This window comes from Sciurus carolinensis, chromosome X, assembly GCF_902686445.1.
Source record: "Sciurus carolinensis chromosome X, mSciCar1.2, whole genome shotgun sequence".
NCBI classification, from domain to species: domain Eukaryota; kingdom Metazoa; phylum Chordata; class Mammalia; order Rodentia; family Sciuridae; genus Sciurus; species Sciurus carolinensis.
This window is the reverse complement of record NC_062232.1, coordinates 30,597,072-30,741,250: the sequence shown is the minus strand read 5'-3', so window position 1 is coordinate 30,741,250 and position 144,179 is coordinate 30,597,072. Positions and strand designations below refer to the sequence as shown.

At 37.9% G+C, this 144,179-nt stretch overlaps 2 protein-coding genes and 1 pseudogene across 2 annotated transcripts; all 3 read right to left on the bottom strand.

Annotated features, from left to right (window-relative positions):
* Positions 1-25,940: 25,940 nt before the first annotated feature.
* Prrg1 (proline rich and Gla domain 1) lies at positions 25,941-130,397 on the bottom strand. The gene is made up of 4 exons (XM_047536835.1): positions 130,266-130,397; positions 83,761-83,813; positions 62,778-62,938; positions 25,941-29,663 (listed from the first exon to the last, which is right to left on the bottom strand). The coding sequence occupies exons 2-4, from the start codon at positions 83,768-83,770 to the stop codon at positions 29,178-29,180; spliced, it is 657 nt and encodes a 218-aa protein (XP_047392791.1). The 5' UTR covers positions 83,771-83,813; positions 130,266-130,397; the 3' UTR covers positions 25,941-29,177.
* On the bottom strand, positions 48,894-49,656 carry LOC124972424 (ferritin heavy chain-like). Its single transcript, XM_047536836.1, has one exon. It carries the CDS (start codon positions 49,555-49,557, stop codon positions 49,003-49,005), a length of 555 nt encoding a protein of 184 aa, XP_047392792.1. The 5' UTR covers positions 49,558-49,656; the 3' UTR covers positions 48,894-49,002.
* Positions 130,398-133,942: 3,545 nt separating the features above from the next.
* On the bottom strand, positions 133,943-134,389 carry LOC124971424 (60S ribosomal protein L26-like; annotated as a pseudogene).
* Positions 134,390-144,179: the final 9,790 nt, after the last annotated feature.

The following is a 144,179-nucleotide window of genomic DNA, read 5'->3' as shown; positions in this document are numbered from 1 at the left end:
TAGGAAGACATAACAATAGTAAATATTTATGCCCCAAACAATGGTGCATCCCTGTACATCAAACAAATCCTCAATTTCAAGAATCACACAGACCACAAACAATAATTCTGGGCGACTTTAATGCACCGCTGTCACCACTAGATAGATCTTCCAAACAAAATCCAACCAAATAAACCATAGAACTCAATAACACAATCAATAACCTAGACTTAATAGACATATATAGAATATTCCATCCATCAACGAGCGGATACACTTTCTTCTCAGCAGCACATGGAACCTTCTCAAAAATAGACCATGTTATGCCACAATGCAGTCCTTAGGAAATGAAAAAAAAAAATAGAGATACTGCCTTGTGTTCTATCAGATCATAATGGAGTGAGAGTAGAAATCAATAACAAAATAAAAAAGGGAAATTACCCCAACACTTGGAGACTAAATAATAAGCTATTGAATGAAACATCAATAACAAAAAACATCAGGGAGGAGATTAAAAAATTCTTAGAGGTCAATGAGAACGATGATACAACATATCAAAATCTCGGGACACTATGAAAGCGGTACTAAGAGGAAAATTCATTGCATGGAGCGCATTCCAGAAAAGAATGAAAAGTCAACAACTAAATGACCTAACATTACAGCTCAAAGCCCTAGAAAAAGAAGAACAGAATAACAGCAAAAGTAGAAGAAGACAGGAAATAATTAAAATCAGAGCTGAAATCAATGAAATTGAAACAAAAGAAACTATTCAAAAAATTGACAAAACTAAAAGTTGGTTGTTTGAGAAAGTATACAAAATAGACAAACCCTTAGCCACACTAACAAAGAGAAGGAGAGAGAAGACTCAAATTACTAAAATACATGATGCAAAAGGAAATATCATGACAGACACCACTGAGATACAGAACATAATGAGAAGCTACTTTGAAAATCTGTATTCCAACTAAATAGAAACTACCGAAGACATTGACAAATTTCTAGAGACATATGCTCCTCCCAAACTGAACCAGGAGGACATACATGATTTAAACAGATCAATATCAACAATGGAATAGAAGAAGCCATTAAAAATCTACCATCCAAGAAAATCCCAGGACCAGATGGAATCTCAGCTGAGTTCTACAAGACCTTCAAAGAAGAACTCATTCCAATACTTCTCAAAGTATTCCAGGAAATAGAAAAGGAGGGTACCCTACTGAACTCATTCTATGAAGGTAATATCACCCTCATACCCAAACCAGGAAAAGACACATCAAGGAAAGAAAATTTCAGACCAATATCCTTGATGAATATAGATGCAAAGATCCTTAACAAAATATTTGCAAACCGTATCCAAAAACATATTAAGAAAATTGTGCACCACGATCAAGTGGGGTTCATTCCTGGAATGCAAGGATGGTTCAACATTCGTCAATCAATAAATGTAATCCATCATGCCAATAGACATAAGGATAAGAATCATATGGTTATTTCAATTGACTCAGAAAAAGCGTTCAACAAAATACAACACCCCTTCATGCTCAAAACACTAGAAAAAATAGGGATAGTAGCAACATACCTGAACATTGTAAAGGCTATTTATGCTTAGCCCATGGCCAACATCATCCTTAATGGAGAAAAACTGAAAACATTCCCTTTAAAAACGGGAACAAGACAGGGATTTCCTCTTTCACCACTTCTATTCAACATTGTCCTCGAAACTCTAGCCAGAGCAATTAGGGAGACTAAAGACATTAAAGGGATATGAATAGGAAAAGAGGAACTTAAGCTGTCACTATTTGTGGATGACATGATTCTATATTTAGAGGATCCAAAAACCTCCTCCAGAAAACTTCTAGACCTCATCAATGAATTCAGCAAAATAGCAGGCTATAAAATCAACACGCATAAATCTAAAGCATTTTTATACACAAGCGATGAAACAGCTGAAAGGGAAATGAGGAAAACAACTCCATTTGCAATAGCCTCAAAAAAAATAAAATACTTGGGCATCAATCTAACCAAAGAGGTAAAAGATCTCTACAATGAAAACTACAAAACATTGAAGAAAGAAATTAAGGAAGACCTTAGAAGATGGAAAGATCTCTCATGTTCTTGGATAGGCAGAATTAATATTGTCAAAATGGACATACTACCAAAAGTGCTACACAGATTCAATGCAATTCCAATTAAAATCCCAATGATGTACCTTACAGAAATAGAGCAAGCAATCATGAAATTCATCTGGAAGAATAAGAAACCCAGAATAGCTAAAGCAATCCTTAGTAGGAAGAATGAAACAGGGTGTATCGCAATACCAGAACTTCAACTATACTACAAAGCAATAGTAACAAAAACAGCACGGTATTGGCACTAAAATAGGTAGATCAATGGTGGAGAATAGAGCACATGGACACAAACCCAAATAAATACAATTTTCTAATACTAGACAAAGGTGCCAAAAATATGCAATGGAGAAAAGATAGCCTCTTCAACAAATGGTGCTGGGAAAACTGGAAATCCATATGCAACAGAATGAAAAAAAAAAACCCCTATCTCTCACCCTGCACAAAACTCAACTCACAATGGATCAAGGACCTTGAACTCAGACCAGAGACCCTGCATCTTATAGAAGTAAAAGTAGGTCCAAATCTTCACCTTGTTGGCTTAGGATCAGACTTCCTCAACAGGACTCCCATAGCACAAGAAATAAAAGCAAGAATCAATAACTGGGATAAATTCAAACTAAAAAGCTTTCTCTCAGCAAAGGAAACTATCAGCAATGCGAAGAGAGAATATCTTTGGGAGAATATCTTTGCCACTCATACTTCAGATAGAGAACTAATTTCCAGAATATATAAAGAACTCAAAAAACTCTGCACCAAGAATACAAATAACCCAATCAACAAATGGGCTATGGATATGAATAGACACTTCACAGAAGAAGATCTACAAGCAATCAATAAACATATGGAAAAATGTTCACCATCTTTAGTAATAAGAGAAATGCAAATCAAAACTACACTAATATTCCATCTCACCCCAATTAGAATGGTGATTATGAAGAATACAAGCAACAATAGGTGTTGGAGAGGATGTGGGGAAAAAGGTACACTCATACATTGCTGATGAGGCTGCAAATTAGTGCAGCCACTCTGGAAAGCAGTGTGGAGATTCCTTAAAAAACTTGGAATGGACCTACCATTTGACCCAGCTATCCCACTCCTTGGCCTATACCCAAAGAACTTAAAAATCAGCATACTACAGAGATACAGCCACATCAATGTTCATAGCTGCTCAATTCACAATAGCCAGACTATGGAACCAACCTAGATGCCCTTCAATTGATGAATGGATAAAGAAACTGTGGTATATATATACAATGGAATATTACTCAGCTATAAAGAATAATAAAATTATGGCATTTGCAGGCAAATGGATGAATTTGGAGAATATCATGTTAAGTGACATAAGCCAATCTCAAAAATCCAAAAGGTGAATGATCTCACTGATAAGCGGATGATGACACGTAATGGGGGGTGGGAGAGGGGCAAGAATGGAGGAAGAAGGGATTGTACAGAGGGAAAAGAGAGGTGGGAGGTGTCAGGGACGGGCTCTGAGGGCCCCAGAGCCACACCCTTGCCTGATCTCTAAGATGGTGCCTGGCAGCTTGCCAGAATAAGCCGTACTCATAAACAAGTTTCAGGAAGTAACTCTGATTGGCTGCTGTATATGAGGCAATCTTTGTAACTGCCTAGTGACTGATCCTTGATAGGCTACTGGCAATTGGTCATCTACGTTTGATAATTTAACCAGTCAGCTACGAGCTGAAATACTCAGAGTCAATGCCACCAGGGTTCAAGTTGCATCAGTATCCGAGATGTTCTCTTTGTTATCTAAAGCCCTGGGATTGACAAAACAGTGGGCTGGAACAGTAGCTATTCTGATTATTATCTGCTTAGGGACAGCCTATGCTATACGCAGCCAAATCAGAGCTCGCCAAGATGCCCGATGTCATCAACGGGCTATAGTACAGGCTTTGACAGTCATTGAGACAGGCACATCCCCCCAATTATGGCTAAGCATGCTGGACCAGTAGTCAAAGACGGGTAAGATCCGTGGAAATGCATACCAACCTAAGACAGGGTTCTGACGCCTGGAGGTCAGAATTCCAATGACGGGTAAGGATGTAATTTGCCATGGACAACCTAAGACAGGCATGGTCCCAAGTCATCTTTTCTTTATTTAAAGAATAAGGGGGAGATGTCAGGGGCGGGCTCTGAGGGCCCCAGAGCCGCACCCTTGCCTGATCTCTAAGATGGCACCTGGCAGCTTGCCAGAATAAGCCGTACTCATAAACAAGTTTCAGGAAGCAACTCTGATTGGCTGCTGTATATGAGGCGATCTTTGTAACTGCCTAGTGACTGACCCTTGATAGGCTAATATCTCAGACTGACTCTGATTGGCTTATGCTTGCTAACCGCCTAGTGACTGACCCTTGATAGGCTAATATCTCAGACGGACTCTGATTGGCTTATGCTTGCTATATAACCCAGACACTTCCTCTAATAAAGGTCTTTGGTCTTTTTGTTCCTGTAAAAAAAGAAGCGTACGCATTGTCATTGTCCCCACCGGCGGTGGGCGATGATAGGGAGGGCTGGGGGGAAAGGAAAAAAACAACAGAATGAATCAAACATCATTACTCTATGTAAATGTATGAATATGCAAATGGTATGCTGTTACTCCTTGTACAAACAGAAACAACATGTATCCCATTTGTTTACAATAAAAATAAATTAAAAAAAGACTTACTGAACTTCAAATAAACTTCCACCTCTTAAAAAAAAAAAAAGAAAAGTAATGTATTTCTCTTTGATGCTTGCAAGTGATTTTCTGTCTCAATGTTTTCTACCTAGTCTAATTTTACATGAAACGTGTGTGAATGGAGGGAAGAGTAGTTTATTGGTAGAACATTCCAACTCACCTCAATAGTTCTTTGGTTATCAACATTGGGTGTTAGTCCTAGAATTAGAAAACTTAATAAAAATTTAACATTGACATTTGTTTTCAGTCTCCTCTTTCTACTCTGGGATTTTTTCCGCTTAGTGTTGGAATTTTAGCCAAGGGACACCTTATTACTCAGCTATACACCCAGCCCTTTTTAATTTTCAGATAGAGTCTTGCTAAGTTGCTAAGGCTGATATCAAACTTGTAATCCTCCTGCCTCAGCCTCCCAGTTCTCTGCTATCATAGGTGTTCCCCACCTTGCCTGGCCCCCAATCTAGGAAATTAATACAGAGGTATTGCATTTTTTGTTCAAAATCCCTCAGTATTAACTGGTGCCCAGTAAACAGGTAAAATTGATGACCAAAATATTTGCAAGCATTCACACCTCATAATCCTTAAAGACCGTAGTGAAATATTTGTTGTAAGTTATCATAAGGAGACCTTCTTTGAAGCAGTTTGCCTACAGCCAAGGATAAAAACATGGCAGCATGGGGACACCAACTGGTTTCTGCCTTGCCCCATAGGCCTCAATCTTAGTGTTTCTTCATGTAGACTTTCAGAAATGAAATGAAATCATTAAACAAAGGAAATATTTCATCGTACATGCTCCTAGAACTGGATTCTCCAGAGGTTTATTGCCCCTATATGACACTGTAATCTGACTGGTTTGTTCAGTATTTATCCACTATACCATTGGCTTTACAGTTGTGACTGGCTTGAAGGAGAGGCTTACATGGATATATACATCACTACAGGAAAATTTAGCAAGAAATTTGCTACAGCCTATTGTAACCTATTTTCACAGCCCAGACAAATCTTCTTTAAAAATAATCTTAATGTGAACATGATGAATGTGGTTTGGTTTGCAATGTTTAAGAATTAGAGTGTTTGCAATTCAAAGTAGTCAAATTATGGAACCAGACTGTAGGTCCATCAATAGATGAGTTGATTAAGAAAATGTGGTATAGGGCTGGGGAGAGAGCTCAGTCGGTAGAGTGCTTGCCTTGTAAGCACAAGGCCCTGGGTTCAATCCTTAGCACCAAAAAAAAAAAAAAAAAAAAAAAGAAAGAAAGAAAGAAAATGTGGTATATATACACAATGGACTTTTACTTAATCATAAAGAAGAATGACATTATGGAATTTGCTGGTAAATGGATGGAAATGAAGAACATGATGTTAAGTGAAATAAGTCAGACTCAGAAAATCAAGAGTCGAATGTTTCTTCTCATGTGTTGAAGCTATAGCAAAATAAGGGGAAAAGTGGGGAATTGGCATCATAAAGATATGGTGAAGATCAGTGGAGTAGAAGGAGGAGATTGAGGGGGAGGGAGGAGGTACAGAAAAGGGAAAATGTTGAATGAATTTAACAAAGTCACATGATGTGTATACAGAAATATACCAGTGAGAATTACACCTTTGTAGATGTAGAAAGCACCAATCAAAAATATGTAAACAAGTGAAAGGAAGATCATAAGAGTAGAGGAAGGAGGACCAGAATTTTTGCAAATACAAAATGTTTCCTCTCAAATTTAGAAAGGCTGATATATAATTTTCCTTTTCTAGTGAGATACAAGGGAATTTGCAAAGTTAAGTGCTGTCTGTGTCCTTGGATTAAAAAAGAAGCAGCCAAAGAAGATTAATTAAGAAAGTGACAGATTTTTGGTTTTTCGGTCATATATTAAACTACACAAATAGCTATTTCATCATGTTTTAATTCTTCCATGTGTTGTTGATTTCTTCTTCCTGATGCAAATCTTTGTCAAATGAATGATGTTGTAAACATTTTTTTTTAATTTAAAGGCGTAATATTTATTATGAACAGCAAAAAATCCTTAGGTAATCTAATGATAGTGAAAATAAGGACATTATTTTCTGTTTAACTGGTAAGAGATCAGGAGCTCCTTACATAGGTACCACTGACCATGCAAACCAATTCCATTTGGTTTGTGGCCTTCCAGAGCTGAATTGATCCCCACTCCTGCCTCACTACTCACATGTGTGGTTGCTATGCCAGGCAATGGAGAATCAGACTCTAACTACTTGCAGAAACATGGATGCATATTATTCTGTTTCCTTTGTTAAAGGCCCCAGTTTCTATCCTAGTTTGAGTGGCATCACCTAGAGTCCAAGATTTCAAAGTCAATTGTTAATTTTCATAATATCGTTAAATGTCAGTGTGGAAATACGGCACACAGTGAGAAGATTTTCACTGTAGACCTCACTCCTGACCTTAGATAACTCAGTTTTGAAGGTTTCTTACTATAAATGGTAAGAAAAACATATTTTCCAGTCTATGTTTCAAGCATCAAAAAGAAAGATAATGATGCAAAGACTGAAAAGTTTAGGAATCTATATTAACATATTTATGAGGCTCTCCTGAATTTCCTCTGTCTAAAAACTGGATTTGAGGACATGTTCTTTAATGAACTCTTAACTTTTGAATAATTCAAATACTGCTTCCATTGTGTGTGTGTGTGTGTGTGTGTGTGTGTGTGTGTATGTTTATGAGAGAGAGAGAGAACTACTTCCAATGTGGATAATTATAACATAGAGAAACTGAAACCCATATAATTTTCTCCAAGGAAAACTAATTTTATTGGGATTAGCCATCACCAATAAGCAAGGAAATGCTTACCAGTGACTCTTATTTTGCAAATACTTTTCTTCATTTTAAGCAATAACTGAAATTAATTAATTAAATGTGATCCATTTGGAGACTCACCCAGGATTCATGTCATCATATTGTCCCTTGGCTTATTTCCTTTGTGCCTTTGCAATATCTGCTTCCTGCCCTCCCTGCCTCCTTCTCTTCTATACATATATGCTGAGTTTCAATTCTGTGATGCTTGTGGCATTGGGCAATTATGTAAAGTCATCCTTTAATTCTCACTAAAATGCCTTGAAGTTTGTTGTTATGGTTTTCATTTTATAGATGAGGAGCTAAGCTCCCTGAAACATGAGGTCACATTAAAGAATGTTGAAAAACTGGTATTCAGGTACTTGATTTCTGAATCCAAATATGAGGCTATGTCTATGAAGCATGCATTTAAAATTTTTTTTTCCTGATGGACCTTTATTTTAATTATTTATATGCAGTGTTGAGAATCGAACCCAGTGCTTCACACATGCTAGGCAGGTGCTTCACCATTGAGCTACAACCCCAGCCCTTGCATCTTCTTTAGTGAATATTTTGCAATACAAGAAAATCTAGCTTACTGATTTGGATGAGATAGGAGACCGAAATATCCTTTCTCACCTGTTTCAGACATCATTGCTGTCCTGGTGAATCAGTGCCCACTGTCATATCTCAAATACTATTTGATATACCTGGGTTTTAAAAAATTTCCAAGATGCCTTCATCAATGTATGCACTGAAATATCTCACTGCCTATTGTGGTTAAAATGAGGTGATGGGTATTATGATACAATAGGTGATTATTAGCAGAATCACTGGCACATATAATGTTGAAAGTAAATGACACAGTCTTTGTTTTGGATGTGATTATAATAGAAATGATGAGAAAGTTGTGTGTTAAAATGACTGTTGTCAGAGCTTCATATATATATTTGAACTGGGGATAGAACCCAGCTTGGTATATATTATTCCAAGCTTTCCTAGCTTTTAGCATTTGGGTTGAGAAATTGACTGAGATTTGGGTTAGATTACCTCAAAATGTGACCAGTAATTTTTCTCTGGCAGCCCGATTCACATAAGCTATGGAGTCAATCTAGGTACCTTTCAACAGATAAACAGATAAAGAATATGTAGTATATGTGCACAATGGAGCATTACTCAGCCATTAAAAAGAATGACTTTATGACATTCACCACTAAATGGATGGATCTGGAGACTATCATGTTAAGTCAAATAAGCTAGTACCAAAAACACCAAAGGTCAAATGTTTTCTCTGATATGTGGAAGCTAACCCGCAATAAAGTAGAAGAAGGGAAAAATAAATGATCAGTGAGTTGGACAATGGGGAGTAAAGGAAATGGAGAGGGGATAGGAATAGGAAAGACAGTGGAATAAATCTGACATACTTTCCTCTGTTCATATGTGAATACATGACCAGTGAAACTCCACATCATGTACATCCACAAGAATGGGGTTCTAATTAGAATAAGATATATTCCATGCTTTTATAAGTATATAAAAATGGATTCTACTGTCATATATTACTAAGAAGAACCAATTTTTAAAAATGGCTGTTGTCAGAAAGATGAAACAGTGTTCTTTGCCAACACTTATCTTTCATAAACAGCTGTTGGATAAAATGTTCAGTAAATGTCTGTTAGGTCCATTTTGTGTATGATATGATTTAACTCTGATTTTTCTTTGTGAATTTTTTGTCTTGATGATTTGTCCACTAATGAAGGTAGGGTGTTGAAGTCTCCAAGCATTACTGTACTGGCATTTATCTTTCCCTTTAGATCTAATGTTTACTTTATATAATTGGGTGCTCCAACATTGGATATATGTTTTTAATTGTTATATCCTCTCATTAAATTGATGCCTTAATAGTTATACAGTGACCTTCTTTGTCTCATTTTATAGTTTCTGACTTAATGTCTATTTTATCTGCTATAAATGAGCTGTTCCTGCTTACCTTTGGTTTCACTTTGCATATTATATCTTTTTCCATTCCTTCACCATCAGTATATATATCTTTACCAGTTGCATATGTTACTTGTAGGCAGCATATATTTGGGTACTTTTTTTGTCCATTCAACCTGTCTGAATATTTAAACTGGGAAATTTAATCAATTACATTCAAGGTTCTTATTGATAAGTTAGGACTTGCTCCTAATAGTTAGTTAATTTTTTCTTGTTGTTTTGTAGAACTTTGGTCATTTCTTCCTCTCTCTCAGAGAGGGACTTTTTTGGTTAGATCTATTTGGAGTCCTTTGAGCATCCTGGATTTTGATGTTCATCTCTTTCCCAGGATTTCATAGGGTTTCAGCTACTATTTCACAAAATATGCTTTCTATGCCTTTTTTCTTCTTTTCTCCTGAGGCATACATGATGGCCACTTAATGGTGTCCTAAAAGTCTTATCGGTTATCTTCATTCACTTTCCTTTCCTCTCCTTTTCCCTCTCTTCCCCTCTCTCTTTTTTCTTGTATCACTGGGTGTTATGGTTTAAATATGAGGTATCATACAAAAGATCCTGTGGTAATGCAGAAATATTCAGAGGTGAAATGATTAGATCATAAGAACTATAATCTAGTCAGTCAATCCTAGTTTGAATGGACTGACTGGATGCTAACTACAGGCAGTTGGGGTGTGACTTAGGAGGTAGGGTCACCTTCCCTGCAGCCCTCTCTGCTTCTTGGCCACTATGAGCCAAGCAGATTTCCTCTGCATCACCCTTCTGCCATGATATTCTGCCTCACCTTGAGCCCAGAGCAATGGAGTTGACCAACAATGGAATGAACCTCTGAAATGAAAAGCCAAAATAAACTTCCTCCTCTACACTGTTGTTGTCATGTATTTTGGTCTCAGCCATGAAAAGCTGACTAACACACTGGGTTATTTCAAAAGAACTGTTTTCAAGTACAGAAATTCTATTTTCTGATTGGTATAGTCTGCATTGAGGTCGTCAAGTGTTTTTTTTTTTGTTTGTTTGTTTTGTTTTTTCACTCATTAAGTTCTTTAGCTCCAGGATTTCTGTTTGGTCCTTTTTATTATCTGTATTTTTTTCTGGTGGTGCTGGAGATCAAACCCAGGGTCTCACTCATGCCAGACAGGGACTCTACCACTGAGCTACATCCTTGGCCCCCTATGATCTCTATGTCTTAAGTTAATTTTTCATCTGGAACAGAATGAATTATTGTCCTAATTTTATTGAATTATTTGTTTGTATTCTCTTATATCTCATTGAGTTTCCTTAAAATAATTTTTTTGAATTCTTTTTCAAACATTTCATTGATCTCTTTTTCTTTGTGGTTTGTTGTAGGAGAATTATTTTGTTTCTTTGAAGGTGTCATGTTGCCATGTTTTTTCATGCTTCTGTGACTCTTAATTAATATTTGTGCATCTGGCAGATCAGTTGTCTCTACCAATTTTATAGGGCAGCTCTCAGAGTGAAAAACTTTTTCCTGGAGATATGTCTTGTGATGTCAGTTAGGGAGACTACACTAGATTTGCTACTAGGTAGGCACAGTAGTATACTGTCCATACAGTTCTTCAGCTGTAATGAATGTTAGCAATGCCTATGATGGCATTGAGTATGTGGCTCTGGGGGGGGATGCCTGTGACTTAGTGTGAGGTGCCTATTAGTTTCTGTGGTTTGCATGAGACCAGGGTTCCTCTGGTAGGCTCAGACAAAATGCCTATTCCCACTCCAGAGGGCTACACATGGGTGGGGGCCATTCTAGAGGGCTTGGGTAGATAACACATGGTGCACATGGTGGCAAGGGCAAGGCACCCATCACTGTTTAAGGGTCATGTAGGAGTGGATCCATGTATGGATATGACATGGAATGCCAAGGAGTGGGTACAGAGTGCCCATAAGTGTCTGAGAGCTGCATGGGGGCCAGGCCACAGTTGTAATATTGGTGTGCTCAGTTGGGGTACGCATCAGTATCCAGTGACTGAGTGGGAGCTGGGCATCTCCAGCAGGCTTGGGCAGATGTGGTGTGGTACACTTGACAGCAGTGGATGGGTATCTATCAGTGTCTGATGACTGCATGGGAATAGAGCTGCTCTAGCAGGCCTGAAGGGCTATGGGACACCTGTTAACCTCTGTAGGATTTGAGTGGGCTTTTTCTCAAAATGGTGCCATGCATCAGCAGCCTGGGTTGAGGAGGGTACAATGTGGACTAAGCTTCCTCTGTGGAGCAATGCAGTGTTGTACACTCCCTGATAGCTCCCCCAATTGAACTTGGAACCTATAAAGGCTTCAGGGTTCCCCAGCAACAATAGTTCCATGGTGTCAATGAGAGCTGAGATTTAACATTTCCCCATTGAAGGAAGTCTCTCCCAGTTTCAAGCTGATCCTGACTTGGGCAATGGAGTGGTTGTTGCAAGGCACTTTGGTCCCTTCTTTACAAGGTCATCCTGAGTCTCCATGTTCTGTTTCTTTATTTCATTTACTGTACTCCAACACTCTCCCACAAATAGTCTACCCAAATAGCAGCTCTTTATTCTTTGATTTGTTCCTTCTTTATGAGAGGGAAGCACGTCAGTGACCTCTAGTCAGTCATTTTGTTAGAAGTTTGGATATACTTGTGAATTAAGAACAACTGAACTAGATTCTCAAGTTGGCAGATTAGTGTGAGCCAGCATTGCTCTTAGTTTGGCTACCCAGAACTCAAACAGTGGGAATGACATGTCTCCCTGAGGTCTAGAGTGAAAATTCCTGATTCTGTAGGGGCAGTCTGCTCTAGTCAAACCAGAGACTGATTCATTAATTGGATATTTTTTAAAAAATCCCTCTCCACCAGTCCACAATCTAGGAGCCATCTGCAGCATGGCAGAGCTTAAGGAAACTGGAAACCCAGATCTCTGAGTTTGCATTTCACCTTGGGGAACACAGGTTAGAGAGGCAGGAGAGAGCCTGAGGCTTGTAGGGACTGATGGGACTGATTGCAGCTAGTTGGAGTTGGAAGGTTGGAAGAGGGTGTGAGGGCATTTTACTCTCAGTTCAACTACCCAGCCAGTCTGGCACCCAGTGGGTTCCTGGGACCCACCCAGACCTGCACTCACTGAGTCCAAGCACCAGCCTGGTCCCCAGTTCTCTTCCCAGTCCTTATACACTTGTCCCTGAGTCCCACCAGATCCAACATCAGTCTGGCACCCAACAGGGCACTCCATATCCCCAATCAGAAGTCTTCCAAACTCTCCCTAGTCCTTGACCCAGCCCATTGCTCCCAGCTTCTCAGCAGGTCTACAGGTCATGGCACCTGGCCTTGATCCAATGGGCACTCAACAGCTGGGTCCCTGATGTGGCCCAGCCCCAAATAGCCCCAATGTGGAATAGCTGCTGGACCTGCCCAGTCCAGTGCCCAACTTCGCCAGCAACCATGGGTCCCAACGTACACCCACAGGTCCTGGAACCCTCCTGCAGGTCCCTGGTGCCCACACACAGGTTCTGGTGCTCACCTGTGATCCATGCCATGGTACAGCTGACAACTCCACCTAACTATTGAGAAGGGAAGCTGAGAAACTTTTGAACTCCAACAGAGATGATTGTTCAATTTTTCATTGAGATCTTTTTCTCTCTTTTTTTTTTTGTTCTCAAATTTCTACCATTCTACCATTACAGCTATTTTTCATGCATCAATTTATTGAGGACTTGGATGTCTGTTATATTTCAGTATTTTGTTGCATTCTTTTATATTCCTTTTTCTTTCTATTTTTAAATTTTTATTAAATTTTTATTTTATATACATATATTTTTCTCTCACTTATCTGTTCCCTTTGATTATCTTTTTCTCTTCTCCTGCTAACAATGAACCTTGATTATTCCCTCTTTCCCTCCTCATATAATTTTTACTTCTATCTTCTCTCCTCCTTCCTCATAAACATCACATCCTGTACCACTACTGTTCTCTCTTTGTTCATCACCTGAAATTGTAAACCCTTTCACAAACTCACTGTTTTTATTGTAGGCAATAACAGAACATATCATTTCTGTTTATTGTGACAAAACTGTAGATATTGTAGTAGGGCCTGTTTGGTTTAAGGCTATCTATCCTTTGCATTGTTTGCCACTATTGTTTGTCTACCCCTTAAAGGCAAGGTACTAGAAACCTTCAGGGATGCTATAAGTCTACAGTATAGAAACTGTACTGCCTCAAGTCCACACTACTAGATGGGTAGACACAAAACAGCATGACAAAACAAGGGAACAAATCACTCCAAAGAAACCAAGATGTGCCAATAATACAATCCATTCACACCATAGTGGAAGAAATGTCAGAAAGGAGTTTAGAATGTACATAGTTAAATGATCCATGAGGTAAAGGATGATGTAAGGACTGAACTCAAAGATAAAACTGAGAAGGTAAAAGAGCACTTCAATAAAGAGGTACAGATTGTGAAAAAAAATCAAGCATAAATACTCAAAATGCAGGAATCAATAAATCAAATTGAAAATTCAATGGAAACCATCACCAACAGACTAGACCACTTGGAAGACAGAACCTCAGGCAATGAAGACAAAAAAATTAAAGTTGACCATGCAAAGAAGATGTTAAGAAACCATGAACAGAACTTCCAAGAAGTATGAGACAACATGAAAAGACCAAATTTAAGATCTATCAGGATAGATGAAGCCACAGACATACAGACCAAAAGAATGCACAATCTTTTCAAAGAAATAATATTAGAAAATTTCCCAAACCTAAAGAACAAATGGAAAATCAAATACAAGAGGCTTACAGGAACTCAAATGTACAAAATTACAACAGACCCACATCAAGGGAATGAAAGTGCCTAACATACAGAATAAGGATAGAATTTTAAAGACTGTGAGAAAATATGAGAGGTATTCAGAGGGAATCCAATCTGGATCTCAGCTGATTTCTCAACCTAGACCCTCAAAACTAAAAGGTCTTATCATAATGTGTACCAAACTCTAAAAGAAAATGAATGCCAGCCAAGAATACTATACACAGGAAAATTAAGCTTCAGATTTGAAGATGAAATCAAAACCTTCCGCAACAAACAAAAGTTGAAAGACTTCACTACAGAACACTACTAGAAAGCCTGCACTACAGAACATTCTCAACAAAATACTCCATGAACATGAAAAAAAAAAAAAAGTGAAAACCAGCAAAGGGAGGGACTACACTAAAGGAATAGTCAATCATAGGAGAAACTAACTCAACTTATAAACCAGAAATAAATCAAAATGACTGGGAATACAAATCATATCTCAATAATAACCTTGATTGTTAATGGCCTTAACTCATCAATCAAAAGACATAGACTGGCAGATTGGATTAAAAAAAAAGACCCAACAATATGCTGTCTCCAAGAGACTCACCTCATAGGCAAAGATATCCACAGACTGAGGGTGAAAGGATGGGGGAAAAAACATATCATTCACATGTGCTGTGTAAACAAACAGGGGTTTATATCCTCCTATCAGATAAAGTGGACTTCAAGCCAAAGTTAATCAGAAGGGACAAAGAAGGACATTTCATACTGCTTAAGGGAATTCTACATCAACAAGACATAATAATCATAAATATTTATGCCCCAAACAATGGAGCATCTACATACATCAAACAAACCCTTTACAACTTCAAGAATAAAATGGACCACAACCCAATAATACTGGGTGACTTTAACACACCTCTCTCTCTACTGGATAGATCCTCCAAACAAAAACTAAACTACAAAACTTTAGAACTAAATAATACAATCAATAACTTAGACTTAACAGACACATACAGAATATTTCATCCATCAATGAGTGAATATACTTTCTTCAGAGCAGCATATGGATCCTTCTCCAAAATAGACCATACCTTATGCCACAAAGCAACTCTTAGCAAATGCAAAAAAATAGAGTTAATAACTTGCATTCTATCAGATCATAGTGGAATGAAATTAGAAATCAATTATAAAATAAAAAATAGAAGCTACTCCAACACCTAGAGACTAAATAATATGCTATTGAATGACAAATTGATAGCAGAAAAAATCAGGGGTGAAACAAAAAAAATACTTAGAGGTATATAAGGACACCAGTACGACATATTGAAATCTCTGGAACACTATGAAGACGATGCTAAGAGGAAAGTTCATTGCATTGAGCTCATTCATTCAAAGAATAAAAGGTCAACAGCTAAATGACCTGACATTACATCTCAAAACTCTAGAAAAAGAAGAACAAATGAAGACAGGAAATAATTAAAATCTGAACTGAAATCAAAACAAAATCATTCAAAAAATTGACTAAACAAAAGATGGTTCTTTGAAAAAAATAAATAAAATTTATAAACCTTTAGCCATGTTAACAAAGAGAAAGAGAGAGAAAACTCAAATTACTAAAATTCGTGATGAAAAGGAAATATCACAAAGGACACTATTGAAATACAGAAGGTAATCAGAAACTATTTTGAAAATTTATACTCCAATAAATTAGAAAATCTTGAAGACATGGACAAATTTCTAGAGACATATGACCTACCCAAACTGAATCAAGAGGACATACATGATATAAACAGATCAATTTAAAACAATGAAATAGAAGATTCCATCAAAAGTCTACCAATTAAGAAAAGCCCAGGACCAGACAGATTCTCAGTTGACCTTCAAAGAAGAATTAACACCATTACTCCTGAAACATTCCATGAAATAGAAAAAGAGGCAACCCTTCCAAACTTATTCTATGAAGCTAGTATTACCCTGATACCAAAACTGGACAAAGACACATCGAAGAAAGAAAACTTCAGACCAATATCCTTGATGAACATATATGCAAAAATTCTCAATAAAATTCTGGCAAATCACATACAAAACATATTAAAAAGATAGTGCACCATGATCAAGTGGGGTTCATCCCAGGGCTGCAAGATTAGTTCAACATCTGGAAATCAATAAATTTATAAGTCTATTGATGAATTTAGACTTAAACACAAGAATAATATGATCATCTCGATAGATGCAGAAAAAGCATTTGACAAAATACAGTACTCAAAACACTGGAAAAACTAGAGATAGTACAAACATACTTCAACATTATAAAAGCTATACATGCTATACCCAAGGCTAGCATCATTCTAAATGGAGAAAAATTGAAAGCATTCCCTCTAAGAACTAGAAGAAGACCACTTTTATTCAACATTGTCCTTACAACTCTAGTCAGAGCAATTAGAGGAAAGAAATTAAAGGGATACAAATAGGAAAAGAAGAACTCAAAACTATCACTATTTGCTGACAACATGATTCTATATTTAGAATATCCAAAAAAACATTCCACCAGATAACTTCTAGAACTAATAAATGAATTCAGCAAAGTAGCAGGATATAAAATTAATACTCATAAGCTGGGCATGGTGGCACATGCATGTAGTCCCAGCGGCTTGAGAGACTGAGGCAGTAGGATCAAAGCCAGCCTCAGCAACTTAGTGAGGCCCTAAGTAAATTATCAAGACCCTAAATAAAATATAAAAAAAGGGTTGGGGATATGGCTCAGGATTCAATCCCTGATACCAAAAAAAAAAAAAAAAAAAAAAAATTAACGCTCACAAATCAAATGCATTCCTATATATCATGATGAATCCACTAAAAGAGAAATTAGGAAAACTACCCTATTCACAATAGCCTCAAAAATACATATTTGGGAATTAATCTGACAAAAAAGGTTAAAGACCTCTACAATGAAAACTGGAGAACACTAAAGAAATAAATAGAAGACCTTAGAAGATGGAAAACTCTCTCATGCTCATGGATAGGCAGAATTTACATTGTCAAAATGGCCATACTACCAAAAGTGTTGTACAGATTTAATGCAATCCCTATTAAAACCCCAATGACATTCTTCATAAAAATAGAAAAAGCAATAATAAAATTCATTTGGAAAGTAAGAGACCCAGAATAGTCAAAGCAATCCTTAGCGAGAAAAGAGAAGCAGGAGGCATCAGATTACCAGATCTTAAACTATACTACTGAGCTATAGTAACAAAGATGGCATGGTATTGGCACCAAAAGAGACATGTAGACCAATGATACAGAAGAGAAGACACAGACAAACCCACCTAAATTCAGTTATCTCGTACTAGACAAAGGCAGCAAAAACATACATTGGAGAAAAGATAGCCTTTTCAACAAATGGTGCTGGGAAAACCGGAAATCCATATGTAGCAAAATGAAGTTCAACCCATACCTCTCACCCTGCACAAAACTCAATTCAAAGTGGATTAAGGACTTAGACACTAGAACAGAGACCCTGTGCCTAATAGAAGAAAGGTAGGCACAAATCTTCACCATGTCAGCTTCCTTAAGAAAATCCCTAAAGCACACAAAGTAAAATCAAGAATCAATAAATGGGATGGAATAAAACTAAAAATCTTCTTCACAGCAAAGGACACAATCAATAATGTGAAGAGATCCTAGAGAATGGAAGAAAATCTTTACCACCCGCAACTCAGATAGAGCATTAATCTCCAGGATATACAAATAACTCAAAAAAACTTAACACCAAAAAAAAAAAAAAAAAAAAAAAAACCAAACAAATAACTCAGGCAATAAATAGGCTAAGGAACTGAACAGATACTTCACAGAAGAAGAAATACAATCAATCAACAAATATATGAAAAAATGTTCAACATCTCTTAGCAATCAGAGAAATGCAAATCACAACTACACTGAGATTTCATTTCACTCCTGTCAGAATGGCAATTATCAAGAATATAAGCAACAATAAATGTAGGCGAGGATGTGGGGAAAAGTACACTCATACAGTACTGGTGGGTCTGCAAATTGGTGCAAGCACTATGGAAAGCAGTGTGAATAGTCCTCAGAAAACTTGCAGTGGAACCACCATTTGACCCAGTTATCCTACTCCTCAGTTTATACCCAAAGGACTTAAAATCAGCATACATCAGTGACACAGCCACATCAATGTTTATAGCAGCTCTATTCACAACAGCTAAGCTATGGAACCAACCTTAGGCGCCCTTCAACAGAAGAATGGATAAAGAAACTGTGGTATATATACACAATGGAATATTACTCAGTAATAAAGAATGAAAGTATGCCATTTGCAGGTAAATGGATGAAGCTGGAGAATATTATGCTAAGCAAAATAAGCCAATCCCAAAGAATCAAAGGCCAAATGTTTTCTCTGATATGGGGATGCTAATTCACAATAAGGGGTGTGTGGGGGGGTGCTAGGGAAGAATAGAAGTACTTTGGATTAGAAAGAAGGGAGTGAAAGGAGTGGAGGGACTCTGGGGGTAAGAAGGAGAGTAGAATGAATTGGACGTTATTACCCTATGTATATGTATATGATTACATGACTGGTATGATTCTATACCATATATAGCCAGAAGTATGAGCAGTTATACTCCATTTATGTATGATGTGTGAAATTGCATTATATATATAACTAATGAGAACATCAGCAACAAAGAAGAACAACTGAACCAAAGAGAGATTTAATCCCCAAGCAGTCTATATGTGGAAAAGATTCTGTAGACATGTTTGGAGTGGAAGGATAAGGAACTATGAAATTGGAAATCAATAGGTGATGTTATATTACAGTAGTTTTTCACATGTTCATCAAATTCCAGGGTTTGCAGTGGTGATGTGCATTGAACTGAATAAAGTAAGGAGGGTTGACAAGGAAGATAGTTTTCCTAATTTCTTTTTCAGCAGATTTATTATTGGAGTATAGGAAAAAAATATTTATATATGATGATCTTATATCCTACTACTTTGCTAATTGTAGCTCTTCTAAATATAAGATCATGTCATCAGCAAACATAATTTGATCTCTTCTTTTCCTATTTGTATCCCTTTCATTTCCTTCTCTTGCCTAATTACTCTGGCTAAAGTGTCAAGAACTATACTGAATAGGGGTTTCAAGCTGAGAGTGGACATCCTTATTCCTGTTTTTAGAGGAAATGCTTTCAGTTTTTCTCCATTCAGTATGATATTGGTCTTGGGTTTGTCATATATAGCCTTTACAATGTTGAGGTAAGTTTCTTCTATTCCTAGTTTCTGTAGTGTTTTAAACTTGATTGGGGACTGGACTTTGTCTACATATATTGAGATAATCATGTGATTCTTGTACTTAACTATATTTATGTGATGGATTGCAATTATTGATTAGGGAATGCTGAACCAACCTTGCATCCCTGGGATAAAACCACTTGATGAAGGTGCACTATGTTAATGTATTTTTAATGCAGTTTGCCAATATTTTATTAAGAATTTTTTCATCTATGTCATTGAGGATATTGATCTGAAGTTTTCTTTCCTTGATGTGTCTTTAGCTGGTTTTGGGATCAGGGTGATACTGTCTTCACAGAATGAATTTGACAGTATTCCCTCCTTTTCTATTTTGTGGAATAATTTAAGGAGGATTAGCATCAGTTCTTTAATTAGTCTGGTACAACTCACTGAGAATTCATCTAGTCCTAGGCTTTCCTTTGTTGGAAGGTTGTTAATAACTGCTTCAGTTTTATTACTTGGTATTGGTGTGTTTAAGTTTTCTATAGCCTCATGGTTCAATTTCTTTAGGTCATACGTCTCTAGGACCTTGTCAATATCTTTGAGATTTTTCTAGCTTATTTGAGTATACATTTTCAAAAGTTTCTAATGTTCATCTGGATTTTATTAGTTTCTATGGTGATATCCCCTTTCTCATCTTTAATTTTGTTAATTGGGATCTTCTCTTTCTTTTAGTTCATTTGGCTAAGGGTTTATTGCTCTCATTTATCTTTTCAAAGAACCAATCCTTTGTTTCATTGATCCTTTGCATTTTTTTCTCAATTTCTTTAATTTTGGCTCTGATTTTAATTATTTCCTATCTTATACTCATGTTGGTGTGTATTTGTTCTTTTTTCTAGGGCCTTGCGGTATAACATTAAATTATTTATTTCACATCTTTCTTTTTTTTAACATAGCAAATTAGTGCCATAAACTTTCTTTTAGAACTGCCTTCATACTGTTGCAGAGATTTAGAAATGTTGTATCTCTACCCTCATTTATTTCTAAGAATGTTGTTTATTTCTTCCCTGATTTCTATCTATTCCTCATTCAAACATGTATTATTTAATCTCCATGTGTTAGAGTAGTTTCTGTTTTTTAATGTCATTGATTTCTAATATCATTCCATTATGATCTGATAGAAGCAAGGAATTATCTCTATTTTTTTGGTATTTGCCAAGATTTACTTTGTGCCCTAAAATATGATCTGTTTTAGAGAAAGCTCCATGTGCTGCTGAGAAGTGAATTTAGTTGTTGATGGATAAAATGTTCTATAGATGTCTTTTAGTTCTATTTGTATTTTAGTTCTGAAGAATCTTGATTTATGTCTGGATGACCTATCTAATGGTGAGAGAGGTGTGTTAAAATCATCCAGTATTATATTGTGGTCTATTTGATTCTTTATATAGAGAAGGGTTTGTTTTATGTACGTAGATGCCCTGTTGTTTGAGGCATAAATATTTATAATCATTATGTCTTGTTGGATGATTCCTCTAACTAGTATGAAGTGACTCTTTTGTCTCTCCTGATTAATTTTGACTTGAAATCTACTGTGTCTGATATGAGAGCAACTACCCCTGTTTGCTCTTGGTTTCCATTGTGTGGTATATTTTCTCACATCTTATCACCTTCAGTCTGTGCATTTCTTTATAAGGTGAGTCTCCTGTGAACACCATGTTTGGGTCTTGATTTTTAATCCAATCTGCCAATCTGTGCCTTTTGATTGAGGAGTGTTGACTATTTACATTCAATGTTGTTATAGAGAGATGATTTTTTATTTCCTGACATTTTAATTTATTTCTAATGCTTAATTCAGACTTCATTCTCCTTTAGTTGAGTATTCTTCTAGTGCAATACGTATATCTATACTGATTTTCACTTTTATTTTTCATTTTTTCTGCCTGAAATATTTCATTGGGTATGTTTTGTAGTACAGGCTTAATGTTTATAAATTCTTTTATTTTTCTATTTTAATGAAAGGTTTTTATTTCATCTTCAATTCAGACAGATAATTTTGCTGGATATAGTAATCTTGGTTGGCAGTCATTTTCTTTCAGGGCATGGTATATATTTTCCAAGCACTCTTGGCTTTTAGGGTCTAGATTAAGGGATCATTTGAAATCTGAGTTGGTTTACCTCTACATGTGACTGCCATTTTTCTCTTGTGGTTTTAAAATTTTCTATAATCATTCTTATATTAGACATTTTCATTTATAATGCATCCTGGAGAGGATTTTTTTTTCCAAAAACCTTTCCTATTTGGAGTTCTATATGCCTCTTGAATTTGGATTTTTATCTCTTTCCTAAGATTTGGAAAATTTTCTAATATTATTTCATTGAAAGAATCATGCATTCCTTCGGTTTGTATTCAGAGTCTTCTTTTACCCCAGTGATCCTGAAATTTGGTCTCTTAATGTTATCCCAAATTTCTTGACTATTCTGGTCATGGTCTCTTAACCTTCTTTTCTTTATTGAACTCAGGGGCACTTGGCCACTGGGTCACATCCCTGATGACTTTATTTTCAAGATTATATACTTTGTCTTCATAACCTGAAAACATCTGTCTTCAAGGTGATCTAATCTATTGATGATGCTTTCCACTGAAAATTTTATTTTGATTGATTCTTTCACTTCCAGGATTTTCATTTGGTTCTTTTTCATAATCTCTTATCTACTTATGTAAATGATCTTTCACTTCTTGTATTTTAGAGTTCCTTCTTTACATCTTCTTTTAGCTTGTTGAACATTTAAACTTTGGCCTTTCTAAATTGCTTCTCGAATATTTCCTCCACTATGGTGTCAATGGGGTTGGTTGTGGAAGTGTTATGGGCTGTTTGGATTGGTTTTCTCTCTTGCTTTTTCATACTGCTTGTATGTCTACCCATCTTTCAAATGATTATCACTTCTTCTTTTAGGCAAGGGACTAATCAGTGAGCTTAGTTCTCTTAAAAGCCTCAAGCTGGGTGAATATCCAGGTGTTGATACTTTTGCTCAGTATTTGTCCTCTGCTGTTCCCTGTATCAGTACCACTCTGTGATAAGACACTAAACCCTATTTACTACAATTACTTCAGAGCAAAGCCATGTACTATTCAGCCTTAGCGGGGAAGAACTTGTTGATGCTGTTCTCCACAGTTCCTCTAATCCAGATATAAACTTTTAGTAAAGATTTAAAATAGGTTGAAACATTGGTTATTAAATATAATCAAATTCCCATAATGTTATATAGGGGCTGAAAGTGGGAGGAAAGAAAAATTGGGCAAAAGAAGAGAGGAAAAACAGAAAGAAAAAAAAATAGATAAAATAGAAAAGAATAGTATGCACCAAGGTAAAAAGAAGAAAAAGATGGATGGGGAGGGGGGCTTGAGGCCATAGTACATAATGTAAGAGGGAAAAGAGGGGGTAAGAGGGGCAAGTGTAAACCTGAGCTGGAAAACAAAGATAGAATGATTCCAATTAGTGCTTTAAAACATGGGAAGAAATAAAATCAAGTGGGTTGAGGGCAAAATATTGAATATTAGCATAACAACTATCAAATCAAAATGAAGAGTGATATATATCAAAGTTTATGTTAGTGCTATTTATAGTAAACCATGCCAAGGCGAAGAAAATCCTTTTTGAGCCTTGGTTTGGATTTCCTCAAGTTTTGAGACCTTTAAAAGATGTCTAAGACTCTTCGGCTTTGGATCTCCCAGAGGTGCTGGGTCCCTGGTTGTTGCAGACCTCCCCCAACTTGTTCTTGTTTGTCAGCCCAGGAGCCTGAGAATGGATTCTTGGAGGGTGCTGTGCTATGTCTGCTGGCTGTTGTTGTTTTGTACTGGAGCTCAAGATGCAGGGCTCAGAACTGTGGCTCTGACTACTGCAGGTCATCATGCACCCACTCCTCTTCACAGGGTCCTCTTCAAAATGTCACAGAGCTGGTGGCTGTCTGCAAGCATGACACCGTGGTTGTGGGTTCTCTGTGGGTGATCTATGGTGTATAAGCATTTCCTTCACCGACACAGATTGCCACAGCCTTGTCTCTGCTACCAGGAAAGAGACTCAGCCAGTTTGCCTGAGTTCAAACTATCACTGTGAACCATGGGCATTGCAACCCTTAGCTGACTGGGACAGAGACAGCTATTTTGTCTGTATCCAAGGTCTTGGCGGGCTGCAGCTGCAAATCCTCAGTTCCATCCCTCTCTGCTGCTGTCTTGGATGAAGACTGCTTCCACCAGTCTCCTTCTGAACTCTCACTTCCTACTACTATGAATCTCTGGTGTCTGTTCCATCTCTGCCCAAGCTCCCACAGTATTTATGCAGAGCACTGGGTTAGGGCCAGCACTTCCCCTAAGTTTCCTGCTCAGGTTGCTCCAGCCCACTCCCCTTGTTGGCAGTAAGGAAAAGGGATTTCAGCAACTTTCAGCTAGTAGAGATCCCTTTATAAGTTCCTTCTAGATGGATTATTGACTGCAGGGGTACTCTTTCTGGTTTATTTGTTACTCTACAGTTGGGGAGATGCTGTGTTGATTTAATTTCTTCTTGGGTGGCTGACCAGCTGTGGACTCCATAAAATGACTGCTGTGCTCCACATGGTTTTCAGTTCATAATTTGGGTTAAACTGCTTGATCTTTAATGACCCAGTCGCAGCTCCTGTTGTGTTTTAACTTGGTCTGCTCCCAAGCCCCTAGTTATTGTTAAGGGAGTGAGCTTATGTGCTTTTCCTCTCTTTTGGTCTCCATTTCTGCCCTCCCCCCAACACTGGTTCAGGTTCAGAGTTAAGGAACTCTGCCCTTATTTTCTTCTCTGGTAACCAAATTTCAAGTCTCTCCACGTCCCAGTCTAATGTTGGGTCTTGGAGCATTTATGTCACCTATATCTCTGCCTCCTTTCTGTGCTATAGAAGGGTCAGGGTTCACTACCAAGCTCTGTTCTATCTTCTTAAATCCGTAATAGTATTATCTTTAATGAGAAGATCTGAACTATCCTTCTAGTGTACTAGAAATGTCTTTTGTCCTTTTTTCTGTACTGGGAATTGAACCCAGAGCCTTCTGAATGCTGTACTACTGAGCTCTATCATTTCCAGTCCAGCGAGGTCTTGATATAGGTGTTGAGTGTCGTTGAAATTGCTATATATTTAAAAAGTATTTTTTATGCTTTTTTGGTAAGTGTCTGGGGATATATGCTTACAAAACACTTAGACTTATAAATTACATTTAAAATTATTCCTTGAATACAGCTTTAATTTTTATACCATAAAGACCAACTTAGGTTTACATTTGCTTGGCTAATGACATGATGTATTAGCATTTACTCTTTGAGGTGGCTATACTTAGGAAAATGCCTTGTGGTCACAATGTTTTCATCTTGTGCTTTCTTTTCTCATCTTCTCAAATGTCAAGAGCAAGCTATTCTGCTAAGCAGGATAAAACCAGCTTTTTGCAAATACCACCATTCCCAAGTCTTGACAAACTATTGGGGGACTCAATCTATTCCTTTAGTGTTTACATTTTTTTTTTTTTTTGGTACCAAGGATTGAACCTAGGGTCCCTCTACCACTGAGTCACATCCCTAGCCCTTTTTACTTTTTGTTTTGAGACAGGTTCTCGCTAAGTTGCTGAGGTTGGACTTGAACTTGTGATCCTCCTGCCTCAGCCTCCTGAGTTGCTGGGATTACAGGCGTGCACCATCACACTCAGCAAGTGTTTTCATTTTTATCATGCCAGGGTCATTCAAAAGTGGTACAGAGAGGATTTATTTATTTATTTATTTACTTATTTATTTTTGTGCTGGGGATTGAACCCATGTCCTTGAACTTGCTATGCAAGTGCTCTACATCTGAGCCACAACTGAGCCTAGAAAGTTCTTTTTTATGCTGGGAACATCCTGAGGTTGTCACCAGGAGATTTATGGTTTCTTAGCAATATTCCCTAAATCCACAAAAAAGGAAACATAATCATTGTACCTTATCAAAAAGAACATAATTAATAAGAGCTTATGCAGCATGTTTATCATCTAACCATAATATGATTAACTCATGGCAGAAAAAGCCTCTTGGGTTTAAAAATAGCTTTATTTAGCATACCAAAAACACAGAAACAAGAAAACCCCTACCTAGTACAAACATAAAAATAGTTAAATACCATAATTTAATGTAAACCAAGCATTTAAAAATGTGAAATATTAGAATAAAATTCATGCTATTTACATAGAACCAAGTTAAAGCTACCTCCACAGTTATTGGATCAGATCAGTCTTAAAGAAGTCATCATTAGCAATGTAACAAACACAACATCTCCATTTGTATTGGTCAATAGGAAAAGAAGAAATCATTTTATTTCCTTTAAACAAATACAATTTATTGTGACATTTAGAGCAGAGAAGCAAAAAGTGCCAGTTCTAGGATTCCAGACACAACCACTGCATGTGGAGGTTGGTAAATCATTCCACTGAAAGACCATTGAGCCCATTCTTCAATTTCAGTCCAAACTGGTTGATTCAACTTAGTTACTGCTTAAGAAAGGTACTAAATACATTCTGCAAAAATAAACCTTTATTAAAAATGATCAAAGGCGAATGCAATATCAATCAGGTAAGAAAGGTAAAAGCATAAAAATATATATTATTCCAGACAAGCCCCTTCATTATAATAAATGTTAAGAAACTCAGTTTATAAAACCAGATGGGGTAGCAAAAGGGATTTTAAAAATATAAAACCCAAACCATATTCAAACAAAACAAACAAACCTAAGATAATGTTTCATGAAGAAAGTGATATCTTGTTTATTTTCTCATCATCATGTGAAAGCTGCCATGAGATTTTGTGGTTGATGGAGCTATTTCTATGGGGGAGGTTTTCTTTAACCAACATTCTAAAAAGCTGTAGTTATTGATCAGTTTAAATATTTGGCTTTGGCTTCAAGGATCAACATTCATTATTATATTGCAATCCAGGTATATCTAAAAGGCAGCATTAAATTCAGTATCAGGAGTTTAAAATGTAAAATCAAGTCCCAAGAATAGATACGAAGCAATAGACTATTGTGTTTGCCTAATCCTGCAGTTCTCAAACTTTTGATCTCTAGACCTCCTTTTACACTCTTAAAATCTATGGGGATCTGGATGCCAAAGCATTTTTGCTTATAAGATTTATGTCTATCAGTACTTACCACATTAGAAAATAAACAGGAAAAAATTTAAGTACTAATTCACTTAAAAATAAAAATTGATTATGTGCCAACATAAATAAATCACATTTTTATGAAAAATAGCTATATTTTCTAAAACAGAAAAAAAGATGTGTGGGAAAACAGCATTGTTTTATGTTTTTCAACTCTTTAAGAGAATTAGAGTGAAAAGACAAATAATCTTCTTATATTACGATGAAAATAGTTTGACCTCACAGAGTCCCTCAGAGGATTTCAAGGAACCTCAGAGGTCCACAAGCCACACTTTAAAAACTGCTGGTCTAATTTAACATCTGATATTAATGACAAGAGAGCAAAAATCCACACAAAAGGAGCCTTAATTTTCATTTGAAAACAAATAAAAAACTCCACACATACATACATAACTCACCGAATCAAATATTCCCTCCCACCTGCAGATTTAATTAAAAACCAAAGATCACCATGCCATGTAGTCATGGCAAAATCTGAAACAATATTATTGTTTCTGAGACCACTATCAAGATATGTTCAGTTTTTGGTCTATGGAAACTATGATACCTATTAACCAAACTCATATATTTCAGTTCCCTTTCCATTTCTTCATCTTGTTTGCTGAGTTGGCAATCACCTTTAAGTTGGCACAGCTTTGGTATAGACCAGAGTATAGTAAGGGTTAGGCAACAGCCCATATACTCAGACTGGGAATATGTTAGGTATTTATGGAGACATCTGCTCTATTTCTCACTGTGTGAAAACTCTGATCAATTTTTGGGAAACAGGGAGAACATTCTCTTTGAAGCACAATAATTCTAGGATCTCACACTTGGATTGCCCTCCATGTTGTATAAATTACATACGCACTATCTCAGTGGATCCTTTTTTCTCTTTCTGAGCAATTTACATTGGTAGTTCCTTCACTGCCTATCCCTTCTGCTCCAAGGGAAAAATAAAAAACCTGCATTTTTTAAAAAAGTCTAATGAAAATACAAAATGAAATAGCAACAATAATGAGATCTGTGTGGGGCTATAACTAGATTTAGTGTGCACCTGCCACAACACATATTTTGCAGTCTTTTTTTCACCAGATGAAGGGTGATGTAAAAAACTGTTTATTATTTATTTATTTGGTACCTGGGACTGAACTCAGGGACACTTGATCACTGAGCCACATCCCCAGTCCTATTTTGTATTTTATTTAGAGACAGGGTCACACTGAGTTGTTTAGTGCCTCGCCATTCCTGAGGCTGGCTTTGAACTTGACTCGAGATCCTCCTGCCTCAGCCTCCTGAGCCACTGGGATTGCAGGTGTGTGCCCCCGCACCTGGCACAGTTTATAATTTAATGGCAAGTGGTCTCATAATCTTGAGGCAAAGACTTCAGTCTGTACGAAAACATTAAGAATTGAAGAACTTTTAACTGAACTCATGGGTGCTTGAAGATTCTGTGGTGGTAGGACAGACAATCAGTAGATTATAAGGAAACAAAACTGCAAGAAGAAAATAATTACTACCTCCCTCTAGGAGCAAAGGACTAATTGGTATCTATTGCCTATTATTAATACATCTATCCTCATTAAAAATTATTCCATTGCCAGGAAATCCTCCCTACCAAGATGTTAATACAAATAGCATGAGACATTCTAAGATGCTAGGCAATGTGTTTAATGGCAGGGGGTGGGGGTGGTGGGTGGTAGTCAACCAAGAAGAAAATCTCTAGTTCAAAATGAGTCAAATACCAGTAATGAGCAAAGATTTCATTGCTAAAACTCTAAGTACTGTGTATACGTGCTCTCTTTTTCTTTATTTTGAGATGTTTCCAAAATCGAGACTGACTCCATACTTTGTTTCTTCTTTTAAGGTAAATGAAGAAATAGGAGGTTAACAAATCCTTTAAGAATTAGAAAACATGCTAAGTACATCCTTTTCTGCAAAATTATACACCATGTTTATGGCTATGTATGACAAATTCTTGGTGCCCTTTTCCCCCCAATTTTGGTGAGTAATGCTCTGTTTACAGGTGACTTAGATAGAAGTTAATGGATTTTTAAGACAGTTATAAAATATACTGGGTTGATGCACACACATGGACACATGCATATATATACACGTGTGTGTGTGTGTGTGTGTATACACATATCACATGAAGACCCTCACTGGGATGTTTTTCATTCTTTACATTTTTCCTCTAGCAAAAATGAGCATGGATAATGATTTTATAATAGGAAACAAAACTGAAGAAAATCAAACCAGTAAGAATGAAGTGGTATGCTGAGTCTAATAAAATAAGTCAATACACATTTATGTAGTGGTAAAGTGCTAGAAATTTCTTTCATTAGTATTTTAAAAATGATTAGAATAAAAAGAAGTTTGCAGCTTCATTTGATGGTGGTGACCACAGGCACCATAGCTATGGCACTGGCTGAGCTGGAGTTGACTATGTCTTCATATTCTGGGGGAGGGTCTAAATGAGGTTCTGTTTCACTCCTCCGCAGGTTCACCTGGCCAGTAGCTTCTTCATAGGTTGGTGGGGGATCACAATTGGACAGGCGAGTGGAGACAGAATCTGAGCGCCCAACTACATATTCCAGAAAGCCCGGAGACAATCCACTGCTATCAAACACTTCATCTGGTGGGGGAGGCGGAGTGATGATATTAAGGTGCTGAGGGAAAGGAATATGGCTTTCAGTCACTGTCTGTCTACGAGTTTTGTTTCTTAGGAAGCATCTCCAGATAAGGAAAATGACAAGGAGGATAATGAAGAGACCAAAGATTAATGGAAAGGTAAGATAAAATTGAAACCAGTCACTTCCTCTGTTACTCTCTCCTTGCTGTGCTTTTGTATAGGTGCTCCAAAACTCCTTCTGAAAATGCAAACAAAAGAAATCAAAGTCAGTATCATCAAAAGATGGGAGATGTCAGATGAGCAAATCTCTGGGTTCAATGAATGTCATGAACAAAAGGCCAAAACCAGATTTGCTGGTTCAAAAGACCTACAGCCTGTATTTTCTATGATAAGGAATTATGAATACTGAAGAACCTACACTTAGGATAGGGTTATGTCCCAATAAGCCCGTCATAAATTGAAAATATCATTAATTTGAAAATCCATTTAATAAACCTAACCTACTGAACATCATAGCTTAGGAGCACAGCACAATGTAGTCTTGGTTGCTTGGCTATTTGCCCTCATGATTAAGGGTCTGCCTGGGAGCTAAAGCTCCCTGCTGCTACCCAGTATGGAGAGAGAGTATTGAACCAAATAGTAGTAGCCCAGGAAAATATCAAAATTCAAACTTTGATGTATGGTCTTTAGTGAATGCATATCCCTTTCACCATCACAAAGTTGAAAAATTCGAAGTCAACTATCAGTAATTGGGGACCATCTGTATATCATTGTGCTCAGTCTGCATCCTCCTTAAAATAATCAGAAACCAAGACTTTCAAGACTTGGAGTTATTTGCATTTTCAGCTATGACATTTTAGAATAAAAAATAAGGAATGAGGATTTTCTCCTTTTCAAATTATACCAAATAATTTACCATTAAAAACATAAGTCAAATGTCACTGTCCATATCCAAGGTCCTCATCTCATGATCTCCATCATCATTAATGTTATGATGTTAGTCATAACACTATCATTAGTGTTTGTTTGGGGTGTTATAGGCTTTCTGCACCCAAACACTGTGCAGATGAAGCCTTGTTTTCTAATGGTTCTTTTGGGGTCCCCTTCCATCAGACATTCCTCAACTCCTCCACCCACAAAGTTTAGCACACAGATGTTAACCTGAAGGTTGAAATTACATATTATTTCTAGGGGAGATCTCAGGGTTGTATAGAAACTGTATTAGGGTATGTCCAAACCTAGACCTTAATCCTAATTGAAAAGTAGCCTGGCATTTCAAGTCTTGAATGTTTGTAGGGGAAATACTTAAAAGATACAAAGCAAACTTGACTCAATTACTAGTTATGAGATTTGGAGAAGTTACTCCTTTAAGCCTTAGTTTCCTCTAAGCCTTAGTAACCTATAAAATGGCATAATATGTAAATAAGATAACATAAATAACCTGTCTAATTAAGTCCCTAGCATATAAATAATAAATAGTAGTGATCATAATTAACCTTTATATAAAGTTTCTGCTTTAAAACGACTGATGAATCTATCCTATACCTTGATACAAAGGTTACCAGGTCACCCTCAGTCTCGATGCTATTGATTATCTCTCACTTCCTTCTTTCATTCCACTCTGGGAAGTGAACCCAGGGCCTTGTAAATGCTAGGCAAACACTCTACCACTGTACTCCACCCCCAACCTTTGCCTCTATTTTTCCATGTTTAAACATAGTCAATAAGTACTATTCTTATAATCTGTATTTATTTGCAGGTCACTAATATTATTTAAATCTTTGACATCAAGGGAGGAGCCCTTGACTTATATTTTTAATGGTAAGTTATTTTTCCAACTTGGAAAAAAAAAGGAGTCATGGAAGGGAAATTGAGGGAGTTTGACTACATCAGGGATTTTAAACTCAGATGTTCCATGGGCATGGTAGTGATGCAAAATCATTAGTGTTTTACCCTGGAACTAGATCTTCTATGAGGGGCATTATTATTACAACACTCTGTGATTCTAAGATGCATTGGGATGTGTTTTGGGAAATATTGTATGATTTTTACTAGAGGCTTATGCATATTTCAAATGATATACTTAAAATATGCAAGGTTCAGTATTAAAATAAGCTCCAAATAGAAAAAGTACACCCCAAACAGTTTTCAAAGGATTATACCAAAAACCTGGAATTGTCAAATGATTCATTTACTTCATTACTATTAACAATGTAATCACAGGTGAAAACTTGTGAAATATAGATGAATGAAGTTTTTGTTTTTTTGTTTTTTGTTTTTGTCGTCCTGGGGATGGAACCCAGGGTCTTGTGCACGCTGGGCAAGTACTCTACCAATGAACTACATTCCAAGCCTGAGCTTCTTTTAAACAATAAATATGCTTTTAAAATTCTACAACATTGGGGCTGGTATTGTGGCTCGGTGGTAGAGTGCTTGCCTCGCATGTGTGAGGCCCTGGGTTTGATCCTCAGCCCTGCATATAAATAAATAAATAAAGGTCCACTGACAACTAAAAAAAGAAATTAAAAAAGTTCTACAACATTGACTCTTTTTATAATTGTCATCCTAATTGAAAATTTTAATTTTATAAAATAATGTTTAAAATATAAAAAATAGATCATACAAAATTTCATTAATGCAGAAACAGATAGAAAGCAAATCACTTGTAATTTCATCACAAAGATACAAGTACTATGAACATTTTGGTTTACATAAGTACTGTTGGGACTAATGACACGTTAACTAACTCAGGCTGACTCCTTACTCCCTGGTGAGTGAGCAAGATCAAGGCCTCAAAGGCAGTTTCAATAGTTAATGACGATAAATCGGACCACTGTCAGGGATTGGTTAACAACAGTTCCGCGAACGTGATCAGCTCGTGCTTGCCATATAGTCCTATGGGACTCTCGCCTGCGTGAACCTCCCATGCCTTGCTGACCTTTAAGCTGATTGGTTCCTGCCTAGCCCCCACCCTACATAAAAGCTGTGTGATTTCCTCAATAAATGAGTTCCTGCTGTGACTGGTCTCCCTGACCCGTCTGATTGTCCTCCGCCCGGAGGGCTGGGAGTGGGCGGTCAGCCGGCTCTACCTATCCTGGTCTGACCTTGTTGGGGAGTGTCCCCTTCCCTTGCTGCTGATCGAGAAGGGCAGGGGGGCTTAAGACCCCGAAAAAGTACAAAAATTTTTTTTGTCTACTCTTTCTCCTATGCTATTATCAATCACAATGGACTCCCTACACAAGTATCCACTCTTTACAAATTTGGAATCAAATTGCACTAAGTGGAATAAAAAGTATTAATCAGGGGCTGAGGTTGTGGCTCAGTGGTAGAGCACTTGCCTAGCATGTGTGAGGCACTGGGTTCAAGTCTCAGCACCACATATGAATAAATGAACAAAATAAAGGTCTATCAACATCTAAAAAAATTAAAAAAATATTAATCAGCTATTTCTGGAGACTAGCAAGTATCTTATACAGGCTCAATTTTCCTTGACGTATAGGTGAAATTTTACCCTCTCTCTTAGTCTCTCAGACCATCCCATCTTTTGCCTCCATTTCATCTTATCCATGAATGTAAGTAAATATGTGATATAAAATAATTATACAACTAACCCAAGATAGACAATAAAAAGTGGTCATTTCATATTATCCACATTGCTTTAGAATAACAAGCATTAATAACACACATGAAAATGAGTCTTTTTTGCATGCCTGGATGGCATAATTGTTCCTCTGGTTTCTTTGGTATGATAGGAAATAAAAAATCTATAAGCTAATTTTTTTGTTTCCTTTGAAAAAACATAAAGAAAATGTAACAGATGTTAATTTTGGAGGGATTTATTAAACCCAATTTTTATTTCACTTGTAGCAACTCAATCTTCACTATATCAAATAATGTAGGTACTGTTATCATCCCCATTTTGCAAGTGAGGAAATGGAGGCTCAAAGAGATTACATAATAAACTCAAGATCATTTAACACGTAAACTTTGGAGCTGGGGTTTGAACCCAAGAAGCCTGGCATTACAGCAAACTAAAAAGCTGTCCGTCTTGATGTATGCGGTATTTCAAACCAATGTGACCCCTCTCTTAGAAAATTCAATCTTCCCCTCATGTTTCATGTACAGTCAAAAGCAAGCCTGCTCATTTTACCTTTCAATTAAATAATGATTGAAAATATATTTCTATTTTTTAAGTAAATAAAAAAATAAAGAAGGTACTGAACAAAAAGGTATTGACAGATTTCTTTCTTTGGGAAATACTTATTTTGTTCTTGAGGTCAGAGGATCAGAAGAAAATTCACATAAAATCAAGACTAATATTATAACTGGCAATTCAGACAAATAGATCCAGTTCATGTCTCAGTAAGCTATTTGCATAGATCTTTATCTCACTGAAAGCACTCAAAAATTACTTAGAAGCAAATAATTTAACACTTTAGTAGAACAGTGCTTTAGTATGAATGAGAACTGCATAATAGTTATGTTTACAGTGGCACAAATTTTGACATATCCAATCAAGAACTTGTATAATAATTAAAACATTTTATAGTAATGTAAAATACCATGTAAAATATTTGCTTAATGAAGAAAAAAAGTGATTAAAGAGAATCCAAAGTTTTAGAACAGGCTAAAGTTATACAAATGATAGACAGATCTGAAGCTCCCAGAAAGGTCTTGTTAGAAACATCGAGGTGCGTGATTGGAAGCGGGTGGGCAAGGCAAAGTTTACTTCCACTGGAAGGGTGAGCTACAGAACCTGGCTAGCAAGTGCCTGGGTGGGCAGTCCACCTGTTTATATCCCTAATGCAGCACTGCCCTTCCACCCTGATTGGAGGAGCTTGTGGTTACAATTTATGGGGATTGGCTAATTTTAAAATAGGGGGGCAAAGGGGAGTGCTATAATTAAAATGGCTATAATTGAATCCAATTAAGGCTGAATACTATATTCTGAAAATGGATCACCAGACTTTCTGTTTCTCACAGTCTGACAACCATTTCAGAAGGAGGAGCCTCAGGAGGTAAAATTTTCATCATGATAGGGGAGTTAAAGAACAAAATCCAGTAGATACAAATTCCATCAAAGACTGTCTGCTTCTCTTGTATAAAATATGTGCTTTTCTGTTTTCTTGCTGCCATTTATGAATAGAATTTGAGAAACTCAAAGCAGTGAAGGCCTGTATTCATAACTGGAAAGAGTAGAGTTGAGCATATTTTTACCATATTTGATTAATCAGCTCAGAACCTACCTGGGAAAGTTGGGAAGTGGGTGATTTCCCTGTGAGTGTGTAGTGCTGAGAAGGGCCCAGAAGCATTGACATAGAACACTTCAGTTGACTTCTCCTTTCCTTAAACAAGAATGATAGGGAAGGAAGTCTGTAGAAGACAAGGGACTAAAAACCAATTCTAACACCAAAAGCTGCTTTTGAAAACTATGGATTCTCTTTAACAATTCTTTTCTTCATTAAACAAATAATTTATTTGGTATTTAATGTTGCTATAAAAATGTTTTAATTATTATAGACCAAACTAAGAGCCCCATTGAAATTGGGGACAACTTCCTCAATAGGCTAGAGGGCTATCCCTGTCCTGGCCTGGGGGACATCAAAGAAACTGAGAGTGGAGATCTCCCCTCTCCCAGGGCATGTTTAGCACATGCTAACTAAATATGCATATGTTTGTATCCAGCCTTTTGTCTCACTTTGCTTCCTTTTCACTTTTAAAAGCTTTCCACTCCCCAGAGCCTCCTGAAGATGGAAAATTCGAAACTAAAAGCTTTGTCTATCTTCCTTTGAAGCTGGCAGTAGTGCCATCAGGTAACAATTTGTTGAGAGCAGAAAGTCAAAAGAACTGCAAGCTGGAAATCCAAGCAAGAAGCTCAGAATTCTTCTAATTTCTTATCAAGAGGGGTGTTCTAGGGAAAATGGCTGAACTTACACACAAGTCACCTAACAGATGTATCTAACTTCTGAGAAAATAAAACACTTGTAAATTGATACAAATAGTAAGGTATTTTTTGCTGAAAACATACTAGGAGACAGTGAAGTGTCTGCGGACAGTATTTGCACTGGGTAGGTTATGTGCCAACTCTTTTTTTTTTTTCAACTACCAGTTGAAATACAACTAGCTGGGAAATGAAGAAGAGGGGAAAGGTTGGCTACGCCTCATGTAGATTAACTTTGGGGACTTTATTTGTGCAAGGTGGCACACAGCTTACATAAAATAAAACCTCTTTAATTTTGATGTGATTATTCAGGATACTTGGATAAAACCAGTCAAGGTGGTGGATTTGGTAACTGTCCCGATGTAAGAGGCAAAAGGAAGAATCCCCAGTCCCAAAATATCACTAGTGACCAGTATGTAAAGTTGATTGATAAAAATTTATTTGAGGAAAATAAGCAAGGTGCAGGAACCTGTCAATTAGGCTACTACTTGGGTAAGGTAGGGGAGAGCATGTATCCATGCATGCTATATAAAACAAGTGGATGTAAGGCTTCCTAGGAAGGCTGCCTTCTGTGGCAGGAAGGAAGATACTGAGGACAAGACAAAGGCTTCACCATTAATCATTTTATGTTTATTCCTAAACCTTTTGGATATACTACTTCTTCTAAAACATAAAGAAATTCATTCTTTCAGGGAAGTTAGGGAATGACTGAATGCAGCAAAGAGCATGGACACTGGGTCTGAACACTTGGAAGGGACATGCACACACTGCGCACAAAAATAACTGCCAATCATTTATAAAGGACAGCTGTTGCTTAAAATAAAATAAAGTCCAATGTGTTTATATGTATTACATACAGCAGAGAATTGAGCAGAACAGAAATGATGCAAAGACATTACACTCTTCAGAAACGAAATGGTTCTTATTCTGTCACTTATTAGTTTTGCGATTTCAGAAAATAACATTGCCTCAATGCGGTTTTTGCATATGTACAATTGGGACAATCCATATAGCCCAGCAGACTGTTGTTAACAACACAGACAACCTATTTTAGATACCTGAATCACTAACTAACTTATAGCATCCACGTATAACACTGGTCGTTTAAAAAAATGGGGAAAAAGATGGATTTAATTCTGAGTTAGATTGAAAACTGCCATGTCCCTGTAGTCATTTTATATATGTTGGATGAGCCACAATGAATAGAATATCCACTGTAATATAAAGCCGATACTCTGCCTCCCAACCACCTGTCAATCTGTGCTCTGCCTGCCTCTTACTTACAGGAATTTCCGGCTTACACTGCCGCCATTTTCCTGCTTCCCACGTTATGTCCTAACATGCTAAATAGCTATTGGTTCATCAGTCAGCTTGTAAGTATTCTCCTCCGCTACTGGTTCCTTCCAGCCCAGGAGATTCTAATATCTGGGAGAAGCGCAGAAGCCATCTTCCCTTTTTTCCTTTCTTTTCGCCCTGGAGCGGACGTGTTAGTCGTCTGCATAATAAAGTCTCTTGCGTGAGACCTCATGTCTGTGGTGCATTTTTCTGGGAGCTATTGGTGAGCCGCAACTGAGCCGAGTACACGGGCGACAGTTCAGTGGGATAGCCCAGCGGTGGCTAGAATTGCCGCGGGTCCCAAGCTGCCTTACATCCACAAAGACCTTAAATGATAATATCAACTGTGTTTATTTATCAAGAAGCTTGTGTGATAGAAAACACCAGGGCTGATGACTGGCAAAAGTATGACAGGGTCTACTTTGGAGTCCTGTAATTCTCTTGGCCTTTCTTCATGGTTACAAGGTGAATGTGTCTGCTCCTTACATTGCAATCTCATATCAGCATCCCAAGAAGGATAATTACCAAGATCAAATGCTTTCTTTCCACAAAGATCTGTCTGTTTTATCAGAGGAATAAACATTTCTTAGAAAACCAGACATTTCCATGTATTCCTTAGTGCAGAAGTCATATGGCCACCCCAGTGGCAAGAGAGACTAATAAAGTATCTTAAAAAGGGACCATGACTGCCATGACTGATGTAGACTAATTATGATTTATTAATAAGAACTGGGCACATTGTCACTTCCCCCAAATCAGTGTTGCATTAACAAGGAAGAATGAGTGGAATGACTGTTAACCAACAGTGTCTATAATACCATTCATCCCTTAGCTGGAGATGTGACATTGAATTAGTACAGTCCTAAGCAAAAATCAATATAATACATGCTTTCCTTTTTCCAGAGGATGTCTCAGGTAGTGAAATTTTTGATCAAAGTGGAATGAGCATAAGTATAAAAACAGTTGAAAATTTAGAAATATTTGGTAGTTTTAGGTAAATCAAAGGCCTATGAAAAATTACTATAAAACAGAGTCAGGTAGCCAGGTGTGGTGGCGCATGCTTGTTATCCCAGTGACTTGGGAGGTTGACGCAGGAAGATCAGAAGTTCAAGGCCAACCTCAGCAAATTAGTGAGCCCCTAAACAATTTAGTGAGACCTTGTCTCAAAATAAAGAACACAAAGGGCTGGGGATGTAGCTCAGTGGTAAAGCACCTTTGGATTCAATCCCCAGTACCAAAATTTAAAAATCAATTAAAAAAAAAAGATGTCAGCAAACATTTTCTCTTAAGGACTTGATAGTATTTTGGACTTGGTAGGACAGTCTTTGTCATACATATTAACTCTACACTGTTGCATGAATACAGCAATTGGCAATATCAAAACAAATGGACCTGCATCTGTTCTAATGAAACTTTATTTACAAAACCAGATGGGTTAGATTTGGCTTCTATACCATATTTTTTCAACTCATGTTTGTGATAAAACAAATGGGTTTTTAAACCATTTATAAAACAGAATGATTAAAAGTGTGTGTGTGTGTGTGTGTGTGTGTGTGTGTGTGTGTGTGTATGAAACAAATGCAAATAAGAGAAGGTACCCAAATCTCCTTGGATATTTGTTAATTCATTAATTACTATTGAGATATTCTAAGTGTTTTGTCCAATATGTGCATGAGGGCAGAGTGAATCAGTTGTTAAAATTTGAAAATCAGTATTATTTTTTAGTATCCTAGGTTATCCCATGGTGTAGCCATGGTTGACAGCCAGGCTGCTAAAGAGTCCTTCACAAAGGTCATTGAGTGCATTCATCATTTGGACTTCCTTTGATTGTAGATTCTGATTCAGCAGGTCTGGGATGGGGCTTGAAATTTTGCATTGCTAATAAGTTCTCAGGTGAGGTTCAGGCTGTGGGTTCACAGATAATTTTTTGAGTCACATGATGAGCCACTGGTTTTCAATGACAGGAATGCCTCTGTCCATCCCAAAGGCTTATGCATTTGGTCTGGGAAGGGCCCAGGCACTGAGATTTTCAAAGGCGTTCCAGAAGACTTTAATGTGCACGTTCCAGAAGACTTTAATGTGCACCAGAGCTTGAGAACCTTCATGCTAAAGTTCATGGTGCTTTATGAGTTAGTTACTAGGTTTCATTAGCTCTAATATGCTTCCTTTTGTTCATTCTCCCCCCCATACTCATTTCTTTCCTTTTCAGATCCAAAACATCCAAACAAGGTGGGAAGCAGAGTTAGCACTTCATTCTTCTGCTCCTCTCCATCTCTGCTGACTGGGGAGGAAGTTCAGAATGGAAGTGGGAGGCTCAGGTACCAGGCTTTGGGGAGGAGAAGCACAAAGTATTGTAGGTATTGGCATCAGAGCCACCATTTTAGGTCGGAAGCCATTTTACCTATGGGGCTCTTAAGTTTCAATCCTGAGGCAATGCTGCTTAGCTTCCTGTAAAATATAGAGGTCAATATCACCCCAGCCCATGATGTAACCCCTGAGCATGCATAAAATTCCTATTACAGACTATAAAACTGCTCTGTGAGAATTGACACGCTGCTGTTCTCTCTGGGGGACAGCCTTGTTGGTTGGCCCGTGTGCTACTGACAATAAATCTCTTGTGTGAGATTCCGGTGTGTGGTGTGGTGCTTGGACTCTGTTCGGACTTCATGCGTGTCCTTTCATTGGTCCATGACTCAGATAGGCTCCTCCATCAATCTTGTTCTCCCTGTGGGGATCTGAGCTGCTTTGGAATCCTATACTTGGTCCTAAGCCCACCCTCACCAAGAATTCACCTTCCATTTCACCAAGTGCTTGACTTCTCATCCACTGCTGGCTGATTCAGATAAGTTCCCTGCCTTCGATCAACTCAAACGGCCTGCAGGTCCTGGGAAGTGACTGTTGAACATCTGGCACTCCCAGGGTTCCTCGCTTGACTAGGGGTACCCCCAACCAAGGCTTTCAGAGCCATGGTTGATCCCCACTGTCAACTGAGTCCATAGGTCCTGAGGGTGTTACCCTGGTAAAAGATCCTTCTCTACGGGTCTCAGTCACTCTTCCAGCTCAAAGCCCTGGTGCCGGGCACCAAGAACCCCTCTGGGCCTTAGCCCCAGCTACTGTCCTGAGGCAGTGATGACTTCCAGACTGGTTAGCTCCTTCTTATTTGGTACAAGAGAACACAGAGGGACGCCTCTGCTTCTCCCTATCTACTCTCTCTTTTGCCATGGGTGCAGCCACCTCTGCCAACCCCTCAGACACCCTTTTGGGTTGCCTTTTGGCAAATTTAGACTCACTTCACCTTACCCCTGACTTGAAGGCACAAAAATTAGTTTGTCTTTGCAACAGAATTTGGCCCCTCTATACCTTAGACAATGACTCCAAATGGCCACTTAATGGCACCCTAGATCCCAACATTTGAGGGACCTTTTCAACCTTTGTGAGCACTCGGGGAAATGGAAAGAGATCCCCTACGTCCAGGTCTTCTCCTTCCTCCATTCCAAGCCATCCCTCTGCTCTTTTTGTTCTCCAGTCCAGGTTCTACAAGCCCTTAAGACCCCTCGACCCCAGGACCCTCCTGAAAACCCAGATTTTGACCCTGCTGATGATCTCCCTCTCTACCAATCTCAACCTTTTGCTCAGACTCCTCTGGGACCTCCCTCACCCACTTTCAGTCCTCCTGCTACTTCTCTCACATGGAACTCTCTAACCAGCCTGCACCCCTGCTTCCCCTTCACGAAGTAGCAGGGTCTGAGGGAGCTGTCAGGGTACACGTCCCTTTCTCCCTCAGTGACCTTTCTCAAATTGAAAAGAAGCTAGGGTCCTTCACCTCCAATCCTTCTGGTTACATGAAGAGTTTCAATACCTAGCCCAATCATATGTCCTCAACTTCTATGATGTTCATATGATCCTGTCCAACACTCTCCTACCTGAGGAATGCAGGCGAGTTTGGGAGCAGGCCAGAAATTATGCTGACAAGGTCCACCAAACCACTTCTGCTCACCCACTTGGCACTGAGGCAGTCCCTGATCGTGATTCTAACTGGGATTATAATCCAGCTAGTGGGATCACTAATAGAGACCAATTTATTACCTGTCTCATGGCAGGACTATGAAAATTGGCATATAAGGCTATTAACTATGAGAAACTCCAAGAAGTTATTCAGGACAAAAATGAAAAATCCTCAATGTTCTTGGACTGCCTTACAAAGGTCCTTCTACAGTACACCAATCTAGACCCTGAAACACCAGATGGGAGACAACTACTAATGACCCATTTTTCTCCCAAAGCTTCCCTGATATTAAGGCTAAACTTAAACACCTAGAGAGAGGACCCCTAACTCCATAGGCAGAGGTCCTAGTGGTGACTTTTAAGGTGTATAATAGGAGAGATGAAAAGGCTCGTAAACACAAATATTAGATGCTGCCCGAGGCCTTTCAACCTGCCCCAACCACAGGTACTTGGACACCCCCACACCCTAAGAAGCAGCCAGGGGACCCCTGGGTCCTTGTTTCAAATGTGGTAAAACAGGTCACTGAGCCAGAGCATGCCCAAATACCCAGAAGCCTCCTGGTGCATGTCCCAAATGCAGTCAGGAAGGATATTGGGCTGTCAACTGTCCTCACACAGCAAGAGGTGCAAGGCCATGTGGCCCTGATACCTTTCAAGCAGATCTTCTAGGTCTGGCAATGGATGACTGAGGAGGCTCAGGATCCCCACACCCAACCACCACCATCACTTCTCGGGAGCCCAGGGTAACCACTGTGGTAGCAGGTAGGCCCATATCTTTCTTTTTAGACACTGGAGCCACATACTGTGTCCTAAAGGAGTTTTGGGGACCTACTTCCATTTCTCGTTCCTCTATTGTTGGGGTAGAAGGAACACCTTACCAGTCTCTGTAAATCCCTTTGCTTCACTGCATATTCCAGGGCATTACCCTTTCCCATTCCTTCCTGATGATTCCCCGCTGCCCAGTCCCCCTCTTAGGCAGAGATCTCCTAGCCAAAGTAGGAGCTTCTATTACCTTTGCTCCTGAGTCTCGCCTCGACTCCAGCTTGCCTTTAGTCCCCCTCCTGTTAGTACTTCAGGCAAATTCCGTGGACCCCTCCTACCCCTTACCTGCATGAGAAGTTAATCCCTTGGTCTGGGACGTCCAAAACCCCTCCATAGCTGCTCACCAACTCCCTTTGGTTATACATCTCAAGGATCCCACCTACTTCCCAACACAATCCCAATACTCACTTTCCCTCCAGAGTTTCAGGGGTCTCAAGCCTCTAAGCTCTGATCTCCTCCAAAAGGGCCCCTGATGCCAAACAAACTCCCCTTTTAACACACCCATATTAACGGTCAAGAAACTGAATGGATCCTACAGACTTGTACAGGATCTTCGCCCCATCAGTGTGGCCATAATTCCTATTTACCCAGTAGTTCCCAACCTATATACTCTCCTTTCTACCATTCCCTCCGACAACACTTACTTTTCAGTTCTGGATCAAAAAATGCCTTTTTCCCCATTTCTGTACACCCTCAATCCCAAGACATTTTTGCCTTTACCTGGATAGACCCGGACACCCATATATCTACCAAGTTAACTTGAACTGTTCTGCTCCAAGGATTTAGATATAGCCCCCATGTACTTGACCAAGACCTTTCTAGGGAACTATCTTCCCTCTTACTCCCTCAATTTAAACTTATCCAATATGTAGATGACCTCCTTCTTTGAAGCCCCTCTCTACAGATCAGTCTAACTAACGCCAACATCCTCCTCAACTTCCTAGCTCACCACAGATATCAGATTTTCCCCTCAAAGGTTCAGCTATCTCCCCACCAGGTCACTTATCTGGGTCTCCTCATTACACCAACCCACAAGGCAATCACCGCTGATAGAAAAAATATAATTTCTTCCCTACCACTTCCCACTACAAAAAAGGAGATCCTCTCTTTTTCAGGGATGGCAGGATTCCTCTGCTCTTGGATTCCAAACTACTCCCTTTTGGCTCGTCTTCTATATGAGGCTGCAAGTGGCCCTCTCTCTGAACCCCTCCTGAGTCCCATCACTCATTTCCACAAGCTTTAACAAGCCCTCCTGGAGCCCCTGCTCTCTACCTTTGTGACCTTACTTGCTCATTCTCTTTGTATATCACAGAAAAGGATGGATATGCTTTGGAAGCCTTGGGGCACAAACCGGGATGACCTTCACTCCTGTCCCATACCTTTCAAAAAACTAGATATAACCATCCAAGGTTGGGCCCTCCTTGTACAGGAATCAAAGACACTAACCTTCAGATCTCCTATCACAGTTCTCTGTTCTCTCTCCACATCACCTCTCTGAACTTCTCACTTACAAAGATCTTCGAACACTTCTTCCTTCCAGGATTCTTTCCCTTAAAGTTGCTCTTATAGAGGATTCTACACTGACTTTTCAAACCTGTCCACTGATTAATCTGGCCAGTCTTCTTCCTCCTCCTTCAGGAAACTCCCCTCCTCCACTCCACTCCTGTGTGAAGACCCTAGAAGACCTTCTACCTCACTCTATCCACATACAGGAGGGGCCTCTGTCACAAGCCACCTACACATGGTTTACTGATGGGAGCTCTTTCCTTCATGAGGGTACCTGCAGGGCAGGGTATGCCATAGTATCCCTTAATGAAATCATTGAGGCCAAGCCTCTACTCCCCAATACCTCCAACCAATAGGCAGAACTTATTGCTCTCACAGAGGCCTTTACTCTAGCTCAAGGATACACTCTTAACATTTATACCAACTCCAAATATGCTTTCAATATCCTCTTGTCACACTCAGTCATATGGGAGGAGAGGGGACTCCTCACCACCAAGGGGACCTCGGTGGTCAATGCCTCCTACATTATGCCCCTGCTTGAGGCCTTCCATCTCCCCACTGCAATAAGAATAACTCATTGCAGATCCCACCAAACCGATAATTCTACAATTTCCAAGGGAAATAACAAAGCCAATGGGGCGGCAAGACAGGCAACCTTAAGTCCCTCTGCTGAGGCCCCCATTATGACACTGTCTTCCTCACTTCAAACCCATACCCCTACTACTCAAGATATACTAACTTACCTACATAACCTCTTCCACCCCAACACCTCTGTTCTGCGAGAATACATAAAGTCCTATATTCCCCTTTCCCTGCAGGACTCAAAATTTCTAAAAACCCTCTCTGCTTTTGCAACATCTACCAAAGTTCCAATCCCAACTCAAACCTTTGCTGCCCCCCCCACCCCACCTTTCCAGTCCATCAAGCCCAAGGCCATTTACCTGCATCTGATTGGCAGATGGACTTCACCCACATGCCCACAACAAAAAAATTTAAATATCTCTTGGTCCTAGTGGATACCTTCACTGGCTGGACAGAGGCCTCCCCTACAACCAATAAAAGGGCCCAAATAGTGGCTAACACCTTAATAAGAGAAATTATCCCCCGTTTTGGGTTGCCTGGCTCACTGCTGATTGATAATGGCCTGGAGTTTACATCTCAAATCTCCCAAATTATTTCCAAGGCTCTAAATATCCCCTGGCACTTTCATATTCCCCATCATCCTCAGTTGTCTGGAAAGGTGGAACGGACCAATTGAACCCTAAAATCCATCTTGACCAAACTATCACTAGAGATACATTTGGACTGGCTTAAATTCTTTCCTCTAGCCCTACTCAGGGTCAGGGCCCTACCAAGGAAACCCCTAAATACCTCTCCCTTTGAGCTGATGTATGGCCACTCTATGCTCCCTCCTACTCTTGCTTACCAGCCCTCCACCATCCTGCTTCACCTAATGACCCCTCTATCTCAGTTGACCCATGCTGATCAGCTGCTGCCTAATCCTAAGGCCTCATGTTCTCCTCTAACTCCAGGAGATCTAGTCCTATTCTCTACCCCTCTACACCTCCTCTCCTTCAATAACCTCCAAATGGAAGAGTAATCTTGACTACCCGCTTCACTGCCAAACTTGAGGTCATCCCGCACTGGATTCACAACTCCCACCTCAAACTGTTCATACCATCTCACTATATGGCAACCCCACAGGCCCCCTGTCTTTATGCATTTCCAAAACCTTGGCCTTCAACCCTCTGGAGCTCCTGCCAATTCCTGATTAAGGCTCTTCTCTGCCAGAAGAGGCTGTTGCAATACATAAGGATGAGTAACACAAATGGCAATCTCCCCTTTACCTTCATGACTCTAATCTTCTTCCTTACCCTCTTGCCAGACCCAGTCTCTTCCCAGCCAAATCTGGCTAACGTCCCCGTGTGTCCTGAGGCCTGCTCTTCCCAGGGATATTTTGCTGCCTATACCCAAGTCCACAAAGGATGCTATGATTGGGCAACCCTCTGCAAACAGGGTCAGACTAGATATTGGACGAGGTAATCAAATTTCAAAGCTAGACTGACTCAATGTTCCTGGCCAGCTTGAGCCACTCTCAAGACCTACTGCTGAACTTACCAGACCCATGTGGGGCTGTCTGATGGGGGTGGAGTGCAGGATCAGGCCCACAAGGAACACCTTTTCACTGAACTCCCCCAAGTACTCCACAACATGTTCTTTCCCACAAGGCGACCCCTTAATCTATCAATAAGATGTGAACCCATACCTAAGGATCCTTTCTTAATTCAGATAATCAATACCAATCACCACCTGCTAAACCTTACTAATCCCTCTCTGGCTCAAGGATGTTGGATGTGCCTGAAGGCTGGCTTTTTTCATTTAATAGCTAGCCCTCTAAACCTAAGCAGTTCACTGGTATTCAATGGATCTCTCCAGACCCTGCCAACATTTCACCTAAGCTTTCAAGAATACCCCTTTTCCAATTTGCTCCAATATGTTTTAACTCATCAGGGAATACGTCAGTCTGGGACTTGAAGGAGGATCAATGTAGACAGATCATCCCATACACAGTGTCTCAAAACTCTCACTGCTCACTGGTCCCCAAGGCCTCCTTCCTGTATGAGACAACTGTATATCGTTGCCTATCCCCTAGATGGAAGGGCATATGTGCTAGGGGATGAGAAAGTCCCCATCCCTCTCATGGCTCATATGAGCCCTCAGCACAAATGGGATGTTCAATTTATTCCCTTATTAGCTACCCTGGGGGGTCACAGCAGGCCTAACCACAGGAACAGCAGGAATAACCACATCCATTACCTATTATCCTCAGCTCTCCAATCAGCTGATAGGCAACATCCAACAGGTAGCCGAGTCTATACTAACCTTCCAAAATCAACTGGATTCCCTAGCTGCCATGGTCGTACAAAACTGCCTTGGACTGTAACTATTAACAGCAGAAAAAGGAAGCCTCTGCCTATATCTACAAGAGGAATGCTGTTTTTATGTCAACCAGTCAGGAGTAGTAAAGGATAAAATCAAACAACTACAAGAGCAGCTAGAAAGGAGGAGACAACAACTAAGCCAACAGTGCCCCTGGGGAATGATTTAAAGTATGGTCTTGGCTTTTCCCCCTTGAAGAACCTCTATTAGACCTCTTTATGTCTCTCCTAATAGGACCATGCCTGCTAAATTGCCTACAGAAGTTCCTACAAGACCAGATACATGAGTTCACCAACCAATCGGTCAATCAACTGCTTTTCCTTCAAGACTACCAGCCCCTGACACTCAAAGCCAAGACCTGAGACTCACTATTGACACCTCCGGCTCCAAAAACTCTACTTCTACCTAAAGCCCTCCCTGATCCTCTTTTTATAGGAATGTGACTCTTTGCCTCTAACCAGCAAGAAGAAGCTACAGAAGAAAGACCATTGTCCCCACCCCTGGTATCTATGAAAACAAAAAGGGAGGAATATTGGCATCAGATCCGCCATTTTAGGTCAGAAGCCATTTTTACCTATGGGGCTCCTAAGTTTCAATCCTGAGGCAATGCTGCTTAGCTTCCCATAAAATGTAGAGGTCAATACTACCCCAGCCCATGATGTAACCCCTGAGCATGCATAAAATTCCTATTACAGACTATAAAACTGCTCTGTGAGAACTGACATGATGCTGCTCTCTCTGGGGGACAGCCTTGTTGGTTGGCTTGTGTGCTACTGACAATAAATCTCTTGTGTGAGATTCTGGTGTGTGGCGTGGGGCTTGGACTCTGTTCAGACTTTGCACATGTCCTTTCAGTAGGGGTGATTTCAAAGAAGGGCAGATGGAGACAGAACAGGGGTGATACCATGGAAAGCTTCACAGTAGAACTCACCTACATTCTTGGGTCTGGGTTTGGGGCAGGGAAAGGAGCAATCCACTCTCCTGAGTCCTGGCACCTGACAACCAAAGCAGCCTCTATGGACTTTCCTTTCTCAGTAGGCAGAGTGCTATGGTGGATAGAAATGCAAAAGACCCCAGGGACAAGGGATGGATGTGAAATGTCTTCTCCAAAACATAGATATCACAAAAGAACCTAGAAGTAAGGAATGTAAGATGACGGTAGTAACACTGATGACAAAGGACAGCTAACATGTACAGTATTTATACTGTGCCAGAGACCCTTCTAAGTGATTTATATACATTAATACAAAGGGTTGGATGCTTTTATTACCCTTATTTTAAATTTGAGGAAATGGAGACACAGACAAGCTAAAGGCCAAGTTCATCCAAGAGGCTAAACAGGGATTTGAACAAAAGCAATGTGAGGTTCAAGAAACCACTAGAGCAAACTCCCACTCCAAGATGGAGAAGTAGGAAGGATATACAGTAAGCAATTTTAAATACTCACAAATAAATGACTATTTTGCTCTTCCTCATATCTAGGACAGAATTGTATATTGACATATGTGTATATGAGAAAGAAAGAGAAGGGAGTGAGTTCTTCAAAGCAACCAGAAGAAATACAGTGAAAAGAGGTAGTTAGATTAAGATTAGTGAAGGGACATGAACACTTTCTGAAAACTCAACAGCCACTATCCTCATTTTGAAGAAAGTGTTAATGCACATTCATGAAATGTGGGAGGTCACTGCTGCATAGCTAAATTTGTTCAATTTTACTCAGCTCAAACCAGTCAGTTAGCTATAAAAGACTCCAACTCCCCATGTAACTTTGAATACTGCATATGAAATCTGTAATTTTTCTTTTTTCTTTGTAATCCAAAAGTAGAGGAGGTGGCTTCCAGGCCTTCAGTCTCAGACTGAATTGCATCAGTGGTCTCTCTTGTTCTGAGGCTTGCCAGCTCCTTGGATTGAGCAGCTACTTGTTTCTCCAGCTCTGCAGCCTGCAGATGGCCATTGTGGGACTATGCAGCTTCTGACTGTGTAAAATATAATAAATCCCATTTTATACTTATATAATTCTGTTTCTATTCTTCAGGATAACCCTAACAGACTCCTAACTGGAGTTGAGGCCTTCACCTCAACTTCTCCCACCCCTCTACATTATTGCAAGCTGTGGAGTCATGGACATACCATTCAGGATGACTTATTTTTTTATGTTCACTATCAGAAGTATGTCCTACATCCTTAGCCTCGTATTTTTCAGTCCTTCTAGGGAGATAATGTAGATGTATTTGGTACCATATCACTTTATTGGAAGAAATGATAGGTTTGGGAAAAAACAGAAGTGTAAGTATTTGAGGGTAATATATATACCCTTCACTGGTGACCAAATAAGTCACCTTGTATCTATGGGGAAGCCTGGCTAAGGCTTAGTCCTTTTATCACTGCAGGCTACTGTGAGCTGGTTAAAGAAGTACTCTGCCATGCCACCTTCCAGGGCTCTCATCTGTTACCCAGACTCAATAAATGTTAAAGATTTGTATATTCTAGTAAACTAAGTTTTCAGTAAAGTTTAAAAAAGATTCCTTTATTTTACTACATGCTCAAACCCATTCTCTTCACTTCTTCACCAGAGGCACCATGTTCTACTTTTACCCAGCAGTGAACAGCCATGAAGACCCCACGACACCCTCCACAGGATCCTATCCCTCTTGCACACATCATTTATAAGGGAAGACTAATTTTGTGTTTTCCAGGAGCCTGCGCAATACTTTTTCCTCTCTTCCCGTGGAGATTCTGAGCAGCCTATGGATGGGACATGCGTGGCCAGAAAGAATCAGGGATCTGCCCTCATTCTCAAAAGGTGAGAGTTTTGCACACACACACACACACACACACACACAGACACATACAAATACACATCAAATGGACACCTTCATTTCCTTAAGAACCAAATAAATAACTTTATTGGAAGTAACAATGAAACTGAAAGGCCCAAACTAAGGTGAATGGGCTGAAAGGGCAATGTGCAGGCCGGCCTGGACCCACCCCGGGAAGACTCCCTGGCATGGGCTGGGCACAGTCCTGCTCAGGTGTCCTTGTCGCTGCGGCCCAGGGTGAGCCTGTCAAAGAGGAGCTCGGCCAGGGGGTTTTCCGGGGCCTCCATCCTGCGCAGGTTGGTCAGGTAGCCGCCCAGCTCCCGGATGATGAGGACCTGCTGGTGCAGATAGTGGCTCCGCAGGAAGTGGCAGAGGTGGGGGTCCTCCCTCTCGGTGGCCAGGCGGTGCAGCTCCAGGAGGCTCTGGTTGACCCTCTTCTCCAGGTGCAGGGCGCGCTCCATGGCCTGGAAGCCGCTGTGCCAGTCATCGCGGTCAGGCTTGAGGATGTCCTGGAGGCGGATGCGGCCTCCGCGCTGGTTCTGCATCTTCATCAGCTTCTCGGCGCCATCCCCCCACTCGTGGGAGCGGCGCAGGAAGAAGCTGGAGAAGTGCTCCAGGGCCACGCTGTGGCCGTCGCAGTAGAAGGCCAAGGACAGGTAGACGTAGGAGGCGTGCAGTTGCACCTGGATCTGGCGGTTGACGGCGACCTCGCAGTCGGGGTGGTAGTTGTGGTTCACCTGCGAGGCCACCACGACGGGGACCATGACAGGCGGCGGCTGGAGCGGCTCCACCACGAAGGGGATGGCTGCGCGGGTTCTGGGGCTTCGCAGTGGGCAGCGGCGCCGGCCGCGGTTGCGGCGGTGCCCTCTGAGCACCGCCAGGGTGGGTGAGGGCGGTACCTCGGCTGGTGGGCGGTGGGCGGTGTCGGGGCGGGGCTGGGCTGGGCGGAAGAGAAGCGGGTAATGGCGGCCGTCGAGCCAGTAATGGCGGCGGAGATTTCCTCAGGAGTCAGGGGTCAGGGGTTGGCGGTGCCCGGATGTGGTCCGTTGTAACCCGGGCAACTCCGCTCAACCTCGCTCAACGTCTTACCTACGTCATATTTTTTAAAGTTACAAGCACACAAGGGCAAACTGTTAATCACGGGTTAGGTTTGAAAGACGCTCATGTGAATACTGTCTAAGTGTGGTTGTTTCATTAAATGGAGGGCTTTTGGTGAGGGTTAATATCATATCGCTTTATTTGAATGGCAGCTTTCCTCAGTGACAAAAGTGTTTATACCTATACTAATGAGCCTTAATTAGGAGGGGTTAGGCATTGTCCTCATGGATCTTTGAGTCCCGAGTTCATTAGCAAGGGAGGAGACTGTACTGTGGTCTCTAGTGAATTTTAAATTTACAGTAGTATTTGCAGTGTCCAGGGATTTTCTATTGCTCCTTTTTATCATAACCTGTTTTCATTTTATAAGTGTATGGTCTCCCTTATAATTCTGAGAATATGAATTTGCACTTTTTTTGTAAAGTTCTTGTCTGTTTGCCATATTCTGTTTTTTCCCTCCAGAATTAGCTTTTCTTGTTCATGATGTCTCTTGAGCCCCTGAAATCTGGCACAACTTTGTCCATTCATATCTGGGAATCAAGGACTCCTTGGATTTGTCCTAGGGAATTAGCATGACTTTGATTGACAGTTGTGAGGTCTTGTGAAGCCCACTTCATTAACAGGACTTTCCTCTGAGTGCCAGGGCGAAATGCTTCAATTAGCGCTCTTCTCCTTTGGGAGTACATGGCATAGAGCTTGTAGGTGGGATAGGGATCATCCCAGTTCCAAAATTCAGGCATATCTAACATTAGAAGACTGGCGGATCTGTCTTCCATGTGATATGTGCTTCTATTTTGGGTCCCTTTTGTATAGTTTCTCAGTTGTCTCAAGCTCTGCTGTCACTTTCTTTTCTTTCTTTTTTCACTGTTTTCTTTCAGGTCAGGTAATTCAGGATCCTTGGTTTTAGGGAATAAAGATGGTCAAATACCATTGGTGCTCATTACCCATTTTAACAGATATGACTGAGGGTTATAGCAAGGCAGGGGCAGGCAAGTCTGCTGTTTAGAGAGTATTTCTTTAAACTCACAGTTGACCTAGGTCTTTCTTCAATCTTATTGACTGTCCCTTAAATTTTCTCTGAATGTGGTTCAGTTTTCTGTTGCAAGGGTTTCTTTTCTTTTCTTTTTTGAACAAAGCAATGTGATAGTATCTCCTTTTCCATCTTCTCAGAATTCCTAACAAATTTTGGTTGCTTATGGTACTCTTTTGTGTGTGCATGAAACGTGTGTGTGCAGATACTTTTTGTGTGTTTAGTCAGTACCATGATTCCATTATAATTTTTTAAATTTCTAAAAATGCAGGCTGGGTGTACAGTTTAGTTGTAGAGTTCCTGCCTTGTGTGTATGAGGCCCTGGGGTTCAATCCACAGTACCAAAAATAATATTTTTTTCCAAAAATTCAAATAATTTTCTGAATAGTTAATAAATTTACATGGTTCAAAAGTGACATCATCCTCCTTTCTAGAGGCAACCAATAATTACTTGTTAAGATCACAAAGAGAAAGAGTAAAAAAGAACATAATAATATTCAAGTGATAGATGAAATGAACTAGAAAAAGGCAAGTGATAAACACCCAAATCAAGCAGAAGGAAGGAACTGGTTTTTTTAAAGTATAATGCAGGGAATTAGACAGACACAGAGAGAGACAGACGAACAGACAGAAAAGGGGGGATGCAAAATTCCTGGTATTAAAAAAAATACAACTCTCAGACAGTTTGATTAGGAAAAAAGATACAAATTACCAATAGGGATGGTAATGAAAGAGAAGGAATGAGAGAGAAGACATTACTACAGATTAAAAAAAGAACAATACTACCATGTTTAATAATGATTTAGCTCTAGTAATTTGGTATATTTTCACTCCCCAAAATTGGGGTTCTCTTGGCAAGGAAGAAGGGGTAAAATCGGTTTTAGATAAGTAATCAAAATTGTCTTTGTTAGCAACATAGAATATAATAATTCAATCAACTGCTTTCTTTCTTCCCAGGGGTGGAGGTGGTAGGGCAATCAATGGTTAAATTGCAATGAGCCCAGAATTTCTTGGATAATGTAAATGAGTAAACATGAGATGGTAGAATGAAGAAGGCAGATACAGTGGTCTGTGCTGGCAAAAGTATCTCTTCATGGTTACAGTGATACCAAAATCTCTGGTAGGTTGTTATCTGTTTTGTCTATAGAGTTTACCCTGAGTTTAAACATTTTAAATTAGAAACAAGGAAATTAGATGGAACATTTCTAATGAAAAACCAATATGAAATTTGGGTTTATTTGGAATTATAATCTTTTACTCATTTATCCCATTTCATGTATTAGCACACACATAGTTCTTTATAATATAATCCTCGGCATAATAAAAAATGAATCTCTGTAACATTGAAAAAGTTTTAATAGGATTACTTGTTTATCATCTCCTCTACCTCTTTATATATTACTCTAGACTTATAATGAAATCTCATCATTTTATTTAACTGAAAGATAGCTCCCTTGAAAATGATTTCATCATCAAACATCATAAATTCAACATTGTCTAAGAGTTTAGGATGCTACTTCTGAGAAAATAGGAGATCTCAGTTCACTTCTATATTCCTTTCAGTTTGGTCCAATTATATTGCAGGATCTATTAGGTTTCCTTCTCTTCAAGACATCTTTGTGTTCTAAGTACGTCAGCAACATATATTGTTGGTAATCAAAAGCTATGAGTTCCAATACCAGTTAGAAATTGTACCATTGGTTTTTATGGCAGTCAAAATACTTGTTAAAAGATGGAAAAATATCACTTTGTCTCTCCCAGGCTATGAATTGTTCTGAAACATTTTAAAGTAATAAAAATAAGCTAAGTCCAAGTACCAGCCAGCACTTTTTCTATTTCTATCATGTTGATTTTGAACAAGTATTATGGGATGTACATTTGCAACTGCCTAATATGAAACTTGAAGTTAAAATTGTTCACTGTAAAGCCCCTAGCATAACCATTACCAATTAAATTAGAGCATTTTGTTCAATGAGGAAAAGAAGTGGGGAAGACACAGAATTAGGAGACTTGGGACCTGGGTCTCATTTCAGACTTTATCAGTATCTTGTGATGGGAAAATAAGCAAATAAACAACTGCTCTGGAGCTGTTAGTTCCTCATTTGTGACATGAAGAGTTTGACCTACTTGGTTTTTGTAGACCCTGTGAGAAGATGATTAAAACTTATTCAAAGGGTCTTTTGTCAACAAAGGAATGGTATGAAAAAGCATGAATAGGCATTCATGATAAGCGATGCTTAGTATCAAATATTAGCATTGGGAATTAGATACTATAAAACATATAATTTAAGAAAAGCCAGCACCTTCTTTGGATTTCCTGGTGCTGTGTGTTGCAGTATGTGATAGATTCCCTGTTACAGTGTGATGGTCCCTAAGACTTGGGCTAATGATATATGTCTATAGCAAGGTTCCAAAATTTTTTGCAGCTGATCTTATTGTACACTGGCAATAGCTAGACTAAATCTTATTTCTGCTATTACTGATATTCCACCATGACAGCCATGGTCAGATGTCCTGGCTCAAAGAGTCCATGTCCTAATACTGGAAGAAAGAATCACTGACAACCACCAGTATTAAAGGGATTGGCAGCCACCCATTGTAACAGAAATTGATTTCTAGTAGTGTCTTCATCCACATCAGAATCTCTGGGAGTAAGCAAGGGTGTTAATTGATTGCTATACTTTAGCAAATATGCCATGAATTGAAAAAGACACCATTTTTATATATTGAAAAAGAAAAAAAAGTCTTTCAATTAATCTATGATATGTCATAGCTAACCTCCTCCCAGGATGCTATGGAAGACTCATTCAGATGGAATAATAGATACCCTAAGCAAGCCAAGTTGCTGCCCTGGGGTAACATTCAAATCCAAATTTGAATGTGAGGGTTTTATTCTCATCAATTCTACTGACTAGGTGCAGCTCATTATTGGATATTTGTGTCACTTCCTAACCATGACTGCCTTATCAAGCAGTCAACCATCCAAAATTAGCAGCATATTGGATGAGATGGTCACAGGGTCATTACTGCAGATGCTAGGTTGTCCTGCCACACTTCAATAGATTCAAAGATATCGTTTGGACCCTAAATTGTAGATTGCTGAGGGGAGCTCCAAGAAAACCAGTTGTAAGTTACCTGCAAGAAAAGAACACTGACATTTTATTTCCCATGTAGATGTCTGCTTAAGGAGTTGACTGATTGATATGCCCCACTCCTGTACCATATGCCTATATGATGTTTGGGGCAGATTTGAGAAAAGAGCAAGATTGAGAATAGGGTCAGTGATAGAACAGACCCTTTACATTGACTAAAAAGAACATGTAGGAATTTTCCACAGGTTCAGTGGAAAACTTGAGCAATGTTGCTGTGTTGCTGCTATTTTGTCCCAGAAGGCTGCTTTCTAGGCAATGGGCCCTACCAGCAAGAGAGGGAGGTAGGCACAGTTGCAGCCAGTTGAGGAAGGGGTCAAAAGAGACCAATGCGGAGCCATAACTCTGCTTCCTGGGACCTGTGTGGTAGGGAGACCCCTTCTAGGCTTCTTTAAAGAATGTTATGCACCTCACATCCAACTTACAACTAGGCCCACCATAGGATTAGTGACAGTTAAGAAGAGGCTATAGCAATACCAGTTAACTTAGAGACATTTGTCCGCTTTCCCCTTACTTCCTCCCAGTCCTCAAAATACCAGAGAGAAGTGGGAGAGTATAGGAGTTAAAAAACAGACCATGTCCCACTCTCCCTACTCCATGATCCTGAGGTCAAAGTCTAGCAGCAGCTGAAGGAGTGGAGGAGAAGAGGTAAGTATAAAGCACATTGAATGCTGAAGTTTAAAATGGATGAATGAATAGTTTTTAACATTCTTATTATTAATTGTATAAATGTCTAGCATACAGGAATAATTTGATATATGTGTGCAGTGTGGCAATAGTCAAATCAGGGTAGTTAACATTTCCACTTCAAACATTAAAAAATTTTATAAACACACAATAATTGTACGTATTTATGAGGTACGGTGTGATTTCAATGTGTATACTTACTGATCAAATCAGGATAATTAACAGTTCTAATTTATCATTAATTTGGAGGTTTTGAATGCCTCTCTTCTAGTTATTCACAAAATATATAATAGCTTATTGTGAAGTGTAGTCATCCTACTGAAGCCAGATTAAGGACAGGTAGTTAGTGTAGAAATAGGGAATCCGGTCAAATCGAGGAAATGAAGCCATGAAGCCATCTGCCTCTGGAAGTTGGAGACTGCCCCTGGAAGAATGGAATGTCAAGGATCTCCGGAGTCCATTGATTACCAAATTTACCTGCCTTTATCAAGGACTGCAAGCTTGGAGCTGCTAATTAATGCCCCCTGGGCCCTTATCTGCCTGAATCACCTTGGCCCTTCCTCTGCCCAAGGCTTCTCACTTAATGCAAAACCAGGCCTAGTCATGTAGGAAGGAAGGAGAGATAAGGGGCGAGAGCACTGGAGAACAAAAGAGACTTTAACCTATAAAGGATTTAGGGTGCACTCACTTCTTGGGACTTTAGAACATCAGCCATGGTCCCTTCTTTCTGCCGGAAGAAGTCTGTATTATTACCTTTAAATAAAACCTGCTTAATATGCTTGCCTTGGCATGCTTCTCTAGTGTTCGATCTTCAACATTAGAAGGAGCAGAACTCGTCACCGTTAAATGGCGGTATCACCATCATACTTTAGAACACAAGAACTTACTACTTCTGTTTTGTGTACCCGTTATCCAACATTGCTCTATTCTTCCTTTGCCACCATTCCGAGCATCTAGGAATCACTATTATACATTCTGATCAACTTTTTAAAACATCCACATATGAGGGAGAACATGTATTTTGTCTTCATGTGACTGACTTATTTTGCTTAACATAATGTGTTACTCAGCCATCCCACTTATGGGTATATATCCAAAGGAAATGATATCAGCATAACAAAGAGACATCAGCATGTCTATATTTATTGCTGCACTATTCACAATAGCTAAAACACAGAATCAGCTAAATGCCCACCAATAGATGAGGGACAAAGAAAATGTGTTAAATATATAAGATGGAATATTATCCAGTCATAAAAAGTGATATCTTTGGGGGGGGGCAGGTAGTAGGAATTGAACCCAGGGGCACACAACCACTGAGCCACATCTCCGGTCCTTTTAATTTTTTTATTTTGAGACAGGGTCTTGTTAAGTGACCAAGAACCTCACTAAGTTGCTGAGGCTGGCTTTGAACTTATTTGTGATCCTCCTGCCTCAGCCTCCCGAGCCACTGGGATTATAGGTGTGTGCCACTGTGCCTGGCAAACAGGATATTTTTAACTACACAGTGCTGTCTATAATATGCAGAATCCACAGTGTAGCTGATTCTGCAAGTGACAACAAATGGACCTGTCCATCCCACTAGTATCTGGTCACTGAGTTCAGATCTGAAAAAGGTTAACTGGTACTAGGAGAGAAAACCTGCTGACATCACTTCAGGTCAATGTCAACATACTGCATGGGGAGGAGAGACTCCCACAGGGGCCAGTATACTACTTTACTAATGTCATATGGGCCGAAACCCTCCTAATTATGTTAGAACTATAACCCAACAAGAATAACTTGAGACTACAGAGGATTTATGAATTTAAAAAAGGGCCCAACTACCAGAGACTAAAATTGACCACTAACTTAAAATCAAAGTCGATAAGGGGCAATGTGATGTCTGCCTATAGAAATCAGATTTTCCTCATCTCTGCAATAGCTCAGAATGTCAATCGTATAAAATGACATATTTTGGCCATTTGACTTTTTCTCAAGAGTTCTCAAAAGAAGTATCAAGGAAGCCTTTGCAAGTCCCAGAAAACCACCCCCATTTGTCTAAAGGGAACCATCTTATTTGGCTCACCCAGGAAGGACTGGGATGAGTGTAGGGATCGTGCAGAGAAATACGGATGGAAATGCACAGGGCATGGCTTAAAGAGGGCCATGGTGATGTCTGAAGTTTGCCCCCTGTATTTCTGTGCCCAGGTTTGTCTTCCACCTTTCTTCCTTTCTGAATTAAAGTTCTAAATCTAGGTCAAGTGCCATCAGTGGATCAAGAGAAGCAAAGTGAAACAAGAGTTTCCCTAATAGTGCCAAAGAATATGAGTTTCTGCCTGCAAGTGAAATGAGTAATCTCCAGGAACTAGTGATCAATTCTTAAATACCTCAGACATGAGCACTGCTTATAATTGTTCACAACCACAAGTGTCTACATGCTACCTTCTGCCGTAGACATTGAATTCAAAGATTTCCAAGGTAGTTTTTGTAACATGTCTTAGTTTGAAGGGATACCTCATGTCCCTTACTTCCCCAGTAATTTCTATAAAAATTTAAATGGAAATACTTTGGAATGAGAGGGATTGTCTTAAAATAGAATTGCTGGACTTAGATCTCAAATTCTTGGATATTAACAACTTAGTCTCTAAAATACATCTGTAATTTGGAGGTAGGTTGGAGCACAGGGTGTACAGGAAGTGGGTTAAATACTTGGGATGATACCAGACATAACAGTCATCAACACCCCCAGAAATACCACACACTGTAGAACTCTTTGAAAAATTCTAAGTTGGTTTTGGCTAAACCATTTGCTTTAGAATCTAAAGTGTCATCTATTAAAGCAAGTTCCCTGGCCCCATGAAGTCCTGTGAACCCTGGATTGGGCATTTTTAAAATGAATTTTCTTAGTTTGGAACAATTTTAGATTTATAGAAAAGTTGCAGAGATGATATACAACATTCCCCTGTACTCCTCACCATTTCCCCTACTGTTTGTTAGCTTTTATAGTAGCATGGTAGATTCATTATAATTAATACATCACCACTGGCCCATTTCTAGTAACTCGACTTGGATTTCACTAGTTTTCCCACTGTTGTCCTTTTGTTCCAGAATCTAACCCACTTTTCATTTAATCGTGTCTCTTTAGTGTTTGTTTTGTGATTGTCTCAGTCTTGTTGCTTTAATTTTTCATGACCTTGATAGTTTTGAGGAGTAACAGTCATTGTTATGGATTGGATCTTAAATGTCCCCAAAAGCTCATGTGTTGAAGGCTTGGTCCCAGCTGATGCAGCTAATGGGAGGTGGTGCAAACATCAGGAGGTGGAACCTAGTAGAAGGAAGTCAGATCACTGGGGGTGTGTCTTTGTAGGGCCTCTTCCTGTCTTTCTTTGCTTCCTAGCTACCATGAGATGAGTAGGCCTTCTCTGCCATATGCTTCTTGCCATGATGCACTGCCTCACCACAGGCCCAAACTAATGGGGCCAAGTGACCATGTACTTCTGAAATTGGGAGCCAAAATAAATCTATCCTCCTTTTAAGTTGATTTTCTCAGGTATTTTGTCACAGTGACAAAAAGCTAACTAAAATGGTCATACAATTTATAGAAAATCTTTTAATTTTGTCTGTAACTTCTCATGGGCTTATGGGTTTGTGGGGAAAATATCACAGAAGTGAAGTCCTTTATCAGCATGTCATATATATGATGTATCACTAGTGATGCTAACCCTGATCACCCAGTCAAGATAGTGTTTGCTAGATTTCTCCACTGTAAAGTTATTTCCTCCCTTTTCATACTGTTCTTTGAAAGCAGATCTTTAAATTCAAGCTAAACTTAAAGGAGGTAGAGAATTAAACTTTACCTCCTAGAGAGGGGAGTATTTACATACATAATTTGGAATTATTCTGTACTGTACTATATTGTATTTTTTGTACTACAGAGTTGCCTCTTTTCATGTATTTATTAATTTTTCATTTATTTATATTATTATACACTCATATATTTAGTTTATGCTTTGGGTTATAATCCAATACTAAGTTATGTATTTTGTTACTTGAACTGTTCAGCTTTGGCCACTGGGGCCTCCTTTGGCCACTAAGGATGCTAATTCCCTTTGACATGCTCCCATTCTTTGTTGCCGTTTTAGAACTTATTTACTTTCTGGTAGTACCATATGCTCCATCTCTAGAATCAACCATTTTGCCAAAGCACCCTGGTTTCTTTTATTGTAGAATGGCATTTGAAATGCAGATCTGGGTGCCAGGTAGGACTGTGTAGATCTGATAAGCACCCAAACTATTCCTATGTACTTTGAAGTTTGGTGATAACTACTTTGGAAGTAAAACAAATCAAATCAGAAATTATGAAAAAAAAAAGTTCTGAAATTGTTGTTTTAAAGAGTTTTTACTATTTTCTTCATAGTACCTCCAGATTAAAAGTTCCAGTGGTTCAGGAGGTTGAGACATGAGGATTGCAGGTTCAATGCCAGCCTTAGCAACTTACGAGACCCTAAGCAACTTACTGAGGCCTTGTTTCAAAATAAATAATAAAAAGGGCTGGGGATGTGGCTCAGTGGTAAAGCACCCCTGGGTTCAATCCCCAGGACAAAAAAAAAAAAAGGTTACAAAATGCAGAGAACCCTCATGGTCCCTTGGAAAGGGGAAGAAAAAAACAATGGTAGAAATTAGTAACAATTCCTAAATAAAGTATCTGTAATTCACCTATAAACTAAAATAAAATGTAGCTTTCACTGTGTTAGGCACTATACCAAAGGCATACGCTCAAACCTAAATGCTGTGGGTGTAATTTTTCCCCTTCAAAAGACATAAAAATAAATGGCAAAATGTTTACTACAAAGCAATATAGTCAGTAGATGGCAGAGCTGAGACACCAAATCACATCCATTTGATTGTCTACAGAGAGGATTCAGGCAAGCCATTCAGATAACTACTGCTTTTTCCTCCTTGAGCTTTACTGGGGTACAAGTAACAAATAAAAATTGTATATATTTAAGATGTACAAAGCACTCATATGAGCCTTTGTATGTATGTCAGCTGTCTCGATTGAATCTCAAAAGCCATGAGTGAGGGACAGCTTATTCACTTTGATATGTCCTGTATCTGGTACATAGTAGGGATTCAGCAGATAATATGTGAATAAATCTGACCTAGTTTCTATTTGGTGAAAAGGAGGAACATTAAGCACAATATATTTTCTCCCATTGTCTAATTAGACTTCTGCTTGCAATTAGGTAAAGAATTATAAATAAATTTCAAGTAGAATTTCAGTCTACTGAAAATGGACCTTTAAATTCACATAGTCTACATTTGGGGATGATGAAAATATATGTGAGTAAACCTGTTCTGAGCAATAAAATTTAGTAAACAAAAACGTAATAAGAAGTCTAAGAGTAGAAAGCAAATCTCAAACATTTTCTTCATTGCCAAGATTAAGATGAAACTGTGCTATCCAATGCTAGATCCTTCTTAGCACACAACAAAAACAGTATTCTGAAATAGTTTTTCTACAGCAAATAAAAGATGAGATTGCCACTTTTATTACACTTAAGACAAAAGCCCTTCAACACACTTTATTGTAAATGGCCTTTTAATGGCATAAGCAAACCTGGATTACAGACTTTAAACCATAAAGAAGAGAATAAACATAATGCCAATATAATAAAAATCCATTTTAAAGTCCACATCTTTCAGTCAATGTGTGAAAAAGTTTTAAATCACATTTTCCTATGCATTAAATGTACTTCATAATATGCCAATCCATTAGTTCATCCGTCATCAAATATTTATTTAGCGCCCATTACGTGCCAGCATTGCTAGGAACCATAGCTAAGAACAAAACAGATGAGAAAAGGTGTTGTCATAGAGCTAACAGTCCTGGGCAGAGAGTGATCAATTAACAAATACAACAAATGGATGTTAGGTGGTGATAACTGTTGGAAAGAAAAATAATTCATGGAAGGGACTCAAGATTGTAATTTAAGGTCAGATACTTTCTCAGTGAGAAAGTAAACTTGAGCAAGGACCTGACAGTGATCAGCTTGCTCAGACATATCCATCTGGAATAGGAAAGAGCAAATGCCAATGCCATGAGGTAGATCTGTGCTGTGTGTATGTTTGTGTGTGTGTGTGTGTGTTTGTGTGTGTGTGTGTGTGTGTGTGTGTGTGTGTAGGCACAGGCAAGCCACAGCAAAGTGAATATAAGGGGTGGAGTATCATAAGAGATGTGGTAAAGAAATAACTATAGAGGAATGGAAGTTTGGGATGGAGATGATTGTGTAGTATCTTATAGATGATTCTGAGTACTTTAGCTTTTACTGAGGGAGAAGAGAAAAGGTCAAAAAGAGATTTTTAAAGTACAGCCTACTGTTTTGAGAATCAATTATGGGGAAGAAGGTCAAGAAATCATACAGGTTGTAGCTCAGTGGTAGAGTACTTGTCTAGCACATATGAGGCACTGGGTTTGATCCTCAGCACCACATATAAATAAATAAATTAATTAAATAAAGGTGTTGTGTTCATCTACAACTAAAAAAAATTTTTTTAAAAAAAAGAAATCATACAGATGAGAGGGTGGTGGTGACTTGGATGTATAATAGTAACACGTAGAGAGACTGAAATGTGACTACATTCTGAATGTATTTTTATGATAGAGCCAACTATTGGTAGATGGAATGTAAGATATGAAAAGGAGAGAAGAATCAGGGATGGTAGCAAGGTCTGGATATCAGCAACCGGATAGATGAGTGAAATTAGTATTTATTGAAATTAGGCTGTGGTAAGAACAGATTTTGGGGAAGGACTGTAAACTGAAAGAAATCCTATTAGAAAGATTGACATTTTCTTTTTCTGGAGCTAGGAAAGTTAATATTTAAAGTTACATGGAACATCAGGAATGCAAGAATAGCTCACAAACCACTGAAGCAGTTCATATAAGGGAGAAGTGGTTCTAATTTACACTAAAACATGCTACATATCCACTATAACTAAAACAGTGTGGTTCTAATATTTGAGCAGAGAAATAACCCAATGGACTAGAATAGGAAATCCCCAAATAGACTAACTACATATAGAAATTAGGTACACAATAAAAGGTAACTAAAATCACTACAGAGAAGAAGAGCTTTATATTAAATGGTGTTTGGAAAACCGGGTAGCCAGGTGAAAAAATCAAATCCATAACTTATACTATATACAACAATAAACTCCAAGTGAATTAGCGAAGCTGATGAACCTCACAGCTTATCAATTTCCAAATGAATTTTGCTTTTGCTGTGTATACTCAAACCTAGCAATCACATCTCTCTAAGCCTTTCCTTGGGCTCCTTTTGGGGCTTTCTCTATCTAACAAAAGATCAAAACTCCTTTCTTTAAAACTCTTCTGCATCCACTGCTCCTGAAGCATGTTCAATATCCCTCCGGCACCTCAGCCATCACTTGTTTAGCAGCTAGTGTTATTTTCATGGTGCAGGGCACTAGATCTTTCTATAATGGCTACCTCTGGTAATGTCATTTCCAACTGTGAAGCAGTTCTATAGAATATACATCCCAGTCTTATGCGTACCTATTCTGCTCTCCTTGAATAACATGTAGTCCAGAAGAAAGAGAGATGAAGAGGTGTATTCTCACAGAATGGGGATGGGGAGTCCATATATGTCTTTTCTTTAGTAGGAGAAGTAAAACATTTAAAAATATTATCAGCTTTCATTAGCTTCCTCCACCCTTGCTTTCTGATAGTAAGGTAAGGATATTAACTTTCTAGATCAAAGCCTTGAGTGAACTAAATGCTTCTCCCCTGCCAAGCTGATGAATCTTTGCTCTTGGCAGAGTCCTGTGGAAACACACCAATGCACAGGGAAGTGAACCTAGCTTTCCCATGGATGGAATATTATTAGATGCCACTTTCAGGCTTCCTTGGAAAAGTAATTTTTAATTAATAACAATACACATACTTTGGAATTGAGATCTCAAATATAAATCAAAATGTAGGCAAATCTGTGAGAATTTTAAAAATTGCTTGTATACTTACAGTTTTTTCATTATTTTCAAAAGCTTCCCTGGCTTCTTCAAATGTGCAGACTTCTTCTTTGCACTCACGTTCAATATTGCCCTGTCTTATTTCTTCAAAAAGTCCATTAGCTCTTCGGTAGCGTTTTAATACTGAATTGGCTTTTTCTTCCGTGAGAAAAACTAAAAAGAGATATAATAATAAGCATAAAAGTGGAATGAAAACCCCATAAGGTAAGTTACTATACAAGATGAAAACTGCAAGATGTTCTTCAGACAACACAGGCAACATCCTAAACCTCTTTGCGTGAGTCAGCGGTGAAGTTTCACTTAGCTCACAAGCACTGCATCCACTAGCTTCCTCATCAAGTGAGTGTGTCCTTTCAGTAGCAGTTGCCCTGGGCAGGGACAGTGACATAATTTACCATGTTATATTCAAACTTGAGCACATTGCTGCCAACCATGGGTGTTTAAATATAGTAATAATGATACCACTACTTATATTCATTAGCGTAAGTGGATACCCCAAGGCATTCGGCTGTTGGACAGCAGCAACCAAATCTAAATCCAGACTGTAGAACACTATCAGTGTTTGTTCATCTAACTAAGAAGAAATACACCTGCAATAGACCTAATAATGTTTACCCAGAGAACCCTGACTTCAAAAGAAGTGACAAAACAGTATCGAGAAGATAAATTTGGCTATGATTCATCCTAAGGAAACTCTAATAGTAATTTTGTTCTAAATGCACTTAAGCATAGTGTGATGACACTTTAAAACAGTCAAAACTCATTTTATTGTCCTTAAGAAAACGGAAATTATTTTGCATAACTTACAGAGGCATTTCATATAAACATTCAAAACACATTTATGACACTCAGCACAGTAAATTAGGCAATAGTTGCAGGTACACTTATGGAGCATTCTTTTTATTTTTTATACACTAATACATTTTATGCTCTACTTAACAAAGTTTTTCTAAAAGCATCTTGCTTGTTGGAGACATAAATATAATGCCACCAGGGAAACGGATTGAAACTGATCTCCACTAATGTCAAAAGAGTAGAAAATGTCCTAATTTTATGAACTTCTAATATGAGAGAAGGTATCAAGCAGATTTGGGGGGTGGGGTTGGGTACCATGTATTGAATCCAGGGAGCACTTTTTACTTCTTTATTTTTATGTTGAGAGAAGGTCTTGCTAAACTGCTGAGGCTGGCCTTGAACTTGCCATCCTCCTGCCTTAGCCTCCCGAGTTGCTGGGATTGCAGGCATGTGCCACCATGCCCAGCTCAATACAGATCTTTTAACTATTTTTTTGTGGTTCTGGGGATTGAACCCAGGACCTTGTGCATGCGAGGCAAGCACTCTACCAACTGAGCTATATCCCCAGCCCCAGATCTTTTAAAATGGTAAAGTAAAAAGTCTACATTTTCCAAAGAACATTCTGAAGTAAATGAAAAACGTTTCAAGTACCTTGTAAAGATGACAATGACAGCAATGAATTTATGTTTTGCCTCATTATTTAAATGTACATTTCAGTTTATAGAACATATAGATTAATAATTTGGGATTCTTTAAAGTATCCAAATTAATACCAGCTGGATGGCACTTACACTAGGGTAAAAACTGTGGTTGGAATTCAATAAGTAGTTCTTTCCTTTTATACCTTGGATGAGAAATGACCTATAAAATGAATTGAGTTGTATAATACCATTAGAAAAAAAACATTAAAAATATAAATTATGGTAAATGCTATGAAGGAAACCAAAAGGGCACTGTTGAGTTTGGAAAATAACAAAGGAATTTACTAGAAGTGCTTTTCACATTTTAGCAACATCAGAATCTCCTAGGACTCATTATTACACAAATTGCTGGAATTCACCAGCAGTTTCTGATTCCACTGGTCTGGGTCAGAGCCAAGAAATTACATTTGTAATCAGTTCCCAGGTAATGCTGATGTTACTAATCCCATTATCATAATTTGTAAATTACTACTCTAATTCAACTCCTTAGAAAACTAGTTCTGAGAAAGGTGTTTATGGAATGCTTTGATTAACAAATCAAAGAGAACTCTTACTGCGTGATGTTTTTAGGCCCTTAATATATATTTAATATATACATGTACATCTCCTGAAAGGGAGCATGGTATATGCATTTGTAATAATTTTTTGACTATGGTGGTCTTTTTCAAGAGACATTTCACTGAATTACAACTTCTCAGCCACTGGTCTAAATTGACTCCAAAACGTAAGATTCCTCCAACTCACACATGAAGAAAGACAGTAACAGTTTTCCCATGGGGCTTTTCTTTTCCAAGATAAACAGGTTTCTTTTCTTCATCCATTGGTCATATAAAGTGAATATCTGTACCATCTTTCTCTCATAAAATACACTGTCCTATGTTGTGTGCAATATTCTGTGTATGGTCTGACAAGTGCAAAGTTGATCAAAACCATGAACTTCTTTGTTTTTAAACAAAATACATATGCTAGTGCAGTTTTAAGATATCTCTGAGTTTTCAATCAGTTTCTCTGAGGAAAAAACAAAAAAATCAGCAATAATGTATTTTGATGGCAGAAAGATCAGTAAAGTAGAGGGAAGGGAGCAGGGGGTGGAGAGAGGGGAGGGGAAGGAGAGATACTGGGGACTGAATCAGAACAAGATATATTCCATGCTTTGATAATTATGTCAAAATGGATTCTACTGTCATGTGTAACTAAAAAGAACCAATAAAAATAAAAAAGAAGACAAGATATGAAATAATATCTTCTGAATTTGGCAGAACTTCTAATGTTCCTTGGTAATAATACAACAGCATTCAAATCTTAATAACAATAGTAACAATAATAATAATAATAATGTACTTTGAGATTTTAGGAGGAAAATTCCCAAATTACTAATAAGAAAAAAAAATATTTTTTTTATATATGCTAGCTAAATGGAAAAGGAGAGTCAAGGAAAGCAGCTACCTCTCACCAAACAGCAGGCTAATTCAGAAGGATAAGCAACTGGGAGGTAATGTAGCAGGATACAGATCTTCTAATCCTAGCCTAATCAAATTACCAAGAGTATTCCATAAACATCTTCTACATATTTCTTATACCAAGAGGCAATGTAATATAATACCAAGAACTCTAGATAGACTAAGCTGGTGAATAGATTTTATCTCACTTGCCAAATCCAGTCAATTAAAAGATATTACTTGGAGTTAAAATCTGACTAGTAGGAAAGACATTACTATAGATTTAGGGAACAGGAAGAAGTGGCAGAGCATTCGCCAGTCCTTTTCAAAGTAAGCTGGAAATCTAATGAACTTTGCATGATAATACCAGAATTAGAATTTTTTTTTCAGTGTGGAAACAAAATAAAGGAGCAGGTGATAGCTTTGATTTATAGGATGAGATCAGATTATTTCCTTTCAAGAACAGTGGGCAATTTCCACACTGGAAAGGCTAGAATTAGGAATTCAAAATTCAAAACTAGGGGCTGGGAGTGTAGGTGAGTGATAGTGCTTAGCATGTGTCAGGCCCTGGGTCTAATCCTCAGCACCAAAGGAAAAAAAAAATCAGAACTAAAGCAGTGATGTTTGAAACTTCAGTTGATTACTTCCTTCCCCTTAAATTGTGTGAGTTAACCCATAGCTGGCAGGAATCACATGCATGCCTTAACCACAGATTACATGATGTGTCAAATATACACAATGTAAATGTACCTCAGGCACACAACACTGAGATGCTGCTTAAAATATTCTTTAATAGAAAAATAAACAAAAACCTAAACCTTTTTTCAGATTCATTTGAAATTACTACAGAAAATATTTCAAATCTAAGACTGATATGCCCACACATATGTTCATTAAAGAATAATAACCACTTTTTCATAAGTTTAAAATAAATAAGCTCTCATGCTTTCTCTTCAGAAGAAAACTATGAAAACAAATGAAATAAGAGGGCTACTAAATTTACTCCCTAAAGTACTGACTTAAGTCAAAATATTTTATTGTCCAATAAAATTTTACATTTAATGCACTGAAGGTTACTAAAACTGACATTTTAACACAAACAATCTTTAGCTAAGTGAAATCGTGTCCATAAATTTCCTGAAAAACAGCAAAGGATAAGGCCTAAAAATTAACAGCCTGTTTGGAAAAATTTTTACTCTAATTATCTAAGGGTTCTCTCATCTTGGGCCCAATTTCATTTAAAAGCCAGTATTTAATGGTTACATTTTTATTTTAAGTGAACAAAGTTATTTTTCTTAGGACATATTTACTGTATGCAATGAGAATATGACAAGTCACAAAGATGAATAGCAGATGATCTCCCCCAAAAGATTCTTCAGTGCAAGAGGTAACCAAGAGAAAAGATACATAAAAACTCTGCTATAAGACTGAACTTGATATTCTTCGAAGTGTGTTTCTACTGGATGTATGTGTGTTTGGAGGTGAGGAGAAGTACCTGGGGAAGGGCCCCTGAAAAGTATATTTAAGCTGGTTTATCAAGGAGTGACAGGGCTGGGGCATGCAAAGATGGCAAGAAAAGATATTCTAGTGTTTTATTCAGCTTTTTTGCTGCTGTGATTAAAGATCTGACCAAAACAATTTTAAAGGAGGAAAGGTTTATTTGAGGGCTTAGGTCTTAGTCCGTAGAAGGCTGGCTCCATTCCTTGGGGCTCGAAGTGAGGCAGAACATCATGGCAGAAAGGTATAGCAGAGGGAAGCAGCTTGCATCATCAGGAAACGGGGGGGGGGGGCGGCGGGAGAGAGAGAGGGAAGGAGAAGAGACTCCACTCTCCACACAAAATATATACCCCATAGCCGTGCCCCAATTCCAATCTCCTCCAGCCACACCTCACCACTTCCATTAATCCCATCAGGGATTAATTCACTGATTGGGTTAAGACTCTTAAAACCCAATCATTTCTCCTCTGAACCTTCCTGCATTGTCTCACATGTGAGCTTTTGGGGGACACCTCACATCCAAATCATAACATCTAGGAAAACAAAACAGAGAAAGGGCTTGGAATTGAGCAAAGGGACATAAAAGAGGCACAATGAGCTGGTTAGTAGGGCCAGAGTAGAAGATTCAAAATAGCTGGGAAATCCAACTGGAAACTGACCAATTTCCAGGTCATAGAGGCACTTACTGTTAGGCTTACACATTTGAACTGTTTAGTAGCCATAAAGGTTTGGGATCAATAGTTAGGTGATAATAATCTAGAAAAGAGTGTATATACACACACAATAGATTTCGGGATAGAATGAGGGGGAAAGGCCAGGAAAAACTGCTTACAATAGACCAGGTTAAGAAATAATGAGATCGTGCATTAGAAATGGAAAGGAAAGAATATGAAAGGTATAAATTTTGGGTAATTTCTTTGGCCATTGAACCCACCATGTATCTGATTATTAGCCAAACCAAATCTTAGCCATCCTACAAATTGGCTCTTTTGTGCCTCCATAATTTTGCATCTTTCTTATGCCTAGCTCCTATTCCAATGTGACATCCTCTAAAACCTTCCCAAGACTTCACTTCTTACTTCATTAGACAGACCTAAGGCCTATAGCTATTCAGCAAATTTTATTGTGATTTTTATTATGACTGTGGTTCCTTCCTTAAGGTTATAAACTTCTTGAGGGCAGGAGCCATGTATTATTAATGTTTTGACCCAAACTCTTCCTTTTGTAACACCTAGTAAAGAACTTGGTACAGAACAGGATTAATGAAAAGGTAGAATGGGAAAGACTTGGAGACTGAATGAAAAGTACCTTGTAGGCCATGAATATACCTCTAATTATGAAGAAGTACTGAAATTTTAAAATATGATTGTCAAATGTGTTTGTATATTGTGTAAAATATATTTGTAGCCAAGTTTCTAGGAGATTTTTCTTTTTTTATTTCCTGTAGAACACACAATTTTTTTTTGGTAAGAATGATTTAGTTTCTTTCAGTAGTTATGTAGATGTAAAATAGCTAGGCACCTAGTGTTCTGGAAAGAGGGTGTAGCCAGATGTTTTTTGCTTTGGCAAGAAACTAGCACCTTGGTTCCCAAAGCATGTAGCAAAGCCCTTGAGGGTAATGCAGCAAAGTCACAGAGGATATACAGTATATTTTACATTTCTGAAAGAGATTCAGTGATTTTTGAAGGAAATGCAGTGATAGTCAACATTTGTCAGATACCCACAGAAACTAGAGCTTAAGGTAGTTCACAGTTTTATCATTAGATAGATCTACATTCCTTTTTCTTGCAAAGCTGGATTTTCAGCTGTGATTAAAAAAAAATACAAGTGTCATGTGAAAAATCAGTATGGAACACAAAATGGGGGTGGCAGTATTCAATCTGATTCCAAGATCTGAGAAGCCTGGCAGGCTCCAACATGTACATACCTTCTAGTAGTATGTTGCCTGGTTAAGATTAAGATAAAATATTGCTTTTTCCAATTTACATATATTACTCTTTTCAAACAGCTACTGTGCTGTCAGGATACAATAATTAAGCTGTTTGGAACTAATTACTTAATAAATGTAACTGTTAGGTCTTTCTTTCACTTGCTAGGTGCTATAAAAAAAAAACAGTACTATTAATAATAGAGCACCATAAACTGAGAAAGTTTGGGAACCTCTGACCTAGAGGCTCTGGAGATTGAGAGGGTCTCACCTCTCCTCTCCTCAATACATTTGGCATACCAAGCTTGAATGGGATAGGAACTTCCATCTATGAGGAAGGAGCTTAAGATTCCTTTTTAAGTTCAAAGCCATTGAACCTCTCAGATGGGTTTCTATGGCCCTGGTAAGGAAAATATAGTGTAGTCTGCTGCACCATTCAGTCATATCACCCAGTTATAGGTTATCTTAAGCTAGACATTCCTCAGTTAGTCACCTTGATACTATGAACTTGCCTAGGGAAGAGGCCAGGTGCTATGGTTTGGATGCTGTTTGTCTCCTCAGGGGTTCACAGATTGGAGGTGTGGTCCTCAATGTGGTAGTGAACCTTTAAGAGGTGGAATCTAGTGAGAGGTCCTTAGGTCACTGTGGTATGTCCTTAGAAGGGATTGTGGAACCCCAGAATCTCTATTTGGAGATATTTTTTCCTCTCACATATGCCCCCACCACTGCTATTTGCCATGACATGACAGTTGAGAAAGGGGTTCTTGCCAGAGCATCCACCATGTTGTTTGGATTTTCAGCTTCCAAAACCGTGAGCTAAATTGGCTTTTTTTCTTTATAAAATTAGCCTGCCTTAGGTATTTCATTGTAGTAACACAAAACAGGCTAATACACCAGAGATATGAAAGCTTAAACATTAGGTTAATTAAATATCAAAATAATGAGAAACCAAGCCTATTGTGCAAATGGAGTAAGCACAGGAAGTAAAATTCTGGGTAGAACAGTGTCCTCCCAGCATTGTTATAATTTACCATTAGCCCAGTTGAGAAAACCTATATTTTAGTCACTGTGTTGCTTTCTCTAGTTGCACTGCAACTATTCTGAGTATCAGAAAGCCTGATTTGTGTGCGCTATTTTTTATGTAAGACTATACACCAGCAACAGTAGCAAAAACATCAAGAATAATAGAGAACAGGAACTTTCTACAAATGAAACTTGCATTCCAGTATCTTTTCTTCAATCTAAGAATCAAGGTCTAGACCTCTTATGCAATTTTGGAATTCTTGGATTTCCTATGGGAATAGGGTTGACTAGGAAAGGAAGAAAAACATTCTTACTGTTATACTTTGGATATGTGGTATCCCCTAAAAGCTCCTGTTAATGCAGGAATATTCTGAGGTAAATGATTAGATTATAAGAGCTATAACCCATTCAGCCCATCCTAGTTGAATGGAATGTCTGGATGGTAGCTTTAGGAAAGTGGGGTGTAGCATGAGGAGGTGGTTCATGAAGGTGTGCCTTGGAATAGTGCATCTTCTCTGCATCCCCTTCCCACTCTTTCTCTGCATCCTGACTCCACCAGGGGCTGAGCAGCTTTCCTCCATAGGGCCTTTCCACCATGATGTTCTGCCTCACCTTGGACCCACAGCAATAGAAACTGCCATTATGGATTGAGACCTTTGAAACCGTGAGCCCCAAATGAACTTCTCTAAGTTGTTCTTGTCTAGTATGTTGGTCACAGCATCACAAAAGCTGACTAAAACACTTACATCATGGGGAGCTTGTGATTGCTTAATTTGAATAACAAGTGTGATCTCATTGATATCCCAAACCAGTTAAGTGGTATATATCATCTAGAAAGTAAGTAAAATATTGCCAGAGCAAACAGCTTCTGAGGAAAGCAAAATCCTAAGTATCATTTTGGGATCTGTAAATTTGAATAGCAGTAGAAGGAGGAACAGGAAAGGGGAAGTACTAGGGATTAAATTGGAGGAAATTATATTTTATGCCTGTATAATTATGTCAAAACAAACCCCAATATTATGTATAACTATAATGCACTAATAAAATTTTTGAATAGAACTAATCTCATAGTTACAAATGAGGTAATGTACATAGACTGCTTTGCTCAGAGCTTAGCAAAGAATGGATGTTCAATAAATAGTATTATGACTTGTGGCAGTTATTGTATAAAAAAAAAAGGTCTACCAAACTGATAATAAAATTGTACTTAGAGCCAGTCATAGTGGTGCACACCTGTAATCTTAGTGACTCAGGAGGCTAAGGCAGGAAGATTGCAAGTTCAACACTAGTCTCAGCAACTTATTGAGACCCAATCTCAAAATAAAAAATAAAAAGGGATTGGGGAATGTAGTTTGGTGGTAAAGTGCCCGTGGGTTTAATTCTCAGTACAAAAAAAAAAAAATTGCACTTAAGACAGTACAAAATAAATGAGCAAGGACAGTGTTAACTTGCAATGAGTCTATCTGCCTTTCTGCTTAGCTCCAGGAATTCCTGGGAGTTTGATCCCCCTGGTCAAATCTGGGATAAAGTATACTAGCTTTGCAAAGTTCTGTTTAAAGTCTGAAACTCCCTTATAGGAACTCTGTAATAACTTTTCTAAGTTGTTTAATAAAAATGTATAGACTAATGTTTTGCACTTGATTTAATTGATTATACAGCCTAGTTTCAGCCACATAAGCAGTGGGACATCAAAGAATCATGGGAGCCTTGTACATATCTTGGCAGTTCACAATTAGAAGACAAATGTGTCCTCTGTAACTAAAAATGGCCTTGGGAGTCATCTTTCTCCTGTTGCATCTTACCTTTGCTGTAATTAAAGACTATGAGAGCATGCCTTATAGAATCTTCTAAGTCTTTTCAATTATCCAACGTGATATGGCTGCTACAATATATTTTGATGAGTCATAAATATTTGGGGGGCTGTGATCAGATTTTAAAATTTCAGAAATTCTTCTGAATGCAAATTAAGGACTATTTTTGGTCCTTATTTATAAGGACCTGATATTTGTAACAAACTCATAATTACAAAAATACAATGGTTAAATTATGTTCTACTGAATGTTAGGTTGATAGTTCAGATGGCTATTCAGTATTTTATATAATCATTGTGTATATTAATAATTGTGTGTATTAATTTTTGCATAAGTCACTCAAGTAAATCCATTCTCATGAACTCAGAAACAAAGAGATGACCAAGGTCATGTATTATAACTCATCTTATGCTTTACCTTCAGGGGAGCCCCAACTTCCTTAGATAAATCAAGGGTCAATTTACTCTATCCATGTCCACCAGCCTGGCTGTGAGATACAAAGCCTCACTGAACATTAAAACTGAAAAGTAGAAGGGGCAGTGTGGGCTGAACTAGATCAATATACTGACAGAAACAAGAAGTGAAAGCTAATTAATCCAAAGGCAAAGGAAAAGAAAGACAGAAGGCCCTTTGAGGGATATTTAGAGAAGAATCTAATTCCTCTCATGCTGACAGTCCGAAAGCAGTAGACATCAATGATTATATTTATCGTGGTGAATCTGAGTCACCAATAAAGGACCATATGATGTTCAGGATAATGTTTACAGAGGCACTAAATTATATGATCTAATTTAGAACTATTTCTATAAAAATAGTACTTTAAAATGTTATTTAAAAATTTTTTTGCAGTGCTAGGGCTCAAACCTAGAGCCCTGTGCATGCTAGGTAAGCCCTCTACCACTGAGCTACACCCTCAGCCCAAAAGTTCTTTTTAACACATTAAAAAAGGGAGGCAATCTGCAAAATATACTTATTCAAATGGAAAATTTGGTCCCAGACAATATTGTGTGAATGTTGGTGTAATCAGGAAACTGATTTTCTTTTCTAAATAAATCTCTAATATCTTGTTTAGTTGTGCATTTCTCATACAAGACTGCAGAACATGCAAAGCTATCTGCTTATTCAAGCTTTCTGTTTGTCACACGAAAGATGCCCTTTGTTGATATATTGTTAAAGTCTAAAAGAGCCAATATCCATTCACCACTTTCACCAACCCCTGTGTTGAGGCAAGTGAAACTATAGGATAAAAGAGTGGTATGGTCAGAGGCCCTGAATTTGTAGTCAGGAAATGTGATTCCTGTTTCATCTCTGATACTAAACTGGATGCATGATTCTAATATTTGATGCTTAATTTACCTGTGCCTATTTCCTAGTTTGTGAAGCAAGATGTGATTTCTTAAGTACTTTCAGTTTTCATAACAAAGGGTTCCATCATTGGAAAGAATTTTCAAAGTGGGAATAGTGTATCATATCCAAATTCTTTGGGGATATGAATATACTATTTTCCAGCCAAGCAATAACCATCCCCCAAACAAACATACTTAAACACATAGAAAATGGACACAGCACCCTCCCCATCCAATTCTGTGCTTGGATTTATTTTTAGAAATCTTATAAAGTGTCACATTCATGCTTCCTTATTTTCTTGCTTAAGAACCATTTTGATATTATTACTCAACAGTGCCTGCATATAATGCCTTCAAGTTTTTTTTTTTTCCTGCCTATAGACCAATTTAGCCAGGCACAGTGAAATACACTTGTAATCCCAGAGACTGGGGAGGCTAAGGCAGGAGTATAACAAGTTCGAGGCTGGCAGCAGCAACTTAGTGAGACCCTGTCTAAAAATAAAATTTAGAAAAAGAGCTGGGGATGTAGTTCAGTGGTAGAGTACCCCTGGGTTCAATCTCCAATATAGATTATATATAAAAATATATCTTATCCCTTTATCATAGGCTGATGGAAATAACTTTCTCTAGGAAAACTAAGTCTCACAATCTGAAGTGATATTTCACTTAGTAAAAAAATAAAACTATGTAAAATAAAACATACTTGAACTGCCTTCCTATCTTAGGATGATAGAAAATAGAATATTTTCCCAATTTTATTTCACCACTGTAATCTATTCATGGAAATTAAAGTTGACTTTTTCACGGCTGTTATGTTTATGATCTAGAATTTCTTCTATGGTGGTGCTCATGTGCCCAACCAGGTTGTCACTAACTTATAGTTTAGATAGAACGGCATACAGTATTGTATTTATAAGGAATTAGGGAGCTGAAGCCCATTCAAGAATTCATGTATTTAAAAAATAAAGTTTCAGGATTGAGCTCATGAGAGTAGAAAGTTGGACATGAGAGAAGAAACAATTGTTATTAATATCTTTAATTGCCGAAATATTCTTCCAAAGACAATATGGTGGTTGTGATCATGAACTAAGACTTTCAAAAAAATATCTTTCTGCTACTAGAGTCATACAATAAAATGCCAGATGATTACAGGTAGGTATCCTAGAATAAGTGTGGATAATATGCCAGGAATGGATTTCTAGAAGAGAGAAGACAAAAGAAGTAATGCATGTTTATAAAGTCAATATTCTTTAAAAACAAACAAACATGGTTCCCCTTGGAGAGCTACTAACTACCTCAACGTTTTTTTTTTGTTTGTTTTTTAGGGACCAGGGATAGAACCCAGAGGCGCTTAATCACTGAGCCACATCCCCAGCCCTTTTTATATTTCATTTTGAGACAGGGTCTTGCTAAGTTGCTTAGTACCTTGCTAAGTTGCTGAGGCTGGCTTTGAACTTGCAATCCTCCTGCCTCAGCCTCCCAAGTTGCTGGGTCTCAGTAGTTTTCTTAAAAGCCAAATTTTAGATTATACATTCATATGTATTCATATTGCCTAATAATTTTATGCTTTGAAAAGAAAATAAGATATAGAGAAATGACCTAATAGGCTATCCTATAAAGGGAGGTAAAAGACAAAATTTTCTTTGAAGGGGTTTTACAATTTCTAACTACTTATAAAAAAAAAATTCCACATGAAATGGCAGATGGTAGCATTACTAAGAATTACATCAAATTACTAGCAATTATACCAATTGATATAAAGGCATGGTATTCTAATGTGATGTCTCTGAACTAGAGCCAATGCCTTACCCACATGAAGTCAAACCAATATGGAATTAATAAATGATCTAATTTGATATAATTAAATATAAAATTAGGTGGACCATCAAAACAGGAGTATTCCAAAGATAACTATCTCTCCTATGACTAGTGCCTCAGTTTTATCAGGAAGGACATTAGCTGTGTTCATGTTTACAGTTGTTACAACCACAAAATTTCCTTTTGAGTTTATGGATCCTATTTATACCAATTACACTTCTGTCCTATATGAAAAGACATGGAAAAACTATAAATAATAATCAACATTTAATGGGGGAAAGAGAAGGTAGATAAAACTCATTATGTATGAAATATAGTTTTAAACTTAATATAACTTTTTGTTATAGTGATTGCTTTATAACCCATCAACAGACAGTACAGTGTGTATTCTATGTGACAGCTGTGATCTAGACTCTAGGAATGAATAACTGTCTGAGCAGGACACACAATGTAACAAAAAGTCACATTCCAAATGTGGCTATCATAAAAACATTCAGCTCTCTTTCACTCCAGCCCACAACAAAGCATAATAGATTTAAGAAATGGAGTTTCACAGATGAATTGTGCTTTTGTTAATTAGTGCACAGATTTCAGAAATGACTTTTCAATGGTTAAATCAATGTTGTTTACATGTGAATTTGCTCTTGGAATGACAGCAGCAAAGTTTGGTCTGATTACAGTGTACAAATCTAAAACCTGGTATTCTGTGCCCTTAGGAATTGTGACCAAGACTTGAGTCAATCCTAAAAGGCCCTGTGTTCAGTTTGAAGGAGTCTTGGTTTCTTTCCTCTAACTACATATGTTAACTGAATACCATTGCTAGCATACTGTTACATATGCCTCAGATGAACTTTTCATTTAAGGTATTGTGGTAGGACCTAAAAGGGGAAAGAAGTGGGAGCTCATGGAATTTACAGAATATGTCAGATGACATTTCTTACTGATAAATGTCTGTGTATACAGCAAAATCTGGCCTAAGACTTGGTTGTAGGTAGGGAAAGCCAGGCCTCACATACTTTTAACCAATTCCAACACTTACCAAAAGGAACCCAATAACTTTAAAAGCCAAATTGATTTGGATTTTTTCAATACTTTCTTTACTGATTCTTCATGTATATCAATGCCAAAAGATGTGTTAGGCTGATGCACAGAACTCTTTAATCTTATTTGATTCCAAACCAGACCTTTAACCACCTACAAGGTTCACACATTTTTATGAGCTGGATGCTTAAGAAGCCTTTGAAGTCAAGGGCTCCCTATGTACATTGCATTTTTATCAGTTGAGGTATATGGAATTATAATTTTTTGAAGGCCAAAATCATGACTTTCTGCCATTTTATGTGGCTCAAACTAATGTAATGATGTGTAAGACCACCCTGGAAACATTGGAAGAACTATATGCTTTACAACCACAATGCAGGGAAGCAACTGATTTGTCATGAGACAGAGAGGCACATAATATTAGCTATTTTTTAATTCCCCATGTCATTTTTCTTCCCCTTTACACACTACTGCAGCTTCAAAAAATGGATTCTAATGAGAGTTCATGTATCGCAGGATCTCAGATCTCAAAGGAATCTTTGAGATTCAATTAATCCAGGGGTTTTCTAGTTTATTAGTCATGGAATTCTCTGCAAATCAAACCTACAAGAAATAAAACATAAAATATGAAACAGTAGAGTTATTCTGTCTGAAGGGGAAGTTCTATATACCAAAGACACTTTACTTCCTTTTCCTCCTTTCCCTCAGGGGCCTGTTTAGATGATCAGGTGTTTCACCGAGTACACTGGACACTACAGACTCATCTCGATTCCTCCATTTTACTGACTGGACAACTGAAATGTACAGACTAAGTAACTTACCCCAAAATAAGAATATTTGATTATAGGACTAGGACTACACCCTAGTCTCCCAAACCCTGTATACTGCTCTTCTTTTGACTCAACTTACTTCTATGTAACACACTATACCAAGAGAATGAAAAGAGAAACCATAGAATGGGTAAGAGTATTTGCAAAAGACACATCTGATTCTTATTCAGAATGTACAATGAACTCTTAAAACTCAAGAGTAAAACAAAGAACAGAATCAATGTGCCAAAGATCTTAACAAACACCTCACCAGAGAGGATATATACATGGCAAAGATATGAAAAGATGCTTCACAGCATGTCATCAGGAAATTTCAAGTCAAAAAATGAGATACCATTACATCTCTGTTAAAATGGCCCACATCTAGAGCACTGACAATATAAAATGCTGTCAAGGATATGGAACAAGAGAAATTCTCATTCATTGATGGTGGGAATGCAGAATGGTACAGCCACTTTGGAAGATAGTTTGGCAGATTTTTACAAAATTAAAAATACTCTTACCATATGATCTAGCAGTTATGCTCCTTACTATTTATCCAGAGTTAAAAATTTATGTCCACACAAATACCTGCACGTGGATGATTATAGCAGATTTATTCAGAGTTGCTAAGACTGAACAAGATGTCCTTCAATAGGTGAATGGATAAATTGTAATACATCCAGACAATAGAATATTATTCAGAGCACAAAAGAAATGAGCTATCAAGTCATGAAAAGACACAGAGGAACTTTTAGCGCATATTACTCAGTGAAAGAAGCTAATCTGAAAAAGTTACATGCTGTATTATCCCAACTACATAACATTCTGTAAAAGACAAAACTATGGGGACAATAAAATGCTAAGTAATTGCCAGGGCTTGGTGGGGGAGGAGGGCTGAAAGGGATGAATGAGCATAGCATAGAGAATTTTTAGGGCAGTGAAATGAACCTGTATGATAACTATAAGAGTAGATACATATCATTATATATTGTCTAAACCCATAGAATGTACAACACCAAAAATGGACTCTAATATAAACAATGGCTACTGAGCGATAATGATGTGTCAATTTGTTACAGGTTCACGGACTTTAACAAATGTACCACTAGTGGGATAGACTGATAATGAGGGAGGCTGTGATAATGAGGGCACAGACTATATGGGAAATCTCAGTACTTTCTGCTTAATTTTGCTACAAACTTAAAAGTTTCTTCTAAAAAAATAGAATATACATAATAGGTAAAGTTTGGCTTATCTCTTAAGATTCCCTTCCATTTATTTAATATCAGTGGTTCTCAACCTTGGGCAATTTTTTTCCCCAGGAGATATTTGGCAATGTCTAGATACATTTTCAGTTGTCACAACTTTAAGGACAGGGGTGCTACTGGCATCCAGTGGAGAGAGGCCAAGGATGCTGTTAAACATCCTACAATGCACAGGACAATCCCCACAACAAAGAATTATCTAGTCCCAAATAATTTTAGTCACTGTTTCATGTGTATCCAAAATAACTAAAAACCAACACTCAAACAAAAACTTGTACATTAATATTCATAGCAACACTATTTGCAATAGGTGGAAAATAAACAAATTTTCATCAACTGATGAATGGATAAATGAAATGTGGTATAATCATACAATGAGATACTATTCAGTCATAAAAAGGAATGTGGTATAAATACTAACACAACATGAATAAACCTCAAAAACAGTATGCTAAGTGGGAAAAAAACTAGATGCATGTACACATGTGCACAGTGTGTAGCACAGTGTGTTATTCTGTTTATGTGAAATATCCAGGATAGGCAAATAAATAAATAGAAAACAGATTAGACTCAGTTGCCAGGATCTGGAAGCAGGGAAACAAAAGGCAACTTCACTTAATCCTTTGCAAGTGATGGAAATGTTTTGGAACTATTTTGTTGTACAACATCATAAATGTACCTGCCACTGAATGTTATACTTTAGAATAGTCAAGCCTATGTTAGGTGAATTTTTCCTCAAATTTCAAAAAATCTCAATAATACTGAGGTTGAGAAACCAGTCAAGACTTAGGTATATATAGTGTTATACTTAAATAAGTAAAAGGTAGAAAGAATTCCATCAAAGATATCTCATTATAAAGAATTTTTAAAAGTAGACTGACCCTTCAATAACCATTTTCTGTGGTAGGAAAGACTTGCCAGGAAAAAATAATGGCAGCTGTCAGCCCCAAACAGATTTGTATTATAAAATTATGAAGAGTTTACGATAAATTGGTGACATCATCTAAACTACAGAGACATGAAAATGTCACCATAATAAAGACTCTCAGATCTAATATAGGCCAGAAAATTAAATAATTAATTGACTTTAAATGTATGCCTTCACTTGAACTATAAACCAGGGAGCTGCCAAATGAGATTAGGTACTACATTATGAGCTTGTCACTTTACACGGCTTGTCAGTTTGAAGATTCATTCCCTGTTTGAAAATATGGAGCTGTATGCTCAGAGTTAAAGTTTAGAATTGGCCTCAACTGAGCAGAAGTTCAGCAGTGAATCAAAGAACTCAGATTTACTATGGTGGCTGTAAACCATCTTTCCTCACAGTAAGTCTTAAGTTGGGGACATGGTTGGCTTCCTTGGGCGAAAGGAGTCAAGCATACCCACGGATTCCAAAGAATCATGCTCGTCTGTTTTAATAAGAAACAAAGACAATAATTGGCAGTACTTCCCATCAACAGCATAACTATACAGTTATACCAGAACATCAAGGGCATGTTACTATTAAGTATAGAAAATAAAAATGGAAACTGACTTTTCAGATTTAGGTTTTATAGACCTAAGATTTTCTTCTAAACTTTGAACTCTCTTAATGACTTGACCATTTTACGTTTTCTCCAAAGACTAAATATTGTAAGAGGAGAAACAGAAAAAAATGCTGATATTTTCATATTTTTATTCTGATTATCCTCTACAAACAAGTCTTGTCTGCTTGCAGTTATTAAGCTACTCCAGATATATTATTTTCTATATAACAAAGTAAATTATTTCATGGCTATTATTCCTATTTTGTAAAGGATGGGTAGGAGCACCTGTGGCTGCTGTTATTGAGACAGCATGATGAACTTTTTCCAGAAATTCGGTTCTTAAGATGAAAATGGTGAAATTAGCTATCAGTAATTAATACATACCACAAATCACTGCTATAGACCTTAGAAGATGCAGTGTATGTTCTGAGATGGAAAAATGAATATGAAAAGGCAGATACATTTTTTTAAAATCAGATTCTACTTAAACAGTCTAATAAAAGCAATAATCCCAGACTTTATTTATTTATTTTTTGGGTAAGAAAACACCCAAAACTTGCATTCTGGGTCAAGACAATATTTACTGGGAGTAATGAGACTTTTACTATTTTGTCATGAATATACTATTTGCTCAGGAAAGGAATAGAAGAGTAGAATAAAGTTTAAAGTAAGTTCTACCTGAAGAGGACTAAAGATAAATATTCAAGTATTATGTACATAGTATTTTGTGAGCCAATGCATATGTGAAGTCCTCACAGTGCTTTCTTTGTGAAAATGTTGTCTCTATTATAACTTGATTTGTAATTTTATTTATATGTAATTCTGTTTTTTTTTTTTTTTTTTTTTGTGGTGCTGGGGATTGAACCCAGGGCCTTGTGTATACGAGGCAAGCACCCTACCAACTGAGCTATATCCCCAGCCCCATGTCATTCTTTTTTGAACCAGCATCTCACCTTGTCTCAAACTATTCTGGTGTTCCATGATGTAATACAGTCTTTGTGTCTAGAAAAGGCACAGATAGGAAAAATTCATCATTCAAAAGGGGTGACTTTCATACAGGCCAGTAAGGACCCCTTACTTTAAGCACTTTCCTTTGTGGGTTGTGCAGAGGAATACTTCTGAATTAAATTGTCTTGATATCTGCTATGATCATTGCCAATCAGTGCTACTGCTTTTTGAATAACTGCAAATAAAGACTATTGCTGCTCCGAAAATTTTTGTATTTGAGGCACCCCACTATCCAAGACTTTTGTGTTTTAGCTATTGCCATAAATGCAGATGGACACTGAGCTATTTCCTTTTGCCTATCTGTCCTGTCCCCCCTGATACCTGAACATCATTGTAGATCTTAGAAAATAATTTCTTCCATACTTGACAGCAGCAGAGGGCTCCCAGGTTTTTAATCAACTTTACACATTAGGGTATTCAGCATTAGGGTATTCAGAACATGGTTTATTTAGGGAAAAGACTATAACATAAGATGACCTGGTTTTGCATTTTAGCTATTTACAGGCTGCAGACTATAAGATCTTCTCTAATTAACCTCAGTTTTATAATATGTAAATGGAGATTATTATCCTCATTTTATATCATAGGATTATCTCATAACTCTAGTAGGATAATGTAGAGGAAATATTTGTGAGTTATGAAATGTTCTACAGATACTTGTTCATATCAAAATAATTATAGATTAGAGTCCCATAGAGTCCCAAATACTAAGCTATGGCTAATACCTCATATATAGTAAATAGGATTTCAATGCCACACACAGTAGACACTGGTGGCCTAATAAGAAATTAAAACCACGATTCTGTTCTTATCCCTTCCCCTTTTTAAAACTTAAGACTCTGTTTATAATCTTTCTTGTCACATAATAAATGAATTCTTCTAACATGTTTGTAAATTATTTTTACCCTTATTAAATATTACTAAAATAAATTCACCTCGATCTTAATTTCTCACCTACACTGTACAGTTGTCCTGCTGTGTTCTTTGTTTTCATGGATCCTTAATTCATTTAATGAGGCTGGTGCCATATCTCTGTGATATTTCCCTTGGTGTCCTTTTGTATGACACACTGAGTTATGTTTGTGAAAATCTTTGCCAAATCCAGTAAAAACTTCATTGTATAGCAGCAGAAAAATGAGCATGCACTAGCATCTTTTATACCCCCTACTAACAGTGTCAGCGATTAACAAATGTAATCAGGCAAACTAAGCAAAGTTGGGAGAATAAAGGATAGCATCTCTTTGACACTCAGGATATTAAGAATGCTTTTAAAGTGGTCAACACAAGGAGTCAAAATGCTGCTATCACAGGTTTCAGTGTTTGTAAAAGCAGCATTATGTGAAGCACTTCTCTTATCTCATCTCCAGGTTGGAAATAGGTCCATTTTTGCAGATTACATTACCATGCCCTGTTCTTTATCAGGAACTCTATTAATTGCCTGCCTATTCAAACAAATATTTGCTGAGCTATCTTTTAAGGTAAAGACCTAATGATCCCTTTGCTAGCAACTGATGTTCGGTCTGAAGAGAAAAGAGAAAACAAGAAAGAATGGGTTGCTAGTCTCCATGCAGCTCTCTTCGCCATATGGTTATGATGATATGGAATAATCAGAATATTCTCCAAATCTACCTGAAGCTTTTGGAATTGGGTGAGAACTAAGCCACAATGAAATACTCTGGAAGTTTCCATTGACAGCCAACTTTGGGGCAGCACAGGGTCTGGATTAGTTCTAGAAATTTGCCTAGGTTATTTCAATTTTTTATTTATAGTTAATATATCTAAACCTTCAAAAATTGGCATCTTTTGTGAAGGTTTGGAAAGGACCAGAATCCCTAAGACAAATCAACTTCCAAGAGAAGCTCTAGAGAAAACAGGAGCAAAAGCTGATTCGGCAAGGTTTAGGAAGGTTTTTTTCCATGACTGATCCATCATTTGGGGTCTGCCTACCAAGACACATACAGAGATGAAGCAAATGAAGTGCAGCGTAAGGAGCTCTCAGTTACCTACATAACCCCTGCCCCAGCCTGCCATCTACAGAAGTATCTGATCAAATAACTTCATTTTGACTGCAAAAAGAACAATAAAGACATACTTATTCAATAAGGACAGCAATGAGCCAATACCACTTCTTTATTCCATTATACTTTAGAGTTCTCAAAATACATGTATTATCACATTATGCCAACCACAACTTCCTGAGGCTAGAAGTACAGAATGCATTAATCCCACTTCAGAGATGAACAATTTTAGGGAGGCTGTGAGATCTAATCAAGGTAGTAGATGTAGAACTCAAATTCAGGCCTTCTGACTCTGCATCCAATACTTTTCTCACTATACTACATCATACAAAGTATTCTTCTGGGGTCTTTTATAGCACTCTGGTTTTATCATCTTCATAGATTAGAATGATTTATGAAGTCACTGTGGTAGCTGATTAATATTTTCAATGAAATAATCTTAGATTTGTCTTTTGCCTACTTCCTGTAGCCTTATGAGAAAGCAAAAACAAGCCCAAAGAATTCATCTAACATTTCTTAATGCTGGGCCTTAACATTTTAAGTGAAACCAAACTGTTTAAAAATCAACCTCACAGATGAATCATTTTACTACCATCGTTGGTTGCATAAGAGAAACTTTTTTAGTTGTTTATATTACTATTAGCAAAGCTTAGAAAACATTGAAAGCATATGGGTAGCCTTGCTTTGAAGTGGAAAAAAACTGAGTTTAAGTTGTCTTTCCCTTTACTAGTAGATCTCCACAAAAAAGCAGAATAAAAGACCAGTGGGCAACACATGATATATTCGTCTTTCTCTGCACAGCTCTGCTTTGGACAAAAACTTTCTAACACTAATAGGAAATACAATTTAGGTACACACAAACACTTTGAGTTGCAAATGAAATTTTCTGGTTACAGTGGATTAGTATAGAGTGATTTTTAAATTACTTTAAAGGAATGAGAAACTTACCCCTCCCCATATTTTTTCGTAGCCTCAGGCAAGTCCTGGATGATGATGATTCCCTGCACAAAACAGAGCACATGCACAGTGAGATTCACAGAGGCTGAGTCATTACATCAGATAAGCTCCATTACAGCTGATGTGGTCAATGTGAGCATTTCATTTCAGTGCATTCCAATCTTGCTCCCTTAGAAAAATGTTTTCTCTATCATAGATATCTAACCTCAGAGGACAAAACACAGTATTGTGGAAAGCATGGGCTCTGTACCAACTTACTATGACCTCTTTTATCTGGTATTAGTTTATGTCCTTGCCAAATAAAAATCATCAAACTGGTCACACGCTTATCTCTTAGGAAGGCAGTAATATCAACAAAAACTGGTGGACAAAAATGCCAAAAGGCCCAGTGTTAATAACCAGTCTAGCATGTTATTAGCTTGCTTGTCCTTGGCTTCCCTTCAATATCATTCTATGACAAATCCAATACCCTTTACAGTTGAACATTTTCCTGAATGGTATCAAACAGCAGCACCCCTAATCAAATTATCCCTGAGGCAAAGCAGCCCACAGAATTATTCCCAATAAACAGTATGAATCAATGACCCTGAACTACTGACAACAGAAACTTTGGAGAACCACCCCCCCCACACACTGCGCATGCACACACACTACACACGTGCACACATGCAGACATTGCAGTTGCAAAGGGGAAGGTATGCACAGGAGAGCAACAATTCTGTTTATAAAAAAATAAAAATATATACATACACAGAAACTAATTCATACCATAATGCTAATTTTCTTAATTTCAATCATAGAGCTACCATACATTTACTCAAGGTATTTGTTTGTTGTGCACCCAATATGGAACAATAGTTGCGCCTGAGAGGTAAAGCTGTAAGATAGAATCTATCAGTCCATTAAGAAATTTATGAGTTAAGCAGGGACAATCAAGGAATAATACCAGACTGCCATCTGGTAACTAGCCATGTGACACTGGATAAATCATTTTCTACTTCAAATTCTTTGCAAAATGAGGGTGCTGAATTACATGGGTGTTTCCCAAATTATATGCCGCAGGAAGTTATTCAGAAACAGGTCTCTGATCAAATAAATGTAGGTTACACAGGTTTCTTTATTACAAGATTTTTCAGAGCCTCTAAAATGAGCAATATGGGAAAAGTACAATCTCAATCTCTTTAGCTACACAGTGCTTTTTGTAAGCAATCAGCACTTCTCAGGAGTCCTATTTGGAGCTCATTTTGGAAAACTAGATAAGTCCTAAGTCTCTTGCAACTCTGAAATGCTATTATTTTCTAACAAGATACTAATTATATGGAGCAATATTAATAAAGTGCATCAAGAAAGAAGGAAGCTGAAAAAAGAAAAAGAAACAAAAGGAAGGGAGCTGGATTTCTCAGAGAATTTTAGAGCTGAAAGGAATTTTAGAGATCATCTAACAACTTAACAACTTCTTACTACTCCACCTTTTTTGAAAGCATCAGACAGTCCTCAAAAAAAATCTTCCATAGAGCCAGGCATGGTGGCATACACTTGTAATCCCAGCGACTTGGGAGACTGAGGCAGGAAGAGCTGAGGCAAGTTTGAGGTTAGCCTCAGCAATCTGACGAGGCCCTAAGCAACTTAAGAGAGATGCTGTCTCAAAATAAGAAATAAAAAGGACTGGGTATGTAGCTCAGTGTTAAAGCACCCTGGGTTCAATCCACAATACAAAAAAAAAAAAAAAAAAATATATATATATATATATATATATATATATATATATATATATATATATCGCCAATTTATAAAATGGGTTAGTGTAGAACTCTTCTAAAGGGCTGTAATCCTACCTGCTGGGACTTCTCCTTGAGGCAGCCTGGATATAGTCATCAGAAACCCAGCACTACAGGAGCCAGAGTTTGAAGTCCAGTGACTCCTGACCCTTCTGAGGAAGCTATTCTGGGAAGGCTTTAGAAAAGAGCTGGAATTTTTACATATTGTCACAGAAAGGTTCTTACCCTTCTCAAATATGATCTCAATTTTAACTATAAAGCTCTCCCAAGCTGATAAATAAAATAATCATTATATAAACAGAATTATAGAACATTTCTTATTCCAGAAATAAGAAAGTCAACATACTAAAGTGTAATCCGTGTACAAGTGAGAAGCCATGAAATAATTGTGCAGGGGAGTGACCTAGCTAAACTTAGATTTTAGGAAGATATCTCTGGAAACACAAGGGAAAGGAGATTTTAGGGGTGAGGGCGGTTTGACCGGGGACAATAATATCAGATAATGATAGATAAATTTGGCAGGACTTCTTATAATATTTTATTTCTTGTTTATTCTTTAATATTTAATAAAGTCTTTTTTAAAAGAATCAAGCTTATTTCAACAGTGTTAGTGGAAACCACAAAGGAAAGGGTTATCAGACACAGTCCAAGATTTTCAAAAGGGAATTGCCTCTCTCCAGAGGTCAACATGGCGGACCCAAGAGTCATCATGAGAGCCAGTCATCTTCTAGAGGAAGAATTAAAACCAAGGAGGCAAAAGTGAATCCCACCTATCAGCCATCTCACCTAGCCTTCTAGATTGGACTTTTGTTTTAAAGAAAATGATTTCCTTACAGAGAAACAGGGTTCACAGCCTACTGCCCATATCACCCCAAAGCCCAATCTCTCCCAACCCCAGGTTATCTCCCTGCTACTTCTTCTATTGCCAACGTTTAGGTTTTCTTTCTACTCCAATCTCCTGCTGCTCTAATCCCTTCTTTCAGTGGGTGAGAGAGTGTGTATGTGTGTGTATATGTGTGTGTGTGTGTGTGTGGGTGTGGGTCTGTGTGTATCTGTGTTGTATGTGTGGCACTTTAGTTTTTTTATTTTTCTAAGCAGGAATATTAATTAGTCAATCTTGATTCCCCATCAGGTCACCACCCCAAACTAAACATTACTTCTATAGTAATGGCGATATACTTAATAACAACAAAGCAGCTTTTGGCCAGACATTTTCCATGGATTTACTCAGCCTAGCACTAAACATCCTCTATAACCAGATTCTGTTTTCCTTAATAGTGATACTATACTTCCCCTCCCATGAAAACAGCTTCTACTCATCCATTAAACATGCTTTGAACTGTTCCAACTCCATGTCTCTGGTCATTTCTTCTGCATTATCTGCTCCTACAAAAATTCTACTCATCTTTCAACATCAGTAGTGAAATTTTCCTTCATTATCTGAGCAGGAAGTAATCTCCTTTTCCTTTGAACTTTCATATAATATGGAATTTAGGTCCTACAGCATACAGATGTGCATGCATTATAGGATGTATCAGACTGTCTAATTTTGGGAAAGTAAGCAAATTTTCTTCTATACCTTTATCTAGTCTGTATCTCACCTGGTACTGGAATAGCTCAGTGAGGAACCTAGTGGCCTATACAAATAGACTTAGGGGAAGCTCACCTGCCAGGAGTGTTCAAAACACATCAAGTTTGCCTGTTCTGCTTCATACAGATCAGTGCTTCAGACTCCAGTTATCCATATACCGCCTTAATCAAATTTATGATGTTTGCCAAATGCATTTATTATCTACACTTAATGTTATTTCAATTGTTACTTTTTTAAATTCAGTATCCACTTTATCCTTGTCCAATAAAGAAGTATGCAAAGTCATGGGTTTGCATGTTATATATTTTTAAATGCACACAATGCTGAAATGTGATGTTTAATAGAGTACTTAGGTAGAGTAAGCTAATATCCATGTTATTATAGGAGCTCAGTGTCACCAAAACTACCAAGGAACAACAAACAGAGCAATGCATCTCAAAATACAGGCTAAGTACTGCAATGTGGACACTGTTTTAGATGAGGACCTAGGCCCACTTTATATCAATGCCCTAGAACCTGCTATCAATTCAGTTCAGCAAATATCAAACACCATTTTATAACACTCAGCAGTTTGAACACTGAATAATTAGTATGTAATACTATGCCAGGCAGAGTGTAAGTATTATTTATTTATGTATTATTTATTCGGTGAGCTAAAATTTCCTTAATTTGGGATACTAACAATAGAGCTTATATCATATTTTCTCTCATTTTTTGAACTTTATTTTTTAGAATTATGTAGTTTTTTTTCAGTCTCTTTGAAAAATTTTTGGTGCATAATAATTACACAGAATAGTGGGGTTTTATTGTGGCTATAGTTTTTAAATTGTATATATTTAAGGTATACAACATGATGCGGTTTTTGGGGGGGTGGGCACTGGGGATTAAATCCATGGGTGCTTTACCACTGAGCTAGCTACATCCCCAGTTCTTTTTATTTTTTGAAACAGGGTTTCCTTAAATTGCTGAGTCTAGTCTCAAACCTGTGATCCTCCTGCCCTATCCTCCCAAGTTGCTAGGATTACAGGTTTGCACCACCACACCTGGCTACAATGTTTTGATATACCCATCTATTTTTGTGCATGGTGCTGGATATTGAACTCAAGGCTCATATGTGCTAAACAAGTGTTCTGCCATTGAACCATATCCCTAGCCCTTTTTACTTCTTTAAAAAATTTGTAGACGGGGGTCTCACTAAGTTGCCAATGCTGGCACTGAACTTGCGATACTTCTGCCTCGGTCTCCCTAGTAGCTGGGATTACTGGTGTGTGCTACCATGCCCAGCCTGATAGCCACATACATAGTGAAGTGTTGACTACAGTTAAGCATGGCTTTTTAAATAATGACTGGTTTTCTATATCCTGATGAAGAATCCCAACAAGTCAGTCAGAGCATGGCTTTGCTACCACTTGTAAATGGGTTTAAGGCCTGGCTTGCAAGTTTCTATCTATGTAACCTTGGGCAAGTTATTTAACCTGTTTAAGTCCTGGTTTCTTCAAATATAATGGGGTTATTAATGGTAGGTCTAATCTCAGGCTTTGAGGGAGGGTTAAATGAAAATACCTATAACAATTCTTGGTATCAGTAAGTAGAAACTGTGAAGATGGTAACAAAGGTTTGGCAACCCCCCAAAAAATATCTTTATTCAATCTTGTTCTTATGGTTTATTTTTTAGTTGGTCAATCTGGTTCAATACATTAAGTAGAACTATTACTACTTAAGACAGAGCATATTGTCAAATAGATTTTATGAGCTGAAATTTAAAAATTGAAATTTGATTTTTAAGTTTCAGTTTTAGCTGCACAAACTATGTTTGGGGTATGCACCCCAGTTCTTGAATAGCTTCTTTTGCCCTTTTTGCTATCCATTACATGCATTCACCAGCACCACCCCCGCCACGCACCTTTTCCCAGCTTTCCTGTGTCACTCACAGTCTAAAAACTTCTATTCCTGGTAATTATTCTTCTTTCAGGAATTCCCTCAGATTCAATTAAAGCTACGTCATTTATTAGTTTCAAAACACTGCAGGCTACATTTTTATTTGGAGAGAAGCACTTCCATGTTGGCTTTACTTTTCACTCACATGGCCCTCTGGGGGCTGGGTCAGAGAGTCACTTCACTGTCCTCCACTGTGCTCGGATGCACCATCTCTGGCTATACTACTTAAGGCTTTTCCAGGTCTAGTCTCTGGCCTTACCCCAAATCCTTTCTAATTTTTCAGGGCAACTGGGCCTAAGGGCTCTGTGACATAATCTAGAGATGAGATATTCCCTGGAGTCCATTCCCTCCTTGTGCCATCTCTTAAAGACATAGCTCTCTTCAGTGGCCTAAGGTCTCTTCTTTAAGTGAAAGGTTAATTCTATGAGGCATCTGGGAGCTTCACCTCTGTAGCTTTTTGGATTCCACATCTTTCAGATAATAAAGATTTAGTAAGGCATTTCATTTGTACTATCTTAGTGCTCACAACAATCCAAAGAGGTAGGTACAACAAAACCTATTGAAAAATGATAAAATTCAACTTCAGAAAAATCAAAGTCCTCATGCTTCTATAGCTAGTGAGTAGAAGCATCCCAGGATTTAATTTTTTATTTTTTTTATTTTTTTTGGTACTGGGGATTGAACCCAGGGGCACTTAAGCCCCAATCCTTTTTTATATTTTATTTAGAGACAGGGTTTTGCTGAGTTGCTTAGGGACTTGCTAAATTGCTGAGGCTGGTTTTCAACTCACAATCCTCCTGCCTCAACCTCCTGAGTGCCTGGGATTATAGGCCTGTACCACTGTACCCAGTCCACATTTCTTTTTAACATCCCAACATACCTATCAAAAGGGCAAACATTAAAACTCCATGATTTGTCATAAACACACTTGTGTAACTGGGCATTAAGATTCAGAATACTGGGGACATAGCTCAGTTGGTAGAGTTCTTGCCTTGTATGCAGAAGGCCATGGGTTCAATCCCCAGCACCACTCATGTACAAAATAAGATCCAGAATATATCCCAGGATCTTAACCTAGGGTTTCTGATACCAAGTCCATGATCTTTCAATCACATGTGTAGGCATTCAACAAATATTTCCTTAATACTTATGATGTTGCAATAATTCTGCTGAACACTGGGGAGTTAATGGTGAATAAGACAGATGTGATTCCTGCTCTAATTGAATTTAGCCTCTAGGGAGAAGTTATATAACTTTTTAAAGTGCAAATAAAGGAATTTAAGTTATTCAGAGGAATTTAAAGAAGTTCTGTATGACTTCAGCATGGCCAGCAAGAGAGAAGGTTAGACAAATGGTCAAATCATACAAAGGCTTTACTGGCTGGTAAACGTCTTGGATTTCTTGTCTAAATGTAATAGAAAACCACTAAGCAATAGCCCTGTGTTCACAAAACGACCAATTCCCTATGAGTTCACTTAATTCTTTAATGACTCTAACTTTTTTGCTACTTCTTATATGCTGTACATGTCACCAAGCCCATTATCTTCAAAGTATAAAAACAGTAACTTATATAAAAGCCTAATATATAGATATGATATGCAAATAGTATATATAATTGTTTATAAAATCAATAAATTATAACATTAAAATATGGAATTTTTTCAAAATTAGTATGTAATATACAAATATTTGCACATATGCTTCCTCACTAGGCAGCAGAACGAAAATGCTACCAGAAATGCTACATTTCAGGTTACCTCCTAGAATCTGGCACAAAGTTGGGCACATTATGCAAATTCATAAAGAATACTTTGTTTCCATCTGTTTTCCAGACATCCTCAGATTCAGGTATAGTAATATACAGCAAAGTCAGGATAGTTATCTTTTATATTCAACAGATATATATTGTGTGTCTATTCAAATGTACATTGTGTACCTGCTGCATGCCAAGGTACCAGGGATATAGCAAGAAACAAAACAGACAAAAATTCCCCATCTCATGAAAGTTACAATCTGGTGGTGGGGGGGGATGTTATTATTTCTATGCCTGTTTATTTTCTTTTTTTAAAAAAAAAATTTTTGTAGTACTGGGGATTGAATCCAAGGGTGCTGTATCATTAAGCTACATCCTCAGTCCTTTTTTTACCTTTTTATTTTGAGACAGGGTTTCACTAGGTTGCTGAGGCTGTCCCCTCAAACTTGCGATCCTCCTGCCTCAGCCTCCCAAGTCACTGGGATTATGGATGTGTGCCACCACACCCATCCTGCCTATTCATTCAAACATGTGTGCTAAACATGATAAACAGAGGTATATACCAAGGAGACAAGAAGGCAGGAAAGGAGAACAGGACTTATTTAAGTAATAATTATCTGTGTAAGACAAGCACTTCTGCTTTTTTGATACTTGTCTTTTATTAGTTTCCTTAAGATACCACAATTGGTATACACAGGGGTTAGCAGACTTTTTATGTAAAAGTCCAGAGAACAAAAATTTTAGGTTTTGAGGGTCTCTTTTGTGACTGCACAAATCTGCTATTATAGCATGAAAGTAGCCACAGAAAGGAATTAGTATGTGTCTGTTTTAATAAAACTTCATTTCAGGATGCTGAAATTTAAATTTTATGTAACTTTCATGTGTCATGAAAGAGCCTTAGTTTTTTTCAACCATTTAAAAATGTTAAAGACATTCTTGGTTCACGATTATACAAGAACAGGCAGCAAGCCATTATTTGCCAGTCCCTGGTGTACACCACAAAACGATTTACTGAATTTTTATGAACCAACAAGTCAAAAGAAATGTAAGGAACCTCACCATAAGTGTTATTGAAACACAAAGATCCAGCACCATAAATAACAAGTTAGAATTCTCTACAAACTCTCAAGTGTGACATTAATTTTATATGACAGTAGATCTTACATTTCAAGTCCATGATAAAATATTAAAGATAATGGTATAACCATCTAAATAAATCATGTTAAAACTGCAGAAGCACCTCACTGAAAACTACAATCTAGATGCCTGATAAATCACTTGGTGAAGTCAACTGTATTTCCTAACAGAAATAGTTTATTTTATCCACAGTAATGTTTCAGTTATCACTTCCATCTCAATAAAACACAAATGTATATATCCAGCCTTGACCTTTCCCCTGAATTCCACAATTTCAAATGCTTCAGAAAAGTCTACACTTACATTATCTTGCCACCACCCAGAATACCACAGATCTAAAATGAAATATTTTCTCCACTTCACATGTAAAGGAGCTTCTCCTCAAATTCCATAATTATATTAACAATACCTTCATTATTTCATTCAACCCTATCACTGAGGGATGACATTTCAAGATACTAATTAAAGTATTGTTTTCCCCAAGAGTTCACTTTCTCTCTTCTTTCTTTACTCCTCACTGACCACAGCCCCAACTAGTAGCTAAGCCATTCTATGTTCATTCCATCATATGAAAAACAAGTTTGGTCCAGAAAAAGAAAAAAAAATTTTTCTATTTTCTAAAGTACTTGGGGGAAATGAGAGGTTAGAAGAAGAGACAAAATGAAGAAAAGAGTGCAAGCAGGGGCTTGCCTTCTAATCCCACCTACCCACAATTCCCCTTCCAGGCTAGAAAGGTCACTCTGGGTTAAAAGGAAGAGACAAGTCAGTGGGGCCTAGGATGGAAGGGTAGACCTAAAGGGACCAAACAGATTCAAAAAGAAGGACCGTTTTTAGTAAGGGGCATTTCTTGAGTGCCCAGTAGCCCCAGGGAAGACAGTTCAACATCTACAGACCACATACCCAAGCATATGGCCAGAACCTTTTCTGGTAGTGAATACTGAGGGCCTCATTTAGACAGGAGCCATCCCCTGACTGATCACCTTTCTGCAAGAAGGATGCCTATCCATGCCTAAGGCCTTACCCAAGTCGCTTTTGAATATGCTCCATGTAGAAAACCATCCTTGCAACCTCCCTGGACCATCAGCCCTGAAGAACAACAGGGCCCTGACTACACTGGGGCAGTGATGGAAGTAGTGGATGGTTATAGTGATGAAGGCAAACTGTGTACTTGGAATCAGCAGGAGTGGCAGGTACTACTAACCAGCCTGATTTCTTATACCATACATGACTTTTATGTGTTTTGATTGTCACATAATCATAATATACGTTCTTGGATCTAATTCCTTTTACTTAACATCTTACTTGTAGAGAGTCATCTACGTTGTTGTACGTAGTTGTCAAGCATTTATTCTCACTGCTGGCTCTATTTATGCGTGCATAAATAAATAGATTAATTCTCCTGTGGATGGGCATTTGGGTTGTGCTATGGTCTGACTGTTGCTATTCCTACAAAAAAATCATATGATGGACCTGATATGCAAGTACATGTAAGTGGGGACTTTGGGAAGTGATTAAATTATAAGGACATTGCCCTCATGAATGGGATAAGTGTCCTTATAACAGAGACTTAAGGGAGATCTCCAGCCCCTACTACCATGTGAGGATAGAGGAAGAAGGTGCCCTCTCAGAAGCATAGAGTGAACCCTTACAGACACTGAGTCTACTGGTGTCTTGCTCTTAGACGTCCCAGCCTCCAGACTATGAATGATAAATTTTTATTATTCATAAGTTATCCAGTATATGGTATTTTGTGATAGCAGCCCAAACTGTCTGAGATATGCTGTTTTCAGTTTAGTATTAGTAGAATGAATCCCTATTACCCAGGTTTAAGGTAGTGGCAGTATACATAACTGGATCTAAGTGACCAACCAGTAGGACCTACTTACTCTCTTTGCTCTAATACCTGATCCCAATCTTTCCATTCTCACTACTACAAACCCTCATCATATTTCTTCAGGTTAATAGCATGTTTCCCAAGGATAGGAAATATCTTTTTTAAAGTATATTTTTATTTTTAATTGACAAATAGCAATTGCATATCTTTTGGGGATACAGTGTGACATTTCAATACTTGTATACAATGTGTAATGATCAGATCAGAATAACTGGTATATCCATCACCACAAAATTTCTGTGTGTTGGGAACATTCAAACTCCTCTCCATTAGCTATTTTGAAATATTCAATTAATTGCCACCACCATAGTTATCCGACCTGAGCATTAGAAGTTCTCATATCCATCTGCACCCCTATACCTATTAACCATCCTCTCTCCATCCCTCCACTCCTTATAACCTCCTCAGGCTTTGGTAAGCAGCATTCTATTCTTGCTTCTTTGGGATCAACGTTTTAGATTCCACATATAAGTGAAAGCAAGGAAATATCTTAATTTTTGAATCCTTCTTAGAACATGCATTTAACATGTGTTTGAGCAGTAGCTACTGTACATGTATAATCATTACTATCAAGCAATAGCTAACAACTTTTAATGTAGATATATAATTGGATTTTGACATCTTGGTTTATAAGGTCTTGGATTTTTTTAAGCATCCTATTTTAGGTATCTCTCAGCATTATTCTAATTCCCCAACCCTAAAGCAGCCTAGTTTTTAAATATACACCTTTCCTCATCTTTAGCAAGATGCTCAGAGGGAGGTGATACTGAAGTAAGAGTGAAAACGCAGAGGTAAATTCTGGTAGGCTATTTAAACAGAGAGCTCTATCAACTCATAGCTTTAGTATCATCAGAAAAAACTGAAAAGAGGCTTTAAACATCACAACATATGAGAAGAGCAGCAGATAATCACATAGTGCATTGTTACCAGATCACTATGTAGATTAATTCCTTTAATCTCTGCAATTTTATGACCTAAATATAGTACTATCATTATCCCCATTTTACAGATAAGGTACATGATACACAGTAGTTAAGCAATTTGCCCAAGGTCATACGGTTTGTAAAGTGACAGAGCTAAGACTCTAACCCAGGAAGTCTGGCTCAATAATAGGCAATAACATATTCTTGACTAAAGAAGTGGGGTCTACAATTTAACCTCAAAATTAGATTGAGCCGGGTGCGGGGTACACACCTATAATCCCAGCAGCTGGGGAGGCTGAGGCAGGAGGATTGCAAATCAATCCAGCCTCAGCAAAGGCAAAGTGCTAAGCAACTCAGTGAGATCCTGTTTCTAAATTAAATATGAAATAGGGCTGGGATGTGGCTCAGTGGTCGAGTGCCCCTGAGTTCAATCCCTGGTACTCCCCATCCCCCAAAAAATTAGATTGAGTTGCCTGTGAGCAAATATAAGCATGGATTTTAAAGATGCTTTATATGTGTAAATAAAGCTTTTCAGTCATTGAAGAGAATGAAAGAAGGGATTACAAAGAGACAGGAGGAAACTTTTGGGGGTGATAACTTGCTTACTATCTTGACTGTGATGACAGTTTCATGGGTGTATACATACATAAAAGTGTGTCCAATTTAAATATGTGCACATATGCTAATTATATGTCAATTACACCTCAATTGAGCTATATGTGAAAAGGATGGAACAGATCTATAGATGAGCCAATCACAAAAAATTTGAATAAAGAAAGTCCATAAGGTATTGAGTGAAGAAAAAACTATGAAACAGTATTCATAATATCATTTGTTATATATGTATAAACACACATAAAAACAAGTATACCTGGTCCCTGGCTTATAATGGTTCAATTTACTATTTTTCAACTTTGCCATGGGGTAAAAGTAATATGCATTCAATAGAAACCACACTTGGAATTTTCAATATGGACCTTCTCGCAGGCTAGATAACGGGTCTGATCCTCTCTGGCAATGCTGGGCAGCAGTAACAGCAGTGAGTCACACCTCCAGCCAGCCTAGAGATCATGAAGGAGACAACTGACCCTCTTGGGTAGACTGTGTTGTTAAGCTAGGATGTGTGGTAGGTCAGATGTAGTAAATGCATCTTCCACTAAGGATATTTTCAATTTATGATGGTTTTATTGGGATGTAAACCCAACTTAAGTCAAGGAACATCTGATATAAAATGTAATCTGTGGGGTTTTTAAAAAAAATGTTTTTTTTTTAAGCTTTTGGTAATACAAAGAGCTTACCCTGATGCTTGCCTAAGCAGGTACATGAGTTCATGAGTCAGCCATCCTGGAAGCAGATTCTACAGCCCCATTAAGCTTTCAGATAACAGCAGCCCCAGTGTACATCTTGATAGCAATCCTATACCAAGGATTACTGGCTCTCAAACTATGTGAGATAACATATTTGTTGTTTGAAGCTGCTAAATGTTGGAATGATTTGTTATATAGCAGTACATGTATAATACAGCACAAATCACTTTTGTGTAATATTTTTAAAATATAGACCACATATACAAAAGTTCAATAATCATAAATATATGGCTTTTTGAATTTTCACAGAATGAGCACACCCATATAACTAGCACTCAGATAAAGAAACTTGAACAAAACATTACTAGCACCCCAGAAAGCCCCTTCCTGTCTACAGTTCAGTTTCTACCTCAAAGCTCCTAGACTGATTTCTTATACCAGATTAGCTGTACATGCTTTTGAACTTATATAAATTGAATCATTGTGCATGCCCATTGAGATGAAGCTTCTTTTGCTCAACATCATGTCTGTAAGATCCATCTATATTATTGCATATGCTTGTTTATTCATTCTCCCTGATTTCATGTTAGGCATATATCGCCATTTATTTAATAGATGTTTGTTTCTAAGTTGTTTATTACCAACAGTGCTCTACACATTCTTGTAAGTGTCTTTTGATGAACCTATATATCTATTTCTTTTGCACATGTCTAGAACTAGAATTGCTGAGTCACTAGCACACCTGTATTCTGCTGTACTCATTTCTGCTAAAAGGTTTTGCACTATGGCTATACCAATTTCTATTCCACAGCACATTCTTGAAGACTCTTGGTACTGTAGTTTTTAACTTCATTATTTTGGTAGGAAGTCCTGGTATCACACTGTGCATTTTTTTGAGTGATAAAGTTGAACACCTTCTATTTGTATGTTAATTGGCCCTTTTGGAGATCTTTTGTAAAGTGCCTGTATCAAGTCTTGTCCATTGAAGCATATATTACTTTTAAGATCAGCAAAAGACCATAATTTTCTGCACTAATGAGTTCTCTGCGGTATTGTGAAAACAAATGCCTTGGAGCAGCAGGACTAATCGCAGGAACATGGTTAGATGCCTCTTCTAAATCTAGAAATGTTTTAAGAAGAGAAACAAGGAAAGCAATAAGGCAGAAGAAACTTAAGAATGAGACAAAAAAGGGGAGGCTATTGTGAAGCCTATGCATCTGGGTAGGATTTGCTTCTTTTTGATAGATGGAAAATAACCCCATCCGGGAAATAGCTTGAGAATCGTGTTAGCCTGTCACTGTCCAGAAAGGCTCTTCTGAGGATAAGAAAGGGCACCAATGTTCTTTTGCCCTATGTCACAGTGCTATATAATTCAGGGAAGTTCAGTGCTACTAGGCAAAAGAGTATTCTGCAAATGGAAAAGTATATCACCTATAAGTGTGGTCCCATTACATCACAATTCTCAAGGGAGAAAAAAAAAATAGTCATTTATATATACCCTTGAATTGCCAATAAGTATATACTAACCTTCCTTTAACCTACAAGCCTACATTAGGCTTTGCTTTCTTTTGTTTTTTTCTTTATGATTTACCAGAATGTACTGTGGCATTAGCTGTGTATTTTTAGTTTACCGATTAAATTTTAATAAGACTCTTCAGATAGCAGAACAATCAGTTAAAGAAAGTTAATATTGCTGGACAAGATCAATGCATAATGGACACCATGTGTGAGTGAAAAAGTAGAAGAATAAACAATGTGGCTTTGTTTCTTTTTATCTTAGGCATATCACAGAACAGAATTTCAGGCCCAAATGTAACAAACTGGTGCTTTTGATGTGATCATGTAACAAGTTCAGATATTCCAATTTTTAAAATAAATAAGGTCAGATAAACAAATAACTTCAAAAACAACACAATTAAACCAGAAAGAAATAGGTTTTCTCACATTTAAAATTCTCCCATTATCCTATTGTGTGAATGTCACAAAACCATGATATTAAGAAATCACTGCAAATAGCATATGGGACAAATTTAATATTTCTGAGACCTTAAAAAGAAAGGTTTCTTTCTGTGACCTGTATTACTATTTCATCACTGTCTAACAAATCATGTCATTGTAATAAATATGTTTAAGACTATTATATTAAAGCTACTTGGAGCTCAAATTTTATGACCTAACAAAATTAAAATATTAACCTAAGGGCTGAGGATGTAGCTCAGTGGAAAAGCACCTGCCTAGCATACATGAGGCCCTAGGTTCAATCCCACTTCAATAAAAATTATTTCTAGCTGGGTGTGGTGGCACACACCTGTAATTCCAGAGACTGAGGAGGCTGAGGCAGGAGGGCTGAATGTTCAAAGCCAGCCTCAGCAAATTAGTGAGGCCCTAAGCAACGTAGTAAGACACTGTCTCAAAATTTAAAAAAAATCAAAAGGTCTGGGGTGTGGCAATTTAGTGAGACGTTGACTCAAAATAAAAAATAAAAAGGGCTTGGGATGGGCTGGGATTGTGGCTCAGTGGTAGAGCGCTCACCCAGCATGCAAGAGGCCCTAGGTTCGATCCTCAGCACCACATAAAAATAAAATAAAGAGGTATTGTATCCACCTACAACTAAAACAAAATATTAAAAAGGGGGGGCTTTGAATCTGGCTCAGTAATTAAGCACCCCTAGGTTCAATTCCCAGTACTACCGCCCCCTCACCAAAAGATTAGTTCTAAGTAAAGGCCCACCTCTTATTCCATCCCCCACCCCCAGCATTGGGGATTGAACCCAAGGGCACTCCACCCCTGAGACCACATTCCCAGTCCTTTTTATCTTTTGAGAGAGGGCCTCATTCAATTGCTGATGCTGGCCTCAAACTTGCAATCCTCGCTTCAGCCTCCAGCCTCCGGAGCACCTGTGATTACAAGGGTGTACCACCATGCCAGGCTCCTATAAGTATCTTTTCAAACATGCTTTTTAAAAAGGAAATTTGTCTCAAAATATTAAATTGATAATGCTACACAAGCAGTAAGAATTACATCCTATAAAAGCCTGAGTGTGGGTTTATTTATAAGGCAAAATTAAAAGGCCCCTGCAAAATGCTTTTTTCCTTTGCAAACTAATGCCTTCTGCAAAAGCAGCCCCTGTCAAAAAAAAAAAGTACAAGGACTGATTCCTAGGAGAAGCTGATGTTCCCGGGCAACACTAACCATAGAGGCAAAGAAAATCTAAAGATGATAGGGAACGTTAGGCTTGAATTATTTCTTGCTTTTGTTTTTAAACTCCTCTGGTCAATCTAACTGAACTGCAGAGTTAAGAATTAGGAGACAAAAAAGCAGAAGAGAAACGAAATGAAGGTCCTGGACAGTCTACAAACTCTTTTTTTTCTTTTTTTTTTTTGGTGCTGGGATTGAACTCAGGAGCACTTAACCACTGAGCCACATCCGAGCCCTTTTTTGTATTTTATTTAGAGACAGGGTCTTGCTGAATTGCTTAGGGCCTTGCCAAGTCGCTGAGGCTAGCTTTGAATTCGTGATCCTCCTGCCTCAGCCTCCTGAGCCACTGGGATTATAGGCATGTGCCACCATACCAGGCTGAGTCAAACACTTAATCCCCAAAGGGAGATTTAATTTTGTGATGATTTCCTATTTTGTTTAATGCTGGCAGTAATCACGTATCTCTTTTTTGATACTATATCCTCACTCATCACTATACTTGACATGTAAAATTTATCAAATAAAAATATATATTTTAACAAGTTTAGCTCATATGACATTCCATTTTCTGTTCTGCTTTTCCATTCATACTTATTGTCTCATTTCGAGTTACTTCTGGATTTGAACATTTGGAGTTATAAGTCACTTACTCTTTGAGGCAAGCAAGCATATATTGCTGGGAAAATTAATGAGAGAGTTCTCAGGTTTTCATACACGTGTAAATCATTTAATCAGCTTGCTTCTTAATACCTAGATGAAACAGACTATAAAAACTGGAGTTATGCTATGGTGAAGTGGAGATGGCATGGCAGTAAACGGGTTGGATCACAGAGGGTGCACGTAGGGTAACTGATACCAATGAGGCAATACATACCAGGTCAGTCTGTTCTTTTCCTTCATTAGTTGTGAGATATTGCTGAGGTTCTATTTCCTCTCCTATAAAAGGCTTCCTGGGGAAATGTATGGGAACTCAGGGAAGTTTGGGAAGGGAGGTATACTTTATGTACACCTTAAGGTGTTCATTGTGGGGGTTATTGTATACATATGATTAGTTGTTGCTTTAAGTCTCAAACTATCTCACTTCAAAGTTCAATAGTTACATATTTCTATATATCACCTAATTGATACTCTGGGTTATCAGCAAATCATGACAGACAAATAACAAGGAAAAAAAAAACTGTGCCAATTCCACACTCTAGATGGAATACTTCAACATAAAATTTGCTTTATTTACTCACATCCTACCTAGTTCTGGGAAGAATTAAAGCTCATTTATATAAAATCATATAATAAAAGAAAATAAAATTTATTTAAAAAACCATTTGAGGAAAACATGACAAAGGGGAAAAAAATCAAGAATATAAAAGACAAAGACAGGATTCAAACTTGTATACAAAAAGTGCCAGAAAGGTTCTGGAACTTTGATAAAGGAAGAGATAAATTTCCCAGTAGCCAATGCCAAGAAATGCAATTAGTTACATGAGCCATGATATCACAGAGATAAAAACAAACCAGTTGCCCAGAAACTTCATTACTTATTATTTGGTATTTCAAAGAAAAATTATCCCTAGGATCCTCAAAAGAAGAAATGTAGTGGACAATGTTGTCAATATCCACATAGTAAATATAGTGACACATTTTATACTACAATTTCTTATAGCTTCTCTCTTATAAGTAGGCAAAAGGTAAAATAGCACAGAAGCAAGGTACTCTATATTTGTATAATATATTTAGAAATTGGCCCACTCAGCTTCCTAAAACAGCCTAGACATACAATTAAAAACACACCCAGTGGAATGTCCATACTGAAGAAGACTCACTGCACCTGGCTGATCCAGACCAATGTCTGATAGCCACTCTAGAAACAAAACCTAAAAGATCCAACTTACTCTTCTGGCTCTTCTCCAAAAAGAACAGCAGTCCTGAAAGAAATGCTGATAAGCAAACCCAAAGGCCAAGAGAATTTGGAATGTCATTCCATTCTAAATTATTAAGGGCAAAGGATATATTTCTTTTTGGGATAGCCTTGGGTCACCAAGAATTAGTCCCTAGCAGCAGAATGTGAAAACTTGCCAGGTTGGTTTACCAAATCAGTATAGCCCTGGGATCAATCAACCAAAACAAGACAGGATATTTGCTATTATACAGTTAAGGCTAAGGAATAACCCCCAAATCTCATACTGGTCCTGACTGTCTAGGGACAATGTACTAAAGGTTCTAGTGCTGGATAGGGGGAACATTTTTCTGGACTTTTGTAACTTCGGTATTCCATTTTCACACGGGTTAAGATATCTCTGTAAATCTTTTCTCCTAATTATATATTTTTCCATCAGATTTGAAGTGAGAACACCAAGATGCAGAGGGGATTTTGTCTGAAGAGTTTTTCTTTTGCTTCCTCAGCAGTTCATTAAGAACATTTCTACCATTTTACTTGATCTATACATTAAGAACCCTATGAGTCCAGAAAGGTAAATAATATACTTGTTTTATAGATGAGGAAACCAAAGCTTGGTTTGGCTACAGAGCCATTACTACCACATCTGAGGTCTGATTCTTACTCTAATGTTGTCCCTATTATAGTACTGAACCAAGAATGTAAAATTTTCAATTCTCAACTGAAAATGCACATCCTGCAGTAGAGTCTATAAAATGGCTATTTTTGCAAGTTCTAATTAAAAGCAACAAATATAATGGCATGCAAACCCGAATCAGGTCTTGTGACAAGGCTTTCAGAGTTCTGGTCCTTTTTATTGGCTCTTCAAGAATGCTACAAATTGAGTCAAGTTAGCTCTCTACAAATGCTGTGTACTTTCCCACTTCCAATTCTTTGTTCACATCAGGCCCCTTCATTTAAATGTGTTGTTCCTTCCTTTTTGGCTTAGTTGAATCCTAAAGCCATTGTTCTTTTGTTTATTTTGTTTTTATGGGTATGGGGATTGACCTCAGGGGCACTCAACCACTGAACCACATCCCCAGCCCTATTTTGTATTTTATTTAGACAGGCTTTCACTGAGTTGCTTAGCACCTTACTTTTGCTGAGGCTGGTTTTGAACACACAATCCTCCTGCTTCAGCCACCACAACTGCTGGGATTACAGACATGCACCACTGCGCCCAGCCCTAAAGCCATTATTAATGACAGTATAATTCCCAATTCCCCACTTCCTTAGAAATGAATTTCCATTAGCCTAGCAGGATGTTATCTTTTCTGTCCTCTGAATTTCTAAAGAATTCAAATCTTAGTATTTATTCTTACTTGCTCAGTTTTTTTTTTTATTGGTTCGTTTTAGTACATGACAGAATTCATTTTGATATAATTATCATAGTATTTCCCCCAGATTGCAAGCTGCTTGAGGGGTAAGGCCAGGAATTGCCCTCTCCACAGGGGTAACAGGATCCAGCACCCAGCTGGCACACACAAAACCCTCCAGAACTGATGGATCAGGCACTGAATCCTCTGAGCAGTCTAAACAAACCAGTTGCCTATTTCCTACCTTTCTTTCATTGGAAACCAATCTTTTAATATCCCATTTTCTGGGATGGGGATATAGCTCAGTTGGTAGAGTTCCTGCCTCGCATGCACAAGGCCCTGGGTTCAATCCCCAGCACCACCAAAAAAATAAAAAATAAAAAAATAAAATAAAATTCCCATTTTCCTTTTTACTTTTCTTTTCTACTTTATCCATAATATGAAACCATATGTTTTAATACTTGATTGAATATAGATGACATTTATGGGAAATATTTTCTATTTGCCAAACTGGTAAATATTTAAAGCAGAGAACTTGGGAAATGCAGAGATTTTACTTGCTGTTTCATAACCTATGATATGAATATTTAACTTTTATTTAACCAGTCCTGTTGGTGTTCATTTAGGATGGTTTCATTTCTTTTTGTTGTAAATAATGCCAATAAACATACCTATGTTTTAATACACACATTTTTTTATTTTCTGAGATTCAATTCCTAGGGTGAATAATTATTGCCAACTTGTGATCCAGAAAGACTGTATCAATCTCATTTTCACCACCAGTATTTTTACCACAAGGGTTCTTTATATTTATAGAAAGTGGTTGCCTCTGTTTGGCAGTGGGGGAGCGGGTATTGGCAGCCAAGGAAGAAGGAAAGAAGTAAGGGAACCAGATTAGGGAGGATTAGGTATTTAAAATATACTTTAAAATAAAATGGTTGACACAGAAGGTTCTGTTTTACTGGCCTCTCTTAATATTTGGTATGCTGATCTTTTAAAATTAGAAACTTTTTAAGACTACCTATTCTACACATTTATCAGCAATGAGTATTAGCATTTTGTTTTTCAATTTTGTAAGTTCAGTAAATTAAAAATATCATCTCATTAGTTTACAATTCCTTACTTTTGTTACTGGCAGCCCAGCCCAGGGAGACTGCCTGGTTCCCAGCTGGCTGAATTCTGCAGAAATAGGCAAAAGGTAGAAAAAGAAAAAATGAACTTTATGCACTTTGATCAAATTAGGGAGAAGTAGCAGCTTAGACTGCTTCTCTGGCTCATCCTACAGAAGCAATTACAATATATAGAAACATACAATAAACGTGTAGATTTAGTTGGCCAGAGAAGGTTTTTAGAGAAGGAAGAGGCAAAGTGAGACAAAAGGTAGGAAATATGCATATGCAGATTCAGTTTGCCTACAAACAGGCCAGGGCAGGGAGTGGTCTCCACTTAGCTTGCTAGCTTCCTAGGCATCCCCCCAGGTGTGTGTGTTGGGGAGAGGCAGCCTTCACCCTTAGCATCAGGAAGTTGTTCTCCATTTCAGAGCCTCCCAAGCTTCAGTCTATTTCATACTGAATATATAATATACAATGTGTGTACGTCTATTTTTTTCTCTTATACCTTGTGGATAAAATTGTGTGCTCTGTTTTTATGGGTATGACATTCTGTTTTAAATTTTAAAAGCATGCAGGAGTATTTTCTTCTCAAAAAATAAGACTTCTACCCAAAAGAATTATGCTCTTAGTAGAATCTTTTTTTAATTTGTTTATTTTTTTATGTGGTGCAGAGAATCAAACCCAGCACCTCACACATGCTAGGCAAGCAGTCTACCATTGAGCCACAACTGTAGCCCCTTAGTAGGATCTTTATATATGTGGCCTTTTTTGATCTTTTCCTCCTCAGATATGTATGTGGCTGTTGGCGGTGGGGTGGGGGGATTCTTCAGTACCAAATTGGACATAAATTTGCTGGGAACAATTCAAAACTAAAGAAATATTCAGAAAAGCTCTTCCTTTCCAAGAACAATTGAATGGAAGGCCTATGGAAGAAAGTTCAGTCTCTGAGGAAAAGGATTAGTCGCACAGATATCAATGCAAGGTTTTCCTGTTACTGTAATAAGGACTAAGAAATTTGTGGCTGAAACAAATGTTCTGAATTGGGAGAAAGAGGCATTAAATTGGACAACTACCTACAGAACACATAAAGGACAGATATAAATTCATTAATCAAAGGAAGGAGGGTGTAAGTATCTCCTTAACAGAGGGCCCTAAGAAGGCAATGGAGAATAAAAGGCAATGGGGAAACATCAAAGATTAGAGAGTACACTATGGATTCACAGTTGCTCCGAGCCTCATTCCAATTAGCTTAGAGAGAATATCTCACTGATAACCAGAGATTCCTCATTGATTCAGAAATTAAACACACTACAAATAAGCAGACCCACCAAATGCTACATCCCCTCCCTGTATCAAATTCAATTCACAGGAGGAAGGAATTCAAAGCTAAAGGGCACCTAGAAATCACAGAATCCTAGGAAGCAGACATTATTTTAATATTTATTAGCCCATCATTTACAGAATTAAATGTTTTCTATACTGTTGGGGCCATTACGGAGTTCATCACTTACGCAGTTAAATGATTTCCATACTGCTAAGGCCAAGTTCTTAGAACCATATTATTTTGTACTGTTGCTTATTTCCACCTCTCAACCATATTCTTCATCTTGGAAATGGCCAAAGTCAGTTTAATCTGAAACCATGAGCCAAACCACGCTTTTAAAATAGTACAAAGAATTTGGAGGAAAAGCAAAGAAGCCAATTTTGTCCTTTAGATTTAAAATACGTTAAATGAATAACACAACTTACTCGACATGTGGGAGGACATTTTTGAGGAAGGCCCCAATCATGAACATGAAACTGTAGACTCTGTACACAAATGCCATATACAATGCCTTTCCCCCTGCCTTTTTCTAATAAAAGGGCTGGAAAAGTTTTCAGATTCCCTTGAAATTAAGGGTGGCTATGTGACCCAGTTCTGATGAAAGTGATATAAGAAAAAATAAGTCTTTTCAAGAGGATATACTTCTGACAAACCCTTCTGCCATTTGCCTCCTTTCTTCCTGCACCAAATACAGATGTGAGGGACGTACAGCCATTGTACAGTCGTGAGGATGAGAACCACATGCTAAGCTTGGTAGATTGCAAAAATAGAAAGATATGCATCCTTGAAGACTTGCCCTGAAGTATCTTCACATTTATTCTGTGTGACAGCCACATAGTTATCTATTTCTTTAGTAATTGTACTTCCTATTACTTGTAGCCCAACACTAACATACCAAAAATAGACAGATAAATAACAATTGAGTTCTCCACTGTGGTAGAGAGGTAGATACACATTTAAAAATGCAATAAACACATCATAGAGCTATGAATGAAGTAAAGGGTACATTGAGAGAAGAACGATTAGGCTAGTTGCACCCAGAAATGATCTGACAGCTTCAAGGACAAGGCAAGGGTCTGGAAAATGAAGACTTGTTTGTCAGGAGCAGAGGGGAAAGAACACCTTACTCTGCCTCCTGTCTAACACCGTTATCTCTATTCCCATGCTTTAAAAAAATATATAAGGAAACCTAGGACACTGCAATACACTTTAACTTCCCATTCTTCCAACAAAAATTAATAAGGACTTACCACAGTCATCTATCTTGCCAGGATTTAATGATTACCAAAATTCTGTAAAACTTGTCCTTACACTGCTTATGGTCTAATGGACATCTTTGAGGCTATCTCACCAATTCAACTAGTCACAACTCTGTGGCTGCATAACTTTGTCTCAGATATACTGCTGTGTCTGGCCTGAAGTCTGATTTGCCAAGTCTTCCAAACTAAACCTACTCTTATTCCTTATCAGGTAGTAATTACTTCACTCCCAGAACAAAGAGAAGGACATCATGTTGTCATTTGTGATCATTAGAAATCTCAGTGCAATTACAAACCTGGCAAGGATCCCAGGAGATCAAATCAGTCTACTGGGTAACTCAAAGCTTCTAAGCCTCTGGAGACAATTGGGATCCAAGTACTTTAAAAAATTACCTCACCATAGTCACCTCCTTAGAAACTGCTTCTGAAATGTCTAGCTGCAGCATTAGCTATCATGGAAAGCCTATCTTAGGAAAGGCTCCTCCCACATACCAATGTCACTACTAATTTGAGGAGAAAATTTTCTTTGGCCAAGCATTCTGCTTAACTTTGCATAAGCATTATAGGATTCAAATACCTCATGCTATTAATTCTAAAACAGACTTTCTCCCTATCCATATCACACAGACATTGAAATATGAGGAAAGTCCCTTTAAAATATAGCTCCTTACCTCCCATTTAATTGAAGCATTCATCTACCTTACAGATGTTAGAGTAAGCCAAAGGGTAATAGTTAATGTGGTCTAGTACAGAATCAACAGGAATTCAAGTAGGTCCTCAGAAGAATAAAAAAAAATCCATTAAATTATAAATGAATCTTTCAGAATCATCTGGAAAAAATATCCTTTTGGCAACACGCATGAATATCCATAAAAACATTTTTTAGTCTTGCTTGCTTACCTTATTATTCTGGTCTAAAATTGTTTTTCACATTTTCAGTGCTCGCTCATGCAATTAAAGCTTCAAAGCAGCTTGGAGCACTAGATTTCAACCCAGGCTACCTGAAGGAGAAAGAGACTGCACAGGTTGATCTGTAGCTATGGTTCGCTGGAGCCAACAGCAAGATGGATACCACAGCTCCTTAAAAACCCAGAAATCACAAGTTTTTTCAGGGTTCCAGTCTGCCTATATCACTGAGTAATTGAAGACCTACGGTAGAGAAATGAAGGCAGTTTCTGAGTTATGATGCTGAATAATTGAATGAATCCCAGGAAGAAGTTCCATAGTAATATCTCTTTTACAATATTCAACCTGATAAGTCAAAGCCAAATCTCTAATTTTACTGAAAGATCAATGAGGTTACTTTGATTTCATTCCCATTCAATACTGACCAGCTCCTATAGTAAGGCCTGTACTTGACCATAATGATATCAAGACCCCACAAAATATCCTATGTGTGCATTAACAAGAGGATAATAAGTCAAAAGTCAAAAGTGTAGCAAGTTATATTTTAAAGAATTGTATACATTATTTGCGCCGACATACTCTCCAGAACACTTTAACTCCATTATCAGAGAAACTTATTCTTAGCTATTCTATACTCTTGATTCCATGATAATTTCTATACACCTCCTAATTTCTGTATGCATCATTAAGGTACTGCTGTTAACAATCTCATTTACTTTGGCTGCTATAGAAGCAGAAACTACCAAATGAACTTTATTTAATTACCTAGTTCACTATTCCCCATAGTCCTTCAACAAATGAGTTAGACAGAAGTAGGATATATTACAGGGACCTCCCCCAAAACATTTCATTTATATAGCACTATGTAACAAATTATATGACAGATTAATCTTTTACTTAAAATGACTTGAAATGTTGGCTGTGTATCTACATGAATACAAGAAGAAAAATACAAAAGTAATTTTAACTAATCATCTGGAGATGATAAAATGTTAACACTTAGCTAATTTACTAATTCTGAGTAATTTCAAATGGCAAATCCAAAATAATGAATTCAACTAACATTTAATACCCAACTTAATAGCAGGCATTGTAGTAAGCACAGTAAAAGAAAGCAAGCATTTGGTTCAAAACAGTCATAAATATATTTTTTAAAATATCTTCAGATTCTATAAACAGTTATTCAAATTTTAACAATTTAAGGCTGTGAGATTATATAAATTGCTCATATCCTCCAAAGAGTTCTGCTTATCTCTCAAATTTCTCCTTCCCCTACTTCCTGTTGTATGGAAAACAAAAGGTTAGGGCATCACAAGATGCCACCTTACTGATAGTCACTGATGGTGGTTTCTAAGAGATTATTTAGTAAAGGAGAGGTAAGTTTTTTGTTTGTCCTAAGGGAAATATTTCTTGAAACTTTCCACTTCTGAGTATGATGAACTCAGAACCTATGGGATCTCCTCCATCCCCAGCACACATAGAAAACAATTACAAAATCTGGGTGTAATAGAAAAAGAAATGAACTTAATGTACTGGACAGTAATCAGAAGCATAGAGACTCTGATGAGGAACCCACAATTGCAAGGAAGAATGCAGACAGGGAGCTATACAAATTAAGTTTTCATCACATTGGCTCTGAGCCTGGACTAAGTGAAGCACTTGTGGTGAAGAGCAGCTAGTGGAAGAGGGATGATACATGGAAAAAAACCCTCATTTTTCTGGCACAGAGAACCAGAAAACTTAAGTTGGAAAACGCTGAAGAGGTTGTGGGAGGAGCAGAGGAAAGAGCCAGACAGGGAATTCCCAAACTCTGTCTACCTATATCTACAACTACATTCCTGAACAGGTTTGTGAGGAACAGATAGAAAACAAAAGAACAATGTTGAATTGAGACTAGAGCTGCCCACCCTGAAGGTACCTTCGAGTGAGGAAGCAGAAACACACAGATGGAATGTGTCCACTCGCTTGGTGGAAGGGACTTGTTATAGTCAAAAGACATATACGCAGAAGTGAACACCCATGAAAAACCCAGTCATTCAGGCCAGGAAACCTAGATTAAAAGAATCCAGGAAATCAGGATTATTGAAAAGAAGAAGACGAAGAGCAGACCCTTAAGCCCTATCTACTCATCTCTGACTAAACTCTAAACCATGTTTATATGCAACAGACATTTTGTGGCCTATCCAAAACCAAAAGATCTGAGAAAAAGATAAGAGTTGCTGCACAAATAAAAGCATTAGCTGTTCAAGCTCAACTAAGAAAACAAAGGAAATGAAACAGCACAGTACTGTTACACCAATAGACAAATGGACCAATGAAACAGAACAGAAAACTCAGATATAAACCCAGGTATTACAATTGATTTTCTCCACAGGTGTCAAGAATGTACAAGAGAAAAGGACAATCTCTTCAACAAATGGTATGTAAAAACTAGATATCCACGTGCAGAAGAATGCAATTGAACCTTTACCTCACAATGTAAACAAAATCAACTGAAAATGGAAAAAAGATTTAAAGGTAAGTCCTGAAACAACAAAGCTACTCGAAAAACAGGGGGAAAGCTTCATGACATTGGTGTGAGTGAGTTTTTGGAAATGACACCAAAAGCATGGGCAACAAAAGGGAAAATACATAGTTGGATTGTCTCAAACTAAAAAACTTCTGTGCAGCCAAAGAAATAATCAACAGTGAAGAAACAAGCTATGGAAAGGTTGAAAATATTTGTAAGCCATATATCTTATAAGGGGTTAATAGCCAAAGTATGTAAGTAACTTGAACAACTGAACAACAAGAAAACAACTTGATTTAAAAATGAACAAATGACCTGAATAGACATTTCTCAAAAGAAGACATACAGGTATATGAAAAAATGTTCAGCATCAGTGACCATCAGGGAAATGCAAGTTGAAATCACAATTAGATGTCACTTCATACTTGGTAGAATAGCTATTGTCAAAAAGACGAAAGACAACACGTGTTGGCAAGGATGTAGAGAAAAGGGAACCCTTGTAAACTGTGAGTGGGAATGTAAATTTACAACCATTTTGGAAAGCAGTCTGGAAGTTCCTCAAAAAAATTACAAATAGAACTACCATATGATCCTGCAATCCCACTACTGGGTATATATCCAAAGGAAATAAAATCAGTATGTCAGAGAGATAACTATACTCTCATTTGGTGTAGTGTTATTCACAATAGCCAAGATATGGAATCAACCCAAGTGTCCATCAATGGGTAAATGGGCAAAGAAAATGTATACACACATACAACTCAGCCTTTAAAATGACAGATTTGTAACAACATGAATGACTCTGGAGGTCATTATGGGAAGCAAAACAAGGCAGAGAAAGACAAATATTACATAATCTCACTTATATGTAGAATCTAAAAATGTTGAACTCATAAAAGCAAAGATTAATGTAGTTCCTAAGGCCTGGGTAGGGGAGGATTGGGGAGATGTTGGTCAAAGGATAAAAATTTTAGACAAGCAGAACCAATTCTGGAGATTTTTGTTTTTATTTTTGTTTCTGTTTTTGAAGTACTGAGGATTGAACTTGGGTGCTCTACCACTGAGCTTCATTCCTAGCCCTTTTTTATTTTTTGAGACAGTGTCATACATATTTGGTGAGACTTGGCCTTGAACTTGTGATCCTTCTGCCTTAGCCTTCTGAATTACTGGGATTACAGGTTTATGCCACCACACCCAGCTTCAAGAGATGTTTTGTAAGACCTGATGACTATAGTTAAAAATTATATATTGTACATTTGAAAATCACTGAGAGTAGATTTTAAGTGTTCTCACTATACACAAACAAAAAATAAGTATGTGAGGTAATACATGTTAATTAGGTCAATTTAACCATTTCACAATACATACATATTTTAAAACATATTGTATACCATGAACATACATATACATATATATACTACATATGTATATATATAATTTTAATTTATTGATTAAAAAACAAAGAAGAGAGAATCACAGTCTTTGGGACAGGAGTTCCCTGTGTTTCTCCTTTGCTAGCAAAGCAATAAACCTCTTTCCTTCTTCTAAAAACAGTGTCCTTGTTAATAGATTGCATCAGAGACAAGGACCAAGCTTTCAGCAACAAATTTGGCAACCCAGATGGGAACCGAGAGCAGTCCCCACTCCAGCTTTCTTGGGCAGGTCTGGCTCTCCAAGGAACCCCACTTCCATGCTGACAATTTATGGTGTTGGTGAACTTGTTGAGAGCCAATGTAGGAGAGTTAGGAGACTGGTGAGTCTGCCTCAGGTGGAACCAGAGAAGCTGTTCCTAATGAGTAAAGGGAGGAACTGAGGGACTGAGGGACCATCCTAGCAGCTGCCCAAGCTCCTTTTGCTTTAGGGAACTCTTACCTTCTCTCCCTGAACTATACAGGTTGCTCCCTCATGGTCCACTTTGAGAAAGAAGAAACTGAACTCAGGAAAGCTGAGACAACTTTGGCCATTTGCATGATCCCTGCCCTAAGAACTTTGGGTTACTTCCCCCAACTTTGTCCCTTTTCTGCAGGAAGCAGTTTGGCAATATCATCACCCATTTTTTCAATAGAAATGGAATGCAGAAATTGACAGTGGGGAAATGTAACTGTGATTCACTTTATGCTTTGAATGTAACCCTTGCTGCTCTGCCACTGCAACTTATTTTTTTTTATTTTTTATTTTTTGCAGTGCTGGGGGTTGAACCCAGGGCCTTGTGCTTGCAAGGCAAACACTCTACCAACTGAGCTATATCCACAGCCCTGCAACTTATTTTTTAAATGGGCATGTTTCTTTCTCTTCCTCTCTCCTTGCTCCTCCCTAATCCCTCCCGGTCCCTAATTTCAGGGGAAACAGGATTATCTTTCTTCCCCATCCTAGGCAGAGTTATCTGTCCCTGAGTACACACCCAACATAGGAACGAAGTAATCCAGACTTTGAGGATGGTACCAGAAGATCCCAGAAATGACTGTCTCCCAAACAAACAAGTGAATTACCACTCCAGACAGAGAACATGTGGAATGTAGCCTTTGAGTCACCTCTTTAAAAGCCTGCTTTAATACTCTTTAAAAGTTCCTGCTGATGGGCAGGCTCACAGCCTTTGGGACAGGTGTCCTTGTATTTCTCCTTTGCTTGCAAAGCAATAAACTTTTTTCCTTTTTCTCAAAACAAAATGAAACAAAAAACAAAGAAGAAATCATAGATACCAGAAATACTGGAATAACATTAAGGTTAAAAAAAAGAAATGTTAACCTAGAATTCTATATCCAGCAAAAATATCACTGAAGAATGAAAGTGAAATAGATACAGCTGATCTAGCTCAGTGGTAGAGAGCCTGCCTACCATGTATGAGGCCCTAGGTTCAATCCCCATCACCATGAAAAGGAATTAAGATATTTTCACATGAAAGAAAACTGAAAGCATTTGTCATTGGCCTGCCTACACTGTAAGAAATGATAGAAGTTATTTAGATAGACAAGAAATGGTACCAGATGAAACTGGAATACTCAAAAATGAAAAAGAGCATCAGAAATGGTAAATGAAAGAGATCATTTTCCTTCTTTTTTTTTGTGGGAATGGGTACCAGGGATTAAACTCTGGGGCACTTGACCACTGAGCCAAATCCCCAGCCCTATTTTGTATTTTATTTAGAGATAGGGTCTCACTGAGTTGCTTAGCACCTCGCTTTTGCTGAGGCTAGCTTTGAATTTGCGATCCTCCTCCCTCAGCCTCCAGAGCCACTGGGATTACAGGTGCAAGCCCCAGCACAAGCTCTTATTTATTTCTTATAAACCAAATAGCTGTTTAAAACTAAAACAATAATAGAGTCTTATAGGATATATGTGGGGGAATGTGTTTTACATATAGCAATTATAATAAAAGGATGGGCATGGGCCTATAAGTTTGCAAGATTTCCATATTCTACTTAAAGTGGCATATTATTAACTAATTCAGTGGACTGGGGAAAGTTAGGGTATATACTGTAATCTCCAGGAAAGCCACTATAAAAATAGTGCCAAAAAAGGTTAAAATATCAATAGGAAAACAAAACAGAATTCTTGTTCTATGTATATGCACGTGTATGACAGGCCTCCCTATGTATTGCTCAGGCTAGACTTGAACTTGCAATCCTCCTGCCTCAGCCTGCTAACTAGTTGGGATTACATTGTGTGCCATTTCATTCAGCTGAATTTTTATTCTAATAGAGTATAAAGAAAACTTACTCTCGTGTGTATACACATACACGAAGAGGGAGAGATGAAGAAAAAATAGGAAATGTGTAAAAATAAAAAATAGAATGTTAGCTGTAGGCTCATCCATATTGATAATTATATTTGATATTACTAGACTACATTCCAATTCAAAAGCAGATTATAAGAGGGTAAAAATACAACTAAGAAACTATATGATATCTATAAGATACTCGTTTTAAATATGAATGCACAAACAGTTTAAATGAATGGAAAAGATATACCTTGCAAAGTATAAGCAAAAGGTTGGAATGGCCATTAATATCAGAAGACAAGTATAAAACCAAATGTATTATAAGAAATAAAGAGAGACACTTCATAATTAGAAAAAAAGTCAATTCAACGGGAAGGCTTCATGCCAAATGTTTATGCATCCCATAACAGTTTTAAAATACATGAAACAAGACTTGACAGAACTAAATGGAGAAATGGACAATTCCACAACCATAATTGAGTATTTTAACATTCCTGTCTTAGCAACTGATTTAACTAGAAAAAAATACAAAAACATAGAAGATTTGAGCACTATCAGCTACTTTGACCTAATTGATACTTACAGAACTACACAATAATAGCTGAATACACATTCTTTTTGGGATACATGTTGCACTTACCAGAAAAGACCTATATCCTATATCATAAAACAATTCTCAAATTTAAAAAAAAAATCATACAGAATATGTTCTCTGACCATAACAATTAAAATAGAATACAGTTTTGGGGGAACATAGGACCATCATCAAGTTCAGTGATTGATCAGGACTCAATAAAAGGTTATACTCAACACTATAATTTATTACAGCAAAGACTAAAGTAAAAGAAGCAGGAAAAAGTTATGCAATAGTAAAATGATTTGAACCTTCCCATGAAAACTCATGTTAAGATTTAATCTCCATTGTGAGATGTATTAAAAGGTGAGGCATTGCCCTGATTAATGAATTAATGGGTTATTGGGTTAATGGTTTATCTCATTTTAAGAGTGGGTCTATTATAAAAGTCAAATTGGTTCTGTCTCTTGTATATGCGCCTCTTCCCACATGGTTGCCTTGGGACTCTCTGTATTGCCTTGGGACTCTGCAAAGAGTAATCACTAGGAAAAAAAAAAAAGTACTCTCACGGGATATGACCCTTTGACCCTGGACTTCCCAGCCTCCAGAACTGTAAGCTAACAAAATTTTTTTTAACTTTATAAATTTCCTAGTCTGTAGTCTTCAAGTATAGTAACTGCAAAAGGACTAAGACAATTTGGTAGAATCCAGCAACACATACTTCTTATACGTGCTTTCTCTCTATTAGCAAAATACAAGGACGTGCAGAATATATCTACCTGAGGAAGAACAGAAAGGCATTTGAATCTCAGCATTCATGGTTTTCATGGAGGTTTACCACATAGGCATATCCTGCTATGTGACTAGTCATGATAAACACTCAGAAACCAAGTACACATCATCAATCTTGAGGTGTGTACAAAGCAATTCTGAAAACAGGTACAAAGAGCGCAGTCCATTGCTCCAGATGTACATAAAAAGTCAACCATTAGCATAAAAAACAACCTGAGGGCTACATTCCTAGGGGTTGGCCAAGAGTCAATCATGATTCCAAGTTCCCTTGACATGAGGAGTTTGCAACCAGACCTGCTGTGTTAAACCTTTTCTTCAGAAATACCAATACAAAACCCAGGAAAACTCTATATGTTCGGAAAATAAACAATACAACTCTAAATAACCACTGGATTGAAGAATAAATTATAAGAGAAATTAGATAAAAATTTCAACTAAATGGTAATGAAAATACAGCATCAAAAATCTGTGAAATATAGTTAATATAGTGCTTAGAAGGAAACTTAACAGCTGTAAATGCTTACATTAGAAAAGATCATACTATAAAACCAACAAGTATTGCAGAAACTTTTTAAAAAATGTACATTTTGAAATTATGTTTCATGTTTCCTATTTTTTCCAGATATAATGCCAGCATAGGAATGTTTCAGAGATGCTTATATGATAAAACATTCAGTTTCTTTGGAACCTGAAACATCATAGACTGAAGAGACCATAGGACTGGTGAGCAGGAAGCAGTCACATATTTAAATTATGCTTCCTTTCCTACCATACTCAGGTAAGTGAATGTGAAAGGACAGCTTCAGAATTGGTATGATCCTTCCAACTGTGTAAATGAGGGGGTCTTGGTATTTGCCTTGGTCTAACAATGTGAGAAAAGCAATCCAGAGTAATTTCAATAGAAAGCCCTAGCCTCTATCTGCCTGCTGAAATGGGGGCTCCATTTTGCCCAGAGACAAGTACAAGGCTCCCAGAATATCTCATGGCACACTTACCGACTGGGTGTTTGGCCAGTGAGAGTCCCACTATGTCACACAAACATTCTCAAAGAAGCAACGTGGTGACTAACAAGGCTACATGTATTACTATTGCAGCTGTTAGGTTTGTTTGCCAAATTTCCATCAGTTTGGTTGGTAAGAAGACAATTTATTACTTACCCAGACAGCAAAAGCAAAATCAGCATGATATCAGTTCCCCGAGTCCCTAGTCTCACATGATGACACCAAACTGGAGGACCAGATGACAGATGATCCCAGCAATGGGTCATGTTGCTGTTGAACAGCCATTGCTAAACTAAACCCACGACGTTTTACAGACTTACAGAGAAACATGTAGTTGTACTCCCACAGGATATAAGTTGGAAAATCCTGCACTCCAACTAGGAAATGGGTGAGAAATGGCCACATGGCATTTCCTGTAAGATAGGGAAGACACAGTGCCTCACAGCAGCTCCTTACCAGGTTTCTTCCTTGCTCCAGCAAGAATTACAGGGCGTTTTGCTATGATTTGGGTCAGACTGTAGTCAAGCATTGGCCCAGTGACCTTTATGAAGTCTTGCAAGGTTGTCAGGGTGCTACTCAATGAAGCTTCTCTACACTATACTGAACCTTTTTTGCTTCTTTGTGAACCGGAAGTAGAATGATACTCGATTCCAAGATTTTTTAAGCACTTACTAAGAAGCGATACTGTTTTGGCTGAGCACTGAATTAGTTAAAAGAAAGTGATAGTGGAGTAGGGCCAGTGTGAAGTTTTTAATAGAACATTCTCTGTCACCTCCTGTAAAGTCTAATGCAATTCGTCATTTCATATACAGGCACCCTTGAATCAGGGGACCTATTTTTGGGAGTAGTGAACAGTGAAGAAGGCACTTGAAGTAGCTAGCTGACTTCCCTAACCACTCACTCTTAATCCCACAGAAGGATACTCTTAAGGTCTGGTAATACTCCCTGGAATTAATGCTGTTGCTTCTGGTCAAACATAGTGAGGTCAAATCAAAGGCTATGGTTCTTAAACAACCATTGCTCTACAATCAGAAACATTTACCCAAGCTACTGCCAGAACCTGAAGCTGTAAAACAAGCTCAAGTCAGAGCTTTCTGAGATACTTTGACTTAGTCCTCTGGCAAAATAAATTTGAATCACATTTCCTTTAGTACAGATACAGATAGAAAGATAATGGGTAATTCACATAGCAACTAAGGTTTACCTATGCCTACAAGTACATTAACTTTTGGTCATCTTAATAAAATTCATAGCTTTCAACAATACTACATAAGGAGCTATTTTAAACATTTTTCAGAATAAGAAAAACGTAATAACCCTTATAAAGTTTTATTTAATATGACTAAATGTAAAAAAGGGAACACTTAAGATATTTTTGTCAACATTATACAGAGACAATATCTGACTTAATTAAAGTCGTTTGGAGATAATTTGTAAACTGTTTTAGACAAATCAGTCCTGCCCAGTGTGTGAGGAACCAAAAAAGAGAAACAAAACCATGGAAATAATGTAACCAGAAAAAAACACCACCATAGGTTGAAGTTCAATAACTATAGCACAAGAAACTTAAACCATGGATAGATCCAGAGAAACAGGTAAAAGTTAATTTTACCATGTCACTGGGCAGGCCCACTGATGAGTGCTGGCAATAACAGGAAAAGGAAGCTGCAAAACAACTTGAGGCCTCTTATCCAGCTAGGAAAGAAATGGATAAAGGGGAAAAAATCCATGCAAACCTTGAGAAAGTTTTGTGGATGTGAAACTACAATGGAAATTCAAGAGACTATAATTGTCTTTACTAATTAAGGACTACAGACAGACAAGGGCATATGCTAAACCTACAATACAGGATAAAATCTCATAGTAATTTACAAAATCATGTGATTATTGTAGTCAATTGAATGTTAAATATCATCTGAAAAATAAGATGATTTTAATCCCAAGGCTTATATATAAGCTTGGAATGAGACCCATGTAAATGATAATCAGAGTGCATTTTCTCACACATTATGCTTGAGAAAAGGAAGTAATGAGAAAGAAGGCTTCCTCTCTTCCCATCCCTGCTTGTATCAGCAAGGAGGAGTAGAAGGCTAACCAACAAGAGAAGCATTTAAAGGCAGAAAATTCTTTGGAGGGGTGATGAAAATTACCATTAGCCCCTTAATTTAGGGACCTTAACTCAAGGACCAGGATTGGGATTTTTCTAAGATTGGTGAAGGGAACCCTATGGGGTCACTTTTTCCCAGGGTACTTCTTACTCAGAGGTCCGAATACAGAGTTTTCTTCTCATTTAACAAGATGGGAAACAAAGGAGAAAAAGCAGATAACACAGATTGGGTAGTATGCGGGGGAGAAGCTCTGTTTTAGACATTTTAATTTGAGGTAGGCAGTCATGTATATATTTCTTAATCTTCCAGAAAAAAATCTGACTGGCTATAAATGTGGGGATTTTCTGTGTGCAGAATGAGTCTGAAGTCATGGGAACTGATGGTGTTGTCCAGAGAAAGGGCAGAAGTCAAGGAAGGAGTTTTAGGGAGTGAGAGGTCAAGTAACATGCAGCAGGTAAACAAAAGCCTTCTTTTTGAAGTAGACTTCATCACATGAAGTAGGGTTCAACATATAATATCAAGGACACTTTAGGGATCCAAAGAAAAGACTTCCACTACAACCAGTAATTTTTTTTTTCATTATAAAATTCGAGCTATGACTCAAATACTTTTATTCATTATCACCATCAGTTTTAATAGAAAGGTATCATGGATAATATCATTAATTCAACAAATTTGAGTAGATAATGTCATCAGTTCAACAAATATTTTTGAGTGCCTACCATAGCCTGTCTGCCACTGGGTAAGCACAGGGAGGTTACCTTTCTAATTAATTTGAATAATATCCTCTCATCTGATCACTTAACATTTATTAGCACTAACCCCTACTAGATCCTAATGCTAGATGCTTGAAATGCATGTGTAAGTGCTCAATATACATTTGCTCTTCCTAAACAAAGAGTTCTACTGTGTGCTTGCCATGTGGAACTGAGGATAGGAAGAGACAGTCCTCAAAGCATGCTTTATGCATGGGGGCCCCCTGAGAAAAGCTCCAACCTTTCAGTGTCAGAGAAACCTGAAATGGAATTCCAGCCCTACCATAGACTCACAAAGTGACCTTGGAAACTTAAAACCCTTTAAACTTCAGGGTCTTCACAATGAAGAGGGGATAACGTCATATACTCTTATAGGGTAATATAAATCATGAAAATATCTAGTACAACATAGAGAGGTTATTGTGATTGTTATTATTAGTAGTAAAGATGATAATCCATATGAGAAGGAGTTTTTTAAGAGATAAGAAGAAAAAATGGTTTGAGCAATCCTCTGAATAATGAACTATCACTATACTTCTGTGAAGGACAGGGCTGTCAAGAGAATGGTTTGAGTCCCAAAGGAAAAAAAGAAAATCCCATTTTACACAGGATTTTCTCCAGGCCTCCTTCACGGTTCACTGAGGACTCTGATAACCCCTTCCTCTTAAGTCCAATTAAAATACAGTAGGATCCACTTGCTCTAGTGGCAAGGATTCTAGGAATATTTAGCCCTGAGATTCCTGGTGGTAGATCCAGGCAAAGACTTATAGTACTCTGACCTCTGGCTAGTAGGCCTGAGATGCTGGCAAAGAATTAGCTCCAGTCAAAAGGCTAAGAACTCAAATGCAAATGAGGAACTCAAATAGAAAATCAGAAGAAGAGTTAGACACATACAACTCAGAAAAGTTAGCTACACACAACTTTTGACAGAGTGAACAGTTAGGTCTATAGGGGTAGATGGAGTTTTCCAGGTACACTGTGAAAGATGATGCCTGCAGGTGGGAGAATAGATAGAAATAGATATAGATATATATAGTCATATAAAGGTATTATGTTCATCTACAAATATATACCTTTATTTTATTTATTTATTTATTTATTTATTTATTTATTTTTGTGGTACTGGGATCGAACCCAGGGCCTCATGCTTGCAAGGCAAGCACTCTACCAACTGAGCTATCTCCCCAGCCCTATTTATTCATTTTTATGTGGTGCCAGGATAGAACCCAGTGCCTCACATGTGCTAGGCAAGTACTCCACCACTGAGCTACAGCTACAGCCCCCCAGGAGGTTTTCAATATCTGTGGATGGGTGGATCTGGATTAAGAACAAGGAACAAATGACTGGGGAGACCACTTAAAAGGTTATGACTAAAGTGTTAGGAAAGATGTAAGAAACCCTAAACTGGGACAACAATAATAGGAATAGACTATTTAAAACTTTGCAAAGGTCAATTTTATAAACTTTGTTGAATATTCATAATTTAAAGAATGAAATATAAAAAGAATATGCACATCTACCATTTGCATTTTAAATTAAAAGTTTAAAATTCAAAGAACAGTTATTTTTACAATACTGTTCACATTAATCCAACAAAAACATTTGTATTTTCAGACTCTCTGCTTACAAACCTAAAGAAGATATTTCTCTCTTTTTTTCACTTCTATAACAATATTTTCTTGATAAATCCAAGGGATTTGAAGCAGAATACTGAAGCAGGATAAAATTACATACAAAAGTAAATATATCCTTGACAAAATAAATATTCTAGTCCCATAAGTAATACTAATATAGGAAAAGAAACTTGAAATATATCCCATTAAACTTTTTTTCTTTTTTGCAGTAACAGCAAATTTTAAAACTGGGCTTATGTTTCTGACTTTTTCTGCTTTCTACCCTGAAGCAAACATGTCAAAATGGATTATTGTGCAAGTTACTTATACAGTTTTTTATAAAATTGGAATGCATAACACTAGAAACCAAATCACAAAGAACAGGCACACTACAGATAGGCTGGAAGAGATTCACAGAACATAAAGTGCTTTAAATAACAAGGCTTTGTCACTGAAAAAGGAGGCATTTGGTTAACTAGGACTCCAGAAAATAATGCACATCTTCAGAGACAGGTTTGAAAGGAGGAAAGAAAACACAACACAGGGAAGTTACTCCATGTCAGGGATTTTAAATATAACACATTTTCCTAAAGAAATTCTAGCTTCTACATTCTGAGGCACTGAAAAAAATGTGCCTAAGAGTTCAAATTGTTCTTTCAATTCTGGTCCATTTAATTGCCAAGTCTTTGAAGAAGATAATGTGCTTTATCAAAAATTCATCACCAAGTATTTGAATGAGCTTGAAAATATCTATGTCAATTATTACCAGACAATAATGGAGAAAGCAAAGCAACTATAAGCATTTTTAAGAACTGTGATTACTCTAGCTCTGAGACTCTTTGATTCTCACTTCATTATGCCCAAAAACCAATAATGTGTTTTTTCTTTCTTTAGATACTGAGGATTGAACCTAGCGGTGCTTTACCACTGAGTTACATCCCCAGATCTTTTTATATTTTATTTTGAGACAGGGTCTCCCTAAGTTACTCAGGGTCTCCGTAAGTTGCTAAGGTTGGCCTTGAATTTGCCACCCTCCTGTCTCGCCTCCCAAATTGCTGGGGTTACAGGTATGCACCACTGTACCTGGCCCAATAACATTCTTAAGAAGTATTTATGTTTTTAATTTACAAAGGATTACACTAGCTTACACACCCCCTACACACCAAAAGTGTTCAATAAACGCTTAATTTAAATTTAACATATATAAATTCACTTCTTTAGGAGGCTCTACAAGTCAACTTGCAATACAATATCATTTCTACAGTCCTCCAGGTTTTCAGGATAACCAAATCACTTTGCCGTTATAGGAAGGATGTTGCAATAAAAAGAGCTTGTCTTCAAAGCCCTGAACAATAAAAAGAATCAAAACAAAACACTAGGAGCTATTGTTTCCTATAAAAGCCCTTAAAAAAAAAAGCTTTATATCTTGTCTGTTACTCCCATACATATGCAAGTGAGCACACACTCACTTGCACACAAGGCACCAATATGTCCTTTTTAACATTACCTTATGTCAAGATAATCTGAACAGAATAAAGTTGGCAAAATCTTGCCTATAACTAAAAAGGCAATGTGGGAAATGTTCTGGGACCATATTACTATTTTATTCAAATCTTCAATTTACTACACTGATGACAGTACTCATGTTAGTATGAAATAATTTGTTCCTTCTTAGTTCCCAATCCTAGGGAAAAAAAAATACTTCGTGGAAAACTAAAGGACAGTTTCCTACTTCTTTCCTGCCCTAGGTGAAAATCTGTAGAGTAAATAACTGAAGTATTCAGAGCATAGTAAGCAGTTGAAAGTGGAATGAACTAGAACCATATTTCTGCAAACATTGTGGAAGAGCAACATCAGCATCTCATGGGAAATTGTTAGGTAGAATCTCGGGCCCCAACCCAAACCTCCAGGGAATTCACGTGCACACCAATGTCTGAGAAGCACTCAACTAATGGATGTAATATTGAGCAAAACAAATATGGATACATGGATGTTTTCATTTAATAAAGTCCAATACAGGCAAAATTAACTAACATTTAGAAATAATTACATGACTAAAGTCTTAAGAAAAGCAAAGCAATGAGAGGTAGGTAGAAATTAGGAATATTTTATTAACGATACTTGCACTACCCATGGGGAGTATAGTGTTTTCAAAAATGGATTGGATTCACTGCAAAAATGTATATTAGAAAATTTAGAGCAATGATTTTACAGTTTTTTTTAAAGCATACTTGATATACCAAAAAAGGAGAAACAATAAAATCATAATTTTAGTCAGCTTTTCATCACTATAGCAAATTCCTGACATCATCACCTTTTAAAGAGAAAAGGTTTATTTTAGCTTACAGTTTCAGAGGTTTCAGCTCATGGTTGGCTCCTTTGCTTTGGGACCTGTGGCAAGGTAGGACATCACAGGAGGAGGGCTTGGAAGACAAAGCTATTCCCCTCATGGCTGGGAAGTGAAAGTGAGAGAGGAAGGGGCCAGGGTACCACCATCCCTTTTAAGGGCATGCCTCTAATGATCTGAAGACCTCCCAGAAGACCCCATCTCTTAAAAGTTCTATTGCCTCCTAATACCACCATGCAGGGGTCTAGAGTTCACCACATGGACCTTTGGGGAAACATTCAAACTGTAGCACATATAAAATGCTTAATTAAACCCATAAAAGGCATAAAAAGAGTACAAGACAAAAAGAATAACAAAGAATAAAGGCAATACATAGAAAACAATAACAAGTTCAGCAGATATTAATTCAACTAAATCAATAATTGCTTTGCATGTGAATAGTCTAAATACAATTAAAAGAAACTCATTGTTACTCTAAAAGCACATAACACTAAAATTAAAGAGATGGAGAAAGATGTACCATGTCAACACTAATTAAAAGAGTAAGATTAGTTATATTTATTTCAGATAGAGCAGACTTCAGAACAAAGAAAATTATCAGAGATAAAGAGACAAAAACTGATAGAACTATCCATATCGATGAATTCTGTCTGGCTATGAAACAGTCATCTCAAACTCAGCATGGTCAGTACTTAACCTTTAATCTTTTCTTTCAGAAAATGAAATGGCAAGTAGTTCATGTTCATGGATAGGAATACTCAATAGTCTTAAGATGTAAGCTCTTTCCAAGTTGATCTACAAATTCAAAGTGATCCCAATGAAAATCCCAGCAAGTTATTTTGTGAATATAAAACATTGATTCTGAAGTTTATATAGAGAAGCAAAAGACACAGGATATAATACTATAGAACAACAAAGGTAGTGCAATCTTCCATGTTCATTAAAGGGCTACTCCATTCTACCAGGGGTTCAGTTGAAACTCACTGGCATCATCCTTGACTCTCATCTTCTGTTACATTCTACTTCCAAATCATCAAGAAATCTGATCATTTAACATCACCTCCAGCATTACACTACCTGAATCCAACCACCATAATCCCTCTTCTAATAGGCCTCTCTTCTGTTCTTTCAATCTACTCTCTACACAGCACCCAAAGAGATCCCTATAAAACAGAAATCTGATAAGACCACTCCTGACTTTAAAGTCTCTAATGGCTATCCTCACCTTAAAATGTCTTCCAATATTGACCTGAATAGCTCTATGGAATTTTCTCACCCTCCCACAATCCTTGCTTACCTGACTCTGTGTTATTACTCACCCCATGCTACTCTGGTTACAAAGATCACTTTGCTATTCTTTGAAAGAAGGCCTCAAAAAGGTCCCATTACATGATTTCTGCATTTGATGTTCTCTATGTCAAAAACACTTTTTCCTCTATATAAATAGTTTTCTTATCTCCTACAGGTCTTTGTAGATAGTGAAGTCTTCCCTGATCACTGCCCTCCAACACACCCTATTCACCCACAGGTGAATACCTGTAAGTGTTTCCCCATTCATTGTCCCTGTTTTGTATTTGTCACAAAAAAATGCAACACTAATGACTTTATATATGCATATGTATCTGTGTATGTGTGTGTGTGTGTGTGTGTGTGTGTGTGTGTATAGTCATGTGTCACTTAACAATGAAGATACGCATCTTTAGTCAATTTTGTCTTTAGGCAAGCATCTTAAGAGTATACTTACACAAGTCTAGATGGTATACAAGGTCAATCATTCCTCATGGCCTTTTGATGCAATCAAGAGATACGGTAAACACAAGATGCAAGAGGCTGCTGCTAGAGTAACATGGCACAGTGTTTTACAGTAATTTCTTATAAGTAGAAGCAATATACTCTAAAACTATAGCATAGTAAATACATAAATCAGTAACAATCTTGTATTATCATTAGCAAGTGTTAATGTAATACATTATCAAAATACACACATTATTAATATGTGTTGTACTTTTATACAACTGACAGTGCAGTATGCTTGCTTATATCAGCACCACCACAAACGTGAGTAATGCATTATGACATTACAATGCCTACCATGTCACTAGGCAATAGAAAAATTTTTCAACTCCATGATAATCTTATTATAATCTTATGAGATCACCATTGTATATGTAATCCGTCATTGACCAAAATGTCATTATGTGGTTCATGATTATATACAAATAATTATATTTGTGGTAAATATATTTCTTTCTCATTTTCCTTTTTACAATTTATTTTCTGCCTTCCTCAAATAAGATGTAAACTACTTGAGGGAAGAAATATCCAATAAAACACAACTGTTTTATTCACTATTGTATTCTCAGTGCTTAGAACATTTTCTGACAAATTGATAGTTTCACAAATATTAGTTGAATAACTGAATGAAAAACATAAAAACATATGATATGGCAGTCAAGCCTGGGCCAACAGCATTACAACACAGCAGGTGTTCATTTAATTTTTTAAAAGATCTTCTAAGAAATACTGTGGGAAAATGAAATTGTGTAATCATTAATGGTGACTACAATAGCTAAAATTACTATTTGCTAGCATTATTAAACTTGCAAAAATTAATTCTAATTAGAGTTCACCAACTACTTAAGTTCCACTGAAAAATAGTAGTATGCAAATGAACCTCCCTTAAAGAAAGTTTCTTCAGCTTAACATACCTCTAGATTTAGATTTATTTTTTTCACACATTCTTTTCTCTTCTCTTGGTGCCCCTAATTCCATTCTCTCTTGCTGTCCTACTCCAATACTCTAGTCCATCAATTACATCCTCCTAGCATTACTCTTTCAGTTGCTCCTCTGCCCTAACAAGTTTTTTATTCCTCTTTAAACATTCCCATTATCTTGATACCTTCAATTCGTCAAACTCCCATCTTTTTCTTCCCTTCTCCTTTCACCAACAATTTACCAACAAAAGTTGTTTATTTTTACTGCCTCCACATCCTATCTATCATTGCTCAAAGAAGTGTTTCTCAAGCAGAATGCCCGTCAAAATCTCCTGGGATTTTTTCATGCCTAAGTTCCATACCCTGAAATTTTGATTTGATGAGTTTATATGGGGGAGGGATGCTAAATGTAAGTATGTTGTTTGAAACAGTTCCTTAGGAGAGTCTGATGCACACACCAGATTAAGGAATCATACACACTTCTTCTCCCCCGACCCCCTGCCAGTTCTGGGAATTGAACCCAGGGCTTTGCCCTTGCTGGGCAAGTGCTCTACCACTGAGTTACATTCCCAGCCCCAGATTAAGGAATCATTGCCTCAAATACCTGCAATATTTTTTTCTGGTCATAATAATGACAGAATTCCACCTATAACAAGTATAGTTAAATCAGTCATCTGTACCTGACATACACCAAAAACAAACCAAAAGAAAAACCTCTTGGTTATCATATCCAAGTGTTTTTCTTGGTCCCATCCTCTCCATACTTTACAGGACATGTCACTGACAGCTTTAAGCACATTCTGCTCTTAACTTCTATGAATTTTTGTTCGTTGCTCTCTTCTTCCTTCCTCTCCGCCAATCTGTCTGAATGTCATCTACCTAAGTGCTACTCAATGTTTTCCTAAGGCTAGCACATCACCATTATTTGGAAACTTGCTAGAAATGTAAATTTTCAGGCCTTATCTCATATCATAAACTCTGGGGGTGGGGTCCAGAAATCTGTGCATTCTTGTGATTATGATGCATGCTAAAATTTGAGAACCACTGTGCTATAAACAATTTGACAGAGATACATGGAAGGAAACCACAAATACACAACTGGATTTAAACAGGTGTGAGATGTCAAAACATCCACATTTTGAAGTCAAGTGATAACTGAAATGATGGGAGCTTACAAGAAACAGCAAATACAAATAAATTGCTGTCATTTTTAAAACATTAGGATAAGTTATCAAAATACCTGATCTCACTATCAAGTAAGTATTATCATTATTATTTTTTACAGATGAGGAAACTGATGCTTAGAGAGAAGTTTAAAATTTTGTCTTGCTTTCATCCATGTCCTTGATTGCCATATTATTGTCTTCAGCACATAGTGAGAAAGAAAGTTTTGCACAGACTTCATGGAATAATGAGTGAGCTAATCAAGAATTAAAAGAAAAATGGAAATACAAGGAGGAAGTTGTATTAGTCAGTTTTTCACCACTGTGACCAAAATGCCTGATAAGAACAACTTTGATGAGGAAAAGTTTACTTTGGCTCATGGTTTTGGAGGTTCAGTCCATGGCTGGATGGCTCCACCGCTCTGGGCTCAAAGTGAGGTAGAACATCATGGCAGAAGAAAGCTGCTCCACTCATGATAGCCAGGAAGCAGAGAGCAAGGGGAAGGGGCCGCAGGGAAGGCGAACCCTTCCAGGATACATTCCTAGTGACCCACTCCTCCAGCTATGCCCCACCTGTATGCAGTTACCACTCAGTCCATTCAAACTAGGCTACACTGATTAGGTTAACAGGTCTCATAATCTGATAATTTCACCTCAGAATAGTCCTGCATTAACATGGGAGCCTTTGGGGGGACACCTCATATCCAAACCATAGCATACGTCTAGATAAGGAAAGTTTTAAGAAGGAAGATATACTTGTAATGGTTTGGTTTGAAATATTTTTTCAATAATGGGTATACAGGTCACAGAAGATAAAGAACTTTTTAAAAAACTGTATGGCATCTGTTCATCTTCTCTGTGTTTCAAGTTTTAATAAAAGAAATGTTGAACACGAAGTGTTCAGGGATTAAGTGGTTAACGTTATTTAAAAAGGAAATAGAATTGGATCACTTTTACATTTAGGTAGAAAGGGGAGAAATTAAGTGAAGGAAGAAAAATAGAGGTTACTAATTACCAGAATAGATTCTCTGCTTTGCACAAAGAAACTTGTACTAACCAAGTAGTCAATCAAGACTCATTTTTAGACTAAAGAATCAATTAAATTCTTTTACAAAGTGAGTGATCATTTGCTTGTAATAGTCTCTCCAATGGGAAAATCATTCATGAGATGAAGGTTGGGGGAGGGAATGAGATTGAGTGGATCTGGTGATGAGCAAGGGGAAGTTAGCTCCTGTTGTGAATCAGAAGTGAATGGAAAGCCAGTAATGCTGGTGGAAATTAAGAGAATGTCAAAGGTAAGATGACAGAAATGGTTAGAACAAACCCATCAGGGAATACTATAACTCAAAGAGACCCATTAGCTAAAGGCTCAAACCACCTTAAGATTTAGAAGTACAGGGGCTGGGATTGTAGCTCAGTGGCAGAGTACTTACCCAGTACATGTGGGGCACTGGGTTAGTTCCTCAGCACCATATGAAAATAAATAAAGCTATTGTGTACATATACAACTAAAAATGTTTTTTTTTTTAAGATTTAGAAATATAATACAACAGACTAGATTACAGTTTTCTTTTATTACATCAGGCTTCAGAGAATACCACCTGGCAAGCTTGGTTCATTTGTAGTACTTCCTAAATTCCAGCAGCACTCTATTTGTTTTTCTACAAATAGTTAATCTGTTACATGTTGATTTTTCACAAGTTTCAGTATCAGAAATTAGCCTTTTAGAAACTTGGTCTTGGGGGCTGGGGGTGTAGCTCAGTGGTAGGGTGCTTGCCTAGCATGGGGATACCAGTTCCATCCCCAGGACCCTCTCAGAACGAAACCTGGCTATTTTCTGATCCCGTTTTCCCTTTATCTGCAGTTTTTGTACTTCTTTTGTAAGGATAAACTATGACTAATATGTGGAAACATATTTCTGTACTTATTCCTTATCAATATTCCAAATAACACTACTCAAATATTAAATACAATTTTACCATTTTGAATTTTTTATTATCCCATGAACTTTATGCAAAATGAATTGGTATCTTTCTAACAGTATTTATTAATATCTAACTAAGTTTACTAGGCACTCACCACATGCCAGGTAGCACTATATACTGGGGTAACACAGGAGCCTCAGGTTCTAGTAGCAAGAGACAAATAAGGCCAGTGATATCAATTTAATGGAAAAGGGAATGATTAATTTATTCTTGGTATGTTGGCAAATTTTTCCAAGAAGTGAATTGCGCTGAGTCTGCACAGATGAACTGGGAGTTCATTTGGGAAGTTCCAGGAGTTCCTTAGAAAAAGAACAAGGAATCCCTTACTCCCACCTCCCAAGTTTGGTAATTTAGCAACTGTTTCTGTTTTTTAAAATAACAGAAAAGCAAAGAAGAAAGAGTAAAACAAGAATAAACGAGAAGAAATCTTATTCACTTCATATCTGAGGTGGGGCAACTGTATCTTTAAACATATTTCAAATCTGAAAGTAAATGTTTATAAAACAGGATTCACAATCAAGGGAAAGGGGTGGAGGAAAAGGAAGATCAGTTTGTTTTGTTGTATTAAGTTAAAACAAATGAGTAAAAATATCAACATTTACGCTTGGGAATACGTATACCATCTTTCATAAAAGATTCTAAAATTGAAAATGAAAGCCTATGGACCCTTATCCAACATCATAATATTTTCCCTAGTGTTTTGAATTCCTAATATCATTTTGAGGGTTCTAAAGAGTCTGCCAAAGTACTTGGCAGCACCCTACCCCCTATAATATGCTCGTCTTTGAAACAAGAGTACCCCAATCAACTTCTTACTTACCCTGACTTGCCTATCTTCACATCTTTCAAAGTCTGGCTTTAAACTACGACTATTAAAAGGCAATTATTTAGCTCTTAAGTTTTGTCACTCCACCTCTTCACCGACCCCCCCCCTTCAATTACTCCTTTCAAATTCTATTAGTTTAGCTTTTCTCCCGAAGGGACTCTAGAAAATATATGCACAACACGATCACAAAACCAAAGGCTGCAGCAGCCAGAGCCTGAACATGCACACTAACAAGCAGTCGTATTCCTCTCGGGGTTGTTCCTACCACTGATCAAAATCAACGGACCAGGAAGAAGGAAAAAGCTGAAGCAGGAAGGTTGTTCCCTTCCTTCTACTTCCCCCACGCCAGGCACCCCCTAGATCTCCCGTCCCCAGGACCGCATCTCGACTTTTCAAGCACCCACACACACACACACACCCGCCCCCGTTGTCACCCGCCACTGCCTACGAAACAGTCATAGCCTTTGTTAAAACGTCCACGAGCACAATGGACCAGAAGAGGGACACATTCCCGGGGGCGGGGTAAAGGAAAGTCACACGAAAGCTACGCCCTCCTTGGCACGAGCCCGGGCCAAGAGCCCACCTCTAAATCCTCTCCCCAGCTACGGTGAACGTTTCTGGCAACTATGCACCCCGAGTAGGCAGTGAGGGGGGAGGGATGTGTCCGGGACCCTGCTCAGAGGCACTAATCAAGGGGACTGAACTTGAAGCTGGGACACTCTCCAGCGCCCTTGGTGAGCTTCCCGATCCTGCCAACCTCATGTGTGGACTTGCAGCCTCTGGAGCCCCTTCCTCCAATTTTTCTCCCTATACACACCCTCGCCCACTCCCTCCACCAAGCACTTGGTTCCCCACGCGGTCCCGGCCGGACACCCTTAGGCAACGTCACCACCAATGCTGCCTCACGTCTAGTTACTTTCTCTTCGCCGAACTGAAATCACCCCCACGCACCCCGATCCCTCCTGGGACGCTCGTCTGGGACCAAGTTACCCAGGAGGAGCCCCGCGCTGCTGCCACACTTACCGCGCGTCCCTCTCCGCTACTCAGCGCTCTGAGAGTTGCACGCCGCGCCTGCGCGCTCCCACGACTGCCGAGTCAAGCGGGAGCTAGCAGGCAGGAGTGGACGCGAAGGGAGGTGGTAAGCTACAGGGCCGGGTTGGGGCGGAGTTATGAAAGAAGGGGCGGGGCTAGCAGGGGTGGGAAACGAGGGGCGGGGCCAGGAAGAGTGGGAAACGGAGGAGTGGAGCTTCTGTCACTACTGCCTCTGCCCGGAAGACTAACTACCCCGGGCATCGGGCTGGAGCTCTCCACTCTTGGTAGACAGAAAAGCCATCGAGGCCCCTCTGTGCACCCCCACATTCGCCCTCAAAAGAAAACCAGGCCTGGTGCAGGGCCAAACAGCCCTCTGGACTTCCTCAAGCCACACAGATCCCTGCCACACTTTCCCTCCTTTCATATGCCTATCTCATTACACATTTTTCTTCCCTTTGTCACTTCTCATCATGCACAGTCCTCAGTCCTTGTGAAGGGGAGTGGAGAGTTCTCATCCACAGACGATCTGTGCAGGTATGCGTGCTTGTCCAGATCATGACTGGTAACCATCCAACCATTGCCCACAGTTACAACTCTGGGAATTGCCCTTTCCCTGAGGACAAACTCTCTTGCCGCTGTTTCTGGACAACTTTGGGGGACAACAATGTGCTTTCTCTTGAAAGAAAATCTTGAACAAACCTACAGGAATAGCTTGGAAAGGAGAAAACACAGGTTGTCAAATAACACCATCTTTCAATCTGCCTTTTAGGCTGCTACTTTAGAATTTGAATTTTAGAATATAAAAGCCCTTCTTAGAAACAAAATAAAAGATCTGTGCTGTTGTGGAGACAACAACCTAAGGGCTGAAGGTTTTCTGGAATTTAGCATTCTAAGGAGCCTGACTTGATTATTATTCCATGCTGCATGTGTGCTTAGTTTGAAGTTCTATGCTTTTCTGTTTAGATTCTGGTCAGTTGTGGTACCTACCTCACATGCCTTCAGATCGGCCATTAAAATAAACACACACCTGAGTGAATTCAAAGTGAATTGGGCTGTGGGCCTGATTATTATTATTATTATTCCTTTAGTAATGATGGAATTAAGAAGTATTTGGTTTATTAAGAATAAAAGAATCACCACAGGGTCACACCAATATTCCTTCCCGGCAACTATTTTGATTGTGATAGTAGCATTTTATGGAAGAGCCTGGTAATTGCCTTTAAAGATATGACTATCCTGAAATCTTCCTATTAACCTTTGTGTTTCTTCCATTTGTGTATTTTACAAAGCCAACTTTCTTGAACACATTTCTATTTTGCCTTTGTCAAATAAATGTAAAGAGATTGTAGGAAGGACTTATCACAAAAAAAGTATGTTGGCAAATGCAGACACAAATTTTGTAGGATGAGTACCATCTGTAAGTGCCAGAAGCAGGACCTTGTCCTACTCATTTCACTAGTAAAAGGTTTCCCTTATGGAAAGTGCTTAAAAATCACAGTGGGTTAATGAAGGTAATTTTTGCATCCTAATAGATGTGTATATGTGGTTTTTAAAAACTTTTCACTTAATTACTGGGTTTATTTATTTATTTGTTGCCTGAATTTGTCAGATTATTTTGGTTAGAGTAACAAATACTAAATTTAAGTAGCTTAGGTTATTGTGTAACTCAAATTGTAAAAGGGAAACTCTATGATTGGTCTTGGGGATAAATGGAACCAGAAACTAGAATGCTTCAAATTCCAGTTCAGGCACTCAATCTTACCTCTCTCAGCCAGGGTCATTTTTTCTAAACCTCCCAAAGTCATGATCTACAGGTGTGGAACCATGGCCTCTGAGAAGGAGTGAGCTTATGCCTATCAAATTGCTACCAGACAGAAGGCATCTCTCTTCCCCCATTTCCAGTTTTGTTTTATTTGGTTGGTTGGTTTTGATTTTGAGACAGGGTCTCACTACCATTCCAGTTTTTAAAACACCAAAGGAAGAGCCTGATTGGGGTGGGATTGAGTATCATAACCACTCCTGTAAAGAAAATACATGTGTGAACTCAGAAAAAAATTAAAGAGAAACATTTCTAAATGAAAACAAAGGTTAGATGGACATGTTATTTTCAGAAGAAGAAAAAGATACATATCTTGCATTTTTAGAGGCCAGAAGTCTAAAAATAGTCACACTGGGCTAAAGTAATATATCAATAGAGTGAATATCCTTTCTGGAAACTCTTTGGAAGACTTCTTTCTTACATTTTCCAATTTTTAGAGGTTGCCCCCATTCCCTGGTTCATGGCCCCTCTCCATTTTCAAAATCAGCCATGATATTACTCTGACATTAATTTTCAAATTTAGTAAAAGAAATGAAACTCAGTTTTTCTTCCCAAATCTACTTTTTATTGCAGTTCTTCCCTTGTTAATGAAATCACCATGTACCCTCTACACACATACAAAGTGGTAAATCACTCATGACCACTTTTCTTAATCCTCAGGTGTCTATTCCTTCTACCTCCTCTGTGTTTCACATATTGATTCTTCTTTCTTGCCTCACTTCAGATTCATCCTCAATAACTTGAGCTACAACATGGTCTTCCAATGCATTTTCCTGTCTTTAATTTCTCACAAATCCAATCTACCTGTTATGACTTGGATATGAGGTGTCCCACCAAAAGTTCCTGTGTTAAGGCAGTAATATTCAGAGGTAAAATGATTAGATTATGAGACCTGTAACAATTAGTCTATCCAAGTTTGAATGGAATGACTGGGTGGTAACTGGAGGTAGGTGGAGGGTGACTGGAGGAGATGGGTCACTGGGGGTGTGCCTTTGGGGATTATATCTTTTTTTATTTTTTAAACATTTTTTAGTTGTCAATGGACCTTTATTTAATTAATTTATTCATATGTGGTGCTGAGGATGGAACCCAGGGCCTCACATATGCCAGGCAAGCACTCTACCACTTAGCCACAACCCCAGACCTGGGGATTATATCTTGTCCCCCTGACTTTTTCTTCTCTCTCTGCTTCCTGGCCACCATGAGCAGAGCAGCATTCTGTCACCATGCCCTTCTGCCATGACGTTTTGCCTCACCTTAGGCCCAGAGCAATGGAATCAGTTGACCACAGACTGTACCTCTAAAACCATGAGCCAAAATAAACTTTTCCTCCTCTAAGTTGTTCTTGTCCGGTATTTTGGTCATAGTGATATAAAGCTAATACACCACCCTTCCAATTTTGCCAATTATCTTTATAAACATAAATATGAATAAGCCTCTGTACTGCTTAAAAACATTTTATGGCTTCCATTCACTTAAACATAAATTACAAACTCCTTAGGCACAACCAAATATTCTAATTATCTGGCTCTATCACACCTTTGCAAATTCATACCTCTACTCATCATATACATACACCTAAGCTACTATTTCAATTTGTCTTATATTTTCCTTTCCTTTTTTGATAAGATGGATTTTATTTGCAAAATGATGTACATATCATTTGAAGTTAGGAAACACTTCAAATTTTTATTCATAAAATTATGAATAAAAATAGCAAAAGTATATTTACAGAACCACACAATAATAACAAAACAGGAAGGCAATGAAACATTCCAGAGACATCTTGGAAAGTCCTAAAGAAACACTCTAGGCTAGGAATCCACTTAAGCTGTAGTTGCATAACAGGTTACATTCGTTCCTGCATTTTCTCAATAAGCTCTTCTTTATGTTTGCTTTTTTCTTTTCCAACTTGTTGAAACTTGGCTTTGCATTCAAGAGTTTTTTTTTTTTTTTTTTTTTGGTCCAGTTTTAGCTTGATGATAACCACCTTGCTCAGGTGAATGCCCACTTGAATGGTCATGTCATTAGCCTTCTTATGCTGCAACCACTTGATATAGATGACACATTTCTTTCTGTATAGCTGGACTACCTGGCAAATTTTGCTATCATTGTAGTATCTTAAACCCTGAACCTTGTCATTCTTGTAGATGGGCATGGAATGGATGTCGTACTTCTGCTGCAGTTTGTCGGAGAGCAGAGACTACATAATCTTCCTGTGTATGTGTAAGAGGACACTGAAATAATGTTTGCAGTTTTTGCTGCAGCCCAGGATCACCATGAGGTTGAACTTCATGATGGATGTCTCCGTGATGCCTCTGTCTTATATTTTCATGCTGTTAGGCCTTTTCCATTCTCTCTGCCCAGTAGACACATGCTTAGAGACCCAGTTGAAATGATATCCACTATCTAAGGTATTCCTGGTGCCACTCCAGGCAAAGTAAAGTAGTTATTTCTACTTCACCTTGCTATCCCAGTACTAGAATCTCCCTCCTCCCCCTTCTTCTTTTTTTTATTGTAACAGGAATTATTGAACCCAGGGGCGCTTAACCACTGAGTTACATCCCCAGCCCCTTTTTTTATATTTTATCTAGAGACAAGTTCTTGCTAAGTTCCTGAGGCTGGCTTTGAACTTGCAATCCTCCAGCCTCAGTCTCCCAAGCTGCTGAGACTATAAGCGTGCACCACTGCACCTGGCTAGCATCCCCCTTCTTCTTAAGGCTTGTGCTCTACCAATTTATACCTGTATCTTCCACCTCACTGAGGTCTTTGGGTGGAGAGACAGTGCAGATCCAGCATTTATCACAAAGCATGAGACATGTTAACTTAGAAAAAAATTCTTATGGAAAAATATGTGCTATGATTTAAATATTGTTCTCTCTAAAGTTCATGTTGAGATTTAATTTTCATTGTAACAAAAACAAGGCCTGATGGAAGGTTTTTAGGTCATAAGAAATCCATCCTTGTGAATAAATTAATGCTTCTATCACAGGAGTGGGTTAGTTATAAAAGAGAGGAGTTGGGCCCTCTTTTCTTCTCTTTTACATGCACTGGAATTAGTGGTGCCCTCCACTAAATTATGGGAGAACAAGGAGACCTTCACTAGATGTAGCCCTTTGATCTTGGACTTCCCAACCTCCAGAACTGTGAGAAATAAATTTCTTTTTTTTGTAAATGACCCAGTCTGTGGCATTCTGTTTTAGTAGCAGAAAATGGACTAAGACAAAAAGGAAAAAAAGGGAAAGTGATTTTGAACTGTCTTTTGTTGATGATGTTCCAGTTCTTTTTTTAAAGCTCTTATGTTACATATTATTTCACTAATATTCAATCCAATAGTTCATGCCCAACACCTGTTTTAAGAATTGGTTCAAACACTCACATTCAGAAATAGTGGAGGAGCTGAAGAAATAGCTTGTGTTGGAGAGTGCTCTCCTAGCATGCACAAGGACCCCAGTTTGAATCCCTGGCCCCTCAGCAGGGGAGAAAAAAAAACACACTCAGAAATAGTGGAGTGGTGCACATGCTGATAGAGCCCCTGTTCTGATAAGTAAATTCCTTTAGGACTTTTCATCACTTATGTATTTAATCCATACTGACAATGTAATTTTAGTCTTTCCTAACTTTGTCCCATGGGTATGTGTATATGAATATATGTGTCTGTCTGTCTATCTATCTATCTATCTATCTATCTATCTATCTACCGGTGATTGAACCCAGGGGTGATCTACCATTGAACTACACCTCCAGTCCTTTTTATTTTCATTTTAAGACAGGGTATCATAAAGTTGCTGAGACTGGTCTTGAATGGCAATTCTCCTGCCTCAGCCTCCCAAATTGCTGGGATTAGAGGTGTGTACAACTGTATCTGGCACCTTTATATTTTTAATACTTCCCTTGATTGATAAACTGCAAGAAAATGGGGCTTAATTTTTGTATTTCTTTCATGTCTTTCAAAAACTGTTGGTAAACATAAATGAAGTAAGATAGAGCATCTGATGAACAATAAAATTAGGGTCAATAAATTTAAAAGGATTGAAATTATACAGATTATGTGCTCTAACTACAATACAATTAGAGATCAGTACCTGTGTGAGATCTAGAAAAAAAAAACATGTTTGGAAATTAAATAACATAAAAATTAATTACATTTTAAACTAGCACACATTAGAAAATAAAATTTTAATTACAATAACAGAAGAAATTATAAAATGTTTAGCAACATATGTATCAAAAAGTATATTCAAAACTTATATATACATATATATATATTTTATATATTAAAAATATATATATATATATATTTTTTTTTTTGCGGTGCTGGGGATCGAACTCAGGGCCTTGTGCACACAAGGCAAGCACTCTACCAACTGAGCTATATCCCCAGCCCCAAAACTTCTATATTAAAACCTACAAAATACTGCTGAGAAAAATTCATCAAATCTAAATGAAAAAAAAGTACCACATTCTTACATGGGAAGGCTCATAATTGTTAACATATCATTTCTCCCAACATGTATTTTAGACTCAACATTTGTATTATAATTGTAATCCCAGTAGAGTTTTAAAGAAATACAAATTGTATAGGGCATAGAGGAAAATAAAGGCATATGGCAAAAAGGCAAAGGATAAATCTAGATTATGCAAAGTAATTTTCAAAAAGAACAAAGCTAAAGAACTTAAAATAACTACTAAGACATATATTTTAATAGTAATCAAGACAGTGTGGCATAAAGATCAACAAATATATCAATAGAATTGCATAGAGGGTCTAGGAACATCCTCCCACCTGCAAAGTCATTTGATTTTTTGACAAAGTAACCAAGGCAATTCACTGGGGACAGAAAAGTCTTTTCCATGAATGATTCTGGAACCACTGAGTATCCATATAAAAAGAAATAAAACTCAAATCTTACTTTATACTATAAACAAAGATTAATTTGAGATGGGACATATATGTAAAATAAGAGGTAAATCTATGAATCTTTTACACAGAAATATAGAATATCTTTGTGACATGAGGGCAGGTAAAGATTTCTAAGAATAAAGAAAGCAAGAATCACAGCCTCAGGGATAGGAGTGTCCTATGTTTTTCCTTTGCTAGCAAAGCAATAAAAGTTCTTCTTCCTTTTCCTCAAAACATGTCCTCATTATTAAATTGGCATGAATTGGCATTGGGGACAAGGACCAAGTTTTGGCAACAAAATTGGCACCCCAGATGGGACCTGAGAGCAGCCTCTGGCTCTGGCTTTTTTGGGCAGGCCTGGTACTTGAAGCAACCGCACTTCCATGCTAAGGATGTAAGGCAAATTTTTGAGAGCTGACTCCTGGAAAGTTAGGAACCAGGCAATTGTGCCTCAGGTAGAACCAGAGGAGCTATTCTTGTGAATAAGGGGAGAGACTGAGGGACTGTCCCAGTAGCTGCCAAAGCCCCTTTTACTTTGGGGAGCTCCTGCCTTCCTTCCCTGCACTGTAAGGATTGCTCCATCTTGGTCTACTTTGAGAAAAAGGAAACTGAATGTAGTAAAGTTGTGACACCTTGGCCATTCGGTTCTCACTAAGTTGCTTAAACCCTCACTAAGTTGCTGAGGCTGACCTCAAACTTGGAATCCTCCTGACTCAGCCTCCAGAGTCAGTGGGAATAATGAACCCCCAAACACACACCAAGATGTCTACATTCTAATTTCCAGAACCTTTAAGTATGTTATGTTACAGTATGATAAAGAACAGGTAAGGCAGCAGATGGAATTTAGTTTGCTAACCAGCTGACCTTGAGTTGGGAAGATTATCCTGGATTATCCAGGCAGGCCCACTATTATAAGGACCCTTGAAGTGGAAGAAGGAAGTTAATATGAGTCAACATGAGAGTGATGTAATGTGAGAAAGAATCAAGCTATTGTGGACTCTAAAGATGGACTGCAGGAGCCAGGAATGTAGGCCACCTATAGAAGAGGGGGAAGGCAAGGAAACAGATTCTCTCCTAGATCTTCCAAAAAGGAACACAGCCCTGCAGACACCAGGAGTCTAGCTTGCCCAAAGTGATTTTAGGCTTTCAACCTCCAGAACTGTTATACGATAGATGTGTTGTTTTAAACCACTGTTGGTGGTAATTTGTTCAGTAGCAATAAAAATCTAATACAGAAACTTTTGAAAATTCAAAAGAAAAATCATTTAGTTAGTCTCCTGGGGAAAGGGTTTATGCATTTGACAGTTTAAGTAAAAGCACAAAGTGACTACAGGTCAGAGTGTCCCTCTGGTGAATATTAAGGTATTGAAGGACAAAGCATTTCCACACTGAGCCCTGGGGACAGCAATGCATGGTTTATTCCTTAGGTGTCCTTTCCTCAGTACCAGGAAGTGATCCAGCATGGGACTACTTTTCCGCATTCAGCCTGGCCCTCCAGCTTGGGAATATGCTCAATCTTGTGAATGGGGGTTTTCCTGGTGACCTCGTTTAAGCAGGCTGTTTGTACACAGAGTTGCTTTTCTTTCTCCTTGATTCTTTTGCAGAATATTGCTGCCACATAGCTCCATTTTCTCCATGCATTGACTACCTGTATTCCCCTTTTGGTGTGTTTTGTTTTCTCAGCTGAAAATGGATAGACTGAGAGAAACACTGTGAGAAAGCCTTACCCTTTTGCTTCATTCCATGTTCCCAAGAAATGACATCAGGCTCTCCATCCACTTCCAGGAGGTCAGAGTCCTGGCCCTGGGCACCCATGCTTCTCTGAGATCATAGGTTGTCTCCCTGGGACACTGAGTTCAGAATTTCTTGAGCAGATTTGTGGCCCCATTTCCAGAAGGAAGAAGCAAAAAGAGCCCATTGAGTACAGGTGCCCACCCTTGAAAGCCAGGACCAAGTTCTGCTTAAATGTAATTATTCCCTGGTCAGACCATTTCCAAACCCCTGGAGCAGCCTTGCTTAGGAAGAGCTGTGACTGGAATCTGTCATTTAGGCTCCACTCAACCAGATAGGGGATTGCCTCCCCTGTCACTCAGGCATCAGGGGGCAGCCTCTACATCCCTAATCAGTCAGGGATGTTGCTTTAGGGTTGCCCAGACTGTCCAATGAAGAGCGCTGGTCTTAGGAGGTGGACGCTCCAGACCTCCTGGATCTTCCTTTCTGAAGCTGCCGTATTTGGTCTGCACAGCCCCTGAGAGAGGCTTCAGATGGCTCTCCACTGATCTCTCTGTGGTCTCCGCTGACTGCAGTAGCCACGGAGGACACCAGGACACGTGGGAGGTGGGGAGATGAGTCAGTGACCTTTGAGGATGTGGCTGTGAATTTCATCCTGGAAGAGTGGGCTTTGCTGAATCCTTCCCAGAAGAAACTGCAGATATGTGATGCTGGAAAGTTTCAGAAACCTGGCAAGAAAGGGAAGACCACAACATTAAAACTGTGCACAAAAATCCCAGGAGAAATCTCAGAAGTCAAGTGGTAGGAAGACTCTGAACATGAAGAAGGTAGTCAACATAAAAAATGTGGAAGTAGAAATCTTCAACTGTACTCCAGATCCTATTGTGAACAAGAAAATACTTCCTTGAATAAAACCAAGTGAAAGTCTTACATGTGGAGATCATCCTTGATCTTCACCTAAAAATGTGCCCTCGAGTGCTCATACCAGACAGGAACAATGTGAGTATCAGGAATATGGAAAAAGTTCACATAAATGCATAAATGAGGGGGAACCTTCATTAATCCTCAATGAAGCATCAAAAGACTCGCACTGAAGAGAGGCACCAAGAACATGAACAGTGTGGGAAAGCCTCAAGTCATCTCAGTTTCATTCAAATACACAAAGGAGTTCACACTGGAGACAGATCCTTCATATGTATGCAGTGTGGAATAGGCTTTAGTTATTCTCATTAGATTAAAATACATGAACAGACTCAAGAGAAAACCTGTGTATATTGTAAACCACGTGGGAAAACCACTGTGATTCCACTTCCTATGGAAGACATGGAAGAACTCACAGTGAAATGAGAGCCTGTGTATGCAAGCTGTGTGGAAAAGTCTTCAGTTATTCCAATTACCTAAAAAAAAAAAAAAACATGAAAGAAGCTCACCCTGGAAAGAAACCCTGTGTCTATAAGCAATGTGTGAAAGCCTTCATTTCCCCTCTTCCCTCTGAAAACGTGAAAGAACTCATTGTGGAGATAGACCCTTGATATGTAAGCAGTGTGAAAAAGGCTTTAGTTCCTCTTGTAATATTAAAATACAAGGAAGAACTCCCACTGGAGAGAAACCCTATGTGTGGGAAAGCCTTCATTCATTCCACTTCCTTTCACAGACATGGAAGAATTCACACTGTAGAGTAACCCCAAATAAAGAATGGGGAACAACTTCTTTATCCCATGACCTTTCTAGCAAACACGCAAATGCACAGTGGCAAGAACTTGAATCAGGGTAAAGCAGATGGGAATGCCTGTAGTCATCTTGGTTCAATATACACATTTAAAGGAACTCATTATGGAGAGAAACCTGGAACAGATGTGCAGAAGTCTTCAGCTGGCCCACATGTAAGAAGGCACACTGGATGAAAATCCTGTGAATATGAAAAACACAAGAAAGTTGCCATTTGTACAAATAGTTTCAAAGTCTGTGAAAATTCTTCAAGTCATGGAATCCAATAAATGTAATTAATATTAAGACATTGAACCAAAATTATCTGTGAGAATGCTTGAAAAAATGTACTACTTAAAAGAAATGTATTAAAAATTATAAATATATTGTAAAAAAATAAAGGAAGCAATAATCATAAATGAAAAACAATGGTAATTTAGAAACATTTGCTCATCAAAAACCATCATTAAGAAAATTAATTAACAGCTGGGCATGGTGGCACAGGCCTATAATCCTGGGAGGATGAGGCAGGAAGATGGCAAGTTTGAGGCCAGCCTCAGCACAACTTAACAAGACCCTAAGCAACTTAGTGAGACCCTGTCTCAAAATTAAAAATCAGAAAGAGCTGGATGTTTCAGTTATTTTTTGTTTACAGATGAAGTTCAATGGTAGAAGCACCCCTGGGTTCCATCCCCAGTACCAAAAAAAAAATAAGAAAATTAATAAACAGTCTTCAGACTGGGAGAAAAATTTACAAAATATATATATTTGACAAAATATTGGTATTGATATACATACAAAATCTTCACAACTCCACAATGTTAAAGATTACAAGTTAAAAACCAGGCTCAGCAACTTACTAAGACCCTAAGCAATTTAGTGAGACCATCTCTAAATGATTTTAAATGATTTTTTTTATATATAAAGGGTCTGGGGATGTGGCTCAGTGGCTAATCTCCCCTGGGTTCAGTTCTTAGTACCCCCACCCAAAAAAAAAAAGAAGAAAAAGGAAAAATATGTTGACTGAATAAAGCCTTACATGATGGAGCATGTATGGTTCTAGCTATATGACTTTATAGAGCATACAAAACTCATTTATGGTGAGGGAAAAGTATAGAATGGTATTTTCTTATGGAGTGTTGGAAGAATGGGAAATGGCATGAGATAACATTCTGGGGTAGTATTGTTATTCTGTATTCTGGTTGAATAGATTTGTGCATATATGAAAATTCATTGAATAATGTATTCAATACATTAGCATCATATTTTATCAAAATTTTACCTCAAGAGAAAACATAAATATTAAAGTTCATTTAATTCTGATGTATTTAAGAGAAATAATACTGATGTATACAATGTACTTTCAAATGCATTAAAAGTAATTTGGACTGATGCAAGGTGTATTAATCTATTTTCTGTTACTATAACAAAACACCTAAAACTAGGTAATGTATAAAAACAGGTTTATTTACTCACAATTCTGAAGATTCAAGATTCAGATTTGGTGAGGTACCACTTGGCTGTGTCACAATATGGTAGATGGCATCATGGTGGAAGCATTGTGAAAGGGATAGATCATGTGATGAGACAGGAAGTCTGAGGTATTCAGGGACTAGACTCACTCTTTTTATAATAACCCACTCTCGAGGAACTAACTGGAATGGTATGAAAACTATATTAATCCCTTCCAAGGGTGTGCTCCCAATGACCTAACCACCTTCCATTAAGTCTCACCTAACGGTGACTTCCACCACTTCTATAATACCACCAAATTGGGGATCAATTTGGGGAACAAATCACATCCAAACCATAGCACAAGGATAGAGGAATGGCTCAACAGAAAAATAAATGTAATAGATCAAGTAAAGTTAAATGCCATTTGTAGAATCTAGATGTGAGTGTTCACTATATGATTCTCCCCACTTCTCTGTGTTTGAAAACTTCTAAGGTAAAACACTAGAAAAAATACACAACAAAACGTGATGTATTGTCAGGTGTGATGGCACATACCTGTAATCCCAGCAACTAGGGCGGCTGAGGTAAGAGGATCGTGAGTACAAAGCCAGCCTCAGCAACTTAACGAGGCCCTAAGTAACTTAGCAAGACCCTTTCTCTAAATAAAAAATAAAAATGGGCTGGGGATGTGGCTCAGTAGTTAAGTGCTCCTGGGTTCAATCCCTCGTACCTAAAAAAAAAAAAAATAAATAGATAGATAAAATGTACTTAGGTGATGTTAAATGATTTTTCTTTCTTTCTTTTTTTTTTTTTTGCTGTCCATATTTACTGATCTTATCAAATTATGAGGAAATTTTGTTTTGGCTGCAGAATACATAAGTTAGTTACATAATAACTATGACTTATTTATATACAGATTAAATTTCTTAAATCTTTAGATTATCTAGGGAACCAATATTCATATTTCTTAAAATGTCTTAAAGTGAATTGGAAATTCTAGTATACATCTATAGAATTCAATCTGTCTGTTCATATGTCTCTGTAAAAATGTATGTGAGAAAGTATCCTTGGTTTGCTGTCATGATGAATAATCAGAGTTTGGCTTTCCATTTCTTATGTTCATGGCTTTTTTTGACCATATCTTTACATCACAGAGAAATACAAACCATAGTATATCACTCTGAATTTGGTAAAATGTAAGGATACAGATAAAATATATTTCATTCTCAATGAATGATTTACATATAATGTGAAAGATATTTTATGCTATCATTATTTTGCAGTACTACGGATTGAACCCAGAGGCACTGTACCACTGAGCTACATCCCAGCCCTTTTCCTTTTTTTTTTTTTTTTTTTTTTTTTAATTTTTAAGACAGGGTCTCACCAAATTGCTGAGACTGGCCTCAAACCTGTGATCCTCCTGCCTCAGTCTCCTCAGTGACTGGGATTGCAGGTGTCCTCACCATGCTCAACTGAAATATATATTTTAACAAATTCTTCATCACATTCTAAAAATGTGAAGTGATTCTTTGTCCATCAGAACTGGGCATTGCAGAACTTCTTGGAATATACTTGACGGTATGGATAATTTTTTTTTTTTTTTTGGTACTGGGGACTGAACTCAGGGGCACTCAACCACTGAGCCTCATCCCCAGCCCTATTTTGTATTTTATTTAGTTAGGGTCTCACTGAATTGCTTAGGGCCTGGCCACTGCTGAGGCTGGCTTTGAATTTGCAATCCTCCTGCCTCAGACTCCCAAACCACTGAGATTACAGCCACCAGGCTTGGCTGGATACAACTCTTATACTCAAGTAACTGGAAGAAGAGAAAGTTGTTTTTTTAGTTAACACGAGCTTGTGATAATAAAGTATGACCTCAAAATCACAAATTTTAATTAAATTCAAAAATATGAGGGAAATGCTACAATTAAGTGTCTCAGCACTTTAAATGCCAACTTTATTGTTAAATTTAGGAGCAGAGCAATGGTATTTTACTTAGTTGCCTGAAAAATAAAGTAAGTAGTAAGCATTTAAAATGTATATTTGAAAATCCTTTGCTATAATTTTTAATTTGTTATTTAAAATGAACAATTCAAACATCTGATAAAATACATACAAGAAAACTATAAAAGATGTTAAGTATAAAATTTTAAATTATTTTCAGGCATGAAAAACAGGGAAAACTTATTGTAATAAAATATGCTCAAGGTAGATATATTCCTGGAAGCTCTCCTTGGCATCTGTTCAAGTGCACCATTTAGTTTTCTTCAAGAACAAAAATTTTTCA

Excerpts from the sequence above, each read along its gene's own strand:
- LOC124972424 (XM_047536836.1), bottom strand. The coding sequence starts at position 49,557 with ATGGTCCCCGTCGTGGTGGCCTCGCAGGTGAACCACAACTACCACCCC.
- Prrg1 (XM_047536835.1), bottom strand. Across the intron at positions 29,664-62,777 it reads TTGAAAATAATGAAAAAACT|AAGGAGTTTTGGAGCACCTA; the intron begins GTAAGTATACAA and ends TTGCATTTTCAG.